Here is a 144,179-nt window from a genome sequence, read left to right as displayed (position 1 = left end):
ATCGCTGTAAATTCTGGCGGCTACTGGGACCTGAGGTAGTTGGTACACTAGGACGTGTGGATGTGGCAGAACGGCCACGTCCTCTCCCAGCACCAGAGGGTCCACTAACACCACCACGACCATGTCCACGTCCGCGTCCCTTACTAGATGTTTTCCTCATTGTTATCGTTCACCACAACAACAAAAATATTATTTGGCCCAATGTATTGTATTCAAATTCAGCTGAATATAAATTTGAGGCCTAGTATTTAGGCGCTGGGTGACCGGTATTGATTTACTGACAGAATTAGACTTGGAAATGCACAGTAGCGTGTGTGTGAAGTTATTCTGAATGACCCTATGTGCACCTTGAATATTATATACCCTTTTAGGGATAGATTTTAAATAGCTCTGATACAACAGAAACCACTAAATGATGAAATTGCTAAATTGGGAATTGTATTTCAACCCAGAACAAAAAATGTGCTTTGACGGACACTAAATAACTTGCCCAGCCAGAACAGTACAGCGGTAAAGACAGATTTAGCGGGATATAAATTTGAGGCCTAGTATTTAGGCGCTGAGTGACCGGTATGGATTTACTGACAGAATTAGACTTGGAAATGCACAGTAGCGTGTGTGTGAAGTTATTCTGAATGACCCTATGTGCACCTTGAATATTATATACCCTTTTAGGGATAGATTTCAAATAGCTCTGATACAGCAGAAACCACTAAATTATGAAATTGCTAAATTGGGAATTGTATTTCAACCCAGAACAAAAAATGTGCTTTGACGGACACTAAATAACTTGCCCAGCCAGAACAGTACAGCAGTAATGACAGATGTAGCGGGATATAAATTTGAGGCCTAGTATTTAGGCGCTGGGTGACCGGTATGGATTTACTGACTGAATTAGACTGGGATATGGCCAAAAAATAACCACACTATTGCTGGTTAAATGCACTTGGTGTGACAGCTTGACCAACCACACTACTGAGGGTTAAATGCACTTGGTGACAGGCGCAGCTTGCCCCTGATGTAGTATATGGCCAAAAAATGAACAGACTATTGCTGGTTAAATGCACTTGGTGTGACAGCTTGACCAACCACACTACTGAGGGTTAAATGCACTTGGTGACGGGCGCAGCTTGCCCCTGATGTAGTATATGGCCAAAAAATGAACAGACTATTGCTGGTTAAATGCACTTGGTGTGACAGCTTCACCCTGATGTAGGCTTTAGCCAAAAAACAACCACACCATTGAGGGTTAAATGCACTTGGTGACAGGCGCAGCTTGCCCCTGATGTAGTATATGGCCAAAAAATAAACAGACTATTGCTGGTTAAATGCACTTGGTGTGACAGCTTCACCCTGATGTAGGCTTTAGCCAAAAAACAACCACACCATTGAGGGTTAAATGCACTTGGTCGCAGCTTGTGCTGGCGCACCACAAGACACAAAATGGCCGTCGATCACCCCAGAAAAAAGTGACTGACAAACGGTCTGGGCAGCCTAAAAACAGTGAGCAATTGAGTATCAGCAGCTCAATGATGCACAGCTGCAGATCGATCAATTAATCAAGTGCTTTGGAGGAGTTAATCTGCCTAATCTCGCCCTACTGTCGCAGCCGCAACCTCTCCCTATGCTGATCAGAGCAGAGTGACGGGCGGCGCTATGTGACTCCAGCTTAAATAGAGGCTGGGTCACATGGTGCTCTGGCCAATCACAGCCATGCCAATAGTAGGCATGGCTGTGACGGCCTCTTGGGGCAAGTAGTATGACACTTGTTGATTGGCTGCTTTGCAGCCTTTCAAAAAGCGCCAAGAAAGCGTCACAAAAGCGCCAAGAAAGCGACGAACACCGAACCCGAACCCAAAACTATACAGTTCGAGTTCGCTCATCCCTAGGCAATACCAGTACCTGCTGACGAAGGTGCGTGAAAGAATGAGCACTTGTCAATATATGTGTGGCATCAGGCGGGTGTCAGTGTCAGAATAGTAGCTGAGGCAGGTAGCAAAAAGAAACCAGTCTCTTTTTTCAAGGTTTGGGCGAGGCGGCATGGATGATCTAATCAGATGCATCAGGCATTGGTGGGTGGAAATCCTGGCTGATCCACAACTGATTCATCTTGACAAAGGTCAGTCTCTCCACATTTTGGGTGGACATGCGAGTTCTCCTTGGGGTAACTATGGCCCCCGCCACACTAAACACCCACTCTAATGCAACACTACTGGCCAAGAAGGACAGCTTTCCCAGGGCAAACTCAGTCAATTGCGGCCACAAATCCAGTTTGGCTGCCCAGTAGTTCAGCGGATCTTCAATGACAGCTGGCAGGATGTTGTCCAAGTATTCCACCACCTGCTGGTTCAGGTCCTACTCCAGGTCTACCTGCTTCTGTTGGTGATTAGTTTCTTCACTATGCAGGTGAAGAAAGCTACTTATCAGCGACTGTAGACTCAGGCTGCTGCTCATGGAGCTTGTACTGCTCCTGCCACCCCAACCCTCCCCAGCAGCCATGGCAGTGGAATGTAAGCGTAGAGGGCCCCCCTGTTCAGACCTGTGAGAGGATGGATGATAATGCAGATAGGCAGCGGCCATGAGATCTAGGCGCCACGTCTCCAGTCCCCTGACCAGCTATTGTTACCACCATCTGTTCCAGGACATGAAGCAGTGGAATGACGTCGTTCATCCCGTACTCCTGGTAAATGACAAATAACGAGGCGTCCTCAAAGGGCCTGAGCAAACGGCAGGTGTCACGCATGAGCTGCCACTGGCTAACATCAAAGTTACACAGGAGAGTATTCCTATCTGCTTGAATCATCAAGAAGTTGTTGATGGCCTTTCTCTGTTCGTATAGTCGGTCCAACATATAGAGGGTGGAATTCCAACAGGTGGAAACGTTGCATATCAGCCTATATTGGAAGATGCAGTTCTGCCGCTGCAGCTCAAGGAGGGTTTGCTTTGCGGTGTAAGAGTGGCTGAAGTGCATGCAAAGTTTCCTGCCCATTTTTAGGATGCCTTGCAGATGGGTGGAAGACTTCAGGAACCGCTTGACAACCAGATTGAACACATGTGTCATGCAGCCTTCCTTGATGCAGCGGGACACCATGTAATTCCCATTATTGGTCACCATGGTTCCCATTTTCAGTTGTCGTGGAGAAAGCCAGGCAAACCAGGTGCAGGAGAGTGTGACACCGCCGTGCCCTGCACATATGGTATGATGGATGGGCACTATGACTTGTCCTTGCAGTGAAAGCTGCAGACATTGTCGCTGGACCAATGGTATGAGAACGTGGAGGCGGTAGCGGCGTCACCTGGCCATGTTGCTGGTGTGGCTGTGCAAGAACCACATTCACCCAGTGGGCCGTAAAGGACAGTATTGTCTCTGACCGTAGTTACAGCTCCACACGTCGGTGCTGCCGTGCACTTTGGCAGACACCGACAGGCTCAAGGATTGGCCCACCTTCTGTTCTACATGTTTGTGCAGGGTTGTTACTGCCTTTTTGGAAATTATGGCTTGAGACTCTCCACCTTGGATCAGCACAAGCCATCAGTTCTCTGAAAGGTGCAGAGTCCACCACTTGGAAAGGGAGGGACTGCAGCACCAGCAACTTGGACAGGAACACATTCAGCTTCTGCGCCGTTGGATGCGTGCATGCATACTGTTGTCTCTTGGCAATCGATTCGGTGATCGATTGTTGACAGAATGACTGACGAGAAGTAGGAGGAGCAGGAGCATCAGGAACAGCACACAATGGGAACGTCAGACAGCTCCCTTCGGCTGAGGTGGTGGAGCCTTGACTGCCTGAAATCAGGTGTGGCGAGCCACTGGGTGATGCAGCAGTTGCTGCGGCAGGCTGGACCACCACATCGGAGCCACGGTTCTCCCAGGCCACTTTATGGTGATGCTGCATATGTTGACGCAGGGCCAGATGCCAACATTGGCACCCTGGCCACGCTTCACCTGCTCACATATTCTACATATGGCCATGTTGACCTCCTCCGGCGGCTTCACAAAAAACTGCCACACCGCCGAGTAGTTGATTTTACCATCAACACTACGCAGTGGCTGACTGCTACTGCCGCTGCTTCCGTGAACCCGTGCACTACTCCTTTCCGGGCAGGTAAGCTGCTACAAAGCGGGTGGTCTACCCCATCCCAGTTTGGCTCCTGACCTCCCACTGCTTCCACCCTGCTGACTCCCGGCCACGCTAGCGACTTGCTGGCTCAGCCGCTGCCTCACGGGCAAACTGCCACCCTCTTCTCCTGATGATGACGAAGTCCCTTCTTCACCTGGCTCCCAAGTACGATTGGCTTGGGAGCCAGGTGAATATATACGTCACTAAACGCTTTTACCGCAAAATTTACTTGCTCTATAAGAGGGACATATTTCATAGAAACCTCCTAAGGGGCAAGATATACCCCAGACGCTGATAGCGGGCCGTTGCACAAACATCTCCCATCAAGAAATAATTCTCATTCAAAACCAGATCTAATGAGTCCAGAAAAAATGCACATTAAGCAGAAGAATATTCACTTCTATTTAACAGTTCAGAAAGCGCTTGTATCCCATCCATGTGATCGATTGATGGATGCATACAAACTGACCACTTCAATCATGAAAGCCAGTAATCATCCGGTAAGGGACCTAAGGATTTAATAATCCTCAAAAATTGAGACGTATCAAGCAAAAAGGATGGTGTGCTTTTAACAAGGAGTCAAAACCTTTTCTAATAATATGGTCAAAGGTGACAGGATGAAATTAATAGAGGCCACAATCGGTCGGCCCGGAGGATTATTCAAGGTTTTATACATAGAAAACAGGGGTTATCGATGACTGGTAAACCAAAAACACAGACATTTTCTGATCAATGACTCCCTTTTCACAATTGCTATCCACAATACTCATGATTTTATTTTTGATAGTCCACACTGGATCTCCATCAATAGCCCGATATGTGCCCTGTTCTCCTGTGTTATCATATTAAAATTGCCCTTCTGTATAGAGTCATTCACTTGTCTAATATCTCTAGTCACAATCTGTGTGAAAGTCTCTGATGGGGGATGATGTTTAGGCGGAGCATACGTGCTCTTATTAAGTAATCCAAAACCACTTAGAGAGAGGGCTCTAGAGGTATCATTTGAAATCTCGGGGGGGGGGGGGGGCTCATTCACATTTTCTTTTACGGCAAAATGTGCCTTTCATCTTATCTGACAATAGAAGCGTTGTAGGTCTATCTCCATCTGAAAACCATCAAAGTTTCTAGTAGGACTAAAAGATAATCCTCTCTGTAGTACACACATCTCTAAAGGATTCAATATTCTAGAAGATAATCACTAGTGATGGATCTGTACCTGTGATCATGTCACGATGTTCCCCAAAGTTCCTGCAGTGTTTGCAGCCCGCCCACCTTGATTTCCTGGAAGGCGCCGTCCACGGTCTCTCTTGTGAAAAGGTGGACGCTGATCGTGTTGTGGGGGTGTCCCTGTACAGTCTGACAATGGCAGCACTGATTGGATACAGTCAGACTGTGCAGGGATACATAACTGGTTAACACCCGTCTGTACCCTTACTGCAGACTGCCATCAAATGATTCATAACTTCTAGTAGAAATAAATAAAGGAATGGCATCATCTTCCAGAATTTATATTACCAGAGAATGAATATAGCTATTAAAACAAAGAAGAAAGGGATTAGCATTTAGCAAATTAGCTCTTAACAAGCTCTGCCTCTAATGCCACCAGATGTAAGGCAGCTGTCCTATAAGTAAATGTTTGACCCTTTAAATAGGCCTTGAGACATGACTCGGATATTAAATAAGCCAGTACCTCATCTGCAGACAGCTAATTCTGGTGATTGCCCCTCAGTGCAGAGCAGAGAGTCCTGGCTTACCTGGGTGAGAGTTCTAAGTCAGGATTTGGAGGGTACTATCTCTCCTTGGGGAGAGAGTACCTTAGTTGGCATAAGGAGACTTATAGGCCATACATGCTCCTCTGGAATTCTGGGAGGGAAGGGATGCAAATGAACTCTTAACATGCTCTGCCTCTAATGCCACCAGATGTAAGGCAGCTATCGTGTAAGTCAGTGTTCAACCCTTTAAATGGGTCTTGAGACATGACTCGGATAATAAATAAGCCAGCACCTCATCTGTAGACTGCTGTTTCGGGGGTGATTGTTCTTCATCAGTGAAAAGCAGAGATTACTGCTTAACTAGAGTCAGGGAGGTGATGTACAGTCTGTGGGGTGAGGAAGGTGATGTACTGTATACAGAATCAGAGAGGTTATATACAGTCTGGGGAATTAGGAAGGTGACATGTATTAATATGTTGTATTAAGAAACAGATGGGTGATGTACTTTACAAGGCGCCATTATGGTGTTGTGCTGTGTGTGGAGCTATAGAGGTACTATGCTATATGTTACATCTGGGAGGTACAGTATGCGGTAACAGGGATGTGATGTATTGTAACAAGATTACAAGATGTAGAACTAAAGCAAATAAATAGCACACTGCTAGAATGAAAGATTTTATCATTTTCTTATATTGGTGTGCTATTTATTTGCTGTAGTTCAGTAATAAAACCAGTGAAACAGCTGAAGATAAGGAAGTAAAAATCCAAACAGTATCTCAAAGATAAAAACACCTCCTCATTGTTCAATGTTGAGTACAGTCACAGATAAAACAATAGTCATTTTACAGGATGGGTTTCATTTCTTCCTAAAGAAAGTATGCACCATTACTGTCCTGTCAGCTTCATGCCCTAGAAGACAACAGGGTAAAATCTGCGGAAGGGCTACTGCACTGCATGCCGTCATTGCTATGAGCACATTATAAGATACAGTAGGGTTCTGTCTGTGAGTATGAAGAATACAATTCTCTTCTAAAAGGAATCTTTTGTGGTATGACATTATGCGTAACCCTATGCATTATCCATAGCAATGAATCTTGAGACAAGATCTGATTATTTCAAAATAAATATTTTTATATTTTAATAGTGCAAGTATTTCGATGCAGCGATGCCTATGATGTTTATTTTTTACTATTTATTTGTGTTTTAATTATGGAGAAACTGAGTGATTTGAATTTTTATATATTTGTTATATTTTGAAAAACTTTTTTTTACTTTTTTCTCCTTTTTTAAGTCACTATAGATAACTATAATAAGATAACTTCTACAACGCACTGCATTGAATTGAATTGCTAATTAAATTTATTGCAGATTTGATATGTTCCTACAGAGCCCTGCCACCTGCAGAGCTCCATGAGAACTACAGCTCTACAGCTCTAAAAGCTAAAGGGCTTTCAGAGCAAATCAACTACTCTGATTGACCACGGCATCTGAAGGGTAGAATGTCTGCGATCAGCATTATCGCCTCTGGTGTCTGGTGTTTAAAACATCTAAAACCTGATGCCGATGGTGCCCCCGAGCCCCCCCTGCACAATCTCTGTGATGTCCTTAACATCACAGGGTTTAGCAAGCAACCAAAATCAGAACCAGAGGCTTCTGCATTCAGGAACACAACTGAATATGAGCACTGTGTTTAGGTGTTTTAGTGACAGGGAACTGTCACATTATAAGATCGGGAGGTGGGCAGGAAGTGGTTAATGTTCCCACAAGCACTTTTGGCTTGATTATCTAAAGGTGTTTTTAATGAATTGTCTGCAGGCTTTCACCGCACAATATAATTCTCTGCAGTTCAATGTATTGCTGACAAATATAAAAATAGCATGTCTCATCATCCAATGTGACTCCATGCTGTGTGACAGTTGTCTTGTAATTGACAGCCACTTAATAATGCAGTGCTATGCCTTTGGAACAGCCGAATCCCGTTTGGGAAGTTAGCTTTTTGCAATCTTGTTATTCCGAACCCCTATATATTGTCAGATAAGGATTTGGGAATCTGTCCTTTCCACGTCTTTAAAGTCTGAAAAATATATGTATCACCAAAGAAAATGCAGACGTACATATTGTAAAGGATTCCGCTCAGCTCGAACATGATTCAGAGCTAAATGGGGTCTGTCCTGTGTCACACATTCGGAGAAAATCACAAGAAACTTGTGGGGAAAAAACATTTGCTGACAATGGTGGCAAATTACAAGAAGCAAATCAGATATTTCACTTGTTCTCCTGAGTCCTGTGTGGCTACCATGTGCTACCATCATCTTGGCAAGCATTCAAAGAATTGGTAGACACAGAATAGTTAAAGGGGTATTCCAGGCAGAATAAACTCCTTAATGTTGAATGCATATGATACAAATAAAGCACTAGCTAGTATAGTATCTGTTTGGTAATTGAGCTCTTCTGTGAAATTGTATCTACCCCTTCCTGAGGCAGGAAGTGCTGTAGCTTGTAATTTCACACAAGCTGTCGTCTCAGCCTCCGTGCAGCAAGGATACAACGTGTCACAACTTCCCCAGCACCCCCCATCTCTCTGGGTCACATCAGAGACCCAGACTGTGTGACCTCTGATGGCGATAGTAGACATTTAACTCCTCAAATGCAATGGTCAGTTGTAACCAAAGCATCTGAGGTGGCTTTTCCCAAGAATGCTGAACTCTTTGGGCCCGAACGGCTTCCTTGCCCCGAGATCGAGGAAGCCATTGGTTCTCTGTAATATCATGGGTCGCTCTGAAGGATAAGGCTATTACAGCTGTAGTTCCTACGGTAGCCTGCAGGTGGCTGTGCTGCTTAGGAACATAGTGCATCTGCTATACACTTCGACGCTAATTCATTGCAGTGTAATGGAAAAGCTATCAGAAGATTGCAAATTTAAGTCCCTTAAAGTCCTAAAAAAAAAATTTAAAAAGTAAAAAAAAATGTTTTTTGTAAGTATAAAAATTCAAATCACTATACCCCTTTCCACATAATAATAAAAAAAAATGTAATCATTGGCATTGACGTGTCCCATAACACCCATACTATTACAATATAAATGCATTCATCCTGTTTAATGAACGGCGTAATGGGAAAAAAATCTAAATGGTTGATTCACCATTTTTTGCCACTTAACCTCCCCCCCAAAAAAGTAAAAAGTGATGTAAAATTCATGACATCATTAAAAAACTACAGATCGTCCTGCAAAATGAGTATTAGACCGGTAATCTAGTTTCCTGGAAGTCTACATGACAGTACATCTGAGACTACCTTCCCTTGACAGGACAGGAAAAAACACAGAGAGGTTTAAAACTCCACCTCTCCCCTTCCTCTACAATGAATTTTTATGGACCACCAAAGACAGAACAATTAAAGAAAAAGCTTAAAATTTTTTTTTTAGGGTGGGGAACCATGTGCTGTCATGGAGTCTTCCAGGAAACCGGATTACCGATGTGTCTAATAACAACAAAGAGGACATTGCGTCCAAAGGCCATATCCTGGTCTGAAAAGATGTCAAGCCTGTAATGTTTCGTAAAAGTATGAGCTTGCTTTCATGCTGCTCTACAAATTTACTCAGTTGAGGAAGAAGACCTTTCCACCCAGGAAGAAATAAACTGCCATCACCGAGTGTGCTTTTAGAGAAGGAGGAACCATTTTTGCTTTAGCCTTATAGGCTTCAGAGATCATTTACCTGATCCATCTAGATATGGAACTTTTAGCGGCTTTCTTGCCCTTATTTGGGTCACAAAACTCTACAAAAAGCTTTTTGACAATTCATCAATCTTTTGTTACTTATTTTTAATATGGCCAGTCTAACATCTAGACTAGAGTATAAAAAATAGATTCCTGAGCATTTATGGATCAGCATAAGGCAAATTGTGGATTTGAAAAAAAAAATTATGGATGACGGCCGCATGTCATCCATTTTTTTTGCAGACCCATTGTAACAATGCCGATCCTTGTCCGCAAAACGGACAAGAATAGGACATGTTCTATTTTTTTTATAGGGTTACTCAACAAACATATGGATGAGGATAGCACATGGTGTTCTGTCCTCATTTTTTGCGGATCCATTGAAATGAATGGGTCTGCATCCTATCTTCAAATAAAGCTGAACGGACACGGAAACAAAATACTCTTGTGTGCATGTAACCTAAAGCCTCATGCCCACGTACGTTGTTTGTTTACATTCCGTTTTTTTTGCGGATAGGATGTGGACCCATTCATTTCAATGGGTCCGCAAAAAATGCAATATGTCCATTCCGTAGCCCCGCAAAAAAAATAGAAAATGTCTTATTCTTATCCGTTTTAGGCCTTGTTACAATGTATCCGCAAAAAAAAAAAAAAGGATGGCATACGGACCACAAAACACATACGGTCGTGTGCAGTTAGCCTTAGGCTTCATTCACATCACCGTTCAGCCATTTAGGAGCAGGAGAACGGAAAGGACAGAGAAGGCACATAACTGTGCTAAACGGATCGTAAGGACCCCATAGACTATAATGGGGTACATTAAGTTTCCACTCAGAAGATGATTTTGGAGTGAAGACAAAAGTTGTGCATGCAGGACTTTTTTCTCCGCTTCAAAATCATCTTCTGAACGGAAACATATAGTCTATGGCATGGATGTCAAACTCATGGCCCTCCAGATGTTGCAAAACTACAACTCCCATCATTCCCTGATAGCTGTAGTATGCCCATGCATGATGGGAGTTGTAGTTTTGCAACAGCTAGAGGGCCACGAGTTTGACATCCCTGGTCTATGGGGTTCTTAGGCTCCGTTCAGCTCAGTTATGTGCCTTCTCCATCCTTTCCATACGCCTGATCCTAAACGGGGCAGGAGAACGGAAAGGCTGAAGGGTGATGTGAACGAAGCCTTAAAGGAAGGAATCACCATATCATGAGATCTATGAAATGAAGCAACTACTTTGGGGAGAAAATATGGATCTACTGTATTTTTCGTTTTATAGGACCCACCTTGGTTTAGAGGAGGAAAAAATCTGAAAAAAAATATTTATCAGATTCCCAAATTAGACTCCCAATCTTCATCAGACTTTAGATCAGATCCCCATATAAGACCTTAGATAAGATCCCCATACCGTATATACCGATCTGAATCATAATTACATGATAATTGATAGTGTACAACATGATTATAATATTTAAAAACAGTGCATACCAAAATATATACATCAATATAAAGTGCATAATATTATAAATCATCAAATGTATGATTAAAATGAATACCCATCATGATAATGTGCAAAAAATATTCCTGACTGATAATTAATAGTGAATATAAACCAGTGAAGCCAAATTAAAAACTGACAAGGAGTATTGTAACACTGACCAGTATTAGCCCAGTACATATGTGTGTAAGATGGCGTCCATAGCGTCCTGGTTAGGCTTGAGTAAAACGAGCTTCGCATCAGAGATCTGAAGTCAATTCGTTCAAACACTTCAGTTTCAATTCTGTCTGAGACTTGTCTCTCTACAGCATTAAAACGTATTGCCTCCATGTAGGCAAAATTCGTTTCACCCGAAGTCACGCAAGACTTCAGTGAATTAATTTTGTATTCATTTCTGCATTTTTAAAAACATTTAAAATTAGGAATCCGAAAGCGGGTTTGGTACCAAGGTACCAGCCGGTACTAAACCCGACTTTGACTTCCTAATTTTAAACGCTTTTAAAGATTCAGAAAACAATACAGAATTTGTTCACCGAAGTCTCGCAGGACTTCGGGTCAAACGAAGTTTGGCTCCACGGAACCAATACAGTTTTACGGCTACTTTCACACTCGCGTTTAGTGTGGATCCGTCATGGATCTGCACAAACGCATCAATTTAGATAATATAACCGCATGCATCCGCTCAGAATGGATCCATTTGTATCATCTTTAACATAGCCAAAATGGATCCGTCTTGAACACCATTGAAAATCAATGGGGGACGGATCCGTTTTCTATTGTGCCTTATTGTGTCAGTGAAAACGGATCCCTCCCTATTGACTTACATTATATGTCAGGACAGATCCGTTTGGCTCAGTTTTGTCAGACGGACACGCAAGCAGCGTTTTGGTGTCCGCTTCCAAAGCGGAATGGAGGCAGAACGGAGCCAAAATGATGCATTCTGAGCGGATCCTTTTCCATTCAGAATGCATTAAGGGCAAAACTGATCTGTTTTGGACTGCTTGTGAGATCCCTGAATGGATTTCACAAACCAAAACCAAAACGCCAGTGTGAAAGTAGCCTAATGCTGTACGGAGACTGCATGAGAATTGAAGTGTTTGACTAAATCAACTTCGGATCAATGATCCAAAGTGTGAGTCTTTCAAAACTTGTCCTGGGTATTACACTGAGCATATCTGAACACCAAACACGTCAGTGTTCATGTGGTGTATCAAGAGGTATCTACGTCACAGTGAACTAATGTTCACGTGACACATTATTGTTATTAGAATCATGTAATATATACGCCACCGACAATACAATGCGTTCCAGATATGGAAGCAAAATAACAAAAAAGATCATATTTAGGTATATTCATAATCATTATTATCAGAAATACTCAGGATTCAAGATAACCGTCAACTAAGGAGTGGGGAAGAGGAAGTGCACCGACTAGCTGCCACCCATGCCTCTGTCCCTGCCTACTTACACTACCTGTCCTAAGCAACGGGGCGTAACTGGGCAACGGTCCCTAGCCTCTATAAGTGCAGAGAGGCAGAGCGGACAGAGACAGAATATAGCCAGGCAGAGGCAGTAGGAGGGAACCTGCAGATGGATCTGAAGTCACGTAAAGTGTCAGGAGCAATACTGAAATGCCAGAGATAAGCACTAACGTAGGCAAACCGGGGTAACAAGGACAGCAACCAACAGGCCTAGGGTCAAACCAGGATGTCACGTAAGTACACAAGGAATAGCAAGGATGGGTCAGAGTACAAGCCAAGGGTCAAACCTGCAGGTAACGTCAGTACAAAAGCAATAGCAAGGACGGGTCAGAGTACAAGCCGAGGGTCAAACCTGTATGTCACGTCAGTACACAAAGGCAGACGAGGTCGTGTCAGGAACAAAAGCCAAGAGTCAAAATCCAGAGTAGCAGAAGCACTGAGTAGTAGCAGTTAGGCACAGGACCAAAATCGCAGGCAACCTGTGGCCAGCAGGCTGCCTGTATAAATAGTTAAAGGCTAAGGTAATGTGGCGTGGCCAGAGTCACATGACCCGCTCAGACACAGAAGCCGAGCACCGAGTGGCCAGCTCGGTGCTCAGCCTGATACTGTTGCCAGGGGAACGGAGAACGCTGACCGCACAGACAGCAGGAGCGTGGTCGGGTCCGCTCCGCCCCCTGTTACCTGAGATACGGGGACGCCGCGTGCGTCGTCGCTCAGGGAGAGAGGCAGGATGCCGGCAGCGCAGCGCAGGAAAATCGAGTCGCCGGCGCCCTGTGACAATGACAGCATCTAAGAGCAAATATTAGGGGGGATTATGTTTATACTGGAGACATTAACATATAAATCCACAGAAGGAGAAAAAATAACATGTAACAATAAGCAAGTATGTAAATCAGGCAGTCCATCATATTAGAGGCCCGAGTACAATATGTCACACCTTAATGTGTATCACAATCGCATATTGGAAAGTTTGCATCGCATACACCAAATACCATAGCAATAATAAATCTCTACCCTAAAAGTTGGCTTAGTTTAAACAGGCCTCAAAAAATGTCTGGTAACCAACAGAGTGGAAAACAAAATAATTGTGCCTCGGTATTTGCTAGTATGAAAGTCCATCCCATCCAGCCAGTAGTATTAGCAGAAGGCCTCAGCACTGCCTTCCTTCCGGTAGGCTACAGATTGTTATTGAGGACTTCAGAGCAGGATGATGTGATGCCACCTCTGGTCTGACACCGTGTCTTTGAGACAGGGGTCACTGCATTCCTCCTGCTCCTCCTCCTTGTGACCTCAGAGAAACTTTTCACTTGCATGACCTTTGTTTCTGCTACATTCTAGCAGGGCAAACTTTTTTTTTTTTTACTAACAAAAGCAACAACAACCCATGTGTTATGGCAGATATTAAAGATAGCTTTCCTATTGCTGAGTTGTGTGAGTAAAGTCAGCATTTGGACAGCTATGAGAAGGAGGATAAGGTGGAAGTCAGGGGACCTGATAACGTTTTGCAAAAGTATTGTGGCTTGAAGAAGGTGCCGGTGCAGTGTCCTGAAACACACTGCTTAATATTGTGATTGTGTTTCATGAAAATGTTATTGTATCTGAGTTCCCATAAAGCTGCATAGGGAGGGGAAGGCTCCAACAAACCTCCCAGGGCTGACTCCGCCCTGCTCTCTGAGAAGAAGAAGTAGGACAGTATGATGTCTGAGGAAAAAGCTGCACCTCAGCAGCCATTTTGGAGAGTTATCTAAACTCCAGAGTTAGTTCCATGCACCAGCCCATAGATGGGAAAAATTACATCAGATCTAAGCAACCCAGAGGGAGTGAGAATATTGGCAAAGGAAGGTAATTGTCGTTTATCAGGCTCTAGTCTCCTTTGCATTTGGTGAAGAGATTATAAGCTACCAACTGCCCACCATAACCAAAAACAGAAAGGCCACCTGTCAGGAGATGGTATTTCTAGAGAGGATACTGAATTATGTGACTATACAGTACATCAGAGATAGCAAATCCCTCCAACCAGAGAAACAAGGGATTGATTGTTATAGAGGAAAAAACGTATGCAACGTTTGTGCAAAAACTGAGCCATTGTAGAAGCTGCCTTGCTGTACATGACTTTTGTGCACATTGATGATCTTTGGATCAGCTTCAGTAAAGTACTTGGAAATTGTTAAGAGAACTGGTCTCCTTATTGTGCAAACATATCACCTATTTGCACCTAACGGTGCTGGCTTCAAGAACACCAGGGACCCTGCCACCACGGTACCTCAAAAACCCATTCCACCAAAGGTACCTCAACCACCATCTGGCAGGAGTCCCTGGAGTACAGAGTGTGCCCCGAAGGAACTGGTGCTGTTCCTCCATTCACTGCACGCTGGCCCAGGGAGCTCTACAGAACTGTGAGTAAACTACTACTACATTTATAAGCCCACCATAACTCACATATTGCCCCTGCAGCATGGTTGCAGCACTGGCTATGTCCACTCGATTGTCTGTGCCTTTTAGCCATTCTTATGTGGCTAAGTACACTGTCCTAGACTTGCAGAGACAGAACAGCTACCTTTGCACCGCATAAACTGCAACGTTCCAACTCACTGGAATTCCAACTTGAATCTGTTGGGGCATATGTACAGGCAGCATAAAGGGGTGAATGATTAACTCATGAACCAGACTCCCACAGCAGAAAGCATGTGTTATTTTGAGCTTAGGCAGTGGCATCTCATCAAAGACTCCTATCTCATGCTGAAGTCCTTCAAAGAGGCCACAAAATTTATCAGTAGGCACAACTGCAGCATCAACATTGTCATCCCCCCGATTTTTTTATTAGAGCAGACGCTCAGAGTTGTATACCACAGGTATATCACTAGCATCAAGCAAACTAATAACTACTGGATAGCCATGCTTTTAGATACTCACTATTAGTGTTGAGCAAATTGAAGTTCACAAAGTGGACATTAATCCGAATTTTTAGAAAAAGTTCCTTGTGCCTTGTGGTAACTAATCCATTTTCCCTGATATGGCGAGAAGAAAAAAAATAATACTTACCTCATCCATTTGAGTGCAAAGAGGCTGCCACAACCATCTCGAAATGTCGTGTGTGGAGACATATGATGTCATCACGCACAGTGCGAGATTTCGCTCTGGATCTTCAAGCAAAAATGGCCACGGCGGCCTCTTCGTGATCAAATAGATGAGGTAAGTATAATTCTTTTTTTTTTTATTAGCAAATACTGAAATGCTTTATTATGGATCTCAGGTGCAGCGATGAATGCAGCATCAAAGGGTTCAATGATGGGGGGCAGCGTAATTGCCATTCCCTGTCATTCCACCCACTATTTACAAATAAATGCACTTCGTGATGAAGTAATTAGTCACAAAGAAAAAAAAAGAAAAATTCAAGGAAGCAGCCAAATCGAATTTTAGAGAACTTTGCTCATCTCTACTAATTATCAAAGCAAAATGGTGGAATGCTTTCCTGATGCTGAAAGGGAGGCAAAAGTGTTGTATCACCAGGATAAACTGTGTACACAGCTTGCCGCAGCTTTCAGCAAGCAGGCGCCTGCCACCCATGTGTCTGACCAGGAGGCTCCATCAGCCCGTTACTGAGTCACTGACCTGCCACAGTCTCTGCTTCCACAAGTAGCAGAACCCACAGCAGCACCAGCAGATGCCAGTTCAGAATCAACATGGAGCAATTTTTTTATGTGTTGTACGAGGCTGATGCATATCAACAAATGACTACATACGTTTTGAACAACCAGGTTTACGGCTCTTTCACACTTACGTTCTTTTCTTCCGGCATAGAGTTCCGTCGTCGGGGCTCTATGCCGGAAGAATCCTGATCAGTTTTATCCTAATGCATTCTGAATGGAGTGAAATCCGTTCAGGATGCATCAGGATGTCTTCAGTTCCGGAACGGAACATTTTTTGGCCGGAGAAAATACCGCAGCATGCTGCGCTTTTTGCTCCGGCCAAAAATCCTGAAGACTTGCCGCAAGGCTGGATCCGGAATTAATGCCCATTGAAAGGCATTGATCCGGATCCGGCCTTAAGCTAAACGTCGTTTCGGCGCATTGCTGGATCCGATGTTTAGCTTTTTCTGAATGGTTACCATGGCTGCCGGGACGCTAAAGTCCTGGCAGCCATGGTAAAGTGTAGTGGGGAGCGGGGGAGCAGCATACTTACTGTCCGTGCGTCTCCCGGGGCGCTCCAGAGTGATGTCAGGGCGCCCCAAGCGCATGGATCACGTGATCGCATGGCACGTCATCCATGCGCATGGGGCTCTCTGACGTCATTCTGGAGCGCCCCGGGAGCCGCACGGACTGTAAGTATACCGCTCCTCCGCTCCCCGCTCCTACTATGGCAACCAGGACTTTAATAGCGTCCTGGCTGCCATAGTAACACTGAAAGCATTTTGAAGACGGATCCGTCTTCAAATGCTTTCAGTACACTTGCGTTTTTCCGGATCCGGCGTGTAATTCCGGCAAGTGGAGTACACGCCGGATCCGGACAACGCAAGTGTGAAAGAGGCCTTAGTCCTACCTGGATGTCTTGGTATGGATTTATGGCCACAAATCTTCTATGAAGAAGGCTTCTTTGAACAGTAGATCGATGTATCTGGGTACCACTGTTTTCTACCAGTTTTGATCTGAAGGCAGTGATGGACATCTTCCTATTTCGTGGGAAATTAAGCATGATGTGATGAAGATTTGGTTAAGATTAATGGTGTCCTTAATGTTGAGAATTACAGGCAGATGATTATACCATCATGCAATACCATCGGGGAGGGATATAAATGGCTCTATTGATTCTACAGCAGGACAACAACCCCAAACACACAGCCAGTTTTTTATTAAGAACTATCTTCAGCATTATAGAGGGATGTGTACTTGGTTGTATAATCTTTCTGAACCCAAAAGAGTAGCCATGCGAGAATATATCACTGAGAGTTTGTCATATTAAGTCATATTAGACCATCCAAATCCCCAGAGGATGCAGGGTTCTTCTCTTAGGCAATGTTTGGACTTCCGTGAGCTTAACCACTTTACTGTCCGTAATCCTTATCCCCTTCCTTTGATCCCTGATTTGTTCGATCAGATTGTCGGTGCCAAGGTGTTCTCTAAGTTGGATTTGAGGTGGGCATATAATCTTGTAAGAATCAAGGAGGGGGATGAATGGAAGGTGGCCTTTAATACCCCTGAAGGTCATTTTGAGAATATGGTCATGCCTTTTGGGTTGACCAATGCTCCTGCGGTTTTTCAACATTTCATTAATGACATCTTTCATCATCTGGTGGGCAGGTTTGTTGAGGTGTATCTGGATGATATAGTAATTTATTCTGCAGACATGGAAACTCATCAGGATCACATGAGACAAGTCCTAAGAGAGAATAAATTGTATGCTACGATAGAGAAGGGTGTATTTGAAATTCCAGAAGTGCAATTCCTGGGTTACCTGCTCTCATCTTCCGGTTCTCGTATGGATCCGGAAAAAGTCTATGCTGTGTTGGACTGGGATCGACCCAAAAATCTGAAAGCGTTTATGCGATTTTTGGGGTTCACTAACTACTACCGTAAATTTATTTTGAACTACTCGACTGTAGTTAAACCTTTAACGGACATGACTAGGAAAGGTTTGGATGTCTCAGTCTGGTCTGATGCGGCATTACAAGCCTTTTCAGCAGTGAAGAAGTGTTTTGCTTCTGCTCCTATACTGGTGCAGCCGGATGTGTCACAGCCATTTATTGTGGAGGTTGACGCATCCAAGGTAGGGGTAGGAGCAGTCTTGTTGCAAGGTCCGTCACCTAGTAAATGGCACCCATGTGCATTCTTCTCTAAGAAACCTGGGGGAGTGATTCGGAAGATCCTGGTCCTATCTTGTCTGAAGGGGTAGTAATATCCACCCTTTATCCCAACCTTGAGGCAGAGGTGTTGGAGGGAGTTACAGATGTGGACACCGTCATTGTAAATGCTATCTAAATATTTCCACACGCGTTTCACAATTTACAAGCAACGTTACTGAGAACAATTGTATATCAAACACTTTCTAAATTGCTCTAAGACAGGGATCTCAAACTGCGGCCCTCCAGCTGTTGCAAAACTACAACTCCCACAATGCCCGGACAGCCTACAGGTATCAGCCTACAGAAGGGCAATGTGGGAGTTGTAGTTTTGCAACAGCTGGAGGGCCGCAGTTTGAGATGCCTGCTCTAAGACTTATGTCATTTACTTATTGGAATGCACATACGGACTGCAGTATATAGGCCATACCAATCTAACCCTGAGAGGAAAAACAAACAAACACGTTGGAATATAGCTAGTGGTTTTACTAAACATGGGGTCTCCAGACACTTCTTGCAAGCTCACATTAGGATCCACAAGATTTACCATAACACCCAGGCCCGTCGCTAACAGACAGGCAAAACAAGCAATTGCTTGGGGCCCCGAGCTGGCCCGGGGCCCCAAGCAGAGCCGGTGCTGCACGAGGTAGAGGAGGAGAGCTCGGTAGAGGAGGTAGAGAAGGACACAGGGAGGGGTAGGGGGGACTAAGAAGGACATGGGGTAGTGGAATAAGAAGGGAGGGGGGCGTAAGAAGCACACGGGGAGGGGAATAAGAAGGACACAGGGAGGGGGAGTAAGAAGGACAGGGGAAGGGGGAGTAAGAAGGACATGGGGTGGGGTTGGGGGAATAAGAAGGACACAGGGAGGGGGAGGGGGGAGTAAGAAGGACAAAGGGAGGGGGGGAGGAGATGAGGAGAACACAGGGAAGGGGGGGTGAGGAGAACACAGAGAGGGGGCCGGTGCAGAGCTCTAAGGGATGAAAGAGAGAGCTCTATAGAAAAGGGGGCAGGACAGGGAGCTCTTTCACACTACGCCGCCGCGCACACACACATAATGCATCAGTGTGGAGGGGGGGGGCCTCGATGTCTATTTTGCTTGGGGCCCCTAAATTCCTTAAAACGGCCCTGATAACACCTATTGAACAAATCCCAGCCATTCACCCAGAAACTAAAACATAAAGAAATGTTTTGGATCATACGGCCTAAATTAATCTCTTGAAAGCAATTGTTTTTAATTTTTTAACCTTTTTTTCCCATTCATTACTTATTTTATATATTTTTTATTATTATTAATATTTATTACTTATTATTTTATTCATTTTTTTCATAATTTGTTAAAAATAATCAATTAATTTATTAACATTCCATCTAATCATATTCCGCATTTTGTCATTATTAGAGATGAGCGAATTTCTCAAAAATTTGATTTGGCCGGTTCACCAAATTTTTGGAAAAAATTTGGTTTGAACCGAATTTATTTGCGGCAAATTGAACTGCTATTTCCTGGGTGCAGAGAGCCTTTATAGTAGTGTAGAACACTGTGCCTTGCAATAACATGCATAGGGAGTCTGCTGCGGTAATAAAACAATACTGTGAGTCAGTATGGCATGCAGATGACAGGTGTCGCTCTTAAAATCACTACACACTTCACTTATTTGGGCAGTAAAGAGGCCAAAACAGACCAAATAACTCAAGTGTAAACTCAGCCTTACAGGTCAATGTTAGCGTCAAGAAGAGGCGCACTCATTTTGCACTGTTGTCAGCTGATTCCACATACAAGATGTCTACAGAAACTGTTCTATTAAAAATTTTTATACAAGTAGAGCCCCCCCCTCGACAATGTGGAAAGGGTGTCAGCAGTAAGTTTGTGTTGATGTCACTGATTATTTTTCCCTTCCTCTGATCCGTCAGAACAATAACCCCCAAAAAATGGATCCTGTCTGTGGAGCATCCACCTTCACTCTGTCAGCATTTGGTCGGTAATCCATCAGTATTGCAAAAGCCAAAAAAAACTGAATTGGATCCAAAACAGAGATGACACGTGAATGGAATATTTGCATGTCTTCTGTGTTTTGTAGCCACTCCTGCTTTTCGCTACCAAATCAAAGCCAATTCTGATGCAAAATAGGGACCATGTCATGCAGGCCTAACAGTTTTTTACATAGACAGGATCCGTTGTGCATCTCATTTTTCCTTCCTTCTAACAGATCAAAAGAAGGGTCAAATAAATGATGATTTCAGCCAGGCCAAAATGCAAAATAGTGGCCCAGTCATAAAGTGAGGAGGGTGGGAACAGCATGAGAAGTCCACATAGTGGCAAGGTGGCAGCAGCATGAAGTGGAAGCCAAAGAGTGGCACAATTACAGTGTGGGGGAGGTAGCAGCAGCATGATGAGACTACAGAGTGGCACAATGACAGTGTGGAGGTGGCAGCAGCATCAGCAAGAGGCCACGGGGTAGCACAACGACAGAGTGTGAAGGTGGCGGGAGCAGCAGCATCAGGCCACAGGGTGGCACAATGGCAATGTGGAGGTGGCAGCAGCATCAATAGGCCAAATGCCTATGAAAAAATTACCAAACCGCATAAGATATAAATTATTTTATTAATACAATACAAAAGGAACAATCCATACATAGAGAACAGGTGCAGGGAAAGGCGGCATCCATATGAGGAAGACACAAGGGCAGTGATTCAACACAATATCCAATGCAAACAATAACCAAGTGCAAAGTGCCAAAATTATAAACTTACAGTTGCAAGAAAAAGTATGTGAACCCTTTGGAATGATATGGATTTCTGCACAAATTGGTCATAAAATGTGATCTGATCTTCATCTAAGTCAAAACAATAGACAATCACAGTCTGCTTAAACTAATAACACACAAAGAATGAAATGTTACCATGTTTTTATTGAACACACCATGTAAACATTCAAAGTGCAGGTGGAAAAAGTATGTGAACCCCTAATGACATCTCCAACAGCTAATTGGAGTGAGGTGTCAGCCAACTGGAATCCAATCAATGAGATGAGATTGGAGGTGTTGGTTACAGCTGCCCTGCCCTATAAAAAACACACACCAGTTCTGGGTTTGCTTTTGACATTGAGCATTGCCTGATGTGAATGATGCCTCGCACCAAAGAGCTCTCATAAAACCTACGATTAAGAATTGTTGACTTGCATAAAGCTGGAAAGGGTTATAAAAGTATCTCCAAAAGCCTTGCTGTTCATCAGTCAACGGTAAGACAAATTGTCTATAAATGGAGAAAGTTCAGCACTGCTGCTACTCTCCTTAGGAGTGGCCATCCTGTAAAGATGAATGCAATAGCACAGCGCGGACTGCTCAATGAGGTGAAGAAGAATCCTAGAGTGTCAGCTAAAGACTTACAAAGTCTCTGGCATATGCTAATATCCCTGTTAGCGAATCTACAATACATAAAACACTAAACAACAATGGATTTCATGGGAGGATACCACAGAGGAAGCCACTGCTGTCCAAAAAAAACATTGTTGCATGTTTACAGTTTGCACAAGAGCACCTGGATGTTCCACAGCACTACTGGCAAAATATTCTGTGGACAGATGAAACCAAATTTGAGTTGTTTGGAAGAAACACACAACACTGTGTGTGGAGAAAAAGAGGCACAGCACACCACCATCAAAACCTCATCCCAACTGTGAAGTATGGTGGTGGGGGCATCATGGTTTGGGGCTGCTTTGCTGCATCAGGGCCTGGACAGATTGCTATCATCGAAGGAAAAATGAATTCCCAAGTTTATCAAGACATTTTGCAGGAGAACTTAAGGCCAACTGTCCACCAGCCGAAGCTCAACAGAAGATGGGTGTTGCAACAGGACAACGGCCCAAAGCATAGAAGTAAATCAACAACAGAATGGCTTAAACAGAAGAAAATACGCCTTCTGGAGTGGCCCAGTCAGAGTCCTGACCTCAACCCGATTGAGATGCTGTGGCATGACCTCAAGAAAGCGATTCACACCAGACATCCCAAGAATATTGCTGAACTGAAACAGTTCTGTAAAGAGGAATGGTCAAGAATTACTCCTGACCGTTGTGCACATCTAATCTGCAACTACAGGAAACGTTTGGTTGAAGTTATTGCTGCCAAAGGAGGTTCAACCAGTTATTAGATCCAAGGGTTCACATACTTTTTCCACCTGCACTGTGAATGTTTACATGGTATGTTCAATAAAAACATGGTAACATTTCATTCTTTGTGTGTTATTACTTTAAGCAGACTGTGATTGTCTATTGTTGTGACTTAGATGAAGATCAGATCACATTTTATGACCAATTTGTGCAGAAATCCATATCATTCCAAAGGGTTCGCATACTTTTTCTTGCAACTGTATATAATACAGAATCAATTAGCCATTATGTGATTCCTCCGGGATGGCGCCAGCCCTGACGCGTGTTTCGGTGAACCCTAATCTGGGAGTGGTGTCATCACCAGGGGGCACATGTTAATTACCCAGTTTGGCCAATCATAAAGCTCAACACATAATTGATTGTCAACACCTGACTGTAAGCGCAAAACAGAAAAAAGAAAAGACAGCGCCGCATCAGTATGACGCGGTATCTTGCGTGATGTGAAGATCAAGTCACATGATCGCGCACAAACTCACATGATGACCATTGCAGTCTTGTGATACCATGATCGCAGGAATGCCGGTGGCATTAAAAACAAAAATACACATACGCAGGCCCAATGCATAGATACAAATAATACATGAATAGATTTACATATATTAATATTTTATCACAAAAAAAAATATAATTATAAGTGAACACTAGTGGCTCAATAACAATACATAATTATAATAAATCAATAATACATGATGTGAGGGATTATAAGTGTCATTATTGTAAAATATATAGTGCTAAAAAATAATAAATAATGAATAATGCATAATGTGAATGATAATTAAATATAAACATGACCAATGAATGTATGCAATTTCAATGTGTATAAATATACAAATCTAAATAGTGCGTGTGTGTGTAAATATGCAGAAATTAAATATTTGTTAACATATGTAAATTTATAAATACAAATCCACATAATTAGATTACCTAAAAAGAACATGATTGTGAATCAGAAATACATAATTATAAATCCAGAGAAATTACTCAGAACATGAGAATAAATAAATAATAAATAAACCACATAAGTGATACAAAATTCATAATAAATTCAAATTCGCAAATCATACAAGAAAATTAATATAGTGAATCATGATAAGAATGAAAATACAATATTCACACTACAACACATTGTGCACATACACTAATGTCAAATGAAAACGATTGAAAAAATAAATAAAATAAAAAATAATTAAAAAAATAAAATAAATAAAAAATGAAAATAAAAAAATAAATAAATGGAAAATTAAATATCAAACTAAATATGTGGAAATACAGAGTACATGACTAATGATGAATGAATAAGTGACGCATAAATAATAACCATGATCAATAATAATCATGTGCAAATGTATATATGTCAAATATACATAAATATCCAAATTTATACAGTATATATACTAGACTCACCTTTGCATAGGAGCATGTTGTGTGGACAGAGGAAAAGTGGTCCAGAGTTAATTTTAGTGATGAAAGCAAGTATAATTTATTTGGGTCTGATTGGAAACATTATGTTTGTCGACAATCTGGAGAAAGATTGAACCCAAAGTGTGTAAAGAAGTCAGTGAAAGGTGGAGGAGGAAGTGTCATGGTTTGGGGAATGTTCTCTGCAGCAGGAGTTGGACCTCTCATACAACACATGGTTCCTTCCTTGCGTTCATCACTCAATCAGTCAGCAATTTTCATGTAGGACAATGCCCCCTGTCACACAGCAAAACGGGTAAAGCAGTTCCTTAAGGCCTCATGCACACGACCATTGTGTGCATCCGTGGCCATTGTGCCGTTTTCCGTTTTTTTTTTTTTCGCTGACCCATTGACTCTCAATGGGTCCGTGGAAAAATCGGAAAATGCACCGTTTTGCAGCCGAGACCGTGATCCGTGTATCCTGTCCGTCAAAAAAATATGACCTGTCCTATTTTTTTGACGGACAACGGTTCACGGACCCATTCAAGTCAATGGGTCCGTGAAAGAACACGGATGCACACAAGATTGGCATCCGTGTCCGTGGTCCGTGGCCGTAGGCTACTTTTACACAGACGGATCCGCAGATCCGTCTGCATAAAAGCTTTTTCAGAGCTGAATTTTCACTTCGTGAAAACTCAGATCCGACAGTATATTCTAACACAGAGGCGTTCCCATGGTGATGGGGACGCTTCAGGTTAGAATATACTAAAAGAACTGTGTACATGACTGCCCCCTGCTGCCTGGCAGGTGCTGTCAGGCAGCAGGGGGCAGACCCCCCCTGTTTTTAACTCATTGGTGGCCAGTGGGGCCCCCCTCCCTCCCCTGTAGTTAACTCGTTGGTGACCAGCCCCCCCCCTCCCTCCCCTGTAGTTAACTCGTTGGTGACCAGCCCCCCCTGCCTCCCCTGTAGTTAACTCGTTGGTGACCAGCCCCCCCCATCCCTCCCCTGTAGTTAACTAGTTGGTGGCCAGTGGGCCCTCCCCCCTCCCTACCCCTCCTAATTAAAATCTCCCCCTCTATCATTGGTGGCAGTGGAGCGTACCGATCGGAGTCCCAGTTTAATCGCTGGGGCTCCGATCTGTAACCATGGCAACCAGGAAGCTACTGCAGAGACGGTTGCCATGGTTACTTAGCAATTTGTAGAAGCATTATACTTACCTGCGGGCTGCGATGTCTGTGTCCGGCCGGGAGCTCCTCCTACTGGTAAGTGACAGATCATTAAGCAATGCGCCGCACAGACCTGTCACTTACCAGTAGGAGGAGCTCCCAGCCGGTCACAGACATCGCAGCTCGCAGGTAAGTATAATGCGTCTACAAATTGCTAAGTAACCATGGCAACCGGGACTGCAGTAGCGTCTTGGTTGCCATGGTTACCGATCGGAGCCCCAGCGATTAAACTGGGACTCCGATCGGTACTCTCCACTGCTACCAGTGATAGGGGGGGAGATTTTAAATGGGAGGGGGAGGGAGGGGGGAGAGCCCACTGGCCACCAACGAGTTAACTACAGGGGAGGGAGGGGGGCTGGTCACCAACGAGTTAACTACAGGGGAGGGAGGGGGGCTGGTCACCAACGAGTTAACTACAGAGGAGGGAGGGCTGGTCACCAACGGTTAACTACAGAGGAGGGAGGGGGGGGCTGGTCACCAACGAGTTAACTACAGGGGAGGGAGGGGGGGCTGGTCACCAACGAGTTAACTACAGAGGAGGGAGGGCTGGTCACCAACGAGTTAACTACAGAGGAGGGAGGGGGGGCTGGTCACCAACGAGTTAACTACAGGGGAGGGAGGGGGGCTGGTCAGCAACGAGTTAACTACAGGGGAGGGAGGGGGGCTGGTCACCAACGAGTTAACTACAGGGGAGGGAGGGGGGGCTGGTCACCAACGAGTTAACTACAGGGGAGGGAGGGGGTGTTGGTCCCAACGAGTTAACTACAGGGGGGAGGGGGGGTTGGTCACCAACGAGTTAACTACAGGGGAGGGAGGGGGGGCCCACTGGCCACCAATGAGTTAACTACAGGGGGGGAGGAGGGGGCCAGCCGCACTGGCCACCAATGAGTTAAAAACAGGGGGGGGTCTGCCCCCTGCTGCCTGGCAGCACCTGCCAGGCAGCAGGGGGCAGTCATGTACACAGTTCTTTTAGTATATTCTAACCTGAAGCGTCCCCATCACCATGGGAACGCCTCTGTGTTAGAATATACTGTCGGATCTGAGTTTCACGATCTAACTCATATCCGACAGTATATTCTAACATAGAGGCGTTCCCATGGTGATGGGGACGCTTCAAGTTAAAATATACCATCGGATTGGAGAAAACTCTGATCCGATGGTATAAAAGGGACTCCTGACTTTACATTGAAAGTCAATGGGGACAGATCAGTTTGCAATTGGACCATATAGTGTCAACGTCAAACGGATCCGTCCCCCTTGACTTGCATTGTAATTCAGGACAGATCCGTTTGGCTCTGCACGGCCAAGCGGACACCAAAACGACTTTTTTTTCATGTCCGTGGATCCTCCAAAAATCAAGGAAGACCCACGGAAGGAAAAACGATCACGGACCTACGGACCCCGTTTTTGCGGACCGTGAAAAAATACTGTCGTGTGCATGAGGCCTAACACTGAAAACATTGAAACAATGAAATGGCCAGCCCAGAGTCCTGATCTAAACCAAATAGAAAACCTCTGGAAAATCCTTGGTGGCAAAGTTATAATCAAGAAACCCACAAAGGTCACAGAACTGTTGAACAGACTGGAAGGTGGAGCAAAATCCCACCAGAGCAGTGTGAGAGACTAGTGATGTCCTGTGGCCGCAGATGTGCTGAAGTCATTCAAAGCAAGGACCTGTACACTTTTTACTGATTGGTGACTGTTGTAACCTTCAGAAAATTTTGTTAGAATCTTTCTCTGTGCTACAGTCATTGCTGTTCTCTAATTATGATCATCGTTTTTTTTTTGAAAAATAAAGGTTTTATGTTGATATATTTTGGTTATTTTGGAAAACACTGTTCTAATGGCATGGTGTACCCCTTACAAAAAAATCCTTCAAATGATGATCAATGTAGATTACATTATTTCTAAAAAAAAATCAAGTGTTCATAAATTGTTCTCTAATTTTGATCACTACTGTATAAACTCGGATATTTATGTACATTTGACACATATACATTTGCACATGATTATTATTGATCATAGTTATTATTTATGCATCACTTATTCATTCATCATTAATAATGTACTCTGTATTTCCACATATTTAGTTTGATATTTAATTTTTCATTTATATATATTTTTTTATATATTTTTTTTCACTAGTTTTCATTGGTTATTAGGGTATGAATCACAGAAAAAATGCACCACACGGATATGCCACTGACTATACTGGCTAGTCATAAATGCAGATATTAAAAGCTGAGACTTTTGCCAATATATTCCTGTCAGGAAGATATCGGAGCCCCAAGCACCACGTCACGGTTCTCAGCATGGCAAGGGGTCCTACCACTACGCTACCTATGGTGTGAACAAGGTCTGAGGGTGATGTAATCCAGCTCACAGCCAGGCTTCCACACAACCGCCTAGCAGGACAACTAGTGCAATGTGAACAAAGCCAGACTGTAAGCCACACCCATATCAGACTATGTAATGGAGGCTACCAGGTGCAAAGAGTGTTTGAATGCCAGGTGAAGGCACATACACTACATATAAAACAAGACAAAAACACAGAAATATAGTGGCAAATCTGGGGGAGCTGCTCAACCCCTAACACTGTAGCGTGTTTTTCATTGGGGGAGCAGCCCCACCGCATGTGGACCGCAGCAAACGACTATCCCCAGCAAAAAATATTTTGCATACGGTGGAGGATGTCGGCGCGGTCCACATGCACCACAAAGGCATCCTACACAAAACGGAGCATTGTGCGGATGAAAATATAATCATAAATCACAGAAAAAATGCACCACACGGATATGCCACTGACTATACTGGCTAGTCATAAATGCAGATATTAAAAGCTGAGACTTTTGCCAATATATTCCTGTCAGGAAGATATCGGAGCCCCAAGCACCACGTCACGGTTCTCAGCATGGCAAGGGGTCCTACCACTACGCTACCTATGGTGTGAACAAGGTCTGAGGGTGATGTAATCCAGCTCACAGCCAGGCTTCCACACAACCGCCTAGCAGGACAACTAGTGCAATGTGAACAAAGCCAGACTGTAAGCCACACCCATATCAGACTATGTAATGGAGGCTACCAGGTGCAAAGAGTGTTTGAATGCCAGGTGAAGGCACATACACTACATATAAAACAAGACAAAAACACAGAAATATAGTGGCAAATCTGGGGGAGCTGCTCAACCCCTAACACTGTAGCGTGTTTTTCATTGGGGGAGCAGCCCCACCGCATGTGGACCGCAGCAAACGACTATCCCCAGCAAAAAATATTTTGCATACGGTGGAGGATGTCGGCGCGGTCCACATGCACCACAAAGGCATCCTACACAAAACGGAGCATTGTGCGGATGAAAATATAATCATAAATCACAGAAAAAATGCACCACACGGATATGCCACTGACTATACTGGCTAGTCATAAATGCAGATATTAAAAGCTGAGACTTTTGCCAATATATTCCTGTCAGGAAGATATCGGAGCCCCAAGCACCACGTCACGGTTCTCAGCATGGCAAGGGGTCCTACCACTACGCTACCTATGGTGTGAACAAGGTCTGAGGGTGATGTAATCCAGCTCACAGCCAGGCTTCCACACAACCGCCTAGCAGGACAACTAGTGCAATGTGAACAAAGCCAGACTGTAAGCCACACCCATATCAGACTATGTAATGGAGGCTACCAGGTGCAAAGAGTGTTTGAATGCCAGGTGAAGGCACATACACTACATATAAAACAAGACAAAAACACAGAAATATAGTGGCAAATCTGGGGGAGCTGCTCAACCCCTAACACTGTAGCGTGTTTTTCATTGGGGGAGCAGCCCCACCGCATGTGGACCGCAGCAAACGACTATCCCCAGCAAAAAATATTTTGCATACGGTGGAGGATGTCGGCGCGGTCCACATGCACCACAAAGGCATCCTACACAAAACGGAGCATTGTGCGGATGAAAATATAATCATAAATCACAGAAAAAATGCACCACACGGATATGCCACTGACTATACTGGCTAGTCATAAATGCAGATATTAAAAGCTGAGACTTTTGCCAATATATTCCTGTCAGGAAGATATCGGAGCCCCAAGCACCACGTCACGGTTCTCAGCATGGCAAGGGGTCCTACCACTACGCTACCTATGGTGTGAACAAGGTCTGAGGGTGATGTAATCCAGCTCACAGCCAGGCTTCCACACAACCGCCTAGCAGGACAACTAGTGCAATGTGAACAAAGCCAGACTGTAAGCCACACCCATATCAGACTATGTAATGGAGGCTACCAGGTGCAAAGAGTGTTTGAATGCCAGGTGAAGGCACATACACTACATATAAAACAAGACAAAAACACAGAAATATAGTGGCAAATCTGGGGGAGCTGCTCAACCCCTAACACTGTAGCGTGTTTTTCATTGGGGGAGCAGCCCCACCGCATGTGGACCGCAGCAAACGACTATCCCCAGCAAAAAATATTTATTAGGGTATGTGCACATTGTGTTGTAGTGTGATTATTGTATTTTCATTCTTATCATGATTCACTATTTTGTATCACTTATATGGTTTATTTATGTTCTGAGTAATTTCTCAGGATTTATAATTATGTATTTCTGATTCACAATCATGTTCTTTTCAGGTAATCTAATTATGTGGATTTGTATTTATAAATTTACATATGTTAACACATATTTAATTTCTCCATATTTACACACATACACTTATTAAGATTTGTATAATTATACACACTGTAATTGCATACATTCATTGGTCATGTTTATATTTAATTATCATTCACATTATGCATTATTTATTATTTTTTAGCACTATATATTTCACAATCATGACACTTATAATCCCTCACATCACGTATTATTGATTTATTATAATTATGTATTATTATTCGGGTTCACGTATAATTATTATTTGTTTTTGTGATAAAATATAAATATATGTAAGTCTATTTATGTATTATTTGTATCTATTGCATCGCATGGCCATTATGGAGATGCTTTGCGCCCGCGCATGCGTATTTGTATTTTTGATGCCACCGGCACACCTGTGATAATGGTATTGCGAGACTGCCGTGGTCGTCATGTGATTTTGTGCACGATCATGTGACTTGATCTTCACATCACGCAGGATAACACGTCATACTGATGCGGCGCTGTCTTTTCTTTTTTCTGTTTTGCGCTTACAGTCAGGTGTTGACAACATTAATCAATTATGTGTTGAGCTTTATGAATGGCCAAACTGGGTATTTAACATGTGCCCCCTGGTGATGACTCCACTCCCAGACAAAGGTTCACCGAAACGCGTTGGGGCTGGCGCCATCCCGGAGGAAGCACATAATGGGTAATTGATTCTGTGTTATATAAGTTTATAATTTTGGCACTTTGTACTTGCACTTTATTATTGTTTGGATTGGATACTGTGTTGAATCACTGCCCTTGTGTCTTCCTCCTGTGGATGCTGCCTTTCCCTGCACCTGTTCTTGCCCCATATGTACTGTATTAATAAAATCATTTATACAGTCCTGATCAAAAGTTTAAGACCACTTGAAAAATGGCAAAAAATCATATTTAGCATGGCTGGGTCTTAACAAGGTTCCAAGTAGAGCTTCAACAAGAAGTATTAATGTATGTATTATTAATGTAGCGATGTATTAATGTCGGATCCGGTACCAAGTGTTCCGGAAATTGCCACATCGATGGATCCGGTTTTCCGGTCTGCGCATGCGCATGGCTTTTGATCTTTAAAAAATATAAATACCGGATCTGTTATTCTGGATGATACCGGATGAGACGGATCCAGTATTTCACCAGATCCATCTAATGGATCCAGAAAAAAAAGCTTTCCGTTTGTACATGGCTTGCCGGATCCAACAGGTAGTTCCGTTGCCGGAAATGCCTGCCGGAATGAAAAAATGCTAGTGTGGGAGCAGCGCTTGGCAGTGGTCCTCCAGCCACCACTTTCCCTTCTCTGTTCTCCTTGTAGGTGCGGGTCCAGGGGCTATTTTTGGCAGCCCCATTGTAGGTGCGGGTCCCACACCTATCAGACAATGGGGGCATATCCTAGCGATATGCCCCCATTGTATGTGATGGGAAAACCCCTTTAAGCTTATTTATTACAGCTTTGGATGGATGTTGAAATCTGTACTATTTATACCAATGTTGGAATACCAATGTGCGCATGCGCAGTGCGCCCTCCATTCATTTCCCCGCTCCATTCCCGTTGTAGGTGCGGGACACACACCTATCAGACAATGGGGGCATATACTAGCGATATGCCCCCATTGTATGTGATGGGAAAACCCCTTTAAGCTTATTTATTACAGCTTGGATGGATGTTGAAATCTGTACTATTTATAACCATGTTGGAAAACCAATGTGAAAATAAAGTGAATGAGTGGTGGATGGACACTAAAATAATCAACCATATGCAAAATACATACAAAATAAACAGTAGATTTACTAATCCTACTATAGATGGTGTAAACTTAGACAGTCTGTCTGGATCTGCTCCACATTTATCACAGTGCTGGATGATACATTTGGTGCAGGACTAGACACTTTTGTCTAACTCTATACCAACTATTATTTGGTATTTCCTTTAAGACTGAACTTTCCACCTGAATTGTTCATCAATTTCGGGCCAAAATGTTGTATCATACCCTACACTCCTTTCTGGTAAGACATGGCCACGTTTCAGACTAGGCACAGAAACATTCTCTACATATAGATGTGCCAAACTGTGCTACTTTTTTTGTGCATTTTATGCCCAAAATCTAGGTGCACCCACAAAAACAAGAGTGAATTCACATAAGAAGTCGTATCTGTCTTTCATACTTTCCTTTTATGATTCACTCCTGATTTGGGCTTTTAAAACTGTAGCAGGAACGCTGATTGTGTGGCTGTACATTTACAGTCCCACACATGAAAAAAGAAAAAAATAGAACGCTCTGCGAGTATCGGGAAGGAAGGAGAATTTTATGTAAATGTAGTGTTTTGCTATGACACCACATAAACAATAATTATGCACATAAACACAGCACCCGAGCAGATTACATCTCTTAAAGATTTCCAATAGCTACAAAAAATAAACAGCTGGAAATAGTAACAGGATTATACTCAGGAACATAACGTGTGTATTATTTGGATTTACAATCTAATCTACACAAATAACTGAAAGCAAAATCTGATATTCTATACAAAGTGTCAGTGCCTAACATATCCTGCACTATAATCTCTTTCCTTTTAAAATAACTAAATATTGATTTATTCTCATTTTTCATTACGATTTTCACCTGGGAATAATATATTGTCAGAAAATAATATATATATTTTAAAATATTAATTATAGATTTATCCTTAACATATGTTGCTTGCAAAATAAAAATATCACTTCAGGTTGTGCTGTTTGCCTTAACAAAGGTGACTCTACATTTTATAGTGCACTCATCCTGAGAGGTAGGTGTACTTCAAGGCCAGGGTCACATGTGACTGATTAGTAGTATTGAGCAGCAGGGGCAATATTCGATTTCGCAATATTTTGTGAACATATGGCAGAATATTTGCCATATATTCGTGAATTTGCGAATTCGCTATCTTCGTTCACATATTTTTTTTTTCATTAATAAAATTGCAATATAAAATTTGCTTAATACACATGCGCTAAAAGGGGCATAGCCTAGCAACTGTTTTCGAACTACCCAAAGTTTGAGGCGATTGGAAAAGATGGTAGAAAGCAATTTTCGAGACAGTGAGGAAGAACTCCTGATCGCTGTAAGTAATTTCACATTACACCAGTGTACGTATTTGATTACATTTCACATGCATGCCAGACCAATCGCTTTATATGCAGATAGAGTGTTATAAAATATTCGTGATTGCGAAAATCGCCACTTATGATCCGAATTTTTTTCTGCGATACAGATAACTTAACTTTTTATCAGGTCTAAGTAGATATTACTGATTGGTGCACTAAGTATTGTTGTAACATCACATGTCTGTAACATCATATGTCTGTAGAATGTACGTATGGATAGCATAGAAATATTTCCCACATGCACATTGCACATCCATTTTCATGCTGCACACTATATCCAACCCCCCCCCCCCCTTCCACACCCACACACACAAACACAGTCTATATATTAGAGTTTGTGTCCTGTTGCTCAGGGCTCAGGAGAAGCTTTCTTTGTCTTACTGCCAGTATTTGCTGGTTCATTTACAGTTACAGGAAGAGAGAGGGGACAAAGTCCCCAAAATTCCCTTGGAAGAGACTAATAGGGGAGTTTATAGAGTAACTACCGGGCGTCGACAGGGGGGAAAAAAGGGGGAAATTAGGAAACAAGAGAGGAAATGGCTAGTGGTTTTCAGAGAATAGTGTGAGGCTGCCTTAGATGGTTAGATATGCATCAGGCAGAAATATATCATCATAAATAAAAAAGAAAGAAAAAGAGTCGGGAAGGAATTTTTTATTCCCCTAAAGTGGGGAAAATTGGCTTCTACCTCACAGGGTTTTTTTTTTTTTTGTTTTCTTTGTTTTTTTTCCTTCCTCTGGATCAACTTGCAGGATAACAGGCCGAACTGGATGGACAGATGTCTTTTTTCGGCCTTATGTACTATGTTACTATGACCTAACCGCCATATGGGCGCCAATCAACAGATTATTCTCGGGTCAAAGTGGTATTATAGATCCGTGAGTATACAGTGAACATCAAATAAAATTTGAAGCCTATAAGTAAAGGTAAATAATATACATACAAGAATAGACATAAAATGGATGTGAAGGATCACATGAATGTCTCTATAGTCAGAGAGGAACAGGATCTGGAAGAGCTTTAGCCACCTAGACCTAACAACTCAGGTGAACACCATAAAAAATAAAAAATAAAAACTTTGTCAAAAAAGCCATTTTTTTGACACCTTACATCACAAAAAGCGTAATACCAAGTGATCACATTTTTGGTAAATTTTGCATTTAAAAAATAAAAACACTAAATAAAATACAATATGTGACGAGAAAACAATATTATAATAGCCTGGATAAGTAAAAGCGTTTTTAAGTTACTACCACAGAAAGTCACACATGTCAGAGTTCTGAGTTGTTTGTCTAAATTCTGAACATTGTGTGATTACAGGGGTTCCAGTTCCCTCTGTACAGCACAGGACTTCTACAGAGGATATTGTGGTGGTTGTGGTCTTGACCTTGAAGGAAGAGGAGGAGGGAGAGCATGCTGGACTTTCTCAGCATGCAGATGCATAGTAATAGAAAACAACAATACTGGACACTAACTATGTAATCTACATAAAAACCATTAACTAAACAACAAAACAACATTATACATAACTATCACAAATTAACCAACTAAATAAAATTATATTGTACTGAACTAGCACTAACTAACCAACTAAATAACATTATACTATACTGAACTATCACTAACTAACAAACTATATAATCATCATAAATATCTTTAACTAACGAATTGTAATTTAAATCGTCAGTGCTTTAACAAATACTACAAACCGGATTCCAAAAAAGTTGGGACACTAAACAAATTGTGAATAAAAACTGAATGCAATGATGTGGAGATGGCAAATGTCAATATTTTATTTGTAATAGAACGTAGATGACAGATCAAACGTTTAATCCGAATAAATGTATCATTTTAAAGGAAAAATACGTTGATTAAAATTTTCACGGTGTCAACAAATCCCCAAAAAGTTGGGACAAGTAGCAATAAGAGGCTGGAAAAAGCAAATTTGAGCATAACGAAGAGCTGGAAGACCAATTAACACTAATTAGGTCAATTGGCAACATGATTGGGTATAAAAAGAGCTTCTCAGAGCGGCAGTGTCTCTCAGAAGCCAAGATGGGTAGAGGATCACCAATTCCCACAATGTTGCGCAGAATGATAGTGGAGCAATATCAGAAAGGTGCTACCCAGCGAAAAATTGCAAAGACTTTGCATCTATCATCATCAACTGTGCATAACATCATCCGAAGATTCAGAGAATCTGGAACAATCTCTGTGCGTAAGGGTCAAGGCCGTAAAACCATACTGGATGCCCGTGATCTCCGGGCCCTTAAACGACACTGCACCACAAACAGGAATGCTACTGTAAAGGACATCACAGAATGGGCTCAGGAATACTTCCAGAAACCATTGAACACAATCCACCATGCCATCCGCCGTTGCCAGCTGAAACTCTACAGTGCAAAGAAGAAGCCATTTCTAAGCAAGATCCACAAGATCAGGCGTTTTCACTGGGCCAGGGATCATTTAAAATGGAGTGTGGCAAAATGGAAGACTGTTCTGTGGTCAGACGAGTCACGATTCGAAGTTCTTTTTGGAAATCTGGGACGCCATGTCATCCGGACCAAAGAGGACAAGGACAACCCAAGTTGTTATCAACGCTCAGTTCAGAAGCCTGCATCTCTGATGGTATGGGGTTGCATGAGTGCATGTGTCATGGGCAGCTTGCATGTCTGGAAAGGCACCATCAATGCAGAAAAATATATTCAGGTTCTAGAACAACATATGCTCCCATCCAGACATCATCTCTTTCAGGGAAGACCCTGCATTTTTCAACAAGATAATGCCAGACCACATTCTGCATCAATCACAACATCATGGCTGCGTATGAGAAGGATCCGGGTACTGAAATGGCCAGTCTGCAGTCCAGATCTTTCACCTATAGAGAACATTTGGCGCATCATAAAGAGGAAGGTGCAACAAAGAAGGCCCAAGACGATTGAACAGTTAGAGGCCTGTATTAGACAAGAATGGGAGAGCATTCCTATTTCTAAACTTGAGAAACTGGTCTCCTCGGTCTCCAGACGTCTGTTGAGTGTTGTAAGAAGAAGGGGAGATGCCACACTGTGGTGAAAATGGCCTTGTCCCAACTTTTGGGGGATTTGTTGACACCATGAAATTCTGATTCAACATATTTTTCCCTTAAAATTGTACATTTTCTCAGTTTAAACTTTTGTTCCGTGATTTATGTTCTATTCAGAATAAAATATTAGAAGTTGGCACCTCCACATCATTGCATTCAGTTTTTATTCACGATTTGTATAGTGTCCCAACTTTTTGGGAATCCGGTTTGTACACACAATGCACTTATTGCCTCTTAATCTTACTTGAAAGTAATTTTAATATTTTTTTAAATCCTAACAGTACTTGGTAAATTTTAAAAAAAAAATTATGCAGCTGCAGCAGGCCGACCAAAAGGCAATGCTGGAGATCAGCGCCCAGCAAAAGATAATATGGGAGCAGCAAAGAAGGTTACATCAGCAGCAGTGGCATCTGGATAAGAAGGTGCATCAGCTTCACCATAAGAGGATCCAGGAGTTGCTGGACCTCCATAAACAATTAAAAAAGTTGCCTTAAAGGCATATCTGTTCATCAAATAAATATTTCTTTACGTTATGAAGTGTGCTTTTGTTTTTAGATATTGTTATGTTTTTTATAAATTTTAACCTATAAGGCTGCAGGGAGGACCCTTTAGTCCTGGAGCAAACTCATCTGGATCAGGACAGACAGCAGCAGCAGGTAAAGGCAATGGTGGAGTAAACGTCCTACACAAAATTCAGCAGGATCAGGACAGACAGTAGCAGCAGCATGTACATGGTAAAAGGTGTAGTATAAGGCCTATACATAGCTCGCACAAACGCATCCGGACAGACATCAGTATGTGAATGGTAATGGTGTAGTATAAGACCTACACATAGCTAAGCCAAACTCATTCAGAACAGACTGGAGCTGGTTCTTTGTTTGTAGCAGGAATATGATCCCAGGAATGGGCCCCCACCAGACCGGGGCAACCCCCCAAAAAAATGTATACATGTTCTTTGTTGGCAGCAGGAATGTGTTCCCATGCATACAAATTGCAATATATTCCTTTGCCATTTTTGTATTTCAAAGGATTTTTTAGATTGTAAAGCCCACAAGAAATTATATATATATATATATATATATATATATATATATATATATTATTTTTTTATTTTTTTTAATTATATATAAATGCATAACACGGTACAGCCTCAAGAAAATGTGCGTTTATTCAACCAAAAGAGACATTTCAGTCCACACAACGGGACCTTTCTCAAGCAGTGACAAAAATGAATGGTAAATTCAAAGGTAGTCGCGCTGCTAGGCACACTTCACAGCGTCAGAGTGCAAAATCAAGGAAAAACAGCAGCTCTTTTTGCATAGCTAAGACACAGACTTCCACCAACAGAGTTCCTCCTGTGGATTACAAAGTTGAGTCGCACATAGTGAAGTTCCACCAATCTTAATCTCTTAAATGCTTTTTAATATACTCACAAGAGTCACTAAAATTCAGGCATTGAACAATAAAATCTGTAGCACCACCCGACCTGGCTTTCGCCAGAATAGCTTCGTCAGGGGCGAAAGAGCTGCCATTTGTCCTTGATTTTGCACTCTGACACAAACGCACCCTGTCTATGCGGTCACATGATAGAAAACCTTGGAAATGATAAGAATAACTCCCAAAATGGTGACATGGCTTAAAAAATATTATATGTACCACAGTTTATATTGAAAAAGGAAAAGCTTTGATTCTATTGAAATCTCATGTGGACAGTACAATTTCATAGTTGTCAAGAAGTGACATCAAATAAAAATGTATATATAGATTTATACATGTGGCAATAATGCTCCATTACCAAAACAGGATTACCACAAGGATGAGTATAACGCCAGTCACACAAAACCATGTGGAGAGGTCAACATGGAGGTCAGGCATCCCGTTCAGGACAACAGATGTGATGCGGGGAGCACACGGCCGGTGCCTGCATATTGCGGCCCCCCTCTGTTTGTGGGCCCCAATACAGGCCACAGCTGGTGACAGGACTGGGTGAAATCTGCTGACTTTTCCATGCAGTTTTTCCCACTGGATTTTCCCACTGGATTTTCAGTCACTTGTTAACTTAACCTAGAGGGGCTTTCTCATCTCGCTATTACTAAGGTGAGATAAGACTAAACCCTGACCACCAGCTGGTTGGGAAACAGCACATTGGGCTAGCACTGCACTGTTTCATTAGCTCCTACTGCATAAAAGCTAATTAGCTGACTAGAGTGTGACACTTTGAGCCTAAAATATTGAACCTTTTCACAAAATTCTAATTTTAGGCTGCAATAATGCAATTCCTTTTAATATGCATCACTGAAATAAATGGACTTTTGCACGATATTCTAATTTTTCGAGTTTCATCTGTATATAATACAGATAGTTAGTGGGAGATAGTCAGTGTAGGTTAGATAGTGATATAGTGTTGCTCTTCTCTAGGTTCTGCTGTCCATACATACATGCTACATACATAGGGCCAGATTTATCATTACTCTGACAGCTCACTCCACTTTCACATATGGCTAAAGTCAGTTTTAGCCAAGTCAGATTTATGATCGGCCCTTTAAGACTGTAATAAATGTGGTTTGACGGTAGCAGTTTATCCGTCAGTAAGCAGCTTTACAAAAGTCGTACATCTTTACGAAAAAGTTGCACGTTTTTATGAAAAAGTCGCATGTTCTATTAAAAAGTCTCATAAGATAAGCATGGTCCTCACTGGAGTGAAATTGTGACTTTTTTGCGACTTTTTAAAAAGTCCCAATAGTAAATCTGTCTAGAGATTAATTTACATAAGAAAACACGCCCACTTTCAGAAAACTGGCGAGCATAGTGCAGAGCAGAAAAAAGCGCAAATTTGTGCACAGTTTTAGAGTTTGGGACTTTTTTGGGGACTTTTTCACTCCATTATTCTGACCTGAGCTAATGATAAATCTGGCCCATAGTGCTGTGATGTCACAAGTTCATGACAATACTTAGTGCACCAATCACTAATAAGTAGTCAGACCTGCTAAAATGTGAAGTTGCACGTATTGCGCCAAAATATTAGCATCAATGGTGCCGATTTCACAATCGCGAATATATTGGAGCACTCTATCTGCATATAAAGCTATTGTAATGTTCTGTCGTGCCAACCATTTTCTACAGTCTCAGGAAACCTCTAGCAGCTTGAAATTTGATATTTTGAGCGCATTACAAGAATATTACATTGCCGATTTTTCGCGATCAAGAAAATAATCTCGAATTCTCGAATATATGACGAATACACTACCAAATATTCACGAAATATTGCGAATTCAAATATTGCCTCTACCACTCATCACTAATTCCGTGCACAGAGACAGACAGGCTCCCTCAGGCTTGTGCATGATAGGTCATCAGAGAAGGGAAAGAAGCTGATGTCACAGGTCATGTGTACCTCAGGTAACTAGGAGAACAGGGCCACTGTAGATTAACTAAGTGAATTGTAAACCCCTTTCATTTGCTTAGTTAGAAACATACAAAGGACAAAAAAATAATTTGGACAACCCCTTTAAAGCTACTATTTATTAGGGTTTGAAGTTTTTTTTTACAAAATATCATAATAAAACAGAAATAAAATATGAAACAGTTTAACAGACAAATAAAATATAGTTGTCATGTACACACTTTCACATGACAATATCCTGCTAGCCTTAGAAGCAGCTGATTGACATTGTATGCTGTTATTTAATCTACATTCGATAAGGACACCCTAAGGGCTCATGCACGCGACCGTTGTGCATAACGGTCCGTTTTTTTACGGATCCGTGGTTCCGTTTCCGCAATCTGTTGTGTTTCCGTTCCGTTTTTGCGGAAATGTGTGTCCGTGTTGTTTCAGTATGTGATCCGTTTTTTGCGGATGATAAACGGAAACTGAAACAGGAAAAAAATCAAAACTTTTGACTCTTCCCCCTTTTACACACCCCTTTACACACCCCCTATTTAAGATGGTCATGTGATGGTGCAGACTCCATTTTCTACAGCTTTTTGCAGCATTGAGAGCTTTGTTAGAAGTTGGTGTCTTGTTGGCATTGGTTTCTGATTTTGGCTATCTGTTGTATTATGGCTGATTTTGAGGAAGACCTACTTCTGCGCTGGCTGGTTTCTCGGCATGATGAACGGCAGCCTACTATGCTGAGCAACGAACCGAGAAGGAGGCATTGGGTTCACCCCATTGTCTCTCAGAGGCGCAGGAAGGGCCACTTCCACACGCTGTATATGGATTTGCGACAGCATCCTGAGAAATTTCATGGGTTCTGTCATATGTCTGTGAGCAGCTTTGACATGTTGTTAGCGTCTCTGCGCCCTGGCCTCACATACCAGGACACAACCATGAGGCGCTGCATTTCTCCTGAGGAACGGCTCATCGTGACGTTGAGGTATGTCTATTTATTACAATGGTTATTTAAATAATTTGTTAATATTAATCTTGATATTAAGTGTGTTAGACTCACTTTGTTATGTGTAAATATCTTGGCTCATTAACTGTAGTAAAGTAAATCTGCCTTAGTTGCCCCCTAGTAACATGAATATCCAACTTTTCAGGTTGGACAGCACCTTTATAAAAACAAATATCTAATGCAGGGATGTCCAACCTGCGGCACTCCAGCAGTGTCAAATCCACAACTCCCAGTATGCCCGGTCTGCCTACAGCTATCAGCCTAAAGCATGGCATGATGCAATTTGTATTTTGACAACAGCAGGAGAGCAGCAATTTGACCATCCCTGGTGTAATGTATGTATTTAATATGGGCAACTAAGCATGTTAGACTTTACAACACTATGATTTGTGCCCCCAGTAGTGGCTGTGTTATTAATTTAACTTTTTTAGTTTTTTGGTGTCTTCCTTCAGGTTTCTGGCGACTGGGAATTCATTTGCTAGTCTGCATTTTGAGTTCCTGCTGGGAGTGTCAACTATTTCTGGTATTGTTCGCCAAACATGTGAAGTAATTTGGCAGCGACTCCGGGACACAGGCGACATATATTTAACTATCGGCTGACTAGAGCCTGTCGGTATGTTGAGTGTGCGTTTGGAATACTCACCAACAAGTGGAGAGTATTCCTGTCATCCTTACAGATGTCGCCGGACAATGCCACCCTTGATATTAAAGCTTGTGTGATCCTGCATAACTTTGTCAGGATTCATGATGATCCTTTAGATGCTGATTTAGTGGAGTCTGGTACCTCTTCTTCTTCATCTGGAGGATTGGACCAGACTCGTCATGGACAGCCTGGATCTGCTGGACTTGCATTTCAAGAGACCTCTATGCTGATTACTTTATCAGCCCTGAGGGATCATTACCGTAGCAGATGGACGTAGTTCTTGGTAGACAATGATGTCATCTGGACTCTGGCCATTGTAGAATTTTGTTATTTTTCAGTCAGTATTATTTTATTTTTTAATAGTAGATAGTGTAGGGACTCGCAAGACAACGAGGACCCTTGACGTGGGCTTGCGGGCTGGGGTGTATTGTAGTCAAAACTGTTTAGACCAAAAGTTCTATATATTTTATGGACAATGACCATGATTGTGTTTAACATCAAAAGTGTCTAATGTTTTGCCTACATAAACCTTCTAATACCTCATTATACCTAATCCATTACAGAATTATTTGTAATCCAGAATAACATGTTTATATGAGTATGAATGCTAACTATTTCCATTATCTATCCTTCTCTTTTCGTAGGTTTGCATTGATGACACTTTACAATGGTTTTCAATTGTCCGGGTTGGGATTAACACACCTTGAAGAAGATGTCACCTATCTATATATGTTTGATGATTGTTTTCGCTATACATACTATACTTGTTCAAAAACATATGGTTTGTAAATAAATATAAATATGTGTTTGCATTGTCACTTGTGACCCTTTGCGTTTAAAATAAAATATTTGCTAAATTAATTTTTATTTATTTTAAATAAAGATATCCACTCAAAATGTGATTGACAACAATTTTTATATGTATATCACTTAAAAAAAAAAGCTTCACATTCAGCATTAAGTTAAAATGTACAAAATAAAAGAACACATCACAATTGAAAAAGTTCTCTGGTGAAAGGGCCACAAACTTGGCCTGTATTACCACCCACATCACCCGGTGGATTGTACTGTTGTTGTTGTGTAGAGCTTGGTGTCGGGTACTGCGGGCGCCAAGAAGTTTGGGGGTCCTGTGAATACAGGGGCATAGGATGACTGGTAGGGCAGATGTGCATTTGTGGCATGCTGGGTCCCGGTTTGGGCTGAAGAGACCGGGCATACACTCGCTCCTTCATGGCATTAATAAAGCGAAGTAGCTCCAGTGTGTCAGGTTTTGAGTCCATGATAGCGGCCACCGATGTCATCATAACCATATACATTGTGTTTTTTTCTTGGGGCCAGCCTTGGATCAGGGGAGTTAGGCCACCAAGCATCCTCTCCTCTTTACCTTCTTTCCTTCTCTCACTCAAATAATTGAGCACCTGCCCATCAACCACTGCTCGACTATCTAATTGAGAAGAAGGATTTGCCCTAGCCCCCCTTCTCCGCTGACGTGGCCTGGCCTGGCCTTCTGGACTGGAAGCGGTGACTCCTCCAGCTTCCACACCAGAAGCTTCTCCCTGGATTTGGTAATGGGTCAGCTCCTGTGTGTTGACATCCTCCTCACCGGTCACAGGATGTGGGGAATGTGTCCCAGTGGCAGCTTGCTCCTCCTCTTGTGAGCTGCTGGAATGTTGCCCTTCACCCTCATAGTTGCCCACGGTGCTGAAATTGTAAATGAATGAGGATTAGCACAGTTTTTATATTTTTGGAACCATCATACATTATATCTTCATACATAAAATTATACATATATAACTACTTTGTAGCAAACAAAGGTAGCATATACTTAGGGCCTTAAGTCCAAAACGGGACGCAGAAATTGTAGCTGGCGGGTATACATATATGGTTTTTTTCTTAAACCCCCATCACCGCTATGACCCTTGGATTTCACTAATTCGCGTTGAAATTGGTCACGACAAGAATGCCATCTGGTTTTTACTTTTTGAACTGTTAAAACACAACATACACAAACTAAATTAGAATAGACATGGGAAAAAAAGGAGATTTGTTCATAATATAAAATACTAGAATGGTCCATTAGATTAAGAACAAAAAAAGTATTACTGGGGGGTGACCTTTTATATACTTAGGAAGCATGTAGATGTGATTATCTAAACCTAATAATAAATTCCGTTACAAATCACTTATATGGTTTCTCCATTGAGGGCAAAAGTGAGTAATGTATAATAGACACTACATCAACTTAAAAAAAAATTAAGCTATTAGGCAAGTTTTATATTCAATCAGGTACTGAGGGGGAGGTACATATTTTCTATAAATGTATATCACGCCTGGATGTGCCCCTCCAGAGTTGCGCAGCAAATTACACAATAGGCCTGCTTCCCCAATGTGACATTGAAGACGAATGGTGATCATGCTGCGAATCCGCACCGCCTGGGCTGAACTCCCATCGCTGCAAGGGGTGACATAGCATTATCTTCATCTATGATATTATGTAACCCTTAAAACTGTTATGTAATTAATTTTATAAAAACACTGACATAATGCTGCCAGTGTTATCCAATACATTCCAGAACGGAAAAAGGGTTAACATAGCATTATAAATCAATATAATGCTTTTTGCCCCCCGGCAGTGCTGGGAGGTCAGGCCGGGAGCAGCGCTGCAGACTCGCAGCATGACCAACGTTTGGCTGCAAGGGACCTTTTGCTACGCTGCTACATCAAATGTACATATCAATATACTTTCATATAAAAACATATAACAAATGGGAAATCTTACCTAAATCACGTCGCTTTTTGGAATTAGCCTTCTCCCATTGGCTGCCCATCACATGTTGTGCACCTCCTCCCATGCCCGCTCCTTGGCTACATGGTCATGGTAACCATCACAGCGCGTGTCCCAGATTTGGGGTCTTTCTTGAATGTGTGTGATAACCTTCTCAGCATCCATCTTCCAAACTATTCAGAAAGGCAGCTACTCAAGGCCTCAGGGAATTTCCAGGTCATGTGCTCTGCCAATATTTGGCAACAAGAAGCACATGGCAAAAGTAGGCTGGACTTAAAGCAGAAGAACACATGGATCCGCAAAAACGCAGGACAAACGGATGACATATGGTTACATTTCGTATGTATTCCGTTTTTTTTGCGGACCCATTGACTTGAATGGAGCCAAGCAACGTGATTTGCGGACAATAATAGGACATGTTCTATCTTTTCACGGCATGGAAATACGGAAATACGGAAACGGAATGCACACGGAGACACTTCAGTATTTCTTGCTGAACCATTGAAATGAATGGTTCAGTATATGTACCGCATACTGAGCTAAAAAATACGTCCAGTATACTGAACGCAAAATACTGTCATGTGCATGAGCCCTAATCCTTCTCTATAAGTGACTCCCTCAGTGTTACATCCCCTAGGACATATGAAGCACAGAGATTATTACTACCAAGATGCATAACTTTGCATTTATCCATGTTGAACCTCATTTGCCAAGTTGATGCCCAATCACTCAGAGTGTTCAACTTGTAGTTTATGGACATCTTCCATAGACTGCACAGTACTACATAGCTTAGTGTCATCTGCAAAAATAGAAATGGTGCTATTATTCCCATCCTCAATATCATTAATAAATAAATTAAATAGTGCACCTAGCACTGAACCTTGGGGTACACCACTTATAACCCTGGATCATTCTGAATAGGAATCATTGACCACAGCTCTCTGGACACGGTCCTTCAGCCAGTTTTCAATCCAATTACAAACTATACTTTCCAATTCTAAAGACCTTATTTTACCTATCAAACGTTTATGAGGGACAGTATCAAAAGCCTTTGCAAAATCCAGAAACATAACATCCACAGCGGCCCCTCTGTCCAGGCTACTACTCACCTCATAAAAACAAATCAGGTTAGTCTGACAACTTCTGCCCTTAGTAAACCCATGCTGGTTATCACTTATGAAATTATTTACAGTCACATACTGCTGTATATAGTCCCTTAAGAGTACTTCATTTTCCCACTACAGAAGTTAAACTAACGGGTCGATAATTACCTGTGAAGGACCTAGAGCCCTTTTTGAATATGGGCATCACATTTGCCTTGCACCAATCACTTGGCACTGTACCAATCCCTAGAGAATCTTAAACATTTTTTAACAGGGGCACAGCAATGACTGAACTGAGCTCTTTAAGGGGGTAATCCATCTGGACCCAGAGCCTTGTTCACATTTACCTTATTAAACTTAGCTTAGACCATATCTACAGTTATCCAGTTGAGTATATTACTGGGTGTACTAACAGCCCCGGCGCCACCAATAATGGTTCCTTTCTCTTTTTTTGTATATACCTATTTAGTAACTCTGCATTTTCCTGTTTTCCATTATTTAGGTGACTGCTCTGACCTTTTTTTTTTATTTAAAGAATGTTTTGGGATTTGTTTTACTTTCTTTTGCCACCTGCTGTTTGTTTTGTATTTTTGCAGTTTTTATCTCTTTTACAGATTTTATTAAGCCATTTGTAAATTTTAAAGGGTACAGCTGACCCCTCAGATTATCTTTTTTAAGTGCCTTTTTTGTCTTTTGTTGCCCTTTTTACAGTGGCTGTAAGCCAAGTGGGGTTTGATTTTAGCTGTTTATACTTCTTACTAACATTAATAATTTTGTAGTATACAGTAATTACCCAATGTGGATTTAAAGCTCTCCCATTTATCCTCAGTACTATTATGTGACAGTAGCTGCTCCCAGTCTATTTCCTCTGTGATGTTAGGGCGTCTATACACTACGTGCAGAATTATTAGGCAAATGAGTATTTTGAAATAGACATCACAGAGAAAAATGACTTTTCATATAAAACATAACTTTTACTGTTGTTAGTTAAAATAATACCCCTTCTTAGTATATATATATTAGGCTACGTCAAATAATTAAACAAGGCCTTACTTGGACATATCAGGTTAATGTAGTCCGATGTATAGAAAAATTTGCGGCAACTTACAGTTAGATGACTGTGGACCTGGCCAAACGGTAGAAAGAGAGGTGGTGGATAAGGGGAGGGAACAATATCCCTAATACAACCCTCAATGTACCCCTGCCTACAGGCGGAGCACCCGCCCCGAAAGGGGCGACCCCACCTCTCGGTGGCTAAACCCTCACTGTCGCCTATTGATACCCTGCCTAAACGGATCAATGATGTTCGTCCCTTCTTTGGCAATATGTCCCGACGCGTTTCCCCAGACGTAGTCAAGGCTGGTTCATCAGGGGACTCAGGATAGTTGGTAAATTCTTGCAGGTTTCAATAGATAGATGCCCAACTGATAATAGTGGGAAAAGCTCTGATAGTTGCATAGCAGACCTCCTGGTGTAGTAAGGTGGTAAGTATTTTGACCACATCATCCTCTTTATGCATGTTGTCTTACTCCAAGCTGTATAGGCTCGAAAGCCTACTACCAATTAAGCATATTAGGTGATGTGCATCTCTGTAATGAGAAGGAGTGTGGTCTAATGACATCAACACCCTATATCAGGTGTGCATAATTATTAGGCAACTTCCTTTCCTTTGGCAAAATGGGTCAAAAGAAGGACTTGACAGGCTCAGAAAAGTCAAAAATAGTGAGATATCTTGCAGAGGGATGCAGCACTCTTAAAATTGCAAAGCTTCTGAAGCGTGATCATCGAACAATCAAGCGTTTCATTCAAAATAGTCAACAGGGTCGCAAGAAGCGTGTGGAAAAACCAAGGCACAAAATAACTGCCCATGAACTGAGAAAAGTCAAGCGTGCAGCTACCAAGATGCCACTTGCCACCAGTTTGGCCATATTTCAGAGCTGCAACATCACTGGAGTGCCCAAAAGCACAAGGTGTGCAATACTCAGAGACATGGCCAAGGTAAGAAAGGCTGAAAGACGACCACCACTGAACAAGACACACAAGCTGAAACGTCAAGACTGGGCCAAGAAATATCTCAAGACTGATTTTTCAAAGGTTTTATGGACTGATGAAATGAGAGTGAGTCTTGATGGGCCCGTGGCTGGATTGGTAAAGGGCAGAGAGCTCCAGTCCGACTCAGACGCCAGCAAGGTGGAGGTGGAGTACTGGTTTGGGCTGGTATCATCAAAGATGAGCTTGTGGGGCCTTTTTGGGTTGAGGATGGAGTCAAGCTCAACTCCCAGTACTACTGCCAGTTTCTGGAAGACACCTTCTTCAAGCAGTGGTACAGGAAGAAGTCTGCAAGGTAAGAAAAACATGATTTTCATGCAGGACAATGCTCCATCACACGCGTCCAAGTACTCCACAACTTGTCTGGCAAGAAAGGGTATAAAAGAAGAAAATCTAATGACATGGCCTCCTTGTTCACCTGATCTGAACCCCATTGAGAACCTGTGGTCCATCATCAAATGTGAGATTTACAAGGAGGGAAAACAGCACACCTCTCTGAACAGTGTCTGGGAGGCTGTGGTTGCTGCTGCACGCAATGTTGATGGTGAACAGATCAAAAGACTGACAGAATCCATGGATGGCAGGCTTTTGAGTGTCCTTGCAAAGAAAGGTGGCTATATTGGTCACTGATTTGTTTTTGTTTTGTTTTGGAATGTCAGAAATGTATATTTGTGAATGTTGAGATGTTATATTGGTTTCACTGGTAAAAATAAATAATTGAAATGGGTATATATTTGTTTTTTGTTAAGTTGCCTAATAATTATGTACAGTAATAGTCACCTGCACACACAGATATCCCCCTAAAATAGCTAAAACTAAAAACAAACTAAAAACTACTTCCAAAAATATTCAGCTTTGATATTAATGAGTTTTTTGGGTTCATTGAGAACATGGTTGTTGTTCAATAATAAAATTAATCCTCAAAAATACAACTTGCCTAATAATTCTGCACTCCCTGTAGATTACACCAAGTATTATTTTTTCAGAGTTTATTTTCATTTGTAATTCCACCCATAAGGCTTCAACATCCTCACCCACAATTGCCTCTTTCGCACTCGCCTTCATATCACTCCTAACATACAGGCACACCCCACTGCCTTTTCTATAGTCTATCCTATAGAGTGTAAAACTGTTTATTAATAGTGTATTAACAGCCCAGTCATGAGAAGAGTCCAGCCATGTATCAGCCACACCAACTATGTGATCCTCTAGTACCATCAACTACAGCTCCCCCATTTTGATTGTTAGACTTCTGGCATTTTTGAACATACATTACTATTTAATTTCCCACATTCAGTTCCCAGAAAGTGAATATCATTATTATTATTTTTTGGGTACCTTGGATGATATTGTTGGTTTGTAATAGGTCCATGTTACCATCAGCTCTATGTACATTTATGTTTAGTCACCTCGCTACTTTTCTCATTAACCCCAACCCACACTATATCCCCACTGTTTCCTCCTATATCCTACTCTAAATCTACACTATGACTTCCCTTCATCCCCCAGATCCTAGTTTAAGAGCTCCCCAGCCGTCTAACCATTTTTTTTACCCAGAGCAGCTGCCCCCTCCCCATTAAGGTGGGGAACAGTCTGAACACCTCACAGTTCAGGAATGATAGCACCTAATACAAGCAGCTTACCAGCTCACACTCTACTCACAAAGGTCCTTATACACGGGGCGACGATCTAGCAAATTGTCGGGAAGGAAGCTTTCTTCCATTTGATTGCTAGGGGAGAAGACCGCTGCATTTACATGCAGGAATATCCTCCAGCTCCTCCAGAGTATGAGGAGGAGTGATCACTAATGCTTTTGCTCTTCCCCATACTGTTTCATTGTTTCCTGGCAGCAGATCGTGTTTGATCTGTTCAGTTGTTGGCCCATATAAAGTGCCTTTACCTTTATATGGGCGCTGGGTGGGTGTTTAAAGATGGCACCTGCTCCTGCCCGCTGCGAGCGCTATAGCCACGGGTGGCCGTTTGCTTCTTTTAGCAGACACCCGCGGCTCATGTGCACAACCGGCAATAATGCAGATCACTGACATGACCAAATGGCCGATTCGCTGTTTTTGGTAGCTTCCTTTTCTACAAAAAAATGAAATAAAAAGTGATCAAAAAGTCATACACACCCCAGAATGGCATCAATGAAAAATTCGGACTTCCCCCATACAGCTCCGTACACATAATGACAAAAAGGTTATAGGGGTCAAAATATGGCAGCAAAAAAAAAAAAAAAGATTTTTTCCCACATTTACATTTTTTTATCACTATCAAAACACTAGAAAAACTTCACATATAAGCTATCGCCGGACTCGTATTGACCTGTAGAATAAAAGTAACTGGACAGTTTTATTGTACATCGAACGGCATAATTAAAAAACCTGTAAAACTGTGGTAGAATCGCTTTTTTTTTTTCAATTTCACCCGCATCCCACTACATCATATGCAAGATTAAATGGTGCCATTGGAAAGTACAACTTTTCCCACAAAAAAACAAGGCCTGATATAGCTATGTGAACAGACAAATAATAAAGTTATGGCTCTGGGTGGGAAGGCAGGGAGCGCAAAACGAAAACAAAAAAAAAGGCTTGAAAGGGTTAAGACTTAGCACACTCTAGGAATTTATTAGCAAAAATGTATTCCAAGTCCGTGTATTGTCCGTTTTAACAATGCACCGCCCAAATGGGCCTATTCACACATCCATCTCTCAATAGACCTTGCGTCTTTCCAAGAAAATTACATATTTCTTATTCTGGTCCTTTATAACAAACCATTTCATTAAGGTCCATTGGCGTGTGAAAAAAATGGGCAATGCAAGGATTTGTGCTATCAGTCCTTCATGCATCCATTGTTAAGTGATGCTGAAAAATACAAAAGAAATCAAGAAAACATTTTTTATGCAGATAAGAAAAATGGATGACCAATGTACATATATTTCTAAAAAGTACAATTACCGCATCTAAAAACTTGCAAACTGCATGTGCTTTTTCAGATTTAGTTAGGACAAGGTTTTTGACAACAGATTAAGGAATGCCAATGGATTATTTAAAGTATTGTCTATTTTAATATAGTGTATGAACAGAGATGTTTAACTTTTTTGTAATGCTTTGTATGCTTCTTTGTATTGGAAAGGAGTTTTTCTTAGCAAATCTCTAACTGAGCATTGTTAATGAGAGTCTGTCTTCAGTATTCTACTGAGTGCTGAAGACACCTATATGTAACAAGTCAGATAGGCAGGGTGATGGGCAATGATAGAGCACATGTACATAGTCAAGTGACGAAGTGACAAGAGGCAAGCTAAAAGAAAGCTGAAGAGTGAAGACAGATTCTCCTTAGTATTGCCGAGTTAGAGCTTTGCTAAGAGGACTCTTTGCACCCTGTTTTCTAGTAAAAAGAAACATCTTTCCCGTATAAAATATATTACAAAAATGTTTAACACTCCTGTCCTTACACTATATTTAAAATAAATCAAAATGACAGTTATACTTTAATTATCTTTTCTAGTAATAAAAATAATGAAGAAACTGAACATATATTAAGACATCACACAGATATTAGACATACAATTTCAGGATGACAGGAACTGAATTCCTACAAATGATCAAGTATGTACCTGGATAATTATGGTAATGTTTATGCGCTTACTGTTGGCTTGTCTTTCTTAGCCCCTGATGCCATCATGCTAGCATTCCCAAATTATAAGGTACAAGCTCATTACTTTAGCTGTCAATCATCCTAATATGAAATCAGAATATAAATACAATTTTCAAAGCAATGTTGCTAAGACTGAAACCTTGAACAAAATTCAGAATGACTTAGGGATGTGAAGTAAACCTAGAATCTTACAAGTATACAGCATTCTCATTAAGCTTTCCAGGCAATGTTTCCAGCTGCATGTTATACACTTAATAACAACTGACAAGCACAAAAAACTGCCATAGAAAGTCCAGAAGAAAAAAATACAAAGTTATTGGCTTCATGTTGGTCAGTGTTGCTGACAGAAATTGATTTAAAAAAATAAAATAAAGAACTTTGGAGACTATGCAGCATTAGGCCACCTGCACACAAGTGTGGGTGGAGGAAATTTGTGCAGAAAATGTGTGCGTTTCTGCATACTATCTATACCAAAATCCGCAATTTCTAATAGTGGTTTTTGGTACAGATTTGATGTGGTTCTGCAGCAGATCTCACCCTTCATTTGAAAATTGTGAAATCCAATGCTAAAACCGCAAAAATACAGTAATTGACATGCTGCGGATTTGGAAATTTGCGTGCAAGTCAATTTTCATGCAAAAATTTTTTTCAAAGCTTACATGAGATTTGTTTATTCTCTTATACTTTTGTGAAACTCATGATGAGACTGATTCCTTTAGAATTGATTTGCTCATCTCTAATACTTTTTCAAATAGGAGAATGTTTTCAATTGAAGGGGGTGCTATATTGGTGGTAGGATGGAAATAATTGCATTACAAGTTTGCAATATGTGTTTTATAACACTGAAATCTCTTTTTTGACCCAGCATTGTGACATGTAAAGAAATATTACCTGCGCCAATAAGTAAATTGTCAATAGCAGTGTGCTTATACAAGGGGCATGACAAATTACAGAAAATAAAAACACTTGTAATGTTGCTATAAATGTTCTGTAATATGTGTGACTGTGTAGCAAACCCATGACTTTTCATTTAGGAAAATTATAAGTTTTCATTAGGCCTCATAATAAAGTGTTTGTAATATGGAAGTTTTCAAAATGAAAGAACCAGGCTTCTTCCTTCCAGAGTCAGAATGTGAGTTCTCCTTGGCTTGTGAAAGGTGCAACATTATTATCGAGGACAAAGAGGAGAAGACTGTGGACTGGATGGGTCACTGTTCCTCTCAATCACAGCAGAATAATGGGGAGGTTACCTCTGAGTCTGACAATGTGCCTCGGAACCAAGGATCATTGAGTTGCTCCTGCTGCTTCTCACAGCTCCAGAGAAGCCTTTCAGTTTCCTAAGAAGAGGTAACAAAACCCCACCAGGTACTATGTCAGATAGTCTAGAAAGTATCCCTGTTGGTGACTTGTGTGAGAGCAGTCAGCATTTGGACTGCCATGAGAAAGAGGTTCAGGGGAGGCAGGATACCCCATACATAACTGTGTTGGTGGTAGTGGAGATGGTACTTGTAGCCATAGTCATGGTGGTAGGGGACGTGGTAGCGACAGTGCCATTTGGAGCAAAAACAGAGCAGGGAATCAAAAAGGGAGGGTCAAGGAGCTCACAATGACATACCACAATCTGAGAAAAGTGATGGAAAGGTTGAAGACATTGATGATGGTTGTGTGCTTGACAGGACCTGGGAGCTGGATTCGGCTGCTGAGGAGAAGGTAACATCAGGAGTGCAGTAGCAGCAATAAAAAGCAGAGGTGATGTATGACCAGAACTTCCCAAAGAACTGCCAGGGCCAGATCGGCTTTGGGAGTTGGTAGACTCCACTAGCTCTGTGTGGAGTCTGTGATTATCTCCGTTCTTGCAGTTTTCCTCCATGTTAGGATACTTTTATACTTGCGGTAGCCTTTTCGTCCATGCTACCGCAAGTCCACCGTGCAGCCAGAGGTCCTCTCCAGCCCCATTCACTATAATGGGGGCAGGCAGGAGGTCGGCCGCAGCATGGCAGCCGGACAAAAACCACAGTGTGCTGTGCCCCCATTGTAGTGAATGTGGCTGGAGCGGACCTCCGTCGGCACAGTGGATTTGCGGTGGAGGAACAGCCTGCCGGAAAAAGCTACTGCAAGTGTCAAAGTAGCCTTATCGGAAGACAGAATTACCATGTGCAAGATCTGCAAGAGTAAACTAAACTGTGGGCATTCAAACACAAACATTGGTACCATAACTCTATTGAACCATATGAAGAAGCATCACCTGCAACAAGAGTTTCCTCCTTCTCCTGGTCTCCTTTGCAATAGCCAGACCACATCCACAAGTAGTACGGTGTCCTTGCCATCATTGACTGCTTCTCCCACTCAAACCCCTCTCCCTTTGCTCCATCATCACACATTGATAATGGAGTATGTGGCCAGGAAACAACAACTCTACATGGCCAGCAATCCGCTGGTGCGTACGTTTAATTTCTTTTTGACCCCATGGCGTGGCTCCAACACCAGGCTCTTATCTGTCTTGTCCACTTCCTCCTCCATGGATATCCTCCTGTCCTCAACAGTGGCATGAGCAGGGCATAGCATCGCTCCCACTCCCCCTCCCTACAATCACATTTATCAAGTCAAGCGTTCCCATGCAGAGTTAGAGCTGATAGGTCTCAGTGAGAGTAGCCACACAGCCGATCACTGCATCAAGCAGGAAACATTCCATTGGAATTCATCCAATGGAAGTAACATCATGGCCATGCTGAACCTGGGAGAAATGACAGATGCCTACAGCCTCACATACGTGTTTAAATTAGTCGTGCAATGCTATTTTAAAAAGTACACTGGCTTGCAAAAGGTGCTGGCAATGTCCAGGAGACTCTTCTTGCATTTCAGCCATTCTTATGTAGCAAGGAATGCAACAGAATGGTCCTCTACATTGTATCTCACTGAAATTCCATATTGCACATGCTAGAGCGCCTGTGAGTGATTTTGTCCGGCAGCCGACCCTTTCAGCAAGGAGCATATGTTGTCAAGCAGTGGCAGCTCAGAGATACATATCAGATGCTGAACCCCTTTGAAGAGGCCACAAAATTTGTCAGTAGGGACAACTGTGGTATTAACAATGTCATCCTCCTGATATTTATCTTAGAACAGATGTCTATGCTCATGCAACAATGGACAATGGCAGCAGAACAACTAACACATCTTGCTGGCAGCACTGTAGCTGATTAGGACCCACAACGGGAAATTCCCATGGAGGAGGAGGAGTCAGAGATGGAGGAGCAGGAGGATTATAATGAGGATGACACCAGCCAATCATTTCAGTGGGGAGCGGAGTCAGAAAGAACTGGCTTCTAAGGCACGCTGGTCAGAATGACAAGCTGTATGCTTGTTTGCTTACATACTGACAGGTGTATCATTCACATGAAGCTGTCTCATTAGTACCGGATAACCATGCTTTTAGACCCTCGCTATCAAAGAAAGATGGGGAAATGTTTTCCTTGCTTCAAAAGGGATGCAGACTTTCTTAATTATCAGGAAACAATGTGTATGCAGCTTACTGCAGCTTTTGGTGAGCAAAGACTACAACTAGTTTGTCTGAAAGGGAGGCCCCTCTCCACCCCCTGCACAGTCACCCACCTACCAACATCTCTGCTTCCACAGCAGCATTAGCCAGTTCAGTTTCATCAATATGAACAATTTTCTCACGACTTCAATACATAGGTTCAGGCCTTCCTGGACTCTGGCCTTTCTCTGGCGCAGACCATGTTCCCTGACCCCATGGACTTCTGGGCAGATAGATTGGAACAGTGGCCCAAACTAGACCAGCATGCAGTCTCTTTTCTCTCTTGCCCAGCCTCAGTTTCATCTCAAAGAGGGTTTTTAGCACCATGTGGTGACACCCAAATGGACCAGATTATCCTCTGCCAGTGTCCAAAACATAATTTTTCTCAAACTGAACTAAGCATGGATCTGTGAGGATTTTCACACTCCTCTGGCTGAGGCCAATGAATAGATCTGCCTTCGCTGATGGTGCCACATATTGCCACTTCTGCTAACTGCCTACCTACCATCATGTTACATACCATATGGCTACTGCTGCCACCATCATGCTACTGTTTACCTGCCAACATGTACCATACCATATGGCTGCTGCCCCCACCTCCGCAGCTGCTACTCCTAGCTGCTAATCCTCTACTGTCACTACTACTACTGCTAAACAGCTAAACAGCTAATCATGGAACAGACAAGCTGCCTTGTTTGTTCCATGCTTTTCCGCTACTGCTGCCACTACTGTTGAGGCCAAATGCCACCATTACCCTACCCTTTCCACCTCCACACTGTACTGATGCTGCCCCCATTTAACAGTAATTTTTTTAGACTCGTTCAGAATGAGCCACTGTTTTACTGACAACTATCACTATCCAGGCAAGCATTCTGCCCCCATTAACACATAATTTTTGGACACTTGGTCCCCCAACAAGCCGCTGGTTTTTCCCATAACACCGCGTGTGTTGTAACACCACCTGCCCCCGCAAAGTGAAAATCATTAGAAGCTTTATAATATGAAAAAGCTTAACACATGCAAGGGTGCAGTACCTTTTTAAAAACCCTGTTTGTTAACGCTATGAACCATGTGTTTGCCCATAGCTATATACTGTATGTCAGTGCCATTCTGACATTATTTGCTATTGCTATCATTGCATTTAAGAGCTTAGGGAGGGAGGGGAGAGGGGGAATAAAAGCAAAAATATATTGAAAATCAACAGAATAAAGTAACACCTTTTCCTATAAAGTCCTAAGAGACTAGAAGGAGTTATATACCAATTTTCGGGGCAATTGGAGCAACTTTGGTTAGGGAAGATTCGATTTGGGTCCAAACCAAACATTTTGAGAAATGCAGCGAACCTGCAATGAACAGAATTTTACAGGTTTGCTCATCTCTAATACAAAGCTATGAGTGGACATGGCAACAGTAATACAGATGAAGGATGTTCTCCTGTGGTATGTCATTTCAAACTCTTTCAACTTGAAGCCATAGTTCAGACAAAGTGGTTGTTCACTCCTCTGTATGGGAGATACATCTGTCTCCCCATCCAGTCCCAGACATTCGGGATAGTAGAGAGATCTCTCGATCAAGCTGGCCAAGGGAGCTGCTGGATACCCTGAAGATCACGTTGTGTAACGTGGGAGGGCTCTATCTTGTTGAACACCACATCTCCTAACAGAGCTAAAAAAGGCGGTAGGACTAGTTCCATGATGATGTGGCCATGAATATTACCAAGACAGAACTTACTGGAAGCCAGTATTAATGTGACCCTGCCTCAACACATAAACTGCTGCCGAACCCCAAATAAAAGGTGCACCACCTTTGTTTTGTTTGTTGACCAAGCACCACTAGCAGTTTATACTTTGTCAATCTTAGTTCAATAGCATTAAGTTTTGCAGGTCTTCGTTTATTATTTTTCAGTGGTGCATATACAGTATTACTACATGTAGTCTTTCCATTGAAGCACATTTAACCACTAGATGGTTTGTGTAAATGTGCTGACCTTTAAAAAAAAGTGTCTACTTAAAATTATATGATCAGTAAAGTGAAGAAAAAATGACCCAAAATTTGAGTTTGCAATCATGAACAGAAAGTGCATGGATTAAAAAGTGAAAACAGTAATATTATGGTGAAGGAAGTTTGACAAAACTCTATTATATTCAGTGTATAAGGGCTCATGCACATGACCGTATCTATGTTGCGGTCCACAAAAAACGCATCCGCAAAAAATACGGATGACATCCGTGTGAATTTCGTATTTTGCGGAACGGACCAACTGGCCCCTAATAGAGTAGAACAATCCTTGTCAGTAATGCGGACAATAATAGGACATGTTTGATTTTTTTGTGGAACGGAAATATGGACATACGGAAACAAAATGCATACGGAGTAACTTCCATTTTTTTTGCAGGCCCGTTGAAGTGAATGGTTCCGCATACGGTCCGCAACAAAAATGGAATGGACACGGAAAGAAAATACGTTTGTGTTCATGAGCCCTAATTGTAAGGAAACTGTGCTGTCAGTAAAACTATCACTTTGTTTTTTATGAAAAAGGTTTGACAAAGAAGTAAGCAATAAAAGCACACAGAGCGATGGGGACTGGGTATTGCAGATGTGCTAGCGGCCATCTAGCAACCCATGTCCTCAGCTCTATACACAAAATCCCGGTGACAGGTTCCCTTTAACAAACATAGGTCATTTTGTTTTCTTCTGCCAAATTGTTTGTCAGTTACATGTGAGAAGATTGGTTGACAACAAATATGACTGCAATGAGAGCTACCACAATGGTTGTCACCCAGGACTGCAGACCCCTGAAAAGCAGTTATGCTGTGTTACAATCCCTTATACTATCCTACGGTATGACTATCATTGAGAATTGGCTGCAGCCACAGGAAGCCAGATACAATCCATTTATCATTGAAATGGAAAAGTCATAAAACTTAACAATGAATAACCATGAAAATAAAATTTTATCATGCGAAAATGCAGAGACCAAATTATTACACCATATTGGTTAATAATAGCGGGCTATGAAAAGTTCCTTTCAGCCTGAATCTATTATTTTCCTTGCTAATGCACTATGAGCTCCTCCTGAGTCTCTCTATTATCCTTACAAGAGGTACACTACAATCATTGTTTCTCAATCTACCATTTAACCCCTTCCCGACATATGACATAATAGTACATCATGGCGGCAGTTGTGTTCCCGCATTTTGATGTTTTATTACGTCATGGTGATCGGGCGGGAACCGGATCATTGCAGGGGTCTGGCAGTCCCCGTTAGCCGGGCCTCTGCTGTATCCGCCAGCATTGCTGTAAAGCCGGCGGATTAACCCCTTCTATGCCCCGATCAGCACTGACCGCGACATAGAAGGGATTTGAGGCAGGTGAGGGAGCCCATCGAGTCCCCGCGCTGCTGTGGTGGGGACTCAATGGGTGAGAAGGCAGCCCGATGCCATGCAGAGGCTGCCCAATGCCCTGCACGGCATCGGGAACTGCCTTCTACGAGAGCCGAGGAGATCCAGCCTCTGGCTTGGTCTCCTAGGCAAACTGTTAGTCTATTACTCAGTGTAATACACTAACAGGCAATGCATTACAATACAGATGTATTGTAATGCATTGCAGAGGGGATCAGACGCCCAAAAGTAAAGTCCCAGAGTCCCTTTCCACCACTCCCTTAAAAGACCGTTGCTAGGGCTTGTCTGTCTCCCAACTTAATGTAAAAAGAAGACAGAAGGGCGGTCTTTCACAATGCATGCCTGCATTAAGCTTCAGAGTGAGGAGGCGTCTCTCTCAGAAATCCAATCTGATTGGCTGGCAGGGAGCTGCTGGCTACAGCAAGTGTGTATGGGAAGTGAGGGAAAGCAGGTTTGGCCTCAGAGAACTGGCAGAGGAGCCATCTTGAGAAGGTCCTCATATTGTAAATGTTTAAATAGCCGTAACTTAGGGAAAAACTCAAGGAAAACAGTGGTATGTGAAGAAACTAAAGATTGCTTTATGCATAATGCAGCTGCAGCAGTAACATATGCTAAAATTGATTTTTTTGATGAAAACATGACAGTTACCCTTTAATGTCTGACATGTTTGAAATGAACTTAATAAAGAAGGCGTTTAAATGAAATCTGATTTATGCTGAAAGTCTTCAGTTTCTAATATGTTGACATCACTCATAAGCCTCAATCAAATGACATATCTGGAAAGATACACAGATATAATGTCACATTTAATTCTCAAGATTCTCTGATAGCTGAAATAGGCATTTATCAACTATGAAGATCCTATTGTTGCTAGTGCAAAATTACACATCGATTAAATCATATATAGGAACTGGAGCTTCATTTTTTAGTTATTCACATCCACTGCCTGGCTTCACATACACATAGAGTTAAATGCAAAAATTCTGACTGACTGTAGCCACCACTAGGAGGAGCTTACTGCATACAGATGTACATGGCTCACAGAATAGCCAGTGAATAGTAACGCTCATCATCCAGAGTTAAAAGATTTCAAGATTCTTTTTAAAGAATATATTAGAAATAAAGATAAAAGACAGTCAAAAATTATTTAAGAAATGTCTAACATAAAAACCTGATTTCAACAATATTGATTTTTAGGATTACATGCACTAAGGATTCATAAAAAAAAAAAAAGCCAGTCCTGCTTGTCCTTCTCACACAAAGTTATTTCCAACTAGTGTGTATGCATTGCCAGCTGTCAGTCACTCTGTGTTCTGACAGAATTTAAAGGGAACCTGCCATGTTGTACATGAAGTCCTATTGCCAGTAATCATCATATAGAGCAGAGGGAGCTGAGCAGATTAATATATAGTTTTGTGGGGAAAAATTCAGTATACAGTAAGGCCTCTTGTACACAAATGTTTTTTTTTTCTGTTTACGTTCCCTTTTTTGCATTCAGTATAGGGTCCATATACGGAACTATTCTTCAATGGGTCCGCAAAAAGAACTAAATGTACTCCTTATGCATTCCATTTCCGCATTTCCGTTCCGTTCAAAGAGAAAACATGTCCTATTATTGTCCGCATAACGGACAAGGATAGTACTGTTCTATCAGGGGCCAGCTGTTCCGCAAAAAAAACGGAATGCACACGGATGTTATCCGTATTTTTTTGCGGATCCGTTTTTTGTGGACCGCAAAATACTGAAAAAGCCATAAGGTCGCATGCAATAGGCCTAACTTGTAAATTAGTTATTTGAAATCACAGCATTTTCTAGCTTACGAGTCCAGTGGGTGGTCACACTTAGTGATTGAGAGTTATCTCCATGTACGGAGTCTGCTTGTGTCCCATACCTCTCATGGTGCCATGGTTGTGGCAAAACATGTTTGGGGGGCACTAGACTACTTTATTCATGTTTTAGCGAGCATAATGGGAGTGTGTGCAACTGAAATAATAGGGTAGACTTTCAGAATCTCAGCCCTTGTAATTAATATTGAGATCGGCACACATTATATTAGAAACCAGGGGCATTGCTAGGGTCTCAAAGATCAATTCATATGGCCAAATTCTCTAAGTTGATCAACCACATCCCCCCCCCCCCCCCCTCCCCAGCAAACACTAGCACTGAAGACATTATGCTGTACTTGCTATACAGCAGCATACCTGTCACATCCAGTGCCTCCCAGGTGACGTCTGCTCTGATGTAGATCTTCTCTGTCATCATCTTCTCCATTCAGTCCGGACAACTTCTCTCAGCCACCTCATCTCTGCAGAGTGTGACACACAGACATCTTAGCTTCCTTACTTTTCTGTACCCCCAAAATACTATCCTGAAGAAAAATGAGTGCCATACAGATAATCTTCCCCATAGTAATAGTGCTCCTCATAGTCCCACCAATAGCAATTCCCTTCTAGAATGCACTCATTAGTAACACTGCCCACTACTGGACCCAACAGTGATAATGCTCCACAAGAGTGCCCCCATTAGTAATTCTGCCCTCTACAGTGCCACCAACAGTGATAACGATTCCGCAAGAGTGCTTTAATTAGTAGAAGAGCCCTCCAGTATTAATAATGCCGTTACAGAGCCCCCAGTAGAAATAAGGCCCCCTATTGTCCCCCCAGTGGTAATTAAGCTCTCTACAGACCTTCAGTAGTAAAAAGGCCCCCACAGTGCTCTTAGTAGAAATAATGCGGATCCATAAGTCCCTGCTATAAAGCCCCCAGTAGTAATAAGAAAGCCTAATGTCCCCTGGATTCAAAATGCCCCCACATTGCCCCCAGTATGTATATCGCCCCTACTGTTATAATGCTCGCCCTAAAGTGCCCCAAGTATTTATAATGTCGCCGGCAGTGCTCCCTGTAGTTATATTCCTCTGTTTAGTGTCCTCAGAAATTATAAATTCCTCAGCACCTCCGCCATACAGTCCCATATAAATACCATCACACCATCTTTCCTTCCCCTTCCAATACACAGTCCCATGTAAATAACATCACCCCCTCCCCAGCCGCCTTCAACATACAGTCCTATGTAAATAACATCACCTCCTCAATATTCAGTCCTATATAAATAACATCACTACCTCCACCAGACACCTTCTACATACAGTCCCATGTAAATAAAATCACCCCCTCCCCAGCCACCTTCAACATGCAGTCTGATATAAATAACATTACCCCACAACATACAGTCCCATGTAAATAAGATCACCCTATCCCAGCCACTTCCAAATTTCAGTCCCATGTAATTAACATCACTCCACCTCACTGTCCCATGTAAATAACTTCCCTTCCTTCAGCCCTAACATACAGCCCCAATTAAATAACTATAATTCCCAACATTGCTCTGCCTCTCACACTGAGTAATCTTCACTTACCTGGCTCTCCTCATGTAGTAGACCTCACCTCAGCCCAGGGGCGGACTAACCGGTCAGGCACTTCGGACATGGTACGAGGGCCCGGCCGGGATGGGGGCCCGCCGCAGAATAACATAATGTGTTAATGTTATGCCCAGCACCCCGATTCCGAATGTTATGCTGGCCTGGTAATGGCAGCGGGGCCCGGTGCAGTCACTGTATTCTATTACACCGGGCCCCGTTCACTGTAATACTAATATTCCTATGTGAAATCCTCTCCCTCTCTGTACTCACAAACTCAGTAGCAGGCCGGACGACAGCGCAACTCACTGATGTCACGTGCCTGCTCCTCCTAATTTATTCATAAAGTGGGAGGAGCAGGCGCGTGACGTCAGTGAGTAGTGCTGCCGCCCGGCCTGCTACTGAGTCTGTGAGTACAGAGAGGGAGAGGATCGCAGAGGATTTCAATAGGAATATTAGTATTACAGTGAGCGGGGCCCGGTGTAATAGAATACAGTCACTGCACCAGGCCCCGCTGCCATTACAACACCAGATGCCGGCCCCCAGACCCTGTATTGGGGATTATTCACTCACAGGGACACTGTTATGGGGGGATCTGTGGATGACACATATATAGCATAAGGTGCTATATATGTGTCACCCACAGATCTCCCCCACAACAGTGTCATCCACAGATTCCCACAACAGTGTCATCCACAGATCCCCACAACAGTGCCATCCAGAGAGCCCCCATAACAGTGCCATCCACAGAGTCCCCATAACAGTGCCATCCACAGAGCCCCCATAACAGTGCCATCCACAGAGCCCCCACCTTTTGGTTCAAAATATTTTTTAATTTGGCTATTCCCCACCCGTCTTTGTTCCGCTACTTGTGGGCTGTGCGGGAATGAGTTCAGTGACTTCGGTGGGCAATCCCATCCTGCAGCGCGTGATCTCGCAAGACCCGCCGCTGTAGGTCAGAGGTCTCGCGGGATCACGCGCCGCAGGATGGGATTGCGCACCGAAGTGACTGAACTGATGCCCATTTGGCCGGAAGTAGCGGATCAGTGGAACTAGTACAAGGTGGGTGGGGGGGGGATGATCTGTGGGGTTGCCCAGACGGCTAGGCCCTTCACAGTAGTTATTAACCCCTTTCAGCAGTCCCCCTTTCACTGAAGGGGGGACTGCTGAAAGGGATTAATAACTACTGTGAAGGGCCTCCCCCCCTTTCACAGTAGTTATGCCCAGATATGTGCCCCCTTCACAGTAGTTATGCCCAGATATGGGCCCACTTCACAGTAGTTATGCCCAGATATGTGCCCCCTTCACAGTAGTTATGCCCAAATATGTGCCCCTTCACAGTAGTTATGCCCAGATATGTGCCCCCTTCACAGTAGTTATGCCCACACTGCTTCTAACTAATGGACGCTGAGATTAGATCACCCCATACGAGAGCATTGAATCAATGCTTTCCTATGGGGAAAAATTTGACCCTAGAGGTCATCATGCAGGAAGCCCTCAGGTGGCTGCCAGCCACTAGAGCAGGGGTGCACAACCTGCGGCCCGGGGGCCACATGCGGCCCTCAATACCATTCTATGCGGCCCCCAACCACCTGGTCGCAGACATGTATGTCTATGTCTTGTGGCTGTTCACATGAATCTTTAATGTATTGTCCCATTAGATGGGAGTCCTGGAAGTGTAACTAGACATTTATAATATATACTGTATGTTCAATATGCCTTAAATATAGTATTTCACTTGGTAATACCCCTTTAAAGATTATTTCTGGCCCTTGGAATTGGTTCAGGTTGACAATGTGGCCCCCAACCAGAAAAGGTTGTGCACCCCTGCACTAGAGGCTGACTTATTGCTGGAACGTAAACAATGCAGTTTCTCTATAACATTGCAGCTCGATTTGCAAAAGGGACACTGTACCCAGACCACTGCAATGAGCTGAAGTGGTCTGGGTGCCTTTTGTGTCACTTTAACTTTGAAATCTTATTAAAGATTGTGTAGGGTGTGGCTGTAGGCGGGGCATGGAGGTGGGACAAGGGTGGGGCTTGCAGCAGAACATGGGTGGGGCCTGTAAGGGGGCCCTTGATTTATTCTGCCCGGGGGCCCTGAGGGTTCTCAGTCCGACCCTGCCTCAGCCTCTTCCCAGGACTTCTCTTCACTGCTGAGCCGTCTTCTCCTGCACTGGTCACATGATGGTGACATCATCCCAGGTCATTTTCAGCTACTGCATTTAGAACTGATCACATGACCTGTGATGTCATCACAGGTCCTTCAGCTATTGCAGTGCATTAGATTCAATTGTATTGCCGTCCTGAGGACAGCAATACAGTTACAGTTGCAAGAAAAAGTATGTGAACCCTTTGGAATGATATGGACAATCACAGTCTGCTTAAACTAATAACACACAAAGAATTAAATGTTACCATGTTTTTATTGAACACACCATGTAAACATTCACAGTGCAGGTGGAAAAAGTATGTGAACCCTTCGATTTAATACCTGGTTGAACCTCCTTTGGCAGCAATAACTTCAACCAAACGTTTCCTGTAGTTGCAGATCAGACGTGCACAATGGTCAGGAGTATTAAATATAATCTGCAAATATTTTTAGGTGATTATATTTAAGTCTAATGCTCGACGCGTTTCCCTTCCGACTACTGTCGGTAATTCATCAGGAGCATTGATCTAAGTGTATGGCCAACACTATGCACTGCAACCCTGCCTCTATAGACAGTGCCAGTACGCCTCTATAGACAGTGCCAGTACGCCTCTATAGACAGTGCCAGTATGCCTCTATAGACAGTGCCAGTATGCCTCTATAGACAGTGCCAGTACGCCTCTATAGACAGTGCCAGTACGCCTCTATAGACAGTGCCAGTACGCCTCTATAGACAGTGCCAGTACGCCTCTATAGACAGTGCCAGTACGCCTCTATAGACAGTGCCAGTACGCCTCTATAGACAGTGCCAGTATGCCTCTATAGACAGTACCAGAACCTTGTACGCTGAACTTGAAAACACAAGTTCGCTCAATACTGCCAGGGACACCTTCAATGGAGTGTAATATATTTATGCCACAGACCCCTGTGGCTTGCAATAAACTAAATGCTAAGGGCACCCCCATGGCATGGATTATACTTTGTAATTTATGTCTATACTTGTTGCATTGAACCAACCCATTGCATAGTTAGTATTCGCTGCAGGAAACTAAACTTACTACCTACAGGGGCAATACACATTCCACGGCCTGTGATACTACAGGAAATACACATAGTATAACCGGAAGCAACACACAATGAAGTCCTATACTTACTGTACATTACATATCATATACTTACTACAGACACCATTTCAATGACATGGCTTCTACTTGCTGCAGAGGACAATTGACATTGTGTAGTCTGAACATGATGAAGAAAAACTGGCAAGCTCTGTGCCCTATAAAGAGCGTATCCAAGATAAAACTAAAAGATTGGGCTTGTGCAGGAGACACGACCTGCACCTAATAAGGACAAAATGAGACACATTGAGAGTGAGATGTGAGAGGGGGTTCTGATAGCGCCAGCAATTCATTATGCTAATTCTTAATTTACTATTCTAGATGGGCTGGTCCTAGGGTGGAGACGCGGGAGCAGAATATCCCGCTCTGTGCTGCCTGAGGAAATCACTGTTTTATGGCATGAGATAAAATTTGGTGAAAAAGTTCTCTACAGAACATAACAGCTTAAGAACCTCTTTAATGTGCATTCTAGCAGACTCCCATCAAGTCCTATAGGCATTATAACAGAGATATATTATAATTTGGACATTACACCTTTCGGTATTAGAGTGGCATGATACATCGGAACTATACTTGTCTCCTGCCTCTCCGGAGTCTTAAAAAGCTGTATTTTGTGGAAGAACAGAAACATATTAATTAAACATTTGCTAAATACTTGTTAATACCTATAAAAGCATCCATTAATCATGGAAATAATTATTATACCAGTGACAAATTAATGATAACTTGTTACATGTTTTCTTATTTGTAAGACATTCATTTAATGGCTGCTCAATTATAAAATTCACTTCTTTTATTTTTGCTTCCATTACAATTTGACACAATATATTATCAGAAAATGAAAATGATGGATTACAATTATCCCAAAAAGTCATATCCGTCTGGCATATATTATTATTATTATTATTATTCACCTGAAATAGGTGAAATTGTCAAATGTAGGTTTGTGATGCTGTGGTCAGTATAACAAAGGAACAGTGTGGGTGCAGCTCAGGTCCCTTGATTAATCGCCCATTACTATAGGCTCATATGCACCATTGTACTGGAAAACTAAAGCAATTATTTTGTTTGAGACAATACTGCCACCTAATGTTAAAATTGCAGTACTGCACTCGTATCATCTACTAAAGAGATCTATGCTCCGCATACACGATTATGTTGCTGCAGTAAGAGTACCTTTGCATTAAATCATTTTATTGATCTTTTTCAAGTGAGGAGCTTAGAGTACATTATTTTATAGAGCTATTAGACAGCAGAGAGTATGAGAGCGTAAAGTCTTTTTTAATCTTGTCAAGTCATTTATACCATGTATGAGAACGGCAAATACTTTCTATTTCTAATATAGTATAATTAAATACAGTAAACATAGAGATGGACTCTGCATTCTGTGTGTGAGTAAGGCCTCATGCAGATGACCGTGTCTGTTTTGTGGTCTGCAAGATGCCGGCAGTGTGCGTTCCGCATTTTGTGGAACGGGACGTTGAGCCCTCAATAGACCAGTCCCATCCTTCTCCATGAGACAGACAAGAATAGGACATGTTCTATGTTTTGTTTTGCTTTATTTACGGACATGCGGATGCAGACAGCGAATGAAGTGCTGTCCGCATCTTTTTCAGCCCCATTGAAGTGAATGGGTCCGTATCCGACCTGCAAAAAAATGCTGCTCAGATGAGGGCCCAAACCACAATCGTGTACATGAGGCCTAAGTATGTGAATTATTTCTCCAATCACATGTCAATGACAAAATGAACTTATAAGATTCAAGCAGAGGCAGAATTCATATCTGGCCTCAAATGCCTTAAAGTGGTTTTCCAAGACTTTCTATCCTCTGGAAAGGTCATCAATATCTGATTGGTTCTGACACCCAGGATCCCCACTGATTAGCAGTATGAGAAGGCACCAGCACTCACAGTAACACTGTAGACTTCTCCCTTACTGCAAGCGCCGGTGCCTTCTCAAACAGCTGATCGTGTGGGTCCTGGGCGTCAGACCCCACCAATCAGATACTAATGATCTGTACAGAGGATAGGTCACCAGTAGAAAAGTCTTTTAAATGCCTATTTTTCAGAAAAAGTTTTTGCGTGTCTACATAAGTAATAGCACTATTTCTGATCATTATATGACTTGTATACTGCATTTTTAGCAGTTTTTACTGGGTGGAGACTAGCTGCTGAGATGTCTCCCATGGACTGCACGTGCAGAAAACAGGAGATTCTACGCTCTAACTTCCACTCAGAAGCAACATATAGGACATTATAGAGAAGTACTGAACATTATTGTTTTGTATGAAGCACATAAGATAGAAAACTCACTATTAGATGTAGCAGTCTTTTGTGTGTATCACTCTGTTTCTTGCTTACCAAACTACTCTTCCTACTCCACAAAAAACAGTAATACCTTACCAATAATCTGTCACACCGGTCACAACGCTTCCCTGGTCCCTCACTGGTCTCAGTCTTCTAGGTTACAGCAGTGTTGTGGAACCTTATTTTGGAACCACTGCAGCCAATCATTGGCTTTAGCAATGACATGTTGTCACCACAGAGGTCAGCATTGTTCTTAAAAGTTTCATGCGGCCTAAACAATGGTCAGCATGAGTTCAGGCTCCTTCATTATGGAGAACTATGTTTTACTGTGAAATGCTGCGACATTTTGGAGAAAACATTGGCTGAGATTTAATAATGTGTCTGTGCACAAAAATCTGTCTAAAAATTATGTAAATTTGGTTAAATTTGGAGCATCTAGGACAGGGCTAGCCAACCAGTGGCTCTTCAGCTGTTGCAAAACTTTACTTCTAGCATGCCCAGACAGCCTACAGTTAGCCTACAGCAGGGCACGGTGGGACTTGTTGTTTTACAACAGCTGGAGAGCCGCAGGTTGGCCAGCTCTGATCTAGGGTTTCTACACTTTTTTAAGATATGCTTGACAAGGGGAGGGGTTTAGCCGAAAGGGCGGGGCTCTGCTATAAATGGGGTCACAACTGCCACAATTTGGAGTAACAAATTGTCTCAAAGTAAGTCAATCAATAGTTGGTATAGAGTCAGAGAAAAGTGTCTATCCCTGCACCAGATTTATGATCCAGTCTGAGTCACCGCAATGAAAACAAGCCAGGCACAGAGAAAAAAAGTCCTAGTGCAAAAAGTCCATTGCGCGGATTCTCTGTGCCCTACTTGGCTTGATTGACAGGTTGCCCCCTATTTGTGTTTCAAAGTAAGACATAACTCTCTGTACTTAGGGAGTCTATTGGGATTTTATGCTGCCCATACTGTAGCTCAGACAGCATAATAAGGACCCCTTTAAACTTCACCCTTGCAAAGGCATTTAAGCAAAAGCCTTTAGATCAAAATGTCTTGGAATCAACAGCCAGCAATATTCAATCAGGTGCATCCAGACTTTTGATCAGTACTAAGGCACCAACCGCTAGATTGCAACAGATGAACAGTAGCAGACAAATATATTATTCTTGGTCATCTAAAGTGGTCAGTGGAGTCCATTAGATTTGTTGACCATGCAACAAAAGCCACATGCATAGGGTTCAACATACAATACAGCTTATCAGAATGCTTGTCAGTCCCCGTGTCCAGAGGAAAGCTGTCTAAACCATATATAATAGAACTGTATGAAAAGACAGAACGACCTGTGTGGTCTGCTACGTTTTTTATGATTCCATCATGCAATGAGTCTAAATTCAGTGTTACTGGAAGTGATCTGAAAGAAGCCTTGAGGTGAGATCTCTGCAGGATAACTAAATGAGATACAATTGGAACATTTGGCTTTAACAAAGAAGCAGATTGTAGTGTTATTTGTGTAAATGTCTCGCTAATTGTACAGCTGTTTTCCATTGTTTCTTCTTCTAAATCGTCTATGTTCATTGTATCTCTTGATGATGGCAGCTGGAAGATACATAGGAGCCAGTCAAACATTTAGATAGTATATAGAATGTAACATATGTTTCTATTCCTCTGATTTCCACAGTTGTAAAATTCGACATCATAGAGTATAACTCAAAAACATGAAAACAATCAATGAGCCAAAGGGGTAATATCCACTAATAAAATCCAGCATTAGTACCAAAGCAGATGGCAGCCTTGTATCAAATGCTCAAATACTGCACATTGGTCGTATGGACTACAACAAGGGGTGTAACAGTAGGAAGTCCAGAGGCTGAAGTCACACGTGGGCCATGGATCCTCAGGGGGGCCCAAAAAGGCCATCTTTCTCATATGGAGGTACTGGTGCTATAAATGATGCCTCAGAGCTACAGGCAAGAACAGCTGGCTGGATGTCCTAAAGTGATGATGAGGGCAAAGTCACTTTCATAGTTTTAAAGGGACACTATCGTCATTGTATTAGATTTTAACAGCAAACAAAATATGGCAGCACACTGTTATACATGCAATGGGACTTGGGATTAGAGATTATTTAGATTACAGCAGTACTATACCTACTATACATGAAAAATTGAAGCTCTTTGTGCACATTTTTGATCACACGTGTGTTGGGCTCATCTATTGGCTTCAAGGTGGCTTCTGTAAATACGAACCTAACACGAAGAACTGCCTCTTCTGGGCCTAACTTAAGCCTACAATGTTCAGGGCAGTGTAGGAACATGTAGAATAAGTCAAGCGAATTTGTCATTAGAAAATGATCTACTTTTAAATACATTTTTTATGTTTAACATATTTTAAAAAAGTTTTGATGATGTTTTTCATTTTCTATGTCACTTTTTATATTTGAGCTAAAGTCAAGAATCCTTGTTTTCACACTGGCCACTATACTATATAATAAAAGCACAGTGTGAGTGCGCTGTGTATGTGTCACCAATTTGCACTGGGCATGCGCGGCGGGGCAACCAATCAGGAGACATCGCTCCACATGCAGCTGCACCGCCCACAGCATCGCGCTGAACAATCAGGACACAACGCTGACACTCTGCGTCAAATAACTGTTTAACCCCTTCCATGCCGCTGTTTGGAAGGAGCTAACAATCGGGCCACTGCTCTGCCTTGGCAGCGGCCCGATGCTTGAAGGGTTAATGCCACCCCGCCACCCCCTTTCACGATGCAGAGCGCGCAGCACCCCCACTCCCCCTTTCAAGATGGCAGAGCTGCAGCACCCCCCTCCCCTTTCAGGATGGCAGAGCGGCAGCAGGGTAGAATGTTAGCTGTAATGTACAGCTAACACTCTGCTTAAAATGGCCGACATCAGTGCAGGCATCGATGACGGCCATTTAACCCCGTCCATGCCGTGCTCCTTAGGGACCGTTGTATGGAGGGGCTAACCATCGGACCACAGCTCTGCTGTGGCAGCAGCGACCGATGCTTGAAGGGTAAACTGAGGGAGCTCCCTCCCCCATCGGGCAGCTGCGCTTTGGCAGCGTCCCGATGGTTACCGTGGCAACTGGATGCCTTTTCTGTTTAGGTTCTGTTTTTTGCATTTCGAATACGGACCGTATACTGCAGGAATAACACTATTAATAATACGCCCCCCCGCACCGCTTACATCAGCGCGCCGACCAATCAGGACACGGCGGTCTAGATGCCACACCTGCGCGCCGGCAAGCAGGTCGGAGCGCCAGCATTTCTGTTCGTCAGTCCTAGCCGCCATTTCTGTTCGTCAGTCACAGCACTATCAGCCATATAGAGAGGAGCCCCTGTCAAAAGTCTGACCTACCAGTCGCTATCAGCAGTCTCAGCACCAGAAGTCAGTGCCAGTCGTACAGCCACAGCCACCAGTCACAGTGCCATCAATGTCAGCCACCAGTCAGTGCCAGCCACCTTAAACATCGGTCAGTGCCACCAGCCACAGCTACCAGTCTTAGCCACCAATCAGTGCCAGCAGTCTCAGCCGCAGCCAGCAGTCTCAGCCACAGCCACCAGTCAGTGCCAGCAGTTTCAGCCACCAGCCGCAGTCTGCAGTCTCAGCCACAGCCAGCACTCAGTGCCAGCAGTCTCAGCCACAAGCCAGAGCCAGCAATCTCAGCTGCAGCCACCAGTCTCAGCCACAGCCTCCAGTCTCAGCCACCAGTCAGTGCAAGCATTCTCAGCTACAGCCAGCAGTCAGTGCCAGCAGTATCCGCCACAAGCCGCAGCCAGCAGTCTCCGCCACAGCCACCAGTCAGTGCCAGCAGTCTCAGCCGCAGCCAGCATTCTCAGCCGCAGCCACCAGTCAGTGCCAGCAGTCTCAGCCACCAGCCGCAGTCTGCAGTCTCAGCCACAGCCAGGACTCAGTGCCAGCAGTCTCTGCCACAAGCCACAGCCAGCAGTCTCCGCCACAGCCACCAGTCAGTGCCAGCAGTCTCAGCCGCAGCCAGCATTCTCAGCCACAGCCACCAGTCAGTGCCATCAGTCTCAGCCACCAGCCGCAGTCAGCAGTATAAGCCACAGCCAGCTTTTAGTACCAGCAGTCTCAGTCACAAGCTACAGCCAGCAATCTCAGCCACAGCCACGTCTCAGGCACCAGCCATAGCCACCAGTCTCAGCCACCAGTCAGTGCCAGCAGTCTTAGCCAAAGCCACCAGTCAATGCCAGCAATCTCAGCCACAGCCACCAGTCTCAGCCACCAGTCAGTGTGGTCAAGTTCCCTTGCCATTTAATATGTTCCTACTAATGTTTATGCACTACTGTTCTAGCGCCCGTTATTGTAATGGACTTAATGTCTAGTGTCTAATAATTGCCGCCACTTCTTGGTTTGTACAGATTACTTTACTGCAGTTAACTCATTGTCATCCTGCCTGTAATGATATCCTCTGTGTATAGATAAGACAGGATCCACCATTCACAATAGGCGATTGTCAAAGCTCATCTATCCTTTCCTTGTACAATGACCTCTGCACAGGTCACAGAGCATGCCTAGAAAACTCTCCCATAGAAGTCAATAAGGGCCACTCCTGACTATTGTGTCTATGGACCATGGGGCTGCCGTAAAGCAATTTTCTTAGTGCTTTGTAAATGCTGTTAAAAACTGTTCAGACATGATGCCCCCCCACCGATGGGACCCACACCTATATCAGGAAACGGAGCCTCGCAAAGTGGTGGTTGGAGGACGCCAGTCGGCCACCACTAAGCGATCTCCCCATAGAAGTAAATGCGAGCGTACCTCACATAGAAAATGAATGAAAGCTGGCTGCGCATGCTTTCGGGGCTCCATTTTCGATATAGGTGTGGGTCCCAGCGTGCAGCACAAAAGATCATCTTTTCCCAGTGGCAGATCATGCTGTGCAACGATCTGCTGCCGGGAAGCAATGAGACAGTATATGGAAGAGCGATGGCATTAGCGATCACTCCTCCCCATACTCCTGCACTAGCGATCAGCAGATTGTCAGGAAGAGACGCTTCCTTCCCGAAAATCTGCTAGATTGTCATCCCTTGTAAAGGAACCAATAGAATAAAAAATCTACAATAAGAGAATAAAAACAGATTACAAAAAAAGGAGAGGTGTTACGATCTGCTTTTAACTGGCAGATAAAATTTCCGGTGATAAGTGCAATGCTCTTCTGTGGGTATCTTTATTTAGGTACATGAAGAGAACAAAAGAACTGTCATACTGCTACCTCAATTCTACTAATCTACTATTTTACTAACAGATAACACATTTTCCTTACAGCAGCAGTAAACTAAAGAATTTGATCTAAATCTGTTGGATTTCCATCTTTCTGATGGAAGTGTCCATTTAAAGGCCCAAACTGCCCAAGGATTATGGGGTTTCTGCTTTTAAGAGGACCTGTAACCTCTCCTGACATGTCTGTTCGTAACTATTTGCATTCCCCATGTAATACCAATGCTGGGGTATCTTTTCTTAAGACTCTATGATATGCCATTCCTATACTATTCTTTCTGGAAGTTACAAAATAATTGGCAGTAGTTTACAGAGAAGGTCCAGCTGGCTGTTACCAGTTGGGTGTGTGTCCCTGCACAGTCTGATAGTATCCAATCAATGCTGTCAGCATCAGACTGTGCACGGACACACACCCAACTGGAAAAACCCAACTGCTAGAACATCAATCATAACTTCTACAAGGGAATAATAAACACATGGTACAATATAGAGCTGTTATTACAAGGAGAATGCAAGTAGTAGTTACAAAACAGACATTTGGACATGTCAGGAGAAGTTACAAGTCCTCTTTAAAGAAATCTATTTTATGCCAACATAAAACCTCTCAAGAAAACAATGGTAACAGGCTACATGCTTCAACTTGCATATGATGAAATAATCCAACATCCTGCAATATTGTGTGGATAGTTTCTTGACAGGTTTCATGGTAATGTTCGCTAGTCAGACCAAGATGACTGGCAAAAAATGCAGAGAGGACCTCATATAGGGTGTTACCATATCTTTTTATTCTAACACAAAATTCATTATTACATTAGGGTCAGATCCTATTCTCTGTAGAAAGAAAAAATGTACAAACAAAAGTAACAAAAGATATGTAATAATGGTACAGTGGTGAAAATATCATCCATTCTAATTCTTCCGTTCTTCACCACAGCATTTCAATCTGAATGTATCACCTACAGACGGTGCCATGCATTGCTTCAGAATGGGTCCAACATACTGTACTCAAACTGCGTTATACTAAACTGCAGGACAAAACTGATTACCATTCACGGAGTCTGTAGGGCATCAAAAATTCACACAGCAGATTTCGATGCTGTCAGAACACACCACATAATCTGCAGAAGAAACCTCCATGGTCTCTGCCATGGATTTTTACCTTAATGGCAGGGACCTGCTCATGGCTTAGCTCTATTGAATGAAGCTAAACCATGACTGAACACCCACCGTAGCAGCAAGTGGCATCCGTCCGGACACCGCATAAAAAGAGACGTGTCCCTTCTGGCACAGTCATGGCACTGCCTCCCACTGAAAACAGAACTTGTGCAGAAATGTGCAACTTTTCTACACCAAAAAATATACAAGAAAACCTTTGATACATTATCCCTATGGGTCTTCTGAATAAAAATTGTTCTAAGAAATCATATTAACTAGTCTGAACTAATATAAACTTTTCTACTACAAAAAAAATAAATATAGAATCTAACTGGTTGCCTTGAGCAACACTAGCACTCTTTTTCCTAAAAGATGCATGAGAACTTACATAGCATTTTTCATTATTCTATAAACTATATTTTGTTATGCCAAAACATAACACTAGGTGTCAGTCAAAGGACTGTGCTAAATATATGAGATAAAAAGGGGAAATGTTATCTTGTTGATTGTGCACACTATTAAATACACTGGGGGACATTTATCAACCTCTTTATGCCAGAAAACTGCAGTCAAAAAGTCACAAAGTTTGGCGCATGTCCCACTTGTGCAAAATGTTGTGACTTTTTCAGCACTCCTCGCTCAGGGTCAGGCATACCTGGTTGGGCACAAGGATTATAATCTATGCCAGGAAACTGACATACATTACACCTGAAATCTGACACTAGTGGGGACAGATTAAGAGCGGTGTATAAATGTCCCCCACTGTTTTTAAGCTATCTGTACGAATTTGTAACTAATTTCCTGTTAATATACTGACAATATATTCTGCAACGTTGCACAGAAACTATGATCACTCCCAATACGAACTCCTTATCTCGCATACACATAAACTAGGATCAAATGTGTCCAGAAGAATAGCATTACATACAAGCAGGGCTGGGACAAGGTATTTTGGCGCCCTTGGCGAAGCAGGTAAATTGAACCCCCTCCCCGAATCAATTAAAGGTGACATTATTTCCTAATAAAGATATTAAAACACATTTAAAATCACTAGTCAGACCACACATGGAGTACTGTATACAGTTCTGGGCTCCTGTAAACAAGGCAGACATAGCAGAACTGGAGAGGGTTCAGAGGAGGGCAACTAAAGTAATAACTGGAATGGGGGACTACAATGCCCTGAAAGATTATCAAAATTAGGGTTATTCACTTTAGAAAAAAGACGACTGAGGGGAGATCTAATAACTATTGTGAGATAGTGACAGATCTTACAGAAGTGAGAGGCAAGGAAGGGGTTGATAGTTCAGCCCACACCCCTATTCCACCACAGGTGAGACCAGCGGGAGGTGCTCGGGCTGGCATAAAGCACCTCCCAGGGTGTCAGTCTGGGGGAAAGGAGATTCGTTTTGCAAAAGGGTCCTGCTGGAGGCTCTGTATTAGTGCTCTCAGCCGGGCTGGCTGAGGGACCACGGGGCTAGGTGCTAGCCGGAGCATTGGGGGACGCTGTGACACCTGGGCGCAAGGGTCACGAGGCCGGAGTTAGAGGGACCACTGGGCCACACTACCCCATAAAGGTACTGGACGTGAGACCGTGTGTGAACAGGGCTCTGTACAGCCAGGCGGCTGTGGGTCACTAGGCTAGGAAAGCCGCTTGCAATTACCGTGTGCGAACAGTGCTTTAAGTAAGGTAGGAAGATACCTTGTTTAGTTAGAGCCCAGCAGGGCAGGTGTTTATTTTATATGATTTATGTTTGTTTTGCTGAGGTGCCTAATAAAAGCGATGTTTGGACCTTAAACTTGGTGACTGGCGAAGATACTTGTGTGAATGACCCCCGGAGAAGAGCTAACCCCCCCACAATATGTATCAATATATCAAGGGTCAGTACAGAGATCTCTCCCATCATCTATTTATCCCCTGGACTGTGACGAGAGGACATCCTCTGAGGCTGGAGGAAAGAAGGTTTGTACACAAACACAGAAGAGGATTCTTTACGGTAAGAGCAGTGAGACTATGGAACTCTCTGCCTGAGGAGGTGGTGATGGTGAGTACAATAGAAGAGTTCAAGAGGGGCCTGGATGTATTTCCGGAGTGTAATAATATTACATGCTATAGTACTAGCGATGGGTCGTTGATCCAGGGATTTATCCGATTGCCTGGATGGAGTTGGGAAGAAATCTTTTTCCCCTTAAGTGGGGAAAATTGGCTTCTACCTTACAGTTTTTTTTTTTTGCCTTCCTCTGGATCTACTTGCAGGATAACAGGCCAAACTCGATGGACAGATGTCTTCTTTCAGCTTTATAAACTATGTTACTATGTTACTAAAAGAAGCAGTCAAGGGCAGACCCAAGACCAGCCCCAAAATTATACAGGCCACTGTCATCCTGCTGCTACCCCCAATACTGTGCCTGCTGTGCTCACCCATTCCAGTGCCATACAGATTGCCCTCCCATAGTAATGGTGCTCCCAGACTGCCCTCATTAGCAATAGTGCCCCCAATAGTGATAATACTCCTCAAGAGTGCCCCATTAACAGCAATGCCTACATATTATGTCCAATAATAATAACGCACGCACAGTACCCCAGTAGTGATAATGCCACCATAGTGCCCCCAGTATTTATAATGCCCCTCCGGTGGGGCTACAGTGCCCCCTGTAGCTGTAACGCCCCCTTGCAGTTATAATTCCCCTGTAGTAGAAATATATATATATGTATATATACACTCACCTAAAGAATTATTAGGAACACCTGTTCTATTTCTCATTAATGTGATTATCTATTCAACCAATCAAATGGCAGTTGCTTCAATGCAACTCCAAACTCCAACTCCTGAACTCCAAACTGAATGTCAGAATGGGAAAGAAAGGTGATTTAAGCAATTTTGAGCGTGGCATGGTTGTTGGTGCCAGACGGGCCGGTCTGAGTATTTCACAATCTGCTCAGTTACTGGGATTTTCACGCAGAACCATTTCTAGGGTTTACAAAGAATGGTGTGAAAAGGGAAAAACATCCAGTATGCGGCAGTCCTGTGGGCGAAAATGCCTTGTTGATGCTAGAGGTCAGAGGAGAATGGGCCGACTGATTCAAGCTGATAGAAGAGCAACGTTGACTGAAATACCCACTCGTTACAACCGAGGTATGCAGCAAAGCATTTGTGAAGCCACAACACGCACAACCTTGAGGCGGATGGGCTACAACAGCAGAAGACCCCACTGGGTACCACTCATCTCCACTACAAATAGGAAAAAGAGGCTACAATTTGCACGAGCTCACCAAAATTTGTCTGTTAAAGACTGGAAAAATGTTGCTTGGTCTGATGAGTCTCGATTTCTGTTGAGACATTCAAATGGTAGAGTCTGAATTTGGCATAAACAGAATGAGAACATGTATCCATCATGCCTTGTTACCACTGTGCAGGCTGGTGGTGGTGTAATGGTGTGGGGGATGTTTTCTGGGCACACTTTAGGCCCCTTAGTGCCAATTGGCCATCGTTTAAATGCCACGGGCTACCTGAGCATTGTTTCTGACCATGTTCATCCCTTCATGACCACCATGTACCCATCGGTGATGGCTACTTCCAGCAGGATAATGCACCATGCCACAAAGCTTGAATCATTTCAAATTGTTTTTTTGAACATGACAATGAGTTCACTGTACTAAAATGGCCCCCACAGTCACCAGATCTCAACCCAATAGAGCATCTTTGGGATGTGGTGGAACGGGAGCTTCGTGCCCTGGATGTGCATCCCTCAAATCTCCATCAACTGCAAGATGCTATCCTATCAATATGGGCCAACATTTCTAAAGAATGCTATCAGCACCTTGTTGAATCAATGCCACGTAAAATTAAGGCAGTTCTGAAGGCAAAAGGGGGTCCAACACCGTATTAGTATGGTGTTCCTAATAATTCTTTAGGCGAGTGTGTGTGTATATATATATATATATATATATATATATATATATATATATATATAGTGGCGAAACCAACCTTGCCACTTGGTTTTGGAGAGGCCTGTTTAAACGCCTATTGCCTCAGGATTATGGCCCATACTAACTTTTAAACCCCTGAACCCGAATTTTATTGCGACAGGAGGCTCCCATTGTGCATTAACTTTCTTTACTACTCCCATTAGCAGCAAGAATAAGTATTACAACAGGTAAAAGAGTTTTTTCAAAACAGGTAGTGAATATGTAAATGAGGAAGTCCAGGTAGCCAATCAGTGATCCTCTTAGTGTATAAATGATGGTGCTGGTATAGATTCTGCCTCTTTCTTGCTGCTCCCAACCAAGGAAAGATATGTATTAGTATCATTTACGTTTTTCAAATGCATAAAATGTAATTTCATGTTTATCTTCCATATCTACATGCGGTGCTTTACTGGCGCATTTCCCCAGTCAGGTACCGTATCTTCAGCCACCGCTTGTCATTGCGGTACTGCATTTTTCCTCACTGACTTAATAAATCTTCCCTGCGCGCTTTATATACACATTTCGGCCTTCCACCCATTATTGTACCAACAAATCTTACCTCAGTTTCCTCCTTCAGTCCCCAGACACCATTTCCTCCTATTCTAGCCGAAGTCTCGTGTATCGCGAGACTTCGAGCGCTCCACTCTCTGGTCTGTGAGGTGATTGCGCGCGCTTTTCAAATCTCCTCAGCGCAGCTAAATCACCTCACAGTGATAAAGCACGTCCATACAGTTTTCTCCTCCTCAGAGTAAAACAACGATTACATATACACATATATATATACACATTTTTACATATATCTACCTCATCTATCTAATTGTAAGTATACTTAATATATTTACTGTGCATGCATTCAGGGACTTATACTGGTCTGTATATATTTATGCTGACTAAGTATATGTACCTGAGTGCGCGTACTTGTGTTCATACAGGTATAAAACACTGATTTTTCTCCCATTTTCTCTTCCATTTCATATACACTTATTTAGCAATATGAATCCTTCTGAGGAACAAACTAATACCCAATCCATTCAACCCATTCCCCATTGGATATGAGGTATTAATTTCGGATTCTATCCAACAAATGGTGGATCAATCCGTCTCAAAATCTGTATCTGTGGCGATACAATCAGCCATGGTATCCATTCAGAACTCCATTGCTAAATCTCTTTCCCTAGTAGTAAACCAAAGGTCCCCTCAAAATTATCCATCTACCCCAACTGACAACTTCCTCTCGGCGGAAGATTCAATTACGGAGCTGGCCAAAGGTGTTAAACAACCGGGCAAATCAGCCAAAAAGAGAAAGTTTACAGAAGACCCAAAATCCTATACACTGGGAAAGGGTCAAAAATTTTAAAGAATGTCCGCACAAAACTTGCGGAAAAGGTAATGGTGGCGAAAATCCCCACAAAGGACCCTCCACCCGGGAGGAGACTAACAATAGCCGGGTTATGACAGCCAGTAAGAGGGCTAAGTTAATCTCTTACAAAGATATATCTTCCTCTGCATCATCAGATGATTCAGATTCAATCCTGAAAGACGAACTCCCATTTTATTATGAGGATGACTATCCCGAGGACCCTGAAGAATCCCCTTCAACCAGCCAAATCCCAGAATCCTTAATTTTAGATAGTCAGGGTATCCCGACCAGATAAAACACCCTAGATCTGGAGAATGGGTTCCCCAACCCCAAATTTCAAAATTTCTGACGCACTGGGTCAATAAATCCCTGGATAGATCCTCTAAAAACAAATTAAAAGCAGAATGTCCAAGACCAACTTTACCACATAAAAAATCCCTAACTCCTGAGCTAGACCCTATCATTTTTAAATATTTAAATAAAACGGGTAAGAACCCCAAAAGAGGTCTGGACAGATCTTTTAAAATTTGCCAGGACAAACTTCTAGACTTATTAGGGCCCCTCACAAAAATATTAGATCTATCAGAGCAATCCGCTATTACAGGCCAACCGGTAGACACGTCGATCCTTCGGGGCTGGGCCCAAAGAGCCATCTGTTTCTTTGGAAATGTTAACTCTGCCCTGAGTGCGGAAAGAAAACGCAATATACTAATGAAATTAGACCCACAACTCTCTCATCTGGCCAATTCAGACCCTGATGAGTCGGCTGAAGGCCTCCTGTTCGGAGACTCCCTTATCAAGAAGATAGGGAAATTTGTAGGAGTATTTTCCTCCCTTGACAAGGCCAAGACATCCCTAAAGAAAGTGGGTCAACCCAAAATTTTTGGCAGGGCTGGGAAAGGCAGGGGCCGCTTTCCCAGCCGAAATACACAATTCAGACAAATTCAACAGGCTCCCTTCCAACAAGACAGACCTTTTACCTTCACACCATCCACTACACCATTTTTCCCTACCAGAGGACGCCCATGGAGAACCCGAGGCCAGCGAGGTTTCCCTAGATCCAGACCATCATCAGGTAAGCTCTTTTACCCCAAACTGTTCCCACATTCCTCTAGGGGGAAGACTGAAACATTTTTTCCAAACATGGTCTTCTCTAACCTCAGACTCATGGATCCTGAACACCATCTCAGGATATCAGATAGATTTCCAATCCTCTCCCTCACAGAACCACATTCCTCAACCAATACATTTCTCCACTCTAGATCAAGACCTCATAGAGTCAGAGATACTAGATCTTTTCCACAAGAGAGCTATCATTCAAGTACCCCCTCTATCTCCAGGCTTTATCAGCAACATCTTTCTAGTAAAAAAGAAAGACGGAGGTCACAGACCGGTCATAAATCTGAGAACCCTCAACGATTTCGTGACTTATCATCACTTCAAAATGGAGGGAATTCACCTTCTCAGGGACCTATTACTCCCTCAAGACTGGCTAATAAAAATAGACCTGAAGGACGCGTATCTCACCGTACCCATACATCCTCTCCATCAACCTTTTTTACAATTTTTCTGGAACAACCAAAAATGGCAATTCACTTGCCTTCCATTTGGCCTATCATCAGCCCCTTGGTGTTTCACCAAATTAATGAAACCAGTGATATCATCCCTAATATCCCGAGGGGTACGTCTAATCATATATTTGGACGATATCTTAATTATGGCACAATCACTCTCTTTAATTCTTACCCATTCACAATGGACCATTTCTCTTCTAACCAGTCTGGGTTTTCTAATCAATTACAAAAAATCCATCCTATCCCCATCCAAAGAAGTAGAATTTTTGGGATTCAATATCAACACCGACTCTGCTCTACTGAGTCTTCCTACCAAAAAACTCACTTTGATTCGAAAAGAAATCCGTTCAATACTAAACAAACATCTAGTCTCACTACGAACCATTGCACGGATTGTGGGCCTCTTGTCGGCCTCCATACAAGCAATCTTCCCTGCCCCATTACATTACAGAGCCCTACAACGTCTAAAAACTCAACATTTAAGGGAGGGCCTACAATATTCGGACAAAGTCCCACTATCTTCGGAAGCCAAAGAAGAACTTCTTTGGTGGCTTCAACATATTCAGATATGGAATGGGAAGATGATATTCAATTCCCTACCAGATCTGATTCTGGAATCAGACGCCAGCCTTTCGGGATGGGGCGCTCGTTGTGGTCCTTATTCCACAGGAGGGAAATGGTCAGGTTCAGAATCTCAGCTACACATCAATTGTCTGGAACTACTAGCCGCCTTTTTCGCCATGAAAAGTTTTGCGAAAGACAAATCACATTGCTGCATCCTTCTACGTATGGACAATATTGCGGCAGTTCAATACATCAACCGTTTAGGGGGCACTACCTCCAAGATACTAACCGACATTGCCAAAGAATTTTGGCACTTCTGTCTAGACAGGGATATCATTTTAAAAGCAGAATACCTTCCAGGTCTAATAAACTCAGTTGCCGACTGGAATTCCCGATACCTTACGGATTCCAGCGACTGGCAATTGAACCCGTTCATCTTCAAACAAATCAACAATCTATGGGGTCCCCTCCTCATAGATCTATTCGCATCACGACTGAATATCCAACTTCCCACCTTCTTCAGTTGGCGCCCGGATCCAGAAGCCTTAGCCCTAGATGCTCTCCGCCAAATTTGGCCACAAGGACGCCTTTACGCCTTTCCCCCCTTTGCACTAATCTCCAGAGTTCTACTTCAGACAATCACTCAGAAATCCACACTGGTGATCATCACCCCATGGTGGCCGTCTCAAACATGGTTCCCCACACTACTCAGTCTGACGATAGATATCCCGAGAATTCTTCCCTCTCCACAAGACCTCCTCCGAGACCCTTCGGGTCATCTACACCCTCTAATCCTATCGGGACACCTAACACTAATAGCTTGGCTGATTTCAGGCAACAAACAATCGATCACGACCTTTCACAATCTGCTATTGACATCCTCTCCGACGCATGTGCCCCGGGTACCAAAAAGGCTTATAGATCAGCCTGGAAAATTTGGCTTCATTGGTGCACTCAACGGAATCTGGATCCCATTCATACACCTGTTACCCACATATTAAATTTTCTTTCCGAATCTCTTAATATGGGGAAAGCTTATAGGACCATAAACCTCTATCGTTCTGCAATATCATCGGAACATGCCCCTATTAATTCAATCCCCGTGGGCAAACATCCCTTGGTTTGTAGACTTATGAAAGGTATTCGCTTTAGAAACCCCCCGAGACCTAGATATCACTCCACTTGGGACGTTACCTCCCTTCTAAATCTTTTTTCTACGTGGGAAGATAATGAACATCTCCCATTAACATTACTCTCCTTCAAAATCACGACCCTCTTATGTCTTATATCCATTAAAAGGGTTTCAGATGTTAGAGCCTTAGACATTTCTCACAGATTCTTCACCCCTAACGGTGTAACCTTCCAAATCACCAGAAGAACCAAAACCAATCTCCATACGGTCTCTTACCCGGCCTTTCCTTCTAACAATAAACTATGCATCGTCCGTTGTTTAAAAACATACGAATCCATGACCCAATCTTTACGCTCTCCTCAATCGTCCCAACTCCTTATCTCCTTTTGCAAACCACATCTTCCAGTATCTTCCCCTACATTAGCAAGATGGATTAAACTGACTATGCAAATGACAGGAATTGATACGGCAATCTTTGGCCCACATTCTCTTAGAGGGGCGGTTTCCACTAAAGCATTCCAAAAAGGAGCTTCCCTCTCTGAGATTATGAAGGCCGCGGATTGGTCTTCAGAATCCACCTTTAAAACCATTTATTTTAAACCAGATTCTCATGTATCCATGTCTATCATATAAACTACATTTGTGACTTTAGATATATATTTTAGCTTTAAACTTGCACAATGGGAGCCTCCTGTCGCAATAAAATTGGAGATTTTCCTAGCTACTGTAATGGAAAATATAGATTTTATTGAAGACAGGAGGCGAGCATTGTCCCCCCTATTAACCCAACCCTAATCGTGTATATATTTTCTGTTTTCCATAGCATACTAGAATATCTTCAATTTCCTCAATCCTTCAGCGACCATCAAACGTTCCTGTTACTCCGGTTTTGTTCCCTCCAGATTTATTCTACATTCCGTTTATACTCAAGATCCATTTAATTCTACTTACTACATCTCAAGCCATCAAGAAAGAGGCAGAATCTATACCAGCACCATCATTTATACACTAAGAGGATCACTGATTGGCTACCTGGACTTCCTCATTTACATATTCACTACCTGTTTTGAAAAAACTCTTTTACCTGTTGTAATACTTATTCTTGCTGCTAATGGGAGTAGTAAAGAAAGTTAATGCACAATGCTCGCCTCCTGTCTTCAATAAAATCTATATTTTCCGTTACAGTAGCTAGGAAAATCTCCAATTTTGGATAGGTTTGTCCCCAAGTTATACTGTTTAAATTGTTGTAAGTTATATGTATGGACAATGTAACCTCACAAAGTTGTAACAATTTATAATAAGTGTAACTTGTCAGCTTGGGAGGAATATGCTGGGTGTGTTTCTATTATCCCATTGTGCCATTGTCCCATTGTGTGTTTAAATGGTGATGTCTGTCCTGTTGTCTCCACATGTGTATTGGCGATCTCCCTTTGTCCTGAGAGATAATTGGATTGCCCCCGGTTGTCTCCGGGACAGAGAGGAGGAAACCATGATGCATTGTGGGGCCTTGTTGTAGCTGTTCTGTGTCGCAGTCTCCCTTCTGGTCCTCTAGGGGGCGTGAACGATTGGTTGCTGTACTTGCATTGTGTGTGTTGTAAGATATTGATTTGTTGGATTTCAAAACCCTGTGGGCAGTACTATGTTTTTTTTTTATGAATAAAAGAGGCTGTACCTGAAGTACAGTCAGACCACTGCTTGACCCTCAACATGGAGCCTTGTCTCGTTATTGGGGGGATTCCCTGTATGCTGTTAGAGACTGATTGCCAGGAGTGTAAGCTGATTGTATGCTTTTCCTGTTCGTCTGATAGCAGAGTGATATGCCGGGAAGGCAGTGTGAAATGCAGGGAGAGGAGAGCAGCGCCCTCCCTCCCAACAGCAGGCTGAGTTACAGGGGGCAGAGGTAGTTGTTCCTGCCCCCCAGCAGCAGAGTGATATGCCGGGAAGGCAGTGTGAAATGCAGGGAGAGGAGAGCAACGTCCTCCCTCCCCAGCAGCAGGCTGAGTTACAGGGGGCAGAGGTAGTTGTTCCTGCCCCCCAGCAGCAGCATGATTTTTGGGGAATTGGGAGCCCAGTCTCCATTCCCCAGCGGCCATGTGATGTACAGGGAATTGGGAGCCCAGTCTCCATTCCCCAGCGGCAGGCGGAGTTACAGGGGGCAGAGACAGTCGGTCCTGTCCCCCAGCGGCAGAGTGTCCAGCAGGGAATAGAGAGCCCAGTCTCCTTTCCCCAGCAGCAGGACACTGTATTGGAAGCGGAGACAGTCGGTCTCCCCCTCCAACAACCAGGCTCCAACCAGGCTTCTTCCATGGTAACGCTGGCACCAGGGCAGAGTACCGCTGATACCTGCCCACAAAGCAACCTCCACTCCAAGCCAGGGAGCAACACAGAGACCGGGAGTACCAGCTACCAATATAATCTTGGTGGATTCACTGGACAGAGAAAGGCTACTAAATTCAACAGGTCCAGTATTGGGTTGTGGGTGGGCTGCCAGACTAACTCAGGTACCGACCGGCGTGAGGTCAGGTATCTGGTTAGTCTTCCCTGGGGGGGGAGATGTGTGGCGAAACCAACCTCGCCACTGGGTTTTGGAGAGGCCTGTTTAAACGCCTCTTGCCTCAGGATTATGGCCCATACTAACTTTTAAACCCCTGAACCTATTCCAGGGAATTTTGGATAGGTTTGTCCCCAAGTTATACTGTTTAAATTGATGTAAGTTATATGTATGGACAATGTAACCTCACAAAGTTGTAACAATTTATAATAAGTGTAACTTGTCAGCTTGGGAGGAATATGCTGGGTGTGTTTCTATTATCCCATTGTGTGTTTAAATGGTGATGTCTGTCCTGTTGTCTCCACATGTGTATTGGCGATCTCCCTTTGTCCTGAGAGATAATTGGATTGCCCCCGGTTGTCTCCGGGACAGAGAGGAGGAAACCATGATGCATTGTGGGGATGTGTTGTATCTGTTCTGTGTCGCAGTCTCCCTTCTGGTCCTCTAGGGGGCGTGAACGATTGGTTGCTGTACTTGCATTGTGTGTGTTGTAAGATATTGATTGGTTGGATTTCAAAACCCTGTGGGCAGTACTATGTTTGTTTTTTATGAATAAAAGAGGCTGTACCTGAAGTACAGTCAGACCACTGCTTGACCCTCAACACGGAGCCTTGTCTCGTTATTGGGGGGATTCCCTGTATGCTGTTAGAGACTGATTGCCAGGAGTGTAAGCTGATTGTATGCTTTTCCTGTTCGTCTGATAGCAGCTATTCGCGAGGTTCCAGTTTGGAGTGCTATTTTGTATCCAGTTCGGGAGTTTGGTGTTCTGCAGTAGCTGTGCCTGTCTCTCAGAAAGGGGCATATCGCCTAAACTGATTTTAACCCCTTGTCTGCTGAAATGGTCCGTTACATATATATATATAGTAGGAAGGCGCAGGGGTCCGTTATTGACGGAAGGTACGTGTCACCGCGGTTCCTGGCCTCGGTGAGATAGGAACCGGTAGTTTAGTGTGTCAGCAGCAGCTAGGCTGTCTGACACTGTGTTTTTACTTAGTGTGGCTGTAAAGTCGATCCGGGACGGTTCTTATTGGGAGCAGCCAAAGAGCAGGTGGGTGGCTGTTCCCCATGTTCCAGGCCAGGTTTTGGGCTGGGAATAAAAACCCAGCCAGTAGTCACAGCTGGGTGTGGATTACACCAACACATCTTGGTTGTCCTTGATTACGCCACTCTGTACCCAGAGGCAGTGCGACTGCGACATACATCGGCGAAACTTATAGCTAAGGAGCTAATGGAGATGTTCTCTCGAGTGGGGCTTCCAAAAGAGGTTCTGACTGACCAGGGGACCCCTTTTATGTCCAAGGTCATGAGGGAACTCTGCAAGTTGCTGCATATTAAACAGTTACGGAAGTCCGTGTACCATCCACAAACTGACGGTTTGGTGGAAAGGTTTAATAAAACTCTAAAAACCATGTTAAAAAGGGTGGTGTCCAAAGATGGGAAGGATTGGGACCTTCTTCTGCCCTCTCATGTTCGCAGTGCGAGAGGTGCCCCAGGGCTCTACTGGGTTCTCGCCCTTCGAACTGCCATATAGCAGACATCCTCGTGGCTTGTTGGACATAGCCAAAGAGACGTGGGAACAACAACCCACTCTGCATAAAAGCCTCCTTGGATATGTTACCAAGATGCAACAGCGAATAGAGACCGCTTTGCCTCTTGTCAGGGAGCATATGGAGGCCGCTTAGCGAGCCCAGAGTCGGATCTATAATCGACAGGCTCGGGTCCGGATCTTTAACACGGGTGATCAGGTTTTGGTTCTGGTACCGACCGCAATTTTTTTTACCGGATGCTGGGCTCCCTCCAATAGATAACGCCACTTCTCCACTGGCCATAAAACTTCTGGTTTTATGGCCAGGAGCATCCTGTTCCCTATACAGTAATTCCTCTCGGCGGGAGAGAAGAGCTTGAAGGAGAATCCACAGGTGAACATCTTGCCCTTGGAATTCTTTTGTAGTAGGACCGCACCGGCTCCTATGGAGGAGGCGTCCACTTCTAACAAGAATTGTCGGGAGACATTGTGATGTCGCAGGACAGGTGCAGATGCAAAGGATCTTTTTAATTGGATGAAAGCGGCCTCTATCTCAGGAGGCCAGTCTTTGGCATTTGCCCCTTTTTTAGTAAGAACGGATATCGGAGATGTTAGGGAGGAGAAGTTCGTAATAAACTGCCAATAGAAATTGGCGAATCCCAGGAAGAGTTGTATAGCACGCAGACCCCGTGGGCGAGGCCAATTCTTAACCGCATTCAGTTTTTCAGGATCCATCTCTAATCCAGCATCTTAGATGATGTATCCGAAAAATGGTACTGTCGTTCTTTCAAAGGTGCATTTCTCGAGTTTGGCATAGAGTCTATTTTCCCTCAAGTGCTGTAAGACTAGTCATACATGCCTTCAGTGAGTGGTCAATTCTGGAGAGAAGACCAGTATATTATCCAGATACACATTCACGCAGGTATAGAGCAGGTCCTGGAAGACATCATTAACTAGCCCTTGGAATACTGCAGGAGCATTGCTCAGACCGAAGGGCATGACGAGATACTCGTTGTGTCCATCACGAGTGTTGAAAGCGGTCTTCCACTTCTCACATTTTTGAAGATTATATGCACCGCTCAGGTCGAGTTTGGTGAAGACTTTAGCCCCCCGGATTCTGTCAAAGAGTTCGGAGATCAGCAAAAGAGGGTATCGGTTTTTAAGCGTGATCTTATTCAGACCTTGATAATCGATACAGGGCCTCAAGGATCCATCTTTCCTCTGCACGAAGAAGAACCCGGCCCCAGCTGGTGAAGTTGATTTCCGAATAAACCCCCTCTCAAGATTCTCTTTGATGTAGTCAGTAATCGCCTGAGTCTCTGGAAGTGAGAGTGGGTAGACTCGACCATGAGGAGGAGTGGCACCAGGCAGAAGGTCGATCGGACAGTCATAGGGACCATGAGGAGGCAGAGTCTCAGCGTCTTTTTTTTACTAAAGACATCCGCGTAATTGGCATATTGCTGCAGAAGTCCAGGCAGGTCTACAGGTACCGTAGGTGAGGAAGCCGGTCGGACCTCCGCTAGGCAGGTGGAGCGACAAGATGATCCCCATCGCAGGATCTGACCGGAGTTCCAGTCCACAATTGGTGAATGAAGGCGTAGCCAGGGTAGCCCAAGAATAATCGGATTCACATAGACTGGCAGTACATAGAAAGAGATCAGCTCCGAGTGCATAACCCCAATTTGTAACTTAAGGGGCACATTAACTGTGAGTACTGGTTTAGGAAGCGTCGATTTACGGAAGCCACAGACAAAGGCCTCTCCAGTTGGGTGGTGGGAAGCCAATATTGATGGACCAGCGCTTGTTGAATGAAGTTACCGGCTGACCCAGAGTCCATGAATGCCGGCACAGATAACTTAACTCCCTTGTAAAAGAGAGTCATCAAAGTGAAAGTTTTGGAGAGTACTTCTCCTGGTCCAGAACCACCTCTCCAACTGATCCTAGACAGTAGCGTTTCCCGGCCTCTGGGAGCATTTATGCACAAAATGGCCCTCGCTTTCACAATATAGACATAGAGTCTCCGCCTTGCGATATAGACGTTCTTGGTCAGTCAGACGAAGGTGCTCAATTTGCATGGGCTCCTCAGGTGGGGTAGACACCAGAAGAAGGACCGGCCTCTGGAAGGATGGAGCCAGACAAGGTGGTCTTCTAGTGTATGCGACCTGCTTAGAGCGTTCCCTGAAATGCACCTGAATCCTAGTAGCCAATGTGATCAGATCATTCAGAGTGGACGGGCAGTCACGGCCAGCTAATTTGTTCTTAATGCGGTCAGAAAGGCCTTCCCCAGAACACCGCCAGTTGAGCCTCATCATTCCATGTGAGTTCAGCCGCTAAGGTACGAAACTGTATGGCGTACTGACCCACAGACGCGGAACCTTGTCTAAGATGCAGCAGTGCTGAGGCAGCGGAGGACGTGCGACCCGGCTCCTCAAAAACCATCTGGAAGGTAGTCAGGAAAGACTGCAGGTTAGTCGCTTCTGGACTTCCACGTTCCCAAATAGGGATCACCAAGGCAAGGGCCCCATCCGACAGCAGGGACACGATGAACGCAACCTTGGACCACTCCGTGGGAACAGAACCTCTGCCCATGTAACTCAAAGTGGATCAGGCACTGATTAAGGAATCCACTACACATTTTTGGATCACCACCGTAGCGAGTAGGCAGCGAGAGTTGCACAACAGTGGCACTCTGATCCAGAACCACTGGTGAAGTTGTAGCAGGGGCAGGAGCGACTGGCAACCCTGCAGTGGCAGGAGGAGAGACTGCATCCAGGTGAGCAGCAACATTCTATATGAACTGCATTAATACGTCTTGTCGTCTGGCGCTTTAATTGCTGTAACAGGTCATGAACGACAGCCTTGGGGTGACCAGCGGGGTCCATGGTCTCAGTGTACTATCACTGAAAAGAGGATGTGAACCTACTGTGCCACTGACTAGCAATACTCCAAAGGGGCGTGACTAAGCAACTACCCATATTTCACTAGAGCCTCTGATGGTGAGGATAGGCTTGACAGGGGCTACTCTGGGCAGACCAGGAGGTAGCTGCGAAGGTACTGACATTACAGACGTAGTAAACCAGGGAGGGTCGTGACCAGAAAAGCAACAAGACAGGAAATGGAGGATGATGCAGAGACGTAGCCAGGACGAGCAAAGTGTCAAGGCAGGCGGCACAGGAGCAAGGTCAGACAATCCAGATCGGCAACAGGAGAGGCGATGCAAGCATGCTGGGATAGGAGTTAAACGAAGTCCAGGAACGAAGCACGAAGTCAGGAACACGAGTGGTAAGCAAGCTCTTTAGCACAAGATTAGGACCTTGACACTGAGGCATCAGGCTAGAGGGCTGAGCTACTAAAGTACCTGCAGGAGATCCAGGATAGGTTAAGGAGATCACTTGACACAACTGACCAGGGAGTGATGCGTACTGCCACAACCGAAGCAGTGTTCAGGTTGAATGGAAGTTGTGGAGCGGAATCTTCAAAGGTAAAACTAACCACACAGGAAGAACCCAAAGCTGCAGCAGAGACAGGGAAGCACAGACCACGATCACAGATGAGCACGGTGCCCAGAACCGCGGCGGTAAGCAGGGGGACAGCGTCACACAAAGGATGCTATTACATGGCTTTTGAGGTCCTTTCTCTCTTCTTTACCTGTCTGTCAGTTGCCATTTAGAAATAAATCTAAAAAAGCAATTAGAGCAATGGATGGGGAGATCTATGAGATATAGGAGTGGTTCTAGCTTTGTTACAAAATCTTGTGCTACATGATGTCTGATTTTCATTTTTACATTAATCATCGAATAACCCCTTTAAGTACTATAACGTTGTAATTTTTGAATTGCAAAAAAGCTGAGGTCTTTAGATGAAGGAATGTAATATGTTATACATATGCACATCAATACAGAAGCCCTTGCGGCACACACTGTTCTGCATGGGTGTAACAAATATAACTGTACAGTGTCCATATTAGGACATTCTCGGATGTCATAGTCAAATATTATAATAATATAAGGTTGTGACTAAACACTCTCCCTGACATCTGAATCTGATGCTGACACTTGATAACTGATTCTGACATGTGACACATGAAGCTGACATCAGACTCTGACACATGACACGTGACACCTGGCACTAATATCTGAATTTAGTATGCGACTAGCCAATTCCCAGACATTTCTACATTTATTTTATAAACAAAAAAAATCCATGGCACTCCCAAAAAGTTATTAAAACGAAGTGGTCCACCGGACCACTTCTTTTGAATTTCTTTTTGGGAGTGCCGTGGAATTTTTTTTGTTTAAAACTTAACTTTTACTATAACAATTAAAATCTTCAAATATAGTCAAATTTTGTGCTGGCAGATCATGAAGGGTTAAGTGTCAGGTCTCAATACAGATAACATCATCTGGTTGGGGTTAATATAGTTTTAGAGACGGTTCATCATAACAAAGGCAGTGCAATTGGTATGCTAGCCTACTTGTGCTTTCCCTATTAAGCGCTAGTTTAGCAAGGGGGAGCACCTCAAATTGGCTGTAGTCGGAGCACCCGCCCTGGGAAGAGCGACCCCCAGCCAGCTGGAACCTCGGACCAATTTACAAAACCCTCATAGAGTATGAGCCCTAATTCTTCTAGGCTTGGACTCATGTGGTGTACGCCGGACCTGACCAATGTTTAAACTATAGTTACTGTATGTAACTTCTGTAACGCTTTTCACACACACATGACTGCTATCTTTTTATATGCATATTTGTGTAATCCAAACATTATTGGGGATGTGTATGTCACATGCATACATGATACATGATTATAGCCTGCCATAGCTATGTATGAGTGTTACATATCTTGCACATGCTTGCATATATATGTGATGGTTACTTTGCATATGTATTACAAACCCTATAGGAGCTGCATGTACGTTTTATTGTTATATTGCTTGAGCATGCTACCTGGTTGTTACATTATTTCTAGTCCTATTCTGCAAGTGTGTGATTTGTTTTGAACTGTTTATATGGTTGGTATTTCTTCTTCCTGGGTATAGGAAACTACCAGCAAAGTCAACACCAGAACAATGCAAATGTTTCTTTGTGAGCTATCCATTATGTCCTGAAAGCTAACCTGTTACCATTAAAATGCAGTGACAGCCTTGCCTGTATGACTGGGCATACATAGAGATAGGAGCCCACAAGACTCCTAAGAACAGAAAGAGCAGAGATATTAAGTGAATCAGATACAGGTTATAATGCTGACTCTTTACCCATAAAACTATATATTAATCTGCTCTGCTCCTCCTGTTTTATAACGTGCTGAATTGGCTATTACCCCAACTCCCCTGACGAAGCTGAATCGCGGCGAAACATGTCGGGTGGGGTAGTGACACTCTATAATTTTTAGACAGGTTGCAGTATAGGGCAAGATCCACAACCAGTAGGGTCGCAATCATTGTCCAGCAATACATATTGAGCAAATGTTCGAAGGCAAACTGCCTGATTTCCCAGCGTGTGAGATGTGTGAATGAATGATGGATGTCTGTCGCCTAGGGATATAGGAATACATCTCATCTATTTACAATAGAAACTCCTATACTTAGGACCTATAGGGACACCAAACAATTCACCATTGAAAACACACCTGCTAACCTGCGGTGTACATGGCCATTGAGTATCCATGAGGTTAACCAACTCATAAATAGAATGTAGAGCGAGCAACAGCGGCCCAAAAAAGACATAAATTTAACTGACTTAGCCCGAAACTGCAACCTGATATTTTTAAATTACCTTGTAGTATTGGTTTCTCTGAGTATTTTAGTTTTAAAAGTAACTAATAAAGGTTAAAGTTTTAACATATAGATAGGACCTAAAAGTAGTTTTTGGTCAGGTGACGGTGGTTTGATTTGTGCTGCCTGCAGATTATACTGTATGGTTCACTTGAAGGTCTGCAGCATAGTTACGGTTCTTACTCTGTAGAGTACCATTTAAGTGAATGGGTTAACTAATCCTTTTAACCCACAGTATCCTGGTTTTTGCCATCATGTTGTTCAGAACAATTAAAGTGCCTAATGCAACTGCCTACACTACGTGCAGAATTATTAGGCAAATGAGTATTTTGACCACATCATCCTCTTTATGTATGTTGTCTTTCTCCAAGCTGTATAGGCTCGAAAGCCTACTACCAATTAAGCATATTAGGTGATGTGCATCTCTGTAATGAGAAGGGGTGTGGTCTAATGACATCAACACCCTATATCAGGTGTGCATAATTATTAGGCAACTTCCTTTCCTTTGGCAAAATGGGTCAAAAGAAGGACTTGACTGGCTCAGAAAAGTCAAAAATAGTGAGATATCTTGCAGAGGGATGCAGCACTCTTAAAATTGCAAAGCTTCTGAAGCGTGATCATCGAACAATCAAGCGTTTCATTCAAAATAGTCAACAGGGTCGCAAGAAGCATGTGGAAAAACCAAGGCGCAAAATAACTGCCCATGAACTGAGAAAAGTCAAGCGTGCAGCTGCCAAGATGCCACTGGCCACCAGTTTGGCCATATTTCAGAGCTGCAAAATCACTGGAGTGCCCAAAAGCACAAGGTGTGCAATACTCAGAGACATGGCCAAGGTAAGAAAGGCTGAAAGACGACTACCACTGACCAAGACACACAAGCTGAAACGTCAAGACTGGGCCAAGAAATATCTCAAGACTGATTTTTCAAAGGTTTTATGGACTGATGAAATGAGAGTGAGTCTTGATGGGCCAGATGGCTGGATTGGTAAAGGGCAGAGAGCTCCAGTCCGACTCAGACGCCAGCAAGGTGGAGGTGGAGTACTGGTTTGGGCTGGTATCATTAAAGATGACCTTGTGGGGCCTTTTTGGGTTGAGGATGGAGTCAAGCTCAACTCCCAGTCCTACTGCCAGTTTCTGGAAGACACCTTCTTCAAGCAGTGGTACAGGAAGAAGTCTGCAAGGTAAGAAAAACATGATTTTCATGCAGGACAATGCTCCATCACACGCGTCCAAGTACTCCACAACGTGGCTGGCAAGAAAGGGTATAAAAGAAGAAAATCTAATGACATGGCCTCCTTGTTCACCTGATCTGAACCCCATTGAGAACCTGTGGTCCATCATCAAATGTGAGATTTACAAGGAGGGAAAACAGTACACCTCTCTGAACAGTGTCTGGGAGGCTGTGGTTGCTGCTGCACGCAATGTTGATGGTGAACAGATCAAAACACTGACAGAATCCATGGATGGCAGGCTTTTGAGTGTCCTTGCAAAGAAAGGTGGCTATATTGGTCGCTGATTTGTTTTTGTTTTGTTTTTGAATGTCAGAAATGTATATTTGTGAATGTTGAGATGTTATATTGGTTTCACTGGTAAAAATAAATAATTGAAATGGGTATATATTTGTTTTTTGTTAAGTTGCCTAATAATTATGCACAGTAATAGTCACCTGCACACACAGATATCCCCCTAAAATAGCTAAAACTAAAAACAAACTAAAAACTACTTCCAAAAATATTCAGCTTTGATATTAATGAGTTTTTTGGGTTCATTGAGAACATGGTTGTTGTTCAATAATAAAATTAATCCTCAAAAATACAACTTGCCTAACTAATTCTGCACTCCCTGTATGAATATTAACGCATAGGTCTGCATTGTAAAACAAAGATCTCCAAATATGCACAAATTACCATTGAAATGTATTAAAAAACAAGGAGATGTTCTCTAGGCAAGGTCAGTCTGCATGATTTATAGAATAAAGAAAGCACCAATGACCAGGGCCAATGCTTCTGCATCCACAACAAAAAGATAAGAAACAAAAATCTACGTTAACACAAAGACTAAGATAAATGTTCTAGGAAAATATCATTTCTGCTATGGGGAAGAAGCTGATGCCCATGTAATCTCAGGAGAGGGATTACTGCATGATTGTCACTATATTCTATGTTATCTTTAATTTATCTATGCTTTAATCTCAGAAAAAACAATGGAATAAAAAATAAAAAAACACCCGGGCCTGCTGTTACATTTCTTGCCAACTATGAAACAAAGACAAGGAGTGAGAGATTTGGAATTATGGATAATGTTAATCTTAAAAATCTATGAAAATGAAAGATGATGGAGGGGGAGGAAATTCGGAATAAATAGGCGAAAGAAAAGAACACATACATAAATATTCAACAGTAACAATACTTTAATCCCTTAAAGGGGTTTTCTGGGATTACTTTGGTTTTAACTACATGTTCATGTAGTTGCTTACCTAATCTTCCCACTTTTTTTTATGTGGACACTCTTGACCTGTTTTCATCATCTAAACAAATTACTCTGGCTTGTTTACATCTTATATGTCACATTTCCTGTTGCTCTATCCAACCAATCCCATGATGCACTTTGCCTTTCTCTGCCCCAGCTTCAGCACCTCCCCTAACAATATTCAGCTAGTTTATAGCTCCTCCCACCCAGCAAGTTACTCAGACACTCCCCTATCACTGCCCTATCAACACCCAGCTAGTTTTTAGCTCCTCCCACCCATCTAGTTTATAGCTCCTCCCAGCCAGATACATAGACACTCCCCTATCACTGCCCCTAATAACACCCAGCTAGTTTATAGCTCCTCCCAACCAGCAAGTTACTAAGACACTGTTCTATCACTGCTCCAGTTGCTGTTCTGAGACGCCTATTCACATAGCATCACAGGGTACAGAAAGAGCGGCATGTGACCATGGCCCAGAGCAGGAGATAGGGGCAATAAAGGTAAAAGAAATACATAGCATAATTACAGCTACCTTCATAAATGAATTTTTTAACCTCTTCAGGACATAGGGCGTATATGTACGCCCTGTGTATTTCTAATCACTGCCGCGCATTTCGACAAACGACAAACGCAAATTTCCGCAAATGTTCGCAAACGTGCGAAGCGGGCGAACCACAATAGACTTCAATAGGAAGGCGAATTTGAAAACCCACAGGGACTCTTTGTGGCCACAATAGTGATGGAAAAGTTGTTTCAAGGGGACTAACACCTGGACTGTCGCATGCTGGAGGGGGATCCATGGCAAAACTCCCATGGAAAATTACGTAGTTGATGCAGAGTGTGGCAAGTTGAAATCGCAATGCAATTTATAGAACTTGAATTAATCGCATTGCGATTTCAACTTTCTCAAATCCGACAGTACATTCTAGCATGGAGTCGTTCCCATGGTGATGGGGACGCTCCATGAGCACGGAAGTCGGCAGAAGTTCTAAGTTGAAATCGCAATGCGATTTATAGAACTTGAATTAATCGCATTGCGAATTCAACTTAGAGCTGCTGGGTTCCTAATGGTTGTATTGCTAGAATATAACGAAGTGTAAGCATGCAGTGGGTGACATCATAGATGGTAGGTATGTGTCACTGAGGCTGCTACACTTTAGGAGTGACTGAAGAGCTTGGGTGGGAAGGTCACTCCCATACTCCATCTCGGGTGTTAACACCACACACACAGGTGTGATGGTGATTTTAAAAAGGACACTCTGCCAGAGAGCAGTGTGTGTGGATGGTGGTCTGAGAGGAAGACTACTGAACCCAAACCTCTTGGCAGTGAGGATTTGCTGGGAGAAAAACTGCAGCTGGTGAGAAGCCTGTATCACTGTGTGTTGTTATTTCATTTGGACTGTTCTGTTATTTGAAGAAAGCAAGCCTGTACTGTGCTGTGTGCCTAATAAACCCTGAAAAGAGACTGTTTGAGTGGTCCCGTCTCACATATGGTGGAGAATGCGGGCAATTGGTTGCTAGGAGCAACGACATGAAAACCTGTCAGTGGTGAATGCCGTGGGTTAAGGCAGCAGCAGGTTTGCAACAAGAATCTGTTGAAATGGAGGAGCTCTTTAAACAGATGGTGCAGAGCAATCTGCAGCAGCGGCAGGCACTGGAGCAGCAGCAAAGAGCCCATGCAGAGGCTTTACAGGCTCAACGGCAGGCTAATGCACAGCAACACGAGACTAACCGTCTATTGACTGAGCAAATTGCGGCCCTCAGAGACGCTGTGACAGCACCACAAGTGGTGCATATGGCTGGGCAAGCTTCAGGTGGTGTGCGGAAAACTGTGCAGTCTGCTTTACAGAGAATGACAAATGAGGACGACGTGGAGGCTTATTTAACTGTCTTTGAACGTATTGCAGACAGAGAGAAACTGCCTGTAGATCAGTGGGCTGATGTGCTGGCTCCATATTTGACTGGGGAGCCGCAGAAAGCATACTATGACCTGACCTTACAGGATTCGAGAGACTACCGCAAGTTAAAAGCGGAAATACTGGCTCGCATGGGAGTCAGTCCTGCACTCCAGGCCCAGCGGGTACAACAGTGGATCTTTTGCCAGGACAAACCACCGAGGTCACAGATGTTTGATCTCTTCCACTTGGTACGGAAGTGGTTGCAACCAGAGTCGTCGTCCCCAGAGCAGATGGTGGAAAAAGTGGTAATGGATCGTTACCTGCACTCTCTTCCGGGCCAGTACAACGCTGGGTTGCCCAGGGAGATCCCCAGAATGCTGACCAGCTGATAAACCTGGTTGAGAGGTACACTGCAGCGGAGAACCTCCTTGCAGGAGCTGAGAAAATAAAAATAATTCCCGGCAACCCCAAGGTTTATGCGGAACCCAGTAGGAGGGGGTTTAAACCCAGGGGAGAGCGGGGACAAGTGCCCGTGGAAACGAAAAAAGAATCACCAGAAACTGGTTCTAGACCTCCACCCCGCCGTCTTGTTTGTTGGAGGTGTCATAACCTGGGGCACATTGCAGCTCACTGTCCCAATGACAAATGAACGTATGGATTGTGACATGGCACGACGGTGCTCCCTGTTTGCCCATCCCGCCTGCAGTGCCATCCAGTACCAGGCAACCGGGCCTCATATGTGCCAGGTGACTGTCAATGCTAGCCCTGTGACTGCACTACTAGACTCAGGAAGCCTGGTTACACTTGTTAGAGAAAATCTTGTTCCCATATTGCCGGCACCTGGACAGGGCATGGGGGTGATGTGTGTGCATGGGGATGTTAAGAACTATCCAGTTGCTCAGGTCACCATAGCCACTGAATGTGGGACTGTATTGCATACGGTGGGCATGGTGAAGAACTTATTGCATGCCATGATAATAGGGCGGGATCTTCCGTTGTTTTGGGAACTGTGGGGTAAAATGTCACCCAAACAAGTAAAATTTGCACCTGCTTATGATGTGTCTCATGTTGAGGAAATCACAAACCAGGCTATGCCTAGTGAACCAGCTGAGGTAATTGAGGGATTTCCGCTATCTGTCTTGGTGGGAGACGAGAGTGAGACCGTAGAATCCGAGCAGACCGTACCCGTTCTGGATATCCCGCAAGGGAATTTTGGGACGGCCCAGGCGCAAGACCCCACTCTAAAAGGGGCTTAGCAAATGTGACTGTTCTAAATGGTGTTCCCCAAGAGCCGGGTGCTGACCACAGGTATCCGTATTTTGAAATGCACAATGACCTCTTATATCGGGTTACCAAAGCTCACGATGAGGTGATAGAACAGTTAGTGGTTCCCGGGCCCTATAGAAAAATGGTCCTAGAAATGGCTCATACTCATGTGTTAGGGGGTCACCTAGGTACAGATAAAACCCGCGAATGAATATTTCAGAGGTTCTATTGGCCGGGGTGTTATAAAGAAATAGACGAATACTGCAAATCCTGCCCTACATGCCAATTAAAGGCCCCGCGGTCTCATTTTAAAAGTCCGTTGGTGCCACTTCCTATTATTGAGATACCATTTGAAAGGATCGCCATGGACTTAGTGGGACAGTTAGACAAATCAGCTAGGGGACACCAGTATATTCTAGTAGTGCTGGATTATGCTACCCGGTATCCAGAGGCCGTGCCATTGCAAAACTCCTCCGCTAAAACTATTGCTCGGGAGTTGTTTCAAATATGCACGAGAGTGGGACTCCCCAAAGAAATCTTGACTGACCAAGGGACCCCATTTATGTCCAGGGTCATGCTCGAGCTGTGTAAACTACTGAAAATTAAACAGTTAAAAACTTCAGTGTACCATCCCCAAACTGATGGCCTCGTAGAAAGGTTCAATAAAACCTTGAAAGCCATGTTGAAAAAGGCCATTGAGAAAGATGGCAAGGATTGGGATTGTTTGTTGCCATATCTGTTGTTTTCAATCCGGGAAGTTCCTCAAGCTTCTACAGGGTTCTCACCTTTTGAGTTGCTTTATGGTAGACACCCTCGGGGTTTGCTTGATGTAGCTAAGGAGACATGGGAGACTGAAGTTACTCCATACAGGAGTGTCATTGATCATGTGGTACAAATGCAAGAGAGAATTGCCAAGGTGATGCCCATAGTGAAGGAACATCTCCAAAGGGCCCAAGAAGCTCAGAGAAGTGTGTACAACCGTTCTGCCAGAATTAGAGAGTTCAAGCCAGGGGATCGGGTATTAATTCTCGTACCTACGGTTGAGAGCAAGTTATTGGCTAGATGGCAGGGACCTTTTGAGGTGATAGAAAAAGTTGGGGAAGTAAATTATAGAGTCCATCAGCCAGGGAAAAGGAAACCAGTGCAGGTCTATCATGTAAACTTAATGAAACCTTGGAGAGAACGGGAGTCCTTGTCAGCTACGCTCTTATCTCCCACTGTTTCCGGTCCTGAGTTTGGAAAGGTGACAATTGCTAGTTCCTTATCACGTCCCCAAAGACAGGAAACTAAAGAGTTGTTGCAACGTAATACGGACATATTCTCTAGCTTACCAGGTTGCATTAATGTGGTGGAACATGATGTCATCACTGAACCCCACATAAGGGTTAAAGTAAAACCGTATCGCATCCCAGAAGCCCGTAGACAAGCAGTCTCAGAGGAGGTTCAGAGAATGTTACAATTAGGGGTAATTGAAAGGTCCAAAAGTGAATGGTCTAGCCCAATTGTGTTGGTCCCAAAACCAAATGGAAGCTGGCGCTTTTGTAATGACTTTCGGAAACTTAATGAAGTTTCCAAGATAGGATGCTTACCCTATGCCTAGGGTAGGATGAACTAGTTGAAAGGTTGGGTCCCGCCAGGTATATAACCACATTAGACCTCACCAAAGGGTATTGGCAAATACCATTAGCAAAAGAGGCCCGAGAGAAAACAGCCTTTTCTACGTCAGAGGGATGTTTCCACTATGTGAGGATACCATTTGGGTTGAAAGGGGCCCCTGCTACATTTCAAAGGGCAATGGATGACATTTTGCTTCCCCACAGGGAATATGCAGCAGCCTACTTAGATGACATTGTTATCTACAGCCTGGATTGGAAAAGCCATTTAAGTAAAGTCCAGGCCGTTCTAGACTCACTCAGAGAAGCAGGGTTTACAGCCAACCCAGAGAAGTGTGCAATAGGTATGGAGCAGGCCAAATACTTGGGTTATGTTGTGGGAAGAGGCATGATTAAACCCCAGGCCAACAAGGTAGAAGCCATACAGAGTTGGCCCCGGCCTCTTACAAAAAAACAAGTGCAGGCCTTCTTAGGGATAGTCGGGTATTACCGGCGATTTGTCCCCAACTTTGCCAGTATTGCTGCTCCTTTGTCTGACCTCACGAAAGGGAAAAAGTCAGTTATGGTTCAGTGGTCCCCGGAGGCAGAAAAGGCGTTTGTAGAACTAAAGTCCGTTCTTTGTAGGCAACCAGTGCTAATAGCGCCAGATTTCTCCAAGGAATTTATAGTACAGACAGATGCATCAGAGGTCGACTAGGGGCTGTTATGTCCCAGGAGGTTAACAGAGAAGAGCATCCTGTCATGTATCTAAGTAGGAAACTGAACCCCTGTGAGAGGAATTACTCGATTGTGGAACGGGAATGTTTGGCAATAAAATGGGCCCTAGAGTCCCTAAGGTATTACCTGCTAGGCAGAAAGTTCAGACTCGTCTCAGACCATGCCCCACTGAAGTGGATGAGTCAAAACAAGGGAAATAATGCTAGGGTAACAAGGTGGTTCCTGGCATTACAGGATTTTGACTATGTGGTGGAACACAGGCCAGGCAAATTGCACATCAATGCAGATGCCCTGTCAAGAGTCCATTGTTTGGTTATGGAAGGTGCCAAGCCCCCCGGCTTTAGGCAGAGGGGGGGGGGATATGTAAGCATGCAGTGGGTGACATCATAGATGGTAGGTATGTGTCACTGAGGCTGCTACACTCAGTGATGTAAATCCCGGAGGTAAGTAGTGACCAGTGATGGTAGATCACCGAGTTGGTGGTAGCTGGAATTTGGGTCCGGGATTTAGGAGTGACTGAAGAGCTTGGGTGGGAAGGTGTGATGGTGATTTTAAAAAGGACACTCTGCCAGAGAGCAGTGTGTGTGGATGGTGGTCTGAGAGGAAGACTACTGAACCCAAACCTCTTGGCAGTGAGGATTTGCTGGGAGAAAAACTGCAGCTGGTGAGAAGCCTGTATCACTGTGTGTTGTTATTTCATTTGGACTGTTCTGTTATTTGAAGAAAGCAAGCCTGTACTGTGCTGTGTGCCTAATAAACCCTGAAAAGAGACTGTTTGAGTGGTCCCGTCTCACAGAAGATTAAGAATTAGTGCTATATTAGTTATATTCGTCAATTCTAGCAATACAACCATTAGGAACTTAGCTCTAAGTTGAACTCGCAAATGCGATTAATATAACCTGTTTTAATCGCATTGCGATTACAACTTTATGACACTGCAGCTTCAGAATTAATCTAAGATAGATGCTGTCCTTACTTTTTGATAGGCGGTGGGAGGGTCTGGGAGGGAGGGTATGCTGATTGGCTGGAATGTGTCTGCTGACTGTGAGGTATAGGGTCAAAGTTTGCTCAATGATGACGTATAGGAGGCGGACCGAGCATCGCATATGTTCGCCCGCCGCAGCGAATAGTTCGGGACATCTCTAGTGGCGGTGCCATCAGGTCCCCATGCGGCTGTGGGGGGGACCTGATGGCATGGAAGGCATCGCGCTGCCTTCAGGTGACGAGCCTGTGAGATCCAGCCCCCTGGATCTCACAGGCCCCGGAATCTGTATAAGTAATACACAGTATTACTCATACAGCCAATGCATTCCAATACAGAAGTATTGGAATGCATTGCAAAGGATTAGACCCCCAAAAGTTCAAGTCCCAAAGTAGGACAAAAAATAAAGTGAAAAAAAGTTGAAAAAATTAAGTTTCCCCCCCCCCCCCCAAAATTTAAAGTTTCAAGTAAAAATAAACAAAAACGTCATTTTCCCCAAATAAAGTGAAAAAAAAAAGGTAAAAAATAGGGGGGGGGGAGTATACATATTAGGTATAGCCGCGTTCGCATCGACCGACTATATAAAAATATCACATGACCTAACCCCTCAGATGAACACCGTAAAAAATAAAAAATAAAAACTGTGCTAAAGAAACCATTTTTTTTGTCACCTTACATCACAAAAAAGTACAACAGCAAGCGAGTTTGCCCACCAACATAGTGCCAATCTAACCGTCACCTCATCCCGCAAAAAATGAGCCCCTACCTGAGACAATCGCCCAAAAAAAAAAAACTATGGCTCAGAATATGCAGACACTAAAACATCATTTTTTTTGTTTCAAAAATGATATTATTGTGTAAAAAAAAGTATACATATTGGGTATCGCCGGCTCCATATCGACCGGCTCTATAAAAATATTACATGACCTAACTCCTCAGATGAACACCGTAAAAAAAATTAAATAAAAACTGTGCTAAATAAACCAAAATTAGTGCCAATAAAACCGTCATCTCATCCCGCAAAAATCATACCCTACCCAAGGTAATCGCCCAAAAACTGAAAAAATTATGGCTCTCAGACTATGGAAACACTAAAACATTATTTATTTTTTTTTGCTTCAAAAAATAAATCATTGTGTAAAACTTACATTAAAAAAAGTATACATATTAGGTATCGCCGCGTCCATGACAACCTGGTCTATAAAAATACCACATGATCTAACCTGTCAGATGAATGTTGTAAATGAAAAAAATGAAAAACTGTGCCAAAACAGCTATTACTTGTTATCTTGCCTCACAAAAAGTGTAATATAGAGCAACCAAAAATCATTGTACCCTAAACTAGTACCAAAAAAACTTCCACCCTATCCCTTAGTTTCTAAAATAGGGTCACTTTTTGGGGGTTTCTACTCTAGGGGTGCATCAGGGGGGCTTCAAATGGGATATGGTGTAAAAAAAAAAAACAGTCCAGCAAAATCTGCCTTCCAAAAACCGTATGGCATTCCTTTCCTTCTGCGCCCTGCCGTATGCCCATACAGCAGTTTACGACCACATATGAGGTGTTTCTGTAAACAACAGAATCTGGGCAATAAATATTGAGTTTTATTTGGCTGTTAACCCCTGGTTTGTAAAAGTAAAAAAAATATTCAAATGGAAAATCTGCCAAAAAAGTGAAATTTTCAAATTGTATCTCTATTTTCCATTAATTCTTGTGGAACACCTAAAGGGTTAACGACGTTTGTAAAATCAGTTTTGAATACCTTGAGGGGTGTAGTTTCTTAGATGGGGTCACTTTTATGGAGTTTCTACTATAGGGGTGCATCAGGGGGGGCTTCAAATGGGACATGGTATAAATAAAAAAAAAGTCCAGCAAAACCTGTCTTCCAGAAACCGTATGGCATTGCTTTCCTTCTGCGCCCTGCCGTGTGCCCGTACAGCGGTTTACCAACACATATGGGGTGTTTTTGTAAACTACAGAATCAAGGCCATAAATATTGAGTCTGGTTTGGCTGTTAACCCTTGCTTTGTAAATGAAAAAAAATTATTAAAATGGAAAATCTGCCAAAAAAGTGAAATTTTGAAATGATATGTCTATTTTCCATTAATTCTTGTGGAACACCTAAAGGGTTAACAAAGTTTGTAAAATCAGTTTTGAATACCTTGAGGGGTGTAGTTTCTAGAATGGGGTCATTTTAGGTAGTTTCTATTATATAAGCCTCACAAAGTGACTTCAGACCTGAACTGGTCCCTAAAAATTGGTTTTTTTGAAAATTTCGGAAAAATTTCAAGATTTGCTTCCAAACTTCTAAGCCTTGTAGCATCCCCAAAATATAAAATATAATTCCCAAAATGATGCAAACATTAAGTAGACATATGGGGAATGTAAAGTAATAACTATGTTTGGAAGTTTTACTATGTATTATAGAAGTAGAGAAATTGAAACTTGGAAATTAGCAATTTTTTTCAAATTTCTGGTAAAATTTGTATTTTTTTATAAATAAAAATGATTTTTTTTTATTTCATTTTACCAGTGTCATGAAGTACAATATGTGTTGAAAAAACAATCTCAGAACGGCCTGGATAAGTCAAAGCGTTTTAAAGTTATCAGCACTTAAAGTGACACTGGTCAGATTTTCAAAAAATGGCCTGGTCCTTAAGGTGAAATAAGGCTGTGTCCCTAAGGGGTTAAAAGGATTTTGAAACCCCTTTAAGGATTTAGCGATTTTCCACTTTTGCATTTCCATTTTATACTCCCTGCATTTCCAAGGTCATAACTTTTTATTTCTCCATTCTCACTTTTTTTTTTTTCGGGACAATTTGTACTTTCTAATGACACCATCTCATATTGCATACGATGTAGTGGGAAGCTGGAAAAAAATTCAAATGGGTAAAATTGGAAAAGAAAAAACGAAATTTTGCCATAGTTTTATGGGTTTCGTTTTTAAGGCATTCTCTATGTGGCAAAACTGACGGTATAATAGTCCTTGGCTGCGGTCACATGGGGGCAGTGATGTCAGCAGTTTCCAGGTCTCTCCAAACACATGGCACAATGTGACCCCCTTTCAAAGAAAGACCCCGCTTGCCTACTTGCATGGGCTTTTGATCTGTAGGCGGCTCCTCCCCTCCCTGCCTCTGGGAAGGGACCCCCTCCTCCTCTTCCGGGCTGGAAGCCAAGGACCCACAAAACCCATTAGGGCCCATAGCTCCAGACTAGGAGGTTACAGGCGGATGGTTCTGGGACCCACAGACCTGCCTGGGTTCCAGCTACAATTAGAGTCCAAGCATGGTACCGCTATTGGGTTTCTGAGGGGAGATATGTATATCTCCCTTCCCTGGCCTCCCACCACCACACTAAGACCACGGGCCTGTTCATCATGGCCACAGGGACACAAATGTGTATCCGGTTTGTGCCTGTGATGGTCGGGCGATTCATAATTCCTTATAAATCACCGGTTCCATGCTGTCTGCTAGATTTGATTGAACTGGGGAATCGATTAGACCTCATGCTGAGAGATTCTTCCTGTCACATCATCTTGGTTCCTGGCTGAGTGAGGTGTGAATTCGTACGCATATGGCCTCCTTGAAGCCAGAACCCCTGTGGAGTTCACTACCTCCGCTATCTAACAAGCAGAGGGTTGAAGTAAGAACTTATTTTGCATGTACACTGAAAAAGGTGAATCAGATGAAAATCATGGCTGCCAGTAAATAATGATCCATATTCCTCACACACATTTATATAGTTTTTCTTGTGTTTGAATACTTAAAAAAAAAGGCTGAAAAAAAAAAGATTTTTATTGTGCATCGCCTTAATCTGACCACATAACTTTTTTATATTTATGTCTACATTTTTCTTCAGAGGTGAAACAACAACAAAAAAAAAACTGTTGAGCTGGCCATTATGGTGTTCAGCATTCTGGATAAATACATTTATATTTTAATAAGGCATTTTGGTACGTGGTGATGCTAATGTTGTTTATTTTATAATTATTTTTAATATGGGGAATGGCTGGGTGGCAGGGTGCAATGCCTTTTTTTAAAACTTTGTTTCCTTTTTTCTTTTTCACTTTTTTAAACCCCCCCAGGGGGACTTGAACATAGGATCATCTGATCGCTTCTCCTATAGACTGCAATTAATTACCACTGCAGTCTATCCGAGACTCTATGCTCCTACGGAGTTAGGATGAGTGAACCAGTTTGGACCAAACCGTGTTCAGTCTGAACTTTGTTATTTTTCAGACGGCAGACGAACCCGAATATTTTCAGGTTCATTTCGGACAAATACACTAAAACAGTGTGTAGCGCCATTTCAGTGCATATGTTGGTGGGAAAAAAGCACCAGGGAGGAAGAAGAAAGGTTCTCGCATGATCCTAAGAGGAAGTGGGGGGGAGGGCATGCCCCTGATGGGCTCCCAGGCTGACAGACAACCTGGATGAGCCAATCAGTGCTGCAGCAGGCAGTGATGTGCACTATCAGAACAAGCAGAACACTATTCTGTGCTGGGCTGTGAATGAGGGTGGTGGGTATTACAGTGTCTGCCAGGAAAAACATCTTAGGGAGTCACAGAGGGTGAAAAATCAATCAGGGACAGTCAGAAATCAATCAATCAAGCTTATTGCAAGGGAGAGTGACGGGAAAGTCTAGGATTCCAAAAAAGAATTGTGTGTGTTGTGTAGAATACGGAGCCATAGAGAGAGAAAACAGGAGGTGTGGATGGCTGTGCCTGCTATAAGATGTGCAAACGCTGCAACGCAAAATACATCAAAAGCAGCTACCTGAAAGCAAATACTTGTTTACTTCTATCTTCTCAGAAATCCTTTTTTTTGAGGGGTTCAATTTAATTAGTTGCATATATCCCTGATTACTGCATTAATATTGACATTTTCACACCCATCCAGCTGATTCCGATGAATAGACCTCACCTTGCTAGCGGTGCCCCATCTTGCCACTGTTGCTGCCTGTCTGCCTACCATCATGTTCCCTACAGCTGCTGCTGCTGCTGTAATGCCCAAGAGTGGCATTACCACCTTTGCACCCTGCTACTGTCTTTATTGGTTAACCTCATGTCATCATGTGTATTTATTTCAGGTACAAACAGTGTGCATTTTCTATTTTGCAACTGTTTATGTTAAAATGTAATGTGCCCGGTTCACCAGCAGGTGGCAGCAAATACGGCAGAGCTACAGTTAGGTAGAATGCAGCTTTCCATTCCATTCTAATCTTCTAACTCCCCTCTGTGGAGGAGTGGGCGAGTCCAACTTCCTGCAGGAAGGGTGGGGACTAGTTCTAGGAGCAGTCTAGTTTACCCCCAGCTAGGGGAAAGTTGTGCAGCTGGGCATGTATCTGTTGGCCGTGCCCAGGCCAAGCAAAGCCAAGCAAGCCAGAGTACCTTCAGCTCTGCTGGATATGGAAGCCACAGTTTGGAACCTCAGGAGCCAGGAGGAGAATTCTCTGACATAATTAAGAGACAGACTACTAAAGAAAGAAGTTGCAGCAGGCAGAAGCTAAGTTATACAGCTACCCTGTCAGTATACAGTGGGGCAAAAAAGTATTTAGTCAGCCACCAATTTTGCAAGTTCTCACACTTAAAAAGATGAGAGAGGCCTGTAATTTTCATCATAGGTATACCTCAACTATGAGAGACAGAATGAGAAAGAAAAATCCAGAAAATCACATTGTCTGATTTTTTAAGAATTTATTTGCAAATTATGGTGGAAAATAAGTATTGGGTCAATAACAAAAGTTCATCTCAATACTTTGTTATACCCTTTGTTGGCAATTACAGAGGTCAAAAGTTTTCTGTAAGACTACACAAGGTTTTCACACACTGTTGCTGGTATTTTGGCCCATTCCTCCATGCAGATCTCCTCTAGAGCAGTGATGTTTTGGGGCTGTTGCTGGGCAACACAGACTTTCAACTCCCCCCAAAGGTTTTCTATGGGGTTGAGATCTGGACACTGGGTAATGCCACTCCAGGACCTTGAAATGCTTCTTATGAAGCCACTCCTTCATTGCCCGGGTGGTGTGTTTGGGATCATTGTCATGCTGAAAGACTCTGCCACGTTTCATCTTCAATGCCCTTGCTGATGGAAGGAGGTTTTCACTCAAAATCTCACGATACATGGCCCCATTCATTCTTTCTTTTACACGGATCAGTCGTCCTGGTCCCTTTGCAGAAAAACAGCCCCAAAGCATGATGTTTCCACCCCCATGCTTCACAGTAGGTATGGTGTTCTTTGGATGCAACTCAGCATTCTTTCTCCTCCAAACACGAGTTGAGTTTTTACCAAAAAGTTCTACTTTGGTTTCATCTGACCATATGACATTCTCCCAATCCTCTTCTGGATCATCCAAATGCTCTCTAGCAAACTTCAGACAAGCCCGGACATGTACTGGCTTAAGCAGGGGTACACGTCTGGCACTGCAGGATTTGAGTCCCTGGCGGCGTAGTGTGTTACTGATGGTAGCCTTTGTTACTTTGGTCCCAGCTCTCTGCAGATCATTCACTAGGTCCCCCCGTGTGGTTCTGGGATTTTTGCTCAACGTTCTTGTGATCATTTTGCATGGGGCACCAGATCGAGGGAGATTATCAGTGATCTTGTCTTCCATTTTCTAACAATTGCTCCCATTTCTTCACACCAAGCTGCTTGCCTATTGCAGATTCAGTCTTCCCAGCCTGGTGCAGGTCTACAATTTTGTTTCTGGTGTCCTTCGACAGCTCTTTGGTCTTGGCCATAGTGGAGTTTGGAGTGTGACTGTATGAGGTTGTGGACAGGTGTCTTTTATACTGATAACAAGTTCAAACAGGTGCCAATAATACAGGTAACGAGTGGAGGACAGAGGAGCCTCTTAAAGAAGTTACAGGTCTGTGAGAGCCAGAAATCTTGCTTGTTTGTAGGTGACCAAATACTTATTTTACTGAGGAATTTTCCAATTAATTCATTAGAAATCCTACAATGATTTCCTGTATTCTTTCCCCCCATTCTGTCTCTCATGATGATGAAAATTACAAGCCTCTCTCATCTTTTTACGTGGGAAAACTTGCACAATTGGTGGCTGACTAAATACTTTTTTGCCCTAGTGTAGCAGAGCCAGAGAGCAACGGATGTAGCAGAGTTGAGTTTGCCTTCCAGAGTTTAATGCTAAAGCTTCCTGGGACCAAGATCAAGTTTGAAGATTGTCTTGGATGAACATTTATCAAAGTAAAGCTGTTATTTAACTTCATCACAAGGTCTAGACTCAATTATTTCTTTCATCCCTCAATTACTACCCCCTATTTGTCTGGTTCGGAGCCAACGCCTAGGGTCCAGTCGTATCCAGGTAAGAACACCGTGACACAAAACTTTAAGGGACATTTTAGGCCACCCCATACCACTCGGCCATTCCTACACCTGGGTGCCCCCAACCACAGACAACATTTTATAGGGCCCTAGGTAACGGTGAACATTGCACTGCCGCCTGCATCACGCTACTGATGCCTCTCAGTTATCAATTTACATGTATTCAGTTTCCACATGGTTGAAATGTAAAAAAAATTTATGGGGGGGTTAAATTTCATTAAGCGGCATACGTATGTGACTACTGCATCAATACCAACATTTTCCCACAACTCAGGCCGATTCTGTTAAATACACATCGCCTTGCTGGAGGCTCACCACCTTGCCACTGTTGCTGTCTCTCTGTCTGCCTACCATCATGTTCTGTACGGCTGCTGCTGTTCCCGGCATAATGCCAATAATTCCTCAATCGTCAGTTTACATTTATTCGGTTTCCACATGGTTGAAATTTTACTTCTTTTTTTTTGGGGGGGGTTACATTTCTTTAGGCAGCATAAATGTATGTGATTCATGCAGCAATAGCGACATTTCCTCACAGCTCAGGCTGATTATGATCAATAAACCTCGCTTTGCTGGCGGTGCCCATCTTGCCACTGCTGCTGTCTGTCTGCCAAACTACCATCACGTCCTGAATGGCTGCTGCGGCAGCCTGCTTCATGCTGCTAAAGCCTCTCAATTACCAGTTTACGTGTATTCAGTTTCCACATGGTTGAAATTTTAAATTTGGGGGGGTGGGTTAAATTTCATTAAGCAGCATATGTACGTGATTACTGACTCAATACCAACATTTTCTCACAGCTCAGGCTGATTCCGATGAATACACATCGCCTTGCTGGCGATACCCCATCTTACCACTGTTGCTGTCTGTCTGACTGCCTAACTACTATCACGTTCCGTACAGCTGCTGCTGCGGCCTGCATCATGCCACTTATGCCACTTTCCAACCATCATGTTCTGTATGACTGCTGCTGCCTTTTCCTCCTTCATGCCACAGATGCCATGAAGCCACTGTTGCGACCTGCCAACCATCATCTTCCATAAGACTGCTGCTTCTTCCATCATGCTGATACCTTTCTGCCAACATTTACCATATGGTTGCTGCTGCAGCCGCTGCTTCCTCAGCTGCTTCTATTCATCCCCTACTGCCATGACCATTAACGTAAATCATCTACTGCCACTATCACTACTACCCATAGACAGACTTGCATGTTCCATGCTATACTGCTCCTGCTGCTGCCACTATTGCAGCCGCATGCCACTATATCCGTACCGTACCCTTTACACAACCACACTGCACTGCTGCTGCTCCCAATTAAAAGGGATAACTTTCTTAAGCTCGTTCACGGGCCACTTTCTCTTCTGACAATCAACACTTGTGCATGTCATAAGGGAAGGCATTGCAACCATGTCAAGTCATAATTTTTGGATGCTTGGCCCCTCAAGCTGCTTTTTTTTTTTTTTTTTTTTTATCATCTCAAAACACTGTGTGTGTTTAACCATCATCTACCTCTGATAAGAAACAATTTTTGGAAGCTTTGGAATATAAAAAAGCATAACACTTGTGCTTTCGGAGTGGTTTTGAACATGCTGTATGTTAATGCTGTTAAATGTGCTTTTACCCATAGCTATGTATGTCAGTGTCACTCGTCATTTACATTAGTCATCATTGACTATTGCTGTAATTGCGCTTCAGAACCTGGGGAGGGAGGAGGGAAAAAAAAATCATAGAAAATGAACAAAAATAGGTAACTAACTAAAAATTGTGAGCCCCAGGAGGCCAGAGAGGGTTATATACCAACTTTCTGGTCAATTGGAGCAACTTCGGTTTGGCCCGAATTGACTCAAGTCCAAACCAAACCTTTTTCAAAAATTTGGTGACCCACACCCAAAACGAATCTCGACTGGTTCGCTCATCTCTACTATGGAGCCCTGCATAGCAACATTGCAGTGGCAAGAGTCCGATCCTTTAGAGGGCCTGAGGCTACCACAGTAACTGAACGGCTCTCTCGATTTCGGTGTGAGCCATTCAGGCCCCTGAAGTGCAGAGTTCCCAGTCTTTCACTGCTATGATGCTGTGGTCATAATTGACGACAGCATCTGAGGAGTTAAACGTCTGCGATCAGTGACATTGCCTCCTGTTTAAAACAGCAGAAACTTGGTGTCTATGGCACCCACTCATCTTAAGAGATTAAAAGTTACCTATACCGACATAACAACAGAGCGCAGTGGTCAAGGCAAAAAATTCTGTAATAAAAAGATGCAAAACATATTTTCTTCTCTAATATGAGTCCATTGTCATAGCAGGTTTAGAGTAATAGTGTCCTTATGGGTTGGTGTTAAATGGGAGCTTATTTTTTTCTAACCAAATGTGTAACTATAGCATGGGGAGCTGAAGTCCGTATTCCTCATGTGGATCCTGATGCCACACCATGTACAGGCACCCATATACATTGAATATTTCACTTTTTTCCATTTTGAATAAAGCTTCATGAACCTGATTTGACTTTGTCATCATTGATAATACATCTCGCTAGCGCCACCTCTGGATGGGTGCTATACCTTGAATGTGGCTTAGGCAGGGTGCCAAATCTCGTTAAAAAGACCAGTCCTGTACCAGCTTAGCAGGACTCCTACTCTATTCTGCCGAGCGGCAAGCACTTGGAAACAGCTGTCAAAGAATGGATATTTGGCTTGGCTATCTTCCCTTGTCACTTCCCAAGGTTTTTTCAGAAAGTCGGATTTTGAATCATAGGGAGCCACTTCTAATAGGTGGCTCTGATATGATGGTTCTCTTCCTTGGATGTAACCTCTTTACATACGTTTTTCAGGCTGCATTGCCAATAAGTCTCCATATCATGGAGTTCTTCCTGGAAGATTCCATACAGGACTGGTCTCTTTAAGGAGATTCAGCCCCCTCCCTGCCTAAATCATTATCGATAACTTACTGGACTGTACATAAATCATCTGAAGACAGCGTAGGATAAGACTGTCCAGTTGTATCATAATTGTTTGCATTCTATCGTCTATTATGTACAATGGCCCCATTCTTTAGTACAAGGAGTTTTTCAAATGTATTCCCACAATTATGGAACATAAATAGCTCTTTTCATGAATGCCAAATATGCTGTATAATCTACAACAGCAGATCCCACATGAGGAGCAAACTTAGTTTAGTTTCTTCTTTTCAAAGCAATCAATGGAATACAATTTTAAACTTGACCTTTTTATCATGGTTATTTAAATATTACATATACTTTTATTAAAGACCATTGGACCTGGTAGTACATATTCATATGACCTGCAAGATAAGTAGGCCTCCTAACAAACCCACATACTGGTGTCTTACATTTTCCAATAAAACTGGAGTATTGAATAGTTCAAAAGGCTCGTCAAAAAAGTCTCTCACTGTTGGATCAACCCCTTAAAGGGGTTGTCTGGGTTAAGAGCTGAACCCGGACATACCTCCATTTTCACCCCGGCAGCCCCCCTGACATGAGCATCGGAGCAGTTCATGCACCGATGCTCTCCTTTGCCCTGCCCTGTGCTAAATCAAGCAGGGCAAAGGCATTTTTTGGAGATCCGGTGACGTACTGTTGCTCTCCATGGGGCTGCCAGGAACCCCAGTGATGTCACTGTCACTGATGGGCAGGATTTAGCGCTGCCTTAGCCAGTAAAATGTCTAGGGCAGAGCTAAAGCCCACAATAGCCTGTGACATCACCGAACACACTGCCGGGCAGAAGCTTCCACCCGGCAGTGTGTTATTAAAAACTAAAGAGCCCGTGCCCGGCACGATTTAGCACAGAGCAAGGGAGCACATCGGAGCATGAGATGCTCCGATGCTAGCCTCAGGGGGGCTGTCTGGGTGAAAATAAGGGTATGTCCTGGTTCAGCTCTGAACCCAGACAACCCCTTTAACAACAGAGCCAATTTTAGCATTGAAGAGGCTACTCATAGTACATTTTTGGACTCCTTGCCACATCCCGACAGCCATAACTTACCTTTGTCCTGCTGAATAACAATAATCAGATCAATAAAATACTAACAATAATCATGATCAAATGTAGACACAGATATAAAATGTCACATGACTTCCATCCATGTTGTGTCAGTGGTTTTCACAGACCCATAGATTTCAATGGGCATGGTTGGCCTGCATCAACTAAAATAGTGCATTTCTCCATGATTTTCCCACTGACCCTACACTGCGTGAATAAATAACATTAAAAGTCAATGTGTAGGTGTGTTTTCCATGGAGAAAATGGACAGCACACTGATTGCCAGATTATTCTGGTTACTGGGTTGGAGTCAACAAATACTTTTTCCCCCTAAAATAAGGAAAATTGGCTTCTATCTCACAGGGGTTTTTGCCTTCCTCTGCATCAACTTTTTGGATAAACTGGATGGAATGATGTCTTTTTTTTCATCCTTACAAACTATTGAGGTCATTTATCAAACTGGTGTAAAGTAGAACTGGCTTAGTTGCCCATAGCAACCAATCAGATGCAACCTTTCATTTTCCAAAGGAGCTGTCAAAAATGAAAGGTGGAATCTGACTGGTTGCTATAAACAACTAAGCCAGTTCTAATTTACACCAGTTTGATAAATGACCCTATATGTTACCACTACATGCCATTAATGAGGGGAAATATATAATCCCTACAAGAGGTTACATACTGGTAGAAAGAACCAGGGAGATTTAAGTAAATCAAATATTAAGCTTTTGAAAAAATGTTTTAACACGGGAGTGCACAAGTCACCATGACCTGACAGAAAAACTTTACTTTACCCGCACCCAGTTTCCCAGTTTACACATGTCAAACTCCAAGGTAATGTGAAATACAAAGTGGAACGCCCCAGATTTCTGATGAATTTATGATACCGTCATAAAAATTAAGAGAAATTTACCAAATTTTAAAAAATCACCCTCCCTTCACCTAAATGATTTGACTTTAGTGTCTGAAAAAGTGTAACAGATGCTTTATAACTCCAGTGTTCATACTAAATACCGTATTTGTCAATCTATTTCTACCTGACAACTGTACCATATAAAATGCATACATAAATCCCTGCTTCCCTTCACTCAGTATTTTACATAATGGGCCACCAATAGGGGAAGCTCAATGCATAGGAATTTATACAGTTACCATCAATATTAATGGAAGCTGTAAATAATTTCTTTGTACTGAGCTCCCACTACTTGTGGCTGCTGGAAAATACAGTGAAACTGTGTTGAGAACAGGAGCATTTCAATGCCCCACTTTGTCAGGGGGGGGTACAAGTGAACCCTAAATTCCACCTGCACCTCTGCCCCTGCCTACTTAAACGACCGCCCTAGGTGGCGGACAGCAACTGGGTATGGTCCTTGATTATTTACATGTTGGGGCTTTCCAGGGAAAAGCAGAGGGAAAAAACAATAAACAAAGCGACAAGCAGACACACAAATACTGAGAAAAACCCGGAACTGAAGTATTCAAACATCAAAAAAGTCAAATGTACTGGAAAAAAACCAAGAGAGAACAGTGAAGCTAAAGCAGATTACTAAACAATACCAAGCCAACATCATACACAAGTGGTCAAGTCCGGGATCCAAATACATCAGGCAGAAGAGAGTCCAAAAATCAAGCCAGGGTCAAACCAGGAGATTGAGGAAAGCCAAATCAGAATACAAGAATCGGGTTAAAAGGAGTAGCCAAAGTCAGAAGTCAGGAGGTTAGAACAATCCACAATCCAAAGTGCTGGTACAGTGGATATACAAAGTCTACAAATCCCTGTTAAAATGTCAGGTTTCTGTGATGTAAAAAAATTACACAAATATAAATCATTTCAGAACTTTTTCCACCTTTAATGTGACCTATAAACTGAACAACTCAATTGAAAAACAAACTAAAATCTTTTAGGTAGAGGGACGAAAAAATATAAAAATAAAATAATATGGTTGCATACGTGTGCACACCCTTAAACTAATACTTTGTTAAAGCACCTTTTGATTTTATTACAGCACTCAGTCTTTTTGGGTATGAGTCTATCAGCATGGCACATTTTGACTTGGCAAGATTTGCCCACTCTTCTTTGCAAAAAACACTTCAAATCTGTCAGATTGCGAGGGCATCTCCTGTGAACAGCCCTCTTCAGATCACCCCACAGATTTTCAATCAGATTCATGTCTGGGCTCTGGCTGGGCCATTCCAAAACTTTAATCTTCTTCTGTTGAAGCCATTCCTTTCCTGATTTGGATGTATGCTTTGGGTCATTGTCATGTTGAATAATGTTCCTCTTCATGTTCAGCTTTCCATCAGAAGGTTTTGTGCCAATATTCACTGGTATTTGGAACTGTTCACAAGCTTAACTAAGGCCCCAGTTCCAGCTGAAGAAAAACAGCCCCAAAGCATGATGTTGCCACCACCATGCTTCACTGTGGGTATGGTGTTCTTTTGGTGATGTGCAGTGATGTTTTTGGCAGAAATTCTTTTGTACCCTTCTCCTGACTGATACCTTTTAACAATGAGAGCCCTCTGATGCTTTGGAAGCTCTCTGTGGACCATGGCTTTTGCTGTGGGATATGACTAAGAAAATTTCAGGAAAGACCAACTAGAGCCGCTGAACTTTATTTGGGGTTAATCAGAGGCACTTTAAATGATGACAGGAGTATGCTGACTCCTATTTAACATGATTTTGAATGTGATTGCTTAATTGTGAACACCGCTACAACCCCAGTTATAAGAGGGTGCACAACATTATTTTAGTTTTTTTTGTTTTTTATTTCCTCCACCTAAAAGATTTCAGTTTGTTTTTACAATTGAGTGGTACAGTTTATGGGTCACATTAAAGGTGGAAAAAGTTCTGAAATTATTTATCTTTGTCTCATTTTTTTACATCACAGAAACCTGACATTTTGACAGGGGTGTGTAGACTTTTTATATCCACTGTATTTAGAATCACTCACAGGCAATCTCTGACCAGCAGATTGCCTGTTTAATTACCCTGCACTTCCTGGTCACATGACACACCTAGAGTCACGTGACCTATGATGCTAGGACCACCTGACGTGGGAGATCTCCCTGGCAACCAGATGCCAGCAGGTACGGGGAAAATCGCATCTACCTGTGCTGGCAGTGACATCCTTCCTTCCTCAGGGCTCCATATCAGTCGTGTCATCTGCCGCCATGGTAGGAATGCCACTGTGTGGCAATATTGTTATTATTATTGTCACCACGGTGGGTCCAGCCACGTTGGGGGGGGGGGTGAAATAAAGGACAGCAAAGGTGGACAACCCCTTTAAGGAGGATTTTAAAATATGGGCATCTTTAGATCCTAAAGAATCTATCACATGTGTCCCTAGTTTGTAAAAGATCAAGATTTAACCATTGAACAAGACACCTGGCTTGAAGCCATCAATGTGGAAGCTTTATACAGTTGAATATTCTCAGTGCCGCATATCTATTCAGCTCTTGTTGCTTCCAAATAATACATTTGTGTTGCTTTAGGGCACAGGATACAAATTATTTTCAATTTTTTTTATTTTAAACAGTCCCATAATCCTAGCTGAACATCTGCGTATAAATGTGCGACTTTCCCCATCACTTCTTTGCACCAATTACAGAATGGTTTTTAGGGCAGTACCAGGCTTTCCGTGTTTTCCTCTCTCTGTAATGGTTTTCCTTATCAATAATGGGTATTTTGTTTCCTTACATTATCATTACAGGAATTAATGTCCCATAGTAATCGCTGATAAAGTGATGCATTTCTTCATAATACAATCTTGAACCTGTACCTGAGCAGCCTATAGTAGCTTGTGATTTGTGATACACAGTTTGTTAAATAAGCCAAGCAAAATGTGACATTCAAGTAATAAGAGGAAAGACTATATACTGTCGTAATAACCTGTGTGAGCACTGGTTGGGGCTAGACAGAGTTAGGAAAATAGCCAAGCGGACCACGCTCTGCTACTGCTGAAACTCCCATAGCAGTGAATGAGGAGTATGGAAACCGCAGCACAATGAGCTACACTATTTCATAACTCCTGAGTTACCAGCAAAGCAACAGCATAGTTTACGTAGCTCCCATTCACTGCTCTGAAATTTATAGCAACAGCAGCTTGCTCCAATATTTTCATTACACCGACCACCCAAGGCTGGTGCTTACTTAGGGCTCATGCACACCACCGTATGTCTTTTGTTTCCGCAATAAACGGATCCGCAAAAAATACGGGATGACGTCGGTGTGCGTTCCGTATTTTGCGGAATGGAACAGCTGGCCCCTAATAGAACAGTACTATCCTTGTCCGTAATGCGGACAATAATAGGACATGTCTATTTTTTTGCGGAACGGAAATACTGACATACGGAAACAGAATGCACACAGAGTAACTTTAGTTTTTTTTGTGGACCTATTGAAATAAATGGTTCTGCATACGGTCCGCAAAGAAAAACTGAATGGACACGGAAAGAAAATACGTTTGTGTGCATGAGCCCTTACTCTAAGTTATTCCCATCTTTGCCATGAAAGTCTGAGGTGGGATTAACCCTTTAACCTCTTCAGGACACATGACGTACCGGTACGTCATGTTGTCCTGGTACTTTAGGACACATGACGTACCGGTACGTCATGTATGGTTCTGATCACTGCCGCCCGGCAGGCGGTGATCGGAACCCGGTGCCTGCTCAAATCATTGAGCAGGCACCTTGGCTAGATGCGCTGGGGGGTCCTGTGACCCCCCATGTCGGCGATCGCAACAAACCACAGGTCAATTCAGACCTGCGGTTTGCTGCGCTTTCTGCAGTTTCTGATCAGAAACTTAAAAATGCCGAAAATATTGATTTTTCACCCCCCCCCCCTGCACCCCTGAATGATTATTATGCCGGTGGTGCAGGGGGGGTGTTGCAGGCAGTGCGGCAGGTGGGATCGCGATCCCCCTCCTGCCTCCTCTTGAATATTCATTGGTGTCCAGTGGTTATACCAGAGTGTCAGCGCATTGCTGACACTCTGGTATAAACGTCTGACATCTCTGCTGCGATGTCAGCCGTTTAACCCTTTCCATACCGCGGTCTGTATGGACCGCTGTATGGAAAGGGTTAACAGTCAGGGAGCTCCCTCCCTCTCCCATCGGGGGGGCTGCTGTGCCTTTGCAGCCCCCAGACAGGATGGGGTGACAGAGGGGGGGGAGCCCCCCTCCTTCCCCTTCCCCATCTGCTCAGTTGTGGCAGAAGGGGAATGTTCCCATGGCAACAGGACGCCTTCTCAGGCATCCTGCTGTCCATGGTGCTGAACAGATCTGTGCTAAAGGCATAGATCTGTTCAGACAAAGTGTAAGTAAAATACAGTACAATACACTATATAGTGTACTGTACTGTATTATACAGACATCAGACCCACTGGCTCTTCAAGAACCAAGTGGGTCTGGGTCAAAAAAAAGTTTTAAAAAAGTGAAAAAATGTAAAAATCAAAAAACACATTTATCACTGATTAAAAATGAAAAAAATTAAATTCCCTACACATGTTTGATATCACCGCGTCCGTAACGACCTGATCTATAAAACGGTCATGTTACTTTACCCGAACGGTGAACGCCATAAAAATAAAAAATAAAAAACTATGATGAAATAGAAATTTTGCCACCCTTACTTCTCAAAAAAGGTAATAAAAGTGATCAAAAAAGTCGGATGTACACCAAAATAGTACCAATCAAACCGACACCTCATCCCGCAAAAAATGACACCCTACCTAAGATAATCGCCCACAAACAGAAAAAAACTATGTCTCTCAGAATATGGAGACACTAAAACTAGATTTTTTTGTTTTTGTTTCAAAAATGAAAGAATTGTGTAAAACTTACATAAATAAAAAAAATTGTATACATATTAGGTATCGCCGCGTCCGTGACAACTTGCTCTATAAAATAATTACATGATCTAACCCCTCAGATGAACACCGTAAAAACAAACAAAAAAAGTGTAAAAAAGCAATTTTTTGTCACCTTACATCACAAAAAGTTTAATAGCAAGCGATCAAAAAGTCATACGCACCCCAAAATAGTGCCAATCAAACCGTCATCTTATCCCGCAAAAATCATACCCTACCCAAGATATTTGCCCAAAAACTGAAAAAACTATGACTCTCAGACTATGGAGACACTAAAACATGATTTTTTTTGTTTCAAAAAGGAAATCATTGCGTAAAACTTACATAAATAAAAAAATTGTATACATATTAGGTATCGCCGCATCCGTGACAACCTGCTCTATAAAAATATTACATGATCTAACCTGTCAGATGAATGTTGAAAATAACATAAAATAAAAACGGTGCCAAAACAGCCATTTCTTGTTACCTTGCCTCACAAAAAGTGTAATATAGAGCAACCAAAAATCATATGTACCCTAAACTAGTACCAACAATACTGCCACCCTATCGCATAGTTTCTAAAATGGGGTCACTTTTTTGGAGTTTCTACTCTAGGGGTGCATCAGGGGGGCTTCAAATGGGACATTGTGTCAAAAAAAAAAACTGTCCAGCAAAATCTACCTTCCAAAACCGTATGGCATTCCTTTCCTTCTGCACCCTGCCATGTGCCCGTACAGTTTCTGTAAACTACAGAATCAGAGCCATAAATATTGAGTTTTGTTTGGCTGTTAACCCTTGCTTTGTAAATGGAAAAAAAATTATTAAAATGGAAAACCTGTCAAAAAAGTGAAATTCTGAAATTGTATCTCTATTTTCCATTAAATCTTGTGGAACACCTAAAGGGTTAAAGTTTGTAAAAACAGTTTTGAATACCTTGAGGGGTGTAGTTTCTTAGATGGGGTCACTTTTATGGAGTTTCTACTCTAGGGGTACATCAGGGAGGCTTCAAATGGGACATGGTGTCAAAAAAAAAAAAAAAAAAACAGTCCAGCAAAATCTGCCTTCCAAAAACCATACGGCACACCTTGCCCTAATGTGTGCCCGTACAGTAGTTTATGGCCACATATGGGGTGTTTCTGCAAACTACAGAATCGGGGCTATAAATATAGCATTTTGTTTGGCTGTTAACCCTTGCTTTGTTACTGGAAAAAATTGATTAAAATGGAAAATTTGCCCAAAAAATCTAAATTAAGAAATTTTATCACCATTTGCCATTAACTCTTGTGGAACACCTAAAGGGTTAATGACATTTTTGGGTGGTTTCTATTATCTTAGTCTCACAAAGTGACTTCAGACCTTTAATTTTTCATTAACATTCACTGTGATGGGAAGGGAAGATTTCTGGTGGATAATAGCCTCAAAAGTCTACACGTTCAAAAGTCTTCCTAACTCTCACCAGAGCATAGAGATCAAGTGCAATGAGAACGTACAAAACAAACTCAGGACCTTCTCACTCAAATTTGTCACCTCCAAACCTCATAGGAGCACAACCCAACAGCCTCCAGACTTGCTGAACTTACCTTACCAGGCAGCACCTTAGATCTCTTGAGATGTCGAAAGCCAAGTGTATTCTGCCTAAATGTTGTGGTACCTTCTAATAATTTTGAGAAAAGTATAGAATTTTTTTTTGCAAACCCCCTTAATTCCAGTCGGTACCACACACATAAGAAATCAGTCTCTGTATTGCACCATCCCAAGGATATAGGTAATGCTTTCAAGGAGTTTTATAATTGTCTCTACAACACTACATCCTTAGAGCAGAGGTTTTCTCAAATCTGGAGGCTCCACTGACAGCCCTGGAGCTTTCACAGATGCTCAAAGATTGTGACCCTGGGAGGGTCTCAGGGCCTGATGGGTCCACTTTACGTTACAATTTTTTCCGATTTTAATTATTTTCTCTAGGCCTTCAACACTTTGTCTAAAGACTGTGAGATGCCTAGGGATACCATATTTGCCCACATTACAGTGACTGTAAAAAAAAAAAGGGAAGGAATCCCCCTATTTAGACAGCTTTCATCTTATTTTCTTACTAAATATGGATGCAAAGTTATTTGTCAAAATCTTGCCTCCAGACTTGCTCCTCACCTTCAACATTTAATTGAATAAGCCTAGGCGCCAGTCAGGTTTTCTTCCCATGTGAGACGGAGCGACAATACCACAAGGGCATTGGAAATTATCTCTATAAATGGACTCAGAAGAGGCATTTGACAGGGTAGACTAGGAATTCTTAGCCCAGTCTCTAAAACACGTGATACTTTTCCTGCCAAATTTATCTGGAGACTTGACTCACTGCAGATCACCCACTCCATGCTCCAGATGAGAAAAAAGGCAGGAGGTGTTTTGTTCCTTAACCCTTAAAATATTACACTGCAGACCATCTCACAAAAAACATGGATTTCTCCTCCAAACACTGGGTAGCATTGGAACAGGCCTCTATGGGAGTACTCTTATTTAATCTACCATGATTACGCTCTCCACGCCCCCTCTCAATGCAAATTGTACTATACCACTGGCCTGAGATTATGCCTTGCCTCCTAGATTTTTCACTGAAACTGATTTGTCCACATCTCCCTCCCTTTTTGTCCAATTATACAACTCTCACCCCTTTTTAACCCCTATGGGCCCAACTAGGTGTTCCTTATCAGAAATCTACAGTTACAGTAGTTCTCTGCACTGCAGAAAAATTCCTCCTTACCTTGCTAACTGGGGCAGAGACCTTCAAATTTCTTGGCCTGCTGAAATTTCTTGGCCTGCTGAAATAAAGGCCCAGCTTCTTTTTGCTGGCCCATAAGACGTCTAGCTCTTCCAGATACCAGGAAGTTGTTAACACAGTGGTACCGAGTACCTCCAATTCTCATGAAAATATTCCCCTCAGTCTCTACCCTGTGTTGGAGGTGTGAGGAGGAGTGCTCTCTTCTATACATCTTCTGGTCCTGCTGCCATCTTGCGCTTCTCTGGTAAAGGGTGCACTTGTCAGCCTCTTAGGTTACCAGCTGGTCTCTCTTGCATGATGTGGGTCTCTTTTGTTCTGCATCACAGTGGCGTCTCCCATCAGAAACATACAATTTCCCAATGGTATGCACAATTAAATGAGATCATGCTGATGGAATATCTAACCACATTAAGTAGGAAAAAGTTATACCAACTGGATAAGACCTGGTATTACTTGTTACAATTCACCCTCTCTACTGAATATACCAGCCTCATGGTTAAAGTGCCCTACTTTTCTAGGCCTCCCTGACATTTTGTTTGACTTCTTGGTCTCCTTGTCTTTCCCTCTCTCTCTTTAAATTGCTCCATTTATAGTGTTTTCTCTTCTATCTCAGTTGTGATTATTAGATACATTCATTTACAGTCATTACGACTCTTTATTGTTATTATGTTATGCTTATACTGTCATTTTTGCCAACTTACCTAATGACTTCCCTAAGTGATTATATTACGCTCTGCTAGTATTTGCTTATTTGGTTATGACCTTTGAGCCTTCTGTTTGGTTCCACCCTGTCTTGTGTTGTTTTTAAATGTGTCCTGCTGCCACTTTATTAGTAGTCAATTTTTTGTTATAAAAAAACATTCATGCAAAAAAAAAAATACCTGACTAAAGTCAAACAATTCACCTGCCATCAAGACCGTTGAGCACAATAAAAAGTAAGCAAACCAAACTATATTAACAACAGGTAATAGCTTTATTAGGCAAAACCGAATAGCACAATAAAAAACATTTAAAAACAATAGTGGAGTAGGACCAAAATAAGCTACAAACTGTTCACCATAAGGCAAGATCTTTTTACGTTCGGAGGCTATACACATTTGGTCCTAAACTCTGCACATCAACATGCCTTGACAGCAAATAGAGCCCAGATGTTAATCCCAAAGAGTATGAGCTCTGCACTAGAAGTGGATGACCCTAAAGAGGATAATCCAATCAACAGCAACTTCATAATGGCAAATTGGATAATATTATAAAGATACTCAGAACACTGGGATATCACTGGTAACAGCAGACCCAAACTTGCAAATGTGTAGGAAACATGGCTGGTAAGAGTAAACCATTGGGAACCTATAAAGGCTACATGCACAAGACTGTGTGCCCCCCATGGCCGTATTGCGGCCCGCATACAGCAGGTCCACAATGCACAGGCACCGGCCTGTCCGCAATCATGGAGATGCGGAACGGAGGCACGGATCGGAACCCCACGGAAGCACCCTGGACTGCTTCCGTGGTGTTTCTGGCAGTGCCTCCGCACAGCAAAAAAGTAGCACATGCACTATTTTTTTGCGTTGCGGACCGTCGGATACGGATCGTGGACCGCCTTCAAGTGAATTGGTCCCCGAACCGCATGTGGCTGCCCCACGATCTGTGCCCGTGCATTGCGGAACGTGTGCATGTAGCCTAAGCATGTCCTTACATAAGATATAGCAGGACATATACAGTCATGTGAAAAAATTAGGACACCCTTTGAAAGCATGTGGTTTTTTGTAACATTTTTAATAAAAGGTTATTTCATCTCCGTTTCAACAATACAGAGAGATTAAAGTAATCCGACTAAACAAAGAAAACTGAAGAAGAGTCTTTTCAAGATCTTCTGTAAATGTCATTCTACAAAAATGCCTATTCTAACTGAGGAAAAAGATAGGACACCCTTGCCCCTAATAGCGAGTGTTACCTCCTTTGGCTGAAATAACTGCAGTGAGACGGTTCTTGTAGCCATCTACCAGTCTTCGACATCGGTCTGAGGAAATTTTACCCCACTCCTCAATGCAGAACTTTTTCAGCTGTGAGATGTTTGAGGGGTTTCTTGCACGTACAGCCCTTTTCAAGTCACCCCACAGCATCTCAATGGGATTCAAATCTGGACTTTGACTTGGCCATTCCAGGACTCTCCATTTCTTCTTTTTCAGCCAATCTTTGGTTGATTTACTAGTATGTTTTGGGTCATTGTCATGTTGCATGGTCCAGTTCCGCTTCAGCTTTAATTTTCTAACTGATGGTCTCACATGTTCTTCAAGCACCTTCTGATACACAGTAGAATTCATCGTGGATTCTATGATGGTGAGCTGACCAGGTCCTGCTGCAGCAAAGCAGCCCCAAACCATGACACTTCCACCTCCATGCTTCACAGTTGGTATGAGGTTCTTTTCTTGGAATGCTGTGTTTGGTTTACGCCAAACATGTCCTCTGCTGTTGTGTCCAAATAATTCAATTTTGGACTCATCTGTCCAAAGAACATTATTCCAGAAGTCCTGGTCTTTGTCAACTTTATCTCTGGCAAATGTCAGTCTGGCCTCGATGTTTCTCTTGGAAAGCAAAGGTTTCCTCCTTGCACACCTCCCATGCAAGTTAAACTTGTACAGTCTCTTTCTGATTGTAGAGGCATGTACTTCTACATCAACAGTAGCCAGAGCCTGCTGTAGTTCTCGAGATGACACTTTAGGGTTTTTGGAGACCTCTTTTAGCATCTTGCGGTCTGCTCTTGGGGTGAACTTGCTGGGGCGACCAGTCCTGGGCATGTTGGCAGTTGTTTTGAAAGCCCTCCACTTGTAGACTATCTTCCGGACAGTGGAATGGCTGATTTCAAAATCTTTTGAGATCTTTTTAAATCCCTTCCCAGACTCATAGGCTGCTACAATCTTTTTTCTGAAGTCCTCTGACAGCTCTTTTGCTCTCACCATGGTGCTCACTCTCACTTCAACAGTCAGGAGCACACCAAACTAAATGTCTGAGGTTTAAATAGGGCAAGCCTCATTCAACATGCAGAGTAACGATCTACTAATTATGTGCACCTGGTGTGATATACCTGTGTGAGATCTGAGCCAATTTAAGAGGGAATACATGTGAGGGTGTCCTATCTTTTTCCTCAGTTAGAATAGGCATTTTTGTAGAATGACATTTACAGAAGATCTTGAAAAGACTTTTCTTCAGTATTCTTTGTTTAGTTGGATTACTTTAATCTCTCTGTATTGTTGAAACGGAGATGAAATAACCTTTTATTAAAAATGTTACAAAAAAACCACATGCTTTCAAAGGGTGTCCTAATTTTTTCACATGACTGTATGTGACAGGAAGTTTTAGCAAACTAAAAAACTGAAGGAATTGTTTATTTGTGTACCTGTAGTTGCAGACTGGTTAAAATGTGGAGGCAGTTAGAGACATATAGTGGATATAAAAAGTCTACACACCCCTGTTAAAATGTCAGGTTTCTGTGCTGTAAAAAATGAGACAAAGATAAATCATTTCAGAACTTTTTCCACCTTTAATGTGACCTATAAACTGTACCACTCAATTGAAAAACAAACTGAAATCTTTTAGGTGGAAGGAAGAAAACAAAAAAATAATAATAATAATAATGTGGTTGCATAAGTGTGCACACCCTCTTATAACTGTGTATATAGCGGTGTTCAGAATTTAGCAATCACATTCAAAATCATGTTAAATAGGAGTCAGCATACACCTGCCATCATTTAACGTGCCTCTGAATAACCCCAAATAAAGTTCAACTGCTCTAGTTGGTCTTTCCTGAAATTTTTTTTAGTCGCATCCCACAGCAAAAGCCATGGTCCACAGAGAGCTTCCAAAGTATCAGAAGGATCTCATTGCTAAAAGGTATCAGTCAGGAGAAGGGTACAAAATAATTTCCAAGGCATTATATATACCATAGAACACAGTGAAGTCATCATCAAGTGGAGAAAATATGACACAACAGTGACATTACCAAGAACTGGATGTCCCTCCAAAATTGATGAAAAGACGAGAAGAAAACTGGTCTGGGAGGCTACCAAGAGGCCTACAGCAACATTAAGGGAGCTGCAGGAATATCTGGCAAGTACTGGCTGTGTGGTACATGTGACAGCAATCTCCCGTATTCTTTATATGTCTGGGCTATGGGGTAGAGTGGCGAAGACGAAAGCCTTTTCTTACGAAAAAAAACATCCAAGCCAGGCTACATTTTGCAAAAACACATCTGAAGTCTCCCAAAAGCATGTAGTAAAAGATGTTATGGTCTGATGAAACCAATGTGGAACTTTTTGGCCATAATTCCAAAAGATGTTAGGTGCAAAAACAACACTGCACATCACCAAAAGAACACCATACCCACAGTGAAGCATGGTGGTGGCAGCATCATGCTTTGGGGATGGTTTTTCTTTAGTTAGAACTGGGGCCTTAGTTAGAGGGAATTATGAACAGTTCCAAATACCAGTCAATATTGGCACAAAACCTTCAGGCTTCTGCTAGAAAGCTGAACATGAAGAGGAACTTCATCTTTCAGCATGACAACGACCCAAAGCATACATCCAAATCAACAAAGGAATGGCTTCACCAGAAGAAGATTAAAGTTTTGGAATGGCCCAGCCAGAGCCCAGACCTGAATCTGATTGAAAATCTGTGGGGAGATCTGAAGAGGGCTGTGCACAGGGGAGATGCCCTCGCAATCTGACAGATTTGGAGTGTTTTTGCAAAGAAGAGTGGGCAAATCTTGCCAAGTCAAAATGTGCCATCCTGATAGACTCATATCTAAAGAGTACTGTAATAAAATCAAAAGGTGCTTCAAAAAAGTATTAGTTAAAGGGTGTGCACACTTATGAACAATATTATTTTATTTTTTTCTTTCCTCCACCTAAAAGATTTCAGTTTGTTATTCAATTGAGTTGTACAGTTTATGGGTCACATTAAAGGTGGAAAAGGTTCTGAAATTATTTATCTTTGTCTCATTTTTTTACACCACAGAAACCTGACATTTTAACAGGGGTGTGTAGACTTTTTATATCCACTGTATATATTGAGGTGGCGCTCTCATCGCTGAGAGGGAGATTCAGAATATCACACAACGAACGAACTGCATGAAGTTAGATTAACCCTTTCAACCACAGAGGATTTTTGTTTTTGCCTTTTTGTTTTGCGCTCCCTGCCTTCCCAGAACTATAACTTTTTTTGTTTTTCTGTTCACATAGCCATATGAGGGCTTGTTTTTTTGCAGAACAAGTTGTACTTTCCAACGCCACCATTTAATATTGCATATGATGCAGTGGGAAGCCGGAAAAAATTCCAAATAGGGTGAAATTGCAAAAAAAAAAAAAAAAAAAGCTATTCCACCACAGTTTTGCAGGTTTTTTTATTTACAACGTTCGATAAAAACTGACCAGTAAATTTCATTCTACAGGTCAGAATGAATCCGGCGATATCTTATATGTATAGTTTTTATTGCGTTTTTCTAAAATAATAAAAGTTGGGGGGAAAAAAAATCTGTTTTATATTTTTGTAGCCATATTTTGACCCATATAACTTTTTTGTAATTATGTGTACGGAGCTGTATGGGGGCTCATTGTTTGTGGGGTGATCTGAACTTTTAATTGATACCATTCTCGGGTGTGTCTGACTTTTTGATCACTTTTTATTTAAAAAATTTGTAGAAAATGAATAGGCCGAAACACCAGAATCGGCCATTTTGACACTTTTTTCTGTTTTGCTGTTTGCCATATCCCAGAACTATAACTTTTTTTGTTTTTCTGTTCACATAGCCATATGAGGGCTTGTTTTTTTGCAGAACAAGTTGTACTTTCCAACGCCACCATTTAATATTGCATATGATGCAGTGGGAAGCCGGAAAAAATTCCAAATAGGGTGAAATTGCAAAAAAAAAAAAAAAAAGCTATTCCACCACAGTTTTGCAGGTTTTTTTATTTACAACGTTCGATAAAAACTGACCAGTAAATTTCATTCTACAGGTCAGAATGAATCCGGCGATATCTTATATGTATAGTTTTTATTGCGTTTTTCTAAAATAATAAAAGTTGGGGGGAAAAAAAATCTGTTTTATATTTTTGTAGCCATATTTTGACCCATATAACTTTTTTGTAATTATGTGTACGGAGCTGTATGGGGGCTCATTGTTTGTGGGGTGATCTGAACTTTTAATTGATACCATTCTCGGGTGTGTCTGACTTTTTGATCACTTTTTATTTAAAAAATTTGTAGAAAATGAATAGGCCGAAACACCAGAATCGGCCATTTTGACACTTTTTTCTGTTTTGCTGTTTGCCATATGGGAAATATATTTTTATACTATGGACATTTTTGCACATGGCGATATCCATGATGTGTATTTTTTTGTATTATTTAGATCTTTTATTTTTCATTAGGGGAAAGGGTTGTGATTTGAAATTTTAATCACGGGGGAGCCGGAGAATCACCGGAAGCACGTACTTCTGGTGTTTCGGACGCTCAGATGCCGCATCTGAAGTGTAAAATGTCTGTGACCGGCGTTACTGCCAGTTGCGGACATTAGCTGTGGGTGTCTGCTATTATAAACAGCAGGCACCCCGCGGCTATGGCGCCCACTTTGCTCAGGAAGGGGTTAAACAAGAACCTTTCTTATAGCTGTTTTATCTACCCTGAGTTGATATGTGAAGATTTCTTGGTAACATTGGGCCAAAGTGTTGGTTTGCACATGGTACTTATTTAATACATTAGGCATGCATATAATCTAATCCTCGAGGGGAATGTGTAGATAAGAAGAATGTGCCTCTGAGTCTTACCCAATTATTAGGCATCGTTAACAGTTGATTCACAATACTGTGTTATAACGATACAGTGCAGCTTGACATGATGCCACTATCTACTGGTGGTGCAGTGTGCCTGTAGATCCAATGTGATTTATTTAGCCAATGTGTGTGGCCACTGTAGTGACTTATTCACCGATCCCTGCTCCACAGCTGGGTGGTTGTGCAATCAGCGCATCACACATACAGTTGCAAGAAAAAGTATGTGAACCCTTTGGAATGATATGGATTTCTGCACAAATTGGTCATAAAATGTGATCTGATCTTCATCTAAGTCACAACAAGTAGACAATCACAGTCTGCTTAAACTAATAACACACAAAGAATTAAATGTTACCATGTTTTTATTGAACACACCATGTAAGCATTCACAGTGCAGGTGGAAAAAGTATGTGAACCCTTGGATTTAATAACTGGTTGAACCTCCTTTGGCAGCAATAACTTCAACCAAACGTTTCCTGTAGTTGCAGATGAGACGTGCACAATGGTCAGGAGTAATTCTTATGTGAGCTCCCATGGTCCCAGCCACCAGACAGGCGAGCACTTTTTCCTATAGTGTGCAAGCCCGGTCACTGCTGATGGACTGCAAGGTGGTCATAACCATGGAAATAAGCGGTGTATAATGTGACTGAAAAATGAATCCAGCCAGCAAAGGAAGCAATATGGACAATCACAATACATTAGTAAGTGCATTGTATTAACTTTCTCTACATGATAAATGCCACTTGCCGAAGTGACACAACCCCTTTAAGGCTACCTGATTTCATAATGCAGCAGGTAAAGCGGTCTAGACACGTATCATTCATTCATCCATCCCTAACTTATAAATTAATGGAATATAGCTATATCTCTCTAGACAGTGGAGAAGAAAATTGTGGGTCATTATATGCTATGAAGGTAATTTATTATGTTTTTTTATGCCACTTTTAGGCATATTTATGTTGCAGATTTTGTCGCAAAATGTTTTGCAGCGAAATCTGCATGTGGTATGGGTGGGGAAGAGGGCGGGCCGGCTGGCCAATCTCATTCATCATTTTCCAAGCCAGTTTTTGGAATGGAAAATTATCTTAATCTATGCCAGCAAGGGAGCTGGCATAACCTTAAAGTTCCCTTGAATGGAGCTTAGCCCCACCAAGGCCAGTTGATACAAGTCGTGACGTCACTCGACCAGCGGTAAAACAGTGAGAAGGCCGCGGCGCTGCCTTCTCAAACAGCTGATCGGCGGGGTCCCGGGTGTCGGACCCCCGCTGATCAGATGCTGATGATCTATCCAGAGGATAGATCATCAGTTAAAACAAAGTGCAGAACCCCTTTAAGCATGTCGCACAGCTAGTGGCAGCAAATGCCAAAGTTCTGTAGAAGCCTTGCCTCAACATAACTTCAGCGAATCTACCGGCCAGATACAGGGATTAAGACCGGTGTATCAATCGCCGGTCTTAATAAATGTCCCTCTATATGTATCTCTGAGGCTATATGTGAGGGACTAATTTGTATGCAGGGGAGAAAGGGGTTAACAAGAGCTAATAGAAATGCATCATTGAAGATGCAGGTGCTTGATGAGCTGTTGTCCATGCACAAGAAGGGAAGCAAGTATTCCAGATATGTAAAAACAAGTTTTAAAGGCAATTTATAATTGCACAGTAGTCATTTTTGAGCTAAAAATATTTTTTTTCAATTGGTCTTTATTAAAAAATGTTGAGCCCCTTTCTCTGCACATCTGTAAGATTCTCTAGTAGCAGGATTGTAGTTTCCTGTCAGGCAGCTCAGCTGACAGCTTCTTATCTCTGATCTCCTAAACACTCATTATAGCTCAATTCTTATCTTACTGATAAGAATGTGGCTTAGGCCTCTTTCACACTTGCGTTGTCCGGATCCGGCGTGTACTCCACTTGCCGGAATTACATGCCGGATCCGGAAAAACACAAGTGTACTAAAAGCATTTGAAGACTGATCCGTCTTCAAAATGCTTTCAGTGTTACTATGGCCCCCAGGACGCTATTAAAGTCCTGGTTGCCATAGTAGGAGCGGGGAGCGGGGGAGCGGTATACTTACAGTCCACGCGGCTCCCGGGGCGCTCCAGAGTGACGTCAGGGCGCCCCATGCGCATGGATGACGTGCCATGCGATCACGCGACCCGGGAGCCGCACGGACGGTAAGTATGCTGCTCCCCCACTCCCCACTACACTTTACCATGGCTGCCAGGACTTTAGCGTCCCGGCAGCCATGGTAACCATTGAGAAAAAGCTAAACGTCGCATCCGGCAATGCGCCGAAACGACGTTTAGCTTAAGGCCGGATCAATGCCTTTCAATGGGCATTTATTCCGGATCCGGCCTTGCGGCAAGTCTTCAGGATTTTTGGCCAGAGCAAAAAGCGCAGCATGCTACGGTATTTTCTCCGGCCAAAAAAAGTTACGTTCCGGAACTGAAGACAACCTGATGCATCCTGAACGGACTTCACTCTATTCAGAATGCATTAGGATAAAACTGATCAGGATTCTTCCGGCATAGAGCCCTGACAACGGAACTCTATGCCGGAAGAAAAGAATAGAAATATTTTAGCCCAAAATAAGTAAAATGCAATAATAAAAAAATTGCCCCAAAGGTTTACATAGCCTTTAAATTCATGGGATAACCACATGTGTAAGTGGTGCAGAGTTGCTGATAATATACCCTCAATCTCCTTTGGATGGTTTTGTATTGTCTGTGGTGTTGCTTTGCTGTTTGTGTGTGCTTCTGTCATGTTTGTCACAGATTTTTGTCTTAGGCCTCTTTCACACGGCCGTTGCGAAAACATGTGCGGGTCCGTTGCGGGAACACCCGCGATTTTTCTGCACGAGTGCAAAACATTGTCATGCGTTTTGCACTCGTGTGAGAAAAATCACGCATGTTTGGTACCCAAACCTCCTGCTGAGGAAGCCAGCAAGTCTGGCAATACGCGTTGGGCTTTTTACCTGACCGCCACGCATGCCCCCCATCATGCTATTTTTATGATAAGTATCTGAGCCTTTATTCATTGTTGATGGATTACATGCACTTTATATTGTCATTTGCTTATTGATGTGGGGGTTTGTCTATGCATTTGTGGTAAGCCAGGGTGGCATGTGCTGATACATGGTTCACATGGCCTTGATCTGTTGTATACAACAATTTTAACCTATTTTGTGTTGTGTCTGTTTTCTTCAATAAATTTGTTACATTTTAGGCTACTTTCACACTAGCGTTCGTCGGTCCGCTCGTGAGCTCCGTTTGAAGGGGCTCACGAGCGGACCCGAACGCAGCCGTCCAGCCCTGATGCAGTCTGAATGGAGCGGATCCACTCAGACTGCATCAGTCTGGCGGCGTTCAGCCTCCGCTCCGCTCGCCTCCGCACGGACAGGCGGACAGCTGAACGCTGCTTGCAGCGTTCGGGTGTCCGCCTGGCCGTGCGGAGGCGTGCGGATCCGTGCGGATCCGTCCAGACTTACAATGTAAGTCAATGGGGACGGATCCGTTTGAAGATGCCACAATATGGCTCAATCTTCAGGCGGATCCGTCCCCCATTGACTTTACATTGAAAGTCTGGACGGATCCGTACGAGGCTATTTTCACACTTAGCTGTTATATGCTAAAAATAATGCAGACGGATCCGTTCTGAACGGAGCCTCCGTCTGCATTATTATGATCGGATCCGTTCAGAACGGATCCGATCGAACGCTAGTGTGAAAGTAGCCTTAGACGTGCGGCTCCTGTTTCGGTATTCTTTTTCTTCTTCTTTGCCATATTGTATAATATATACCGTGAGCCGGCACTCTTTTTCTATTTGTTGGATGTGCCCCCAGTTTCTGAATTGTATGGTACCCAAACCTGAACTTCTTGACAGAAGTTCAGGCTTGGGATCGGTATTCTGTAGATTGTATTATTTTCCCTTATAACATGGTTATAAGGGAAAATAATAGCATTCTGAATACAGAATGCATAGTTAAATAGCGCTGGAGGGGTTAAAAAAATATATATATTAACTCACCTTAATCCACTTGCTCGCGTAGCCGGCATCTCCTTCTGTCTTCATCTTAGCTGTGTGCAGTAACAAGGACCTTTGGTGACGTCACAGTCATCACATGATCCATTACCATGGTAAAAGATCATGTGATGGATCCGCTAAGATGAAGACAGAAGGAGATGCCGGGCTGCGCGAGCAAGTGGACTAAGGTGAGTTAACTTTTTTTTTTTTTTTTTTTTTTTAACCCCTCCAGCGCTATTATACTAAGCATTCTGTATTCAGAATGCTATTATTTTCCCTTATAACCATGTTATAAGGGAAAATAATAATGATGATCGGGTCTCCATCCCAATCGTTTCCTAGCAACCGTGCGTGAAAATTGCACCGCATCCGCACTTGCTTGCGGATGCTTGCGATTTTCATGCAACCCTATTCATTTCTATGGGGCCTGCGTTACGTGAAAAACGCAGAATATAGAACATACTGCGATTTTCACGCAACGCACAAGTGATGCGTGAAAATCACCGCTCATGTTCTATATTAGAGATCGTTAAAAAAAAGAATGCTTAAAGGGAACCTATCAAGTTGAACATGGTGTTTGAGCTGCATGTAGCATGTTAAAGAGAAAAAGGATCTGAGCTGATTGATATATCGTTTTATGGGGAAAAAAAATCTGTAAAACTTGTCATTTATACATTTAAATTCCTGCTCATTCTAGGCTTTGAAGTCAAGGAGGCGGTCATATCAGTGATTGAGATCCTCCCTCTATGACTGTGTATACAGAAAGGACTGAATCTTTTCCCATAAAACTCTATATCAATCTGCTCAGCTCCACCTGCTCTATAAACCGCTGCCTGTAGTTTACATTGCATTTTATAATGACAGGTTCTCTTTAATGCAGCAAAGACACCAAGAGCGGATGATGCAATGTATCGCTAGGACAGAATGGTTTGAAGTTGTAGAGAGGCCCAGGACGAGTAGAGAATCCTTGACATGAGCAACCACTCAATATAGCTAAGTTGGGTTAGGTCCAGCATTTTCTTTAGTGTATGAGACAGTGGCGGATCCAGAGCCTGGTCTCGGGAGGGGCACTTCCAGATTATTTTCTGTCCGCCGCCACAAGACTACACAGTGTAGAGGTATACTGTATATTGTGTGGCACAGTGTATGCTATATGTGTATAACAAACATATTTCACATGAAAACTTACAATTACTTGGCTCGGCCCTTGGGGGATCTTGGACACCACTTCAACACTTTGGGGGCTCGGTGGAGCTGATGTGTTTTATCCTAATGAGAAAGATTTCATAATAAGGATTTGGAGAGGGGGCAGAGGGATAGCAGAGCAGAGAGAGGCTGGTGCTGCTACTAGGGAGCTCATACCATGGGGAAGTAATAAAGCCCACCATAATGCCCCAAGTAGTAATAATTCTCCTTATAATAGACAGTGCAAAAAATACCCCCTTGTAATGACCCCAGTTGAGCTAATGTCCCCATAGTGCGCCCATAATGTGCCAGTATAAAATACCACTATATAGTGCCCCCAGTAAATGCCCCCATAGTGATCCTCTACCCCCTTCCTCCTAGTGCCCCCCAAAATGTACCAATATAAAATGCCCCATATATAGTGCCCCAGTAGATGCCCTCAGTGTCCTTCATAATTTGCAAGTATTAAATACCCCTTCTTAGTGCCCCCCGTAAATGACCCCATAGTACTCCTCTCCCCCTTTCCCCATAGTACCCACCATAATGTGTCCCAGTATAAAATGCTACTGTACAGAGCCCCCCATTTAAAATACCCCTTCTTTGTGGCCTCAGTAGATGCGCCTATAGTGCCCACCAATAATGTGCCAGTAAAATGTGCCCCCATAGATGTCTCCCAATCATGTGCCAGTAACAAGAGCACCCCCATCACGTGCCAGTAACAAGAGCCCCCCCATCACGTGCCAGTAACAAGAGCCCCCCTTAATGTGCCAGTAACAAAAGGCCCCCTAATGTGCCAGTAACAAGAGCCCCCTAATGTGTCAGTAACTAGAGGGCCCCCCCAATATGCCAGTAACAAGAGACCCCCCTAATGTACTTATACTTACCTCCATGTCAGCGATGCTTCTCCCGGCCTGTGTCCCACGATGTACGGCTCAGGCGGCGCAAAGACGTCATCGCGCCGCCTGCGCCGGCCTCTGGACACATGGACACTAGGGATGAGCGAGTTTCATATTTTGAAGTTTGTGTGCAAGTTCGTGTTGTGGCATTTACTGAATTGCGTTATGGATTCCGTTACCACAGACCATAACTCAATTCCATAATGGAATGCCTTTAGAGGCATTCCGTTATTCATTCCTTCATAATAGAAGTCTGTGGCCTGCATAACGGATCCCTGCTGGAGAGGACTCCAGCATATCGTAAACCGGATGTCACGGCCTTTGCTGTGTGCGCCGTGACACTTGTGCCATGCTTGCGGTTGCCGGTGGCAACGTGTTGCTGTTATGGCATGTGGTGGCAGTGTCTTAGCTTTGGCTGTTTGCACCGTGACATTGTTGCCATGCATGTGGTTGCTGGTGTGTGCACTTCTCCTTTAAGTTGTAGCCTTACCCTGTCTGGTGCTGTAAGGGTTAACCCCCTAATTGGGTGTGGACACCAGGTGCTTCTTATACCTGTGGCCTTTGGACAGGAGTCTGTGGTACTCCAGCCTTGGTGTGTGCTTGAGTTATGCTCTGTTTGTTACATCTTCCAGTGAGGGCCACCCTTGTGGTCATCTATGTCATCCCGGTGTCTCCTTCCCTTCCTGTCCCATGGAGTGCGTTATGTTCAGGGTGTTTGTATGTCTAGTTTGGTGTTACATGTCTGGTGGTGTTTGGTGTCACGTTTATTAGACATTCCCCTGTCTCATGTTTTTTTCAGCTATGGGTGTTCTGGGTTCCTGTGTGGTTTTGTGGTGTGTGTGCTGTGTCCTTTAATGTTGGTGTGGACAGCAGCACTAGTGCACGGGTTCCAGTCAGTGTGTCTGTGGCAGGTAAGTGTGTTATTGGTTTTGCTTACCTGCCATCTCCTTATGCTATATGTCAGGGGTGGCCAACCCGCGGCTCGCGGCTCGCGAGCCGCATGCGGCTCCTTGCACCTTAACCTGCGGCTCTCAGAGGAGCGCGCTCTCGTTTACATATGCGGCTCGCAGGGGATCGGGGATCAAAATATTAGCAGTACAGGGGAGAAGGAAGAAGAAAGCAGTGCGGCTCGCAGGGGATCGGGGATCAAAATATTAGCAGTACAGGGGAGAAGGAAGAAGAAAGCAGTCCGCCCTACCCCCTGTGCTGCTGCCGCTGCCACCAATAAGAATACAGAGGGCAAGAGGAGGGGAGGGGCTGTGGCCACTGCCACCAATGAAGGTAACGCACTAATTTATTCAAATACAGGAGGCGGGTGCAGGCTGCAGAATAATTTAGCCCGCACCCGACCTCTATAGCTGAGATCCGCGGCAGTTAACTGACATGTCATTGGTGGCGCAGTGCCCCCCCCCCCCTTAATACGTGAAGGCCCGCGCTCTGACCTGATGCTGTGCACGTCAGGTCACTGTGGAGAGGGCGCCAAAGTCTTCAGAGCAGCGGCAGCAGAGGTAGGATAAGCCTCCTACACAGTTTTATTTTATTAAAGTACTGATCTGGGGGTCTTATCTGACATGGGGGTAGTATGAGCTCAGATAAGACCCCCAAATCCTCATCAGACCCACAAAATAAGCCTCACCAGTGCTCATATAAGACACGAAAAATCGGACACCCCATGCTCACATCTCCCCTATGTCAAATCACCCCTGAGCATCTGAGCATGGGGCGGTCATCTGAGCATGGGGCGGTCATCTGAGCATGGGGCGGTCATCTGAGCATGGGGCGGTCATCTGAGCATGGGGCGGTCATCTGAGCAATCTTGAAACACATTGTGAAAAACAAAGATTGCCAGAATTCTCACTAAAGCTGTTTACACTACAGGTAGGAGAGGTGGTTTAAATGCACTTTTAAATGTTTGATAACTCAAGTGCAGTAATACTGTCGTGTGCACGCATATTTGTGTAAACGGATAGCTTGTGGCTCCTGGCAGTCATACGATTTTTTTTTCTGGCTCTTTGTGTCTGTAAGGTTGGCCACCCCTGCTATATGTGTTCCCCTCTCCTTGCAGCCTGGCCTCAGATAGAGACTCCTGTTCCTGCATTACTGTGATGAACAGGTCGTCTCTCCCCTGCTCCTTGGTGAGGGATTACCAGGGCGACTTAGGGTCTCTAGGAATCCAAGTGTTTGAGACGCCCTACCATCGGGGTCCGCTCATACAGTGAGGAGTCAGAGAGAGGATTAGGAACGCTGTAGGAGGTGACCTGCTCCCTTATTACTCCTTTTGGCCAGGCTGATCCCCTTTTACCCTTTGACCCTGCACGATTGAGGGTTTCCCCCTCTCCCCACTGTGCCCCTAGACAGATCCGTTATGCAGGCCATAGACTTCATAGACTTCTCTTAAGGCATTCCGTCATGGATTACGTTACAGTCTGTGGTAACAGAATCCATAACGCAATTCATCTTCTTTGATGACCTGGAGGAAAAGGACCATGGTCACCAAAGGTCCTTTACCTCCAGGTCATCAAAAAAGACAGAAGAGAAGCCGGGCTGTGCGAACAAGTGGATGAGGTGAGTAAAAAAAATAATTTTTTTTAACCCCTCCATCCCTATTTTACTAAGCATTCTGCATTAAGAATGCTATTATTTTCCCTTATAACCATGTTATAAGGGAAAATAATAATGATCGGGTCCCCATCCCGATCATCTCCTAGCAACCAATGCGTGAAAATCGCACCGCATCCGCACTTGCTTGCGATTTTCACGCAGCCCCATAGAGCATGCCTCGATTTTCACGCAATGCACAAGTAATGCGTGAAAATCACTGCTCATGTGCACAGCCCCATAGAAATAAATGAGTCTGGATTCAGTGCGGGTGCAATGTGTTCACTTCACGCATTGCACCCGTGCGGAAAACTCGCCCGTGTGATAGAGGCCTTAAAGGTTATGCCCACCTTCACATCTATTTTTTTCCTTACTGGTGTAATATATCAAAAATGCTAAATAAATCCACATTGCAAATGCTCTAGATTTACAATACCTACAAATATCCTCCAGTTGTGTCCATGGCTGATGTATAGACTGAATTTTCTCCATGGAAACAGACTACAAAGAAACCTTGTGTACTCTGATCCTGCTGACACACCAATTTTCCAACTGTCTCTTGCGTCTTGCTAATGTACATTTTCTAGGTTAGAAAGAGAAATAGGGACAGATGGGAAGAGAGTATGGTTGGAAAATTAACTCCATTTGAAGCCATTTAGTTAGCAGATCTTGGTGAAGCAAGCCGCTAACATTTGTATTAGTAAAACAGATTGGGGTCGTATATAACCATATACACTTTTGTGGCATATATCTGGCGCAGATTCTGTCGCACACAATGGTCTTCCCTGCTCATGCCAGGTCTAAAAAAAGTGGGCAGGGAAGGTCATTCATCATTTTCTGCGCCTGGTTTAGGCGTACAAAACGGTCTAACCCTAAGTTCACACCTGAGCGTTTTACAGCGCGTTCCTACGCGCTGTAAAACGCTCAACAAGGAGAAAACAATGCTTCCCTATGGGAATGGTTCTCACCTGGGCGTTTTACAGCGCGTACGATCGCGCTGTAAAACGCCCGACGCTCAAACAAGTTCTTGAGCTTTTTGGGGGCGTTTTGTCGCGCGTTCCCGTACATAGATATTCGGGAACGCGCGACAATGTGTGTTCGCCTGTCTCTGTATGCGCGATTGTAAACGCCGGTACAATCGCGCATACAGAGCGCTCCTTTCAGAACGCTCAGGTGTGAACCCAGGGTAAATGTAAGACAGCAAGTAAGCTGGCTTACAATTAGAATTGGACCTGGATGCTCCGAAGCTATGAAGAGGATGGCACCGCTGCATAACTTCGGCGGATCCACCACCCACTATAGGGTTTAATAAGACCGGCGTCTAAGACTCTGGTCTTAATAAATGTGCCCTTTTGTCTATGCTTGACCGAATAAAAGGGGGCTCATTATCAACAGTGGTTCTCTATGAAATATTTACATGGGGCATACCTACAGTCCTTTATTGCTGAAGTAGTGCTGCACATGGCCCCCAGATTCCACAAAATCATGGGGCTTTTTCATATGAAGTTGGAAGCAAATAGTCTAGTATAGCACATTTTATTACAGTAACAGGCAACACCAATCTGATGAGATCCATGTGAACGGTTGTACACTTCCGTTGGTTCAGTACATTGAAAAGTGATTTAATATAGTTGTAATAACCATGGAGTAAATGATTTACTACAGACCTTATTCAGGGTGATGTGAAACACATGCAGCGTGCAGGGTCTCATAACCAGCATAATGCAATATTGCTGTGGGATACACTGCAAATAAATAGAAGTAATCTTTTAAAGTAATGTCTCGTTTGTAGAAAGAAAAAAAAAACAAAAGCCGCTTTTATCAAAAAATAAGTTAAATTTTTTAGGTTCATTTGTAAATTACAAAACCCTTGTATCCACGTGAAACACGATACACAATGTTCCTAATTTTTTTTACTAGTACTACTCTATGTGAGAAGCTCTAAACTGCCATTGGCACATTCTACATTCATACTGGTTGTCATTCTAAGGGCATAAAGGGGTATTCTGGTTACATTAAGTTATCCCCTATCCACAGGATAGATGATAACTATTAGATCAGAGGGTCCCACCGATCACAAGAACTGGGCTCTGTATCCCCTGCAGCCCCCTGAAATGAATGGAGCGGCTGGTCGGGCATGCATGTGGCCGCTCCATTTCTATGGTAGCTCTGGAGATGGGTGAGTACAGCGCTTTGCTATCTCCAGAATTCCTATAGAAATGAATGAAGCGGCCGCACGTATGCCTGACCGGCTGCTCCATTCAATTCAAGGGGCTGCAGGGGATACAGAGCCCTTGTTCTTGTGATTGGTTGGGGGCCCAGAGGTAGGACCCTCTGATCGAATAGTTATCCTTTATCCTAAGGATAGGGGATAACTTAGTGTAACTGGAATACCCCTTTAAAAAGTCAAATTTGTAAAAATATTAGATATTTGCTAAACCTGCATTAGGTCAACAGTGCTGGCTGATTGTCCGCCATTAGCCATATTATACCTTTATGGTGAAATCACTGGCCTTACAATGTTTCTGGATGTCAATATAAAATGTTGTTTCTCTAATAATGGAAAGTCGAAATAAACTTGTTTAGAAATCCATGAACTTAACAGTATGAAATCTATACTACCGTACAACACAAGGTATCACTGACGTTATGCATGGTACCATATCATTTTCCACATGGTGTAGAGTTGTGTGAACATTGTATGAAAACAGATGGAGAAAAGTATTTTTTCATGCTTTTTTCCCCATAGTTGCAGCCTTGGTTTAGGAAGTGAAAAATGGTTCTCATGTTTCCTTATCCTTTCAGTCTCCATTGACTTCTATGGAGGAAAAAATAAAAATCAATGTCCATATGGATCAGAAGAAGAATGCTACAAAATACCTCTTTTTGCAAATATGACATAACATGGAGGTAATGACATTGTAATAGGACACAAATTGCACTTTATTATAAAAAATTATGTTTTAGCATTTTCTTTTTCTTTTATTTAGTGACGTGGCGCTTTACAGACATTGTTATTACTTACTGTCCATAATGGAGATCTAGATTCTACATCAGCATGGCAACTGCAGTTCTCGGAGGAAACCCAAGCAAACACTGGGAGAACAAACTCCATCCAGATATTGCCTATAGTCAGATATTGCCCATGTTCGGATTTGAACCAGTGCTAACCACATTAGGTCATACTGGAAGGAAAGTACCCCCAAACATGTATATCACAGAAGTCGGTGAAGTAGCTATGGCAGAGATGCCCAACCTGCAGGACTTTAGCTGTTGCAAAACAATAACTCCCAACATGCCCTGATAGCTGTAGGCTGTCCAGGCATGCTGGGAATTGTAGTTTTGCAACAGCTGGAGGTCCGCGAGTTGGGCATCCCTGAGCTATGGCAAAGACAGACCTTATTCACACATCTGTTTCTGTGATTACAGTTGTGACAAGATGATCAGTGGTTCATCCGTGAAGATGTCTGGAAACAATCAGTGTTTGGTACATGTGACCGTTCTTTGCCTACCATGTGTCATCGATATTCTACAAACACTGCTAGGCTAAAAGACCAAAAACAGATAGGATCCATGTTGTGTCTGTATTTTTCAAGAACCCGTAAACTATAACGTGTGTGAGGACATTCCTCACAGCGCCACCTTGGACCAAATGTGTGAATACACATATTAAGGTCAATGGGTACGTGTGCTATCTGTGGAGACCGTGGACAGCACACGTCCATGATTCATTGACATGTGAAAGATTTCAGTCTTTGTGTAAAGGATAAACAAAAAATTCAAGTGGAAAAAATATATATAGCAAAATATCACTTTATTCTCAAATAATAAATACGGGAAAAGACAGGGTGGAAAACAGTATACAGAGAGCCATAGGGCAATACACAGAAATGGAATCATGTATAACCATGCAATTAAGCATGGATAACCCACAGGTACAGATAATAGTGGTACATGGATGATCGGAATCCTGGGTGCAAGCATAAGAGGAAATGCCACTAGATAAGTAAGCACCCTACCAAATAATCCCATACAACAATCTCAAAGGGACTTCCGATCACTCATGAACCTCACATCAGCAAGAATTGTACAGGCATATATACACTTGCAGGGATCCAGTATAAATAATATGATAGATATGGTCATTAAATATCATAGTAATGACATCCCACAACTAATGATGTGGATCTGGTGTGGATGCCAGCTGGAGCCAGACGTGAGCACGCCCTATATTATAGTACTAGACGACAACCGTACCTGAGGACATGATGACCATGAGTGTAAGCCCTTAGAGCGCAGACCTCGACGCGCGTTTCGCCTGAACGGCTTCGTCAGGAGGTATTAAGAAACAGATTATCAGGGTATATATAGTCTATGTGGCTGTCCAATCAAGGTACCTGGATTGTATGCACCTGCGGTCCAGTGTAGTCGGCGCGGAAACATCATGATGTGCGGCGCCATCTTTCAGCGCATCACCGTCCACCCGCCGCGCATGCGCGGCGCATGTGGACGTCACGGAGCGCATTCAGATGACGTCGCACAGCGCATGTATGGGCCGCGACCCACTGGAACGCAGGTGAACCGCAGTAAACGGGGGGTGGATCCTTTGACTACAAAGAAATTATAGTCGATAAAGTGCATATACGACCGTATTGATCCAGAGGGAGGTGATGACATGTGATCCATTTCCCATCAACACCAGATCCACAATCCACCGCAGTGTGACAATGAAAAAACAAATACAAGAATCCAAAAAAAAACATTGCATCATAATATATAGATTGCAATGATAATAATATAGACCCGTGAGCCATTATAAACATACATAAGACCATCTCGATGTGCAACATTATAATATGTGAAAGGACAACACTAAAACAGTGTAGTATAGAATCACATTAATCTTGTGACAACTCACGTATCATATACAATGCATCAATTATCTATAACTACACATTCAAAAAAATAAATAATAAAGATGAGAAATAAAAAATAAAAAATAATAAATGATAAATGATAAATGAAAAATAAAAAATATATTAAAAAATTTGTGTAAAGGATATTTAAAAAAAAAATAATAAAAAAAAGTCTGCACTTGGAGTGTGGGATAACCATGAAGCAGCATGGCAAAACTTGGTACGGGCCTCCCCTTTATTATGACCACTAACATCTCTGTATCAACAACATTTGATGCATATAAAATAAATTTGTAATCTATTATTACTGTTTACATAAAAACATACAAATGTTTATGTTTGTAAAATATCCTGAAAAACCTCTACAAAAATCATTTTGAAACAAAGCTCAGTATTGTTCTACCTTAAATGGATTTTCCAGGAGTTTTACACTGATGACCTGTCCTCTGGATAGCTCATCAATATAACAGTGAGGGTCTGAAACCCAGGATCCCCGCCAATGAGCTGTTTTTCAAAAAGCATGCCGTTCCTGTGAGCATCGTGGCCTTCTCACAGTTCGCCGAGCGCAGCCCGGTACATTGTATAGCGGCTGTGCTTGGTATCATAGCACAGCCCATTTCACTTCAACGGGGCCGAGCTGCATCTAGGCCATGTGACCAATGAACATGACGTCACATGGCCTAGAGATAGCTGAAAAGATGATAATTACTCTTACCGGTAATTGGATTTTCCTTTAGCCTCCGCAACCTCTTCACCTGGAGGGTACCCAGTCTTCTCAGGGACAGGAAACTGTGAGATCAGCCAATAAAAGGCACCCTCCCTCTTACCTTCTCCAGTTAATAACCTAGGACTCAGAAGAAGATGCCATAATTTAATAATGTTTAAACATAACAGAACAAAAAAAATTACTTGATCCAGTTACAGTACATAAAAAACAACAGGAAATAACAATTGTTATAGAGAATAATTGGGTGGGAATTCCTCGTGCTGTTGTGGAGGCTAAAGGAAAATCCAATTACCGGTAAGAGTAATTATTTTTTCCCTACGCCTCCACAACAGCACCACCTGGAGGAAAAACAGAGTAACAAATCAGTAACATAAACGTAAAAAGGCTTCCCAGGATCTCAGGTACATTTTCTAAGTCACTGGTTTTCTGCTCCACGTAAGAGTGTTGATGACTGCATCTGAAAGGCCCTTCCTTTTTAGGATGGCTCTCTCAACCTCCAGGCCATCAGACGGATCTGAGGAACTTTGGGATGCAGAACCGGACCGAGATAAGAGATCTGGCCGGGAGGAAGAGTCTAGTAATCTTCTCCCGCTAAAATTATTCAGTACAGGAAACCAAGTCCTCCTGGGCCAAATCTTCTATGATCCTTGTCAACACCTTGGGAATTACAGGGAACGGATGAAAGGCGTAAAGAAGACCCCAAGGAGCGTTTACCTGTAGAGGCTGATCCTGGGAGGGACAGAGAATAGAAATTCCCCACCATTTTGTTCTTCCTTGAAGCAAACAAGTCGATCTTTGAAAGTCCCCATCTTGCACAAATCTGACTGAACACCACTGGATTCAGACTCCATTCCCCTTCTCTTAGCCTTTCCCTGCCACTAGATTTTCCTTTCCTTTTACATGCACAGCTGAAAGGGAGAAAGGGACAACAAATTCTCTTCGGCCCAAAGATGAAAGACTTCTCATCCACTCCTGCTTGTTTAGATAAGCTGCAGTGGTGGAATTCTTACGCGGTTTAACCAGACCAAGGGAGCAAAGGCATTTAGGGCTTGCCAAAGCGCACTCAGTTCCCGCATGTTGGAAGATGCCTGCTCCAGATCTGCCTGCCATAAACCTTGTTTCATGGTACCGTTCATGTGTGCTCCCCAACCCTGCTTGCTCGCGTCAGTTGTAATTACCACCTGATTCGCCTGCCACCACTCCACTCATCGGGACAGATTTTTCCCTCTGAACCACTATGACAGAACTTTACCCCTGCTGGAACTCTTACTCTCTTGTTTAAAGACGTCTGCTTCTTGTCCCAGGCCTGTAACAGAAAAGACTAAAGAACTCTTGAGTGGGCTTGCAACCACTTCACTGACGGAATGGTGGAAGTTATGAGGCCCAGAATTGTCATTGATTGAGGATATGCTTAACTTCTGAAACCTTAGAATCTTCTGGATCAAATCTTCCTGCTTTTGTAAGGGAAGGAAAGAAGACATCGGATGAGAGTTTAGCAGTACTCCTAAGAATAGTCTCTTCTGCTCGGGAAGAAGACAAGACTTCTGAAGATTTATGATCCAACCCAGATCTGAAAGGGTGTCTGATACTGTGTGAAGTTGAACATGCAGGTGATTCGCTGTCTGAGCTGAGATTAGGATGTTGTCTAAGTAAGGTATCGGTAAAATTCCTGCCAGATGGAAGAACTTTGCTACACCCGCTACAATCTTCATAAAGATTCTTGGTGTCCAGCACAGACCGAACAGCAGAACCTAAAATTGAAATTTATGTAATCTTCCCTGGAACCATACTACCATTCGCAAATATTTTTGACAATCCACATGAATTGGCACATGGTAATAGGCATCTGAAAGGTCTATCGTGACCATGAAGCAGTCTTGACAGGGGATTGATTACGTAACCTTACCGATTCCATTTTGAATTTTCTGTACACTGTGTACCTGTTTAGATTCTTGAGATTTATTATTGCCCAGAAGGAAACGCTTGGTTTCTTGACAAGGAAGATTGAGGAGTAAAAGCCTTTTCCCTTGTTCCTCTATAGGGACAAGTACTATGGTATTTTTCTGCAGAAGTAGAGCGATTGCTTCCTAAATTTTCTCCATTAATTTAAATTTTTCTAGATACCTGTATGGAGGGACTTGCAAGAATTCTAAACAGTTATGGTTGAGAGCACCCAAGGAGAGTCTTCAGCCTCCCCCCCACCGGACTTCTGGCGTCATTCGGCGGAAGGACGGGCGGATTTGTCAGGGTTGAATAGGAAACCTCTATTTTTCCCTTTAGATGACTACCAGGAAGAATTGGGTTCTTTTTACTTCTGGTCAAATCTGGCATATTTTAGGGGGCAAAAGAAGCGTCTTTGGTGAAAGAATTTTGACTCCGTGGGAAACCCCTTTTTGCAGTCAGAGGCTTTTTCTAAGATGTCGTCTAAGGTAGTACCAAACACACGATCGCCTTCACATGGCAGTGAACACAATCTGTTTTTAGACGTTGCATCCCGACCACGATCTTAACCAAATCGCCTTGAGGGAAGCATTGGATAATGCTGCCGTTTTTGCTGACAGCTTTACAATGTCTGCAGAGGCGTCTGCCAGAAAATTAGAGGCCCGTTTAAGCATAGGGATGGAAGCAAGTATTTCCTCCCTGGGAGTACCAGAC

This window comes from Bufo gargarizans, chromosome 4, assembly GCF_014858855.1.
Source record: "Bufo gargarizans isolate SCDJY-AF-19 chromosome 4, ASM1485885v1, whole genome shotgun sequence".
In the NCBI taxonomy this organism is placed as follows: domain Eukaryota; kingdom Metazoa; phylum Chordata; class Amphibia; order Anura; family Bufonidae; genus Bufo; species Bufo gargarizans.
The sequence above is the reverse complement of the archived record's forward strand: the minus strand, read 5'-3'. Positions refer to the sequence as shown.